The 144,179-nt window shown below is 41.4% G+C and overlaps 7 protein-coding genes across 12 annotated transcripts in view; 3 read left to right on the top strand and 4 right to left on the bottom strand.

Moving 5' to 3' along the window:
* Positions 1 to 31,727: 31,727 nt before the first annotated feature.
* Positions 31,728 to 41,286, top strand: tbxas1 (thromboxane A synthase 1 (platelet)). Of its 3 annotated transcripts, XM_054619343.1 has the most exons (15): positions 31,728 to 31,808; positions 31,942 to 32,097; positions 32,747 to 32,895; positions 33,306 to 33,399; positions 34,645 to 34,697; positions 34,860 to 34,956; positions 35,086 to 35,202; positions 37,397 to 37,485; positions 37,565 to 37,713; positions 38,030 to 38,160; positions 38,266 to 38,619; positions 38,785 to 38,873; positions 39,089 to 39,226; positions 39,773 to 39,935; positions 40,460 to 41,286. In XM_054619343.1, the coding sequence occupies exons 3-15, from the start codon at positions 32,795 to 32,797 to the stop codon at positions 40,571 to 40,573; spliced, it is 1,689 nt and encodes a 562-aa protein (XP_054475318.1). In that variant the 5' UTR covers positions 31,728 to 31,808; positions 31,942 to 32,097; positions 32,747 to 32,794; the 3' UTR covers positions 40,574 to 41,286. The 3 variants fall into 3 exon arrangements, with proteins under 3 accessions (XP_054475318.1, XP_054475317.1, XP_054475320.1); XM_054619342.1 differs by having other exon boundaries at positions 31,733 to 32,097; XM_054619345.1 differs by lacking the exons at positions 31,728 to 31,808; positions 31,942 to 32,097 and adding an exon at positions 32,109 to 32,197.
* Positions 41,287 to 41,387: 101 nt separating this feature from the next.
* Positions 41,388 to 48,574, bottom strand: parp12a (poly (ADP-ribose) polymerase family, member 12a). Its single transcript, XM_054619341.1, has 11 exons — positions 48,184 to 48,574; positions 47,031 to 47,166; positions 46,635 to 46,899; positions 46,366 to 46,512; positions 46,050 to 46,239; positions 45,756 to 45,924; positions 45,346 to 45,569; positions 45,147 to 45,234; positions 44,062 to 44,192; positions 43,458 to 43,609; positions 41,388 to 43,225 (listed from the first exon to the last, which is right to left on the bottom strand). The coding sequence occupies exons 1-11, from the start codon at positions 48,501 to 48,503 to the stop codon at positions 42,969 to 42,971; spliced, it is 2,079 nt and encodes a 692-aa protein (XP_054475316.1). The 5' UTR covers positions 48,504 to 48,574; the 3' UTR covers positions 41,388 to 42,968.
* Positions 48,575 to 49,171: 597 nt separating this feature from the next.
* ccdc113 (coiled-coil domain containing 113) lies at positions 49,172 to 54,449 on the top strand. Its single transcript, XM_054620749.1, has 9 exons — positions 49,172 to 49,263; positions 50,533 to 50,674; positions 51,074 to 51,229; positions 51,314 to 51,463; positions 52,814 to 52,924; positions 53,099 to 53,197; positions 53,332 to 53,439; positions 53,613 to 53,768; positions 53,965 to 54,449. Exons 1-9 carry the CDS (start codon positions 49,172 to 49,174, stop codon positions 54,103 to 54,105), a joined length of 1,155 nt encoding a protein of 384 aa, XP_054476724.1. The 3' UTR covers positions 54,106 to 54,449.
* A 2,271-nt stretch (positions 54,450 to 56,720) lies between these two features.
* On the bottom strand, positions 56,721 to 134,517 carry srgap1a (SLIT-ROBO Rho GTPase activating protein 1a). 4 transcript variants are annotated; one of them, XM_054619422.1, is made up of 22 exons: positions 134,329 to 134,517; positions 105,014 to 105,209; positions 98,999 to 99,161; positions 92,045 to 92,107; positions 88,650 to 88,829; positions 87,762 to 87,890; positions 85,845 to 86,066; positions 85,182 to 85,283; positions 79,775 to 79,972; positions 79,118 to 79,202; positions 78,072 to 78,099; positions 76,705 to 76,810; positions 74,803 to 74,863; positions 73,955 to 74,032; positions 73,672 to 73,806; positions 71,548 to 71,653; positions 71,112 to 71,336; positions 69,600 to 69,679; positions 65,687 to 65,867; positions 63,994 to 64,131; positions 60,468 to 60,846; positions 56,721 to 59,615 (listed from the first exon to the last, which is right to left on the bottom strand). In XM_054619422.1, the coding sequence occupies exons 1-22, from the start codon at positions 134,390 to 134,392 to the stop codon at positions 59,208 to 59,210; spliced, it is 3,327 nt and encodes a 1,108-aa protein (XP_054475397.1). In that variant the 5' UTR covers positions 134,393 to 134,517; the 3' UTR covers positions 56,721 to 59,207. The 4 variants fall into 4 exon arrangements, with proteins under 4 accessions (XP_054475397.1, XP_054475398.1, XP_054475400.1 ...); XM_054619423.1 differs by lacking the exon at positions 76,705 to 76,810 and adding an exon at positions 76,032 to 76,065; XM_054619424.1 differs by having other exon boundaries at positions 59,539 to 59,615; positions 60,392 to 60,846.
* Positions 134,518 to 135,564: 1,047 nt separating this feature from the next.
* On the bottom strand, positions 135,565 to 140,067 carry rxylt1 (ribitol xylosyltransferase 1). The gene is made up of 6 exons (XM_054620486.1): positions 139,866 to 140,067; positions 139,513 to 139,689; positions 138,496 to 138,598; positions 138,042 to 138,356; positions 137,681 to 137,851; positions 135,565 to 136,768 (listed from the first exon to the last, which is right to left on the bottom strand). Exons 1-6 carry the CDS (start codon positions 140,011 to 140,013, stop codon positions 136,366 to 136,368), a joined length of 1,317 nt encoding a protein of 438 aa, XP_054476461.1. The 5' UTR covers positions 140,014 to 140,067; the 3' UTR covers positions 135,565 to 136,365.
* A 280-nt stretch (positions 140,068 to 140,347) lies between these two features.
* Positions 140,348 to 141,927, top strand: LOC129108696 (cytochrome b-c1 complex subunit Rieske, mitochondrial-like). Its single transcript, XM_054620594.1, has 2 exons — positions 140,348 to 140,557; positions 141,204 to 141,927. The coding sequence occupies exons 1-2, from the start codon at positions 140,446 to 140,448 to the stop codon at positions 141,812 to 141,814; spliced, it is 723 nt and encodes a 240-aa protein (XP_054476569.1). The 5' UTR covers positions 140,348 to 140,445; the 3' UTR covers positions 141,815 to 141,927.
* Positions 141,928 to 142,986: 1,059 nt separating this feature from the next.
* The window catches only part of zgc:112052 (protein C19orf12 homolog), a 1,481-nt gene continuing 288 nt past the window's right edge, over positions 142,987 to 144,179 (bottom strand). Inside the window, exons 2-3 of the mRNA XM_054620590.1 lie at positions 143,805 to 143,965; positions 142,987 to 143,720 (exon numbers count right to left, since the gene is read on the bottom strand). Of these exons, the coding sequence (XP_054476565.1) occupies positions 143,455 to 143,720; positions 143,805 to 143,964 (426 nt within the window). The 5' untranslated portion in view covers position 143,965 and the 3' untranslated portion in view covers positions 142,987 to 143,454. The remainder of the gene's footprint in view (positions 143,721 to 143,804; positions 143,966 to 144,179) is intronic.

The raw sequence follows: 144,179 nt of genomic DNA, 5'->3' as shown, positions 1-144,179 counted from the left end.
AGGCCCGCTTACTTCCCTCCTTCCACACTCTGCCAGGGCTGAATAAAGAATACAAGGAAGACGGCAAGGTAGGTAGAAATAGGCGCAGCAAATTGGGTTTGCCATGGCTGGATTTAATGCCAAGACCGGACGAACTAAGTCAGAATTCAGGGATATATGCCAAAAGAAATTACTACAGCTTTCAGTGAGCGTAATCCACCACCTCAGTGTGTATTTACTTTTCTTTTCACAGCGAGGGAAGCTCATGGTATCTTTATTGAGCTTCTGCTGTGTACGGTATCAGCTCTCAAAGCATGAAGCAATCAGTGATTTTGTTTAACAACTCACTTTCAAAAAAGGTTTATGTTTCTCTCTGAAGTATGTATAATTTATAAGTGCTGAAGGGAAATTTGCTTTGGCACTTCATGCAAAACTGCAGTTTTATACGAGACACAGGATTCTGACATAAAGTCACCACACCCACTGGCCAATAGGCCGATACATGTGCCACCTGGCCAGTCACCTAACTGCTTGACTGTCGACCCATCAATCAGGGTATAAGCACTATAAAGAGACCACAGGTAAGAACCTGTTAACAACAACAATGGAAGCCACATTGAGGCCTGTTTTCAGAAATGTGTATTACGAATTGAAAACATTTCTAATTCATGCTTTCTTTTTTGTCTCCACAAATGTTTTTGCTGTTATATTCTATTAAGCATATGCACTGATTTACAGTGCAAAATGCATCCTTTGGAAATGCATTGATATATTGAGTTTACAAAGTGGAGAGAAATGAATATTTTCATCAGTGAGCAGTACTGGTCTTGTGTGTTGTTTGGTGAATATATTCATATACTAAAAACTGTAAAATGAATATTTTGTCATGGACATATATGCAATGAGGATTGCTGGATAATATGTATGTTGATATTGTCCAACATCAAGTCTCTACTTGATAACTAACCTATTAGGAGGCGATGATGATGATGTGTGTGTGTGTGCTTCCTAACTAGTAACTAGCGTTCACTGCCATAATAGTGTGCTATGGGGCCGTCTTAACTACCTAAAGCAGCCGATTACTTGTGATCGTAAATGGAGGTATGCAATGTTAATGACCGTATATGGCATTTAAAAAAGGCCCAACTCCCATGGAAACGAATAGCTTGTTATAAAAGCCTGTTTAAAAGCTGCTGATTGTGTGCATATTTTCTGTGTCCAAAGGACCCGAAAGAATAACCTGTAAGTGTAACATGAACATGATGCTAGGAGAACTGTCATTTCTCTGCAGAAGTGGAGTTTTTCAATCATAATGTGTGTGTGTGTGTGTGTGTGCGTGTGTGTGTGTGTGTGTGTGTGTGTGTGTGTGTGTGTGTGTGTGTGTGTGTGTGTGTGTATGTGGCCCACTAGCAGAGGGCAGCGTCTGCAGGGGGCCTGTGGATGAGCATGGTTGTCTAAATCTGTACTGACAGCCTCGCTGCTCTTCTGGAAGTGTGAATACGAACCGTGCTTCGAAGGAGTCTTTGATGTATCCATTTCTGAGCATCTCCACCAAAACATTTTCTGAAATCACTGGAGTAGTAACAGGGTATAGTTACACCTCGGCTATAAAAATTCAGCTTTTTAAACACCATCTTGCTCAATTAATTGTTTTGCCAATTTGCCAAGAAGATCCTATGTCCAATTATCACTTCAGCAATAAAAGGGTTTAAATTACCCACACATTACATTTTTATATTCTTACTCTCAACTCTTTTCCATGTGAGATTGGTTCTCATTTAAATGGCTCCTGAGAGCAAAGACAGTCTTGTGTCACCTTTTAAACTCAACGTAAACTGTACAATATTTCAGAATTGTAGCTTTATTTATACTTCATTGCCAAATTAGATTTATTAAAAACAGAAGATTTTTCAGACTACAGGGATCATTTTTGTGTCTGTGTTATTTTGGCAACTTTCTTTGACTCATGCCACCTTGGGATTCAGGTAGATGCTCATGCCAACTCACCTCCCCAACCTCCTCCTTTTATGGTATTTTGTGTTGTTGATTAAGTTATTCAATGTTCATTAGCTCTATAGTAGAAACCTGGTGATTGCTCGGATTCATTGATAACTCCCTCAAACAGCAGAGCCCTTTCCGCCACATCTGACTGTGTAACCATTTGCTATAAAAGGTCAATTCGTGCTTTGCCCTGCAGGTTTCTGTGCATTCATGGGTTTCTGTATGTTCCCATAGGTCAGATCAATACACAAGGGAATGAGATTTGGCTTTATTAAATCAGATATCGGTTCATCATTGATCTTTGTTATTAAGGGAAGACCATATTTAGTCATTTATGTCCTGCCATAAAGAGTGGCTCGCCTTCAGATGATTTCAGATTCTTGTCTTCCATGATTTCAGATTCTTGACTTCCAAAGTCCAGTGTGGCTCAAAATGCTGTTTCTGAAACGTGTCACCCTGACCAGAAACCGTGGAGGCTTGAAATGTCATAAAATCTGTTACAGAAACTGAAAATGAGCACAAAATATCTGCTCTCAGCAGTTGCAGTATAAAAAAAGATATATTCTGAGGCACTGCATGTCAAACCAGTGAGTGTTTCTAATGTCCTTGCCACCTTTTATACTTCAGGTAGGTTACTATTCAGTCCAGAGTCCAACAGTGTTGAGCTGTAACATATTCAGACAGGCACTGGTGGAGGAGTTCAGATTAAACGCAAACACACACACACACACAAAAAAAAAATACAACACGGCATGTGAGCACAATGCTTTTAATGTAAACATTAGCCTTGAATAAACAAGACAAAGAGTCTACAGCCAAGCTGGCGGCTCTGTGAAGCTGTATTTCGGCTCAATGGTGTTAAATGAAAATGGAATGGTGTCACCACAAAAACTCGTAGTTTCTCTGTTGCAATTTCTGGGCAGATATTACGAGATAGTCTTTAAATGATCCATGAAGAAATGTCTCATTTAGCAGGATCCTAAACTAAAGCCATCAGATTCAAAAGCTCCTAAAATGTATTTCTCTCAGAAATTATTTTTATTCGAAAAGCCCAAAAGTAGTAAAAGTATCACTGCCTTATTTATATCATGCAATCCCAAATGAAACAAACTTTTTTCTATCAAAGCCAGGGAGGGTTCGGCCTTGCGTGTGTGTGTGTGTGTGTGTGTGTGTGTGTGTGTGTGTGTTTGTGACACCCTGTATTGTGAGAGGATGATGTGTGTTTTCAGAACAAGTTCACGCTCTGTGATTTCAGAACAGTCTTTGGGGCTTTGGTGTCCTCATCGTCAGATCCCACAGCTGAATCTCGTACAGGGGATCGGTGAGTGGAGGGAGGAGGGCAGGGAACAGAGCGTGAAGGAGCAAAGCAGGGCGGTGCAGGGTGAAGGAGAGCAGGACGGAGGAAGAGGAGAGTTTGAGAAGAGCAGAACTGAATCAATAAAGGAAAGCTGAAAAGACTGTAGAGAATAATATAGAATGGTCTATGTGCAACACTGTAGTCCAGAGCAGAGTAGATTACAAATTAACGGGACATTAAAAAAATATACCAAAATGCTAAATAAAGGAGATCTGGGCAAAACAGAAGAGAGGTCAGGATGAATCTATATAAAGCAGTATCCCAGCATGCAGTAGTCACATCTGATGATAGGTTGAGACACGCATCAGACAAGGTTCAGAGGTCATAAGGCCACCATGGCTTTCATCATCCTGTATATTGGCTCTAGGCTGTACAGTGTCTGTGAAATGTCAAAGGGGGATGAAGCGGGCTGGGGGAAAAATCAATGCACTTTGGAAACACTGCCTAGCTGCTGCACTTTGTTTTCAGCGCACACACAAAAGCGTGACGCAGACCTGTTTTGACATTTTACCTGAACTAAATCGGTCAGAACTGTGCTTTCAAACGCTACTGTGGGAGGCATCTGATTTAATTTGCTTCATTACTTTCCGGTAAATTAAACGCTTCGGGAGGTTTAGCTGAAGGCGTGAATTATTCCTGAATAGTGCAGAACATTTGGGCCACTCTCTCTCTCAATGTGTGGACACCAGGAATTACCCCCAAAAATATTAAATTCCCCACTGACTGATGTGTGCACAGACACTCAGAGCCGAACAACATTTATTTAGTCAAGTGAGTGGATTAGCTGTAATGTGGCAATAATATGTGCCCTTTACTTCTGCAGCTGTCAGATTCAAGTCGAGTTACACCGCCAGAGAATGTATGTGACTGACAGCTTTATTTGATATTGTGCTGTTGATAGCCTCTCCTGTGTGGTTATTCTGTATTCTTTCTAAGGCGAAGTTAATACAGAACCTCCTATGGTTATGAGTGACGTACAGTTAGTAAGAGTGTAGAAATGCAGTTGTACTTTATAGAGGTCAATGGTTAACTTCTAGAATGTGAATTATTCACAAAACAATACAACCAATCAATAAAACAGGCCATTATATCGGACAAAACCAAACTTTGATGCACACATGTTGATTGGATTGCCATAATAAAACCATGATAGCTATTTTTGCTTATAAAGACCAGGGCTATTGATGTGTTAACTGACAGTGAGATTGACAAATTGGTTTGTGTGCAAGCTTCACCTTTACGGTGAACTAAACACAGGCGTTCTGCTGCACAAATACGTAACTGGTAAACTTAAAAAACCTGATCATAACAGGGATACAAGCATGCATGTAAACACACTCATCCTTGCAGAGTTTTATGGATCCACATTGAACCCAACTCTCTCCCAAAAGTGCCAGCAGCTGCTGAAGCCTGTCAGGCAGCAGTTTAGTTTGGATTCCTCCAGAATTTTGCTCTCCTGTTGTATTTCTGTCTCCAAGGCCCGGGGATGGAGGAATGGAGGGATTTAGCGATGATCAGACTCACTGGACTGGACAGGAATAACACAACAGGCTCTCTCACTCCTCCATCTATTGTCGAGATGATTTGACCGTCAGGGGTGCTTGGGCCGTGGAATGAAAAAATGACCCGAAGAATTGCCAATGGGTGGATGGGGACGATAGAGGAGCCAGCAAAGGTGCGATGGGTGGTAGGAGGTTTTGACAGGATGGCTGTTTTTCCATTTCTCAGGCATCTGATTCCCTCGTGTAATGTGGACGCAATTAGGAAGAGGGAGACTGTCCCCTAGCAGCTTTATCCCATCCTCCAGGACTACAGAGATGAGGGTGACGTCTGCCTTCCTCAGCCAGCAATGTTCCTTTTTCTAACCCTCTTCTCCACCTTTTTCACCTGCAATCTACTTCTATTCTCTCACTCAAAGCCTTTTATTTTACCCCGCTTTCTCTGTGAATCCTCTGTATTCATTTCTGCCATCTGCTTCGGCTCCGACACCCATAAATATTCATCCATCCAGTGTTTATTTTAATAATGTGATTCTAACATGCATGTCCACGTTCACATGCTCGTCATATGCTCATCTTTCATGTAAATTTACATCTACGGCAGCTGGTTCTCTTCACCGTTCGTGGTTTGATTGTAACCTACTTGATGTATTGGGTCCTGATTCTGAATTCAAAATTTAAGCTGTGCGGAGGTCGTCGACCCACAAGTCTTTGTCACACAGGGTCTGGATCTGCATTGCTGCTGCAGATCAAACAAGTGGAGCATTCTTGCAAACATATTCCCAGTGTGACTTGTGTGTGTTTGAGTGTGTGTGACAACCACATAACTTGTTCCCTTCTAAAGAAAAGAACCTGAGCATACAAGATTATTGATGTAAATCCACAAGAGAGCCACTGGACCAGAGCTGCCCAGTATGTACAGGTTATAAATGAGACCTTGTCACTTCTTCATTCATCATTTTGTAAATGCTTCAATTCCAGCCCAGGTGAACCAAAAATCACTTAATTTATTTTGCCACTGCTGTGGCTCATCCTCTCTCCTCATTACCACTGTATCACTCTCGCTCCCCCTGTCTGCCTGACCGGTGCATGTGTTGTGACACCACCGACAGAGTGCCATTTGATGAGGCTCCTTTTCAGTCAAGAACACAACAGTGAGAGTCTATTTCTCTCTGTGCCTTCCTAGTCTTCCCTCTTCACCTCTTTGTTTCTCTTTCTCTGCCCTTTTGCAATGGAGAGATAAGTGGTGGTGACACTGCACACCTTTGCAACTGCTCTTTCATTTTGCATGTACAATCAACTGCATCTTTTCAGTTAAGGGTTATGCAGCGTGAGCTCATGTTCATGTAATGTAGCGCCTAAACGTGGAGCAATATTCTTTCAGCAGTCTTCGGGAAGTTGTTTTTTAGTGAACAGTTCACTGCACAAATGTGCTGCGCATATTGATTTTAATGCTGATGATAACACAGGAACGTTGATGTAATGAAACATCAGACGGCCTTTTAGCCTTGAAGAAAATAATTCTTGTTTGCCTCTATTGTTTCCTGACAGGATTATTTAGCTGTAAGATAAAAAAGAGGCCAACAACAGAGCTTGGGTGAGCTGAGCTGTAGTCTATAATTACCCATGAGACGTAGGGGGAGAGAAGAGAGAGGTGGTCATTTAGAAGGGTTGTTAATTGTAATTACCGTTCTGGTGGGATGTCGCCATAGCAACCTTAGCCACCGTTGGCCTCGGCCTGACCATGGAGAGTGTGTGTATGAGTGTGTGTGTGTGTGTGCGCGTGCGTGTGTGAAAAAGTGGGAGACTCAGGTGTCGAAAACACAACATCCCTCTTTTACTCCTCTACCTCCTCCATCCCTCATGTCTTCTCTCTGTCCCTCATCACTTATTTCTTTCTTCATCTTCTCTCCTAGACCTCCTTCTCTTTCACTCATAGCTCCTTAACCTCCTCCTCCCTTCTATTTCTTGCTTTTTCCTCCCGTCGTTGCTCCCTCATCCACGCTGACCCGGTGTTTTGCTTTCTGCTCTGCTGCTTCCTCCTCTCATGTCAGTCGTTAATCATACACAAGTAGTTCATGGACAGAGTGAACTTCCTTGGTTTCTGTTCATGACATATCATAAGGCTCTTCTATTTTCCACATTCAGAATGTAGCGGTGTGTTTACATGTATGTGTGTGGGTTTAACCTCCTGGGGAGGAGGGCTTTGGTTAAGAACTGAACTGTGATTCATGCCATGCAAAAATAGCTCATAAAGGAAACAAGGCATGCTGGGAGCTCAGCCCAACACCAGTACTGTGGTCAATCCAATAACAGTTAATCACTGTTTGCATTTCTTCTTTGCACAAACATGTTTTTCTGAGGCTGATGTTGGCAGTTGGTGGTGAATGTATATGCATTTGTGTGCAGTTGTAATGCTGCGTTATCTTTGTTCACTTTACACCAGCGGATTAATGAGACCACCAACCACAACTCGGTCTACAACTCGACATCTGAGCATGAGTTGAAACACACCCACTCTGCATCTTCCTTTCTCTCCCCCACACACACGAAACACTGATACAAGTTTTTAACACGGGAGACTGATTTCAGCAGCAATGATCAGAAAATGGCATCTTAAATGTACCTAACAAACCCTGCGAAAAAAACATATAACAAATGTTATCTTGTTGCCCGGCACAGTTTCCGTTTACCGTTTCATGCCTTCTTGCCGTGTTTGCAGTGCTTAAAGGATCGGCCAGTGGCTGCATGCAGCACCAAAGTACAATAGATAGTCTGGTCATTGAGGTTTCTAGTGACACATATATTATCCTTATGAGTGCTGCCACTTGTCTGTAGCTAAATGTTATGTGCTCTGACCCTGGGTCAACATATTTGTGTTATTTAATAAGGCAGAGTCTACATGGATTTATGGACACCTAATGGGAAAAAACATCAATGAAAACTGTTTGGAAAAGGGCAGGTGCTTTCAAAAAATACTTGGCAGGTGATGCCAAGTATAATTTGCTCTTCTTTCAGTGAAGAAATAATTCCATACATCCATTTCTGATATAACTGATGCTATTGCAGCATCCACACTAACCTCTTCAGGAGCTGACAGTGTTGTTTTGAACGAACAATCGCCACTCTGTGTCATTTCACAAACCTAAGCCACACCCATAGCTCCCAGTAGCTCTTAACAGGGCCCTGAATGGTCCTTGCTCTGGCTTACCGGACACAAACGCATTACTTGAAGCTAGACAAGATGGTGAAGATTTTCCCTTGATATGCGATCCTGCGATGATAGCTTGATCTCATGACATCGCAGGAATACAGCTGCCATGCAAGGTAACAGTGTGACACCCAGTTAAATGGAATGGAGAACTACAATTAGCCTATTTGTTATAATATTACAACCAACAGTGCCCTAAAACACAAAATCAAGTTGAATAAGGAGAAGATCAAATTAGAGCATATTTTGAATAAAAAACAATTTCTGACCCCCATTCAATACCATAGTAGAGCAGTTGGAAAAATCAAGATGACCCAACACCAAGAGATGAAAGCCTTCCTTACAGACCAAAATTAGAGCCCACTGTTATCTAAGCCTGTGCTTCTGAATGCAGGTCAGCTAACAAACAGCTACCATGGCAGGTATTTAAGGAAGGGCACTGACCAAATGTGACTAGAGAGTTAATTGTGCATGCCAAGTTGGGAGGAAAACACACACGGCCAGAAAAGAGCTGTTAGATGAAGGCCAATAAGCAGCAACTGTCATATGGAATGTAACGTAAAAGGTAACGTAAATATAGGGGAGATTGACTTCACTCTCTGCTCAGGTAGACATTACTCCACTTTATCTTAACATTGCAAATTATTCTGAATTTGTAATTTAGCACGTTTAAGGACCAGTTTTACAATCAACACCATGATAATTAATCCACTAATAACTTGCTTGGCTCGGAAGAATTTTGAGAAAGAATTTTTGGGCACCCATTATTGCAGAGGGACCAGCAGAATAAGAGAAGAGGTTCTTAAAGCCAGATGGAAGAAACTCCTTGTGTTGCAGCAGTGGTAATCCTTAATACATGTCATTAATATTCCTCAGAGCAGACATTTTCAAGGACTAGTTTGAAATGCAGGGAGAACCAAGATCTAGTCGTGGGATGAGAGTTGGATAAGACCGGGATGAGAGCAGAAGAAGGGCTAAATTCAGGTCTGACCTTAAGATATTGAAGCTTGGACCTGGAGGGGAAGGAGTTAGATTGGATGCAAACAGCAGCTACAGAGCAAGCACAGAAAGAAAAGAGAGGCTGTCTAGGGATCAGAACAAAAAATGATATCAATACATCTGTGGACAGATTCAAACAGCCAGAAAAAAAATGTACTAAGTCTAAAACAGGTCGACTTTTTAGTGACCACAATAAATTTCATGTATAATATAAAAATATTAAATGTTAAATGAAACTTATTCATATTCATTTTGTGGAGAGAGAAGATGAATTAGATGCATTATAAAGTGAAACTGAGGTCATGAGCATCAAAAAGCCATCCTGGATCATTCACACAGTGTTAAACTACCACAAAAGAAGAATAAATCCTACGAAAAGCGAGTTTTCCTTTTGCTAAAGGCTCTTCCTCACACTGCTCTTTAAATTAAGTTTATTGAAAAGAAAGTAATCAACATTTGCTTCATTAGATAGTCCTTGGTTTATATTAAGAGCTGCCAATCGTTAACAAGGCCACACCAATGTCTGCCCACATATTTTCTATTTCCATCTTTCCTTTTGTTTCCTGTTTTAGGTCAAGGTTTCACACTCCTCCTTTTTATTTGCCAGTTGGCTCTGATAGTAAATTTCCATGCCAGCCTTGCTGGACACGGCGCTTTTCTGCCTGATCAAAGTCTACCAACAACCTCTACCATAGGATTAAGGTTGGGTCATAGTGGGATTACAGTTTATGAATCGAAGCAAAAGAGCTTTGGACAACAGGGGGAACTGCAAACATTTTGAATCTATGAAAAAACTTAAAACTGTAACCTACATTAAATACAAATATGTATGAACTTAACTTATTTTTTTTAACACTTGAAGCCTTTAGGCATAATAATACTGACTTATTTCAAATACAGCCAACGCCTCAGAAAACAGGATTTATATTTCATAATGCATTGTGAATTTTATGTAATCAGAATCTCTATCACAAAGATCCAACACATTATCTCCAGTAAAGAACTGAACATGCACAGACTGCAACACCCCAAAATAAATCTGAATACTTAATTCGGAATACAAAGACCACTTATACGGACAAATGGGAAAATCTAAAAGCATCTGACGAGTCAGCTTGTGCCTGACCTTCTACTTTGATCTGATGAACTGTGTTGTCTACTGGTGAGCATCAATGGGGGAAGAGTCAGGGAGAATGAAACACTTTGCCTTTCAAGATGCCAGTTGAACAACACAAGAAAGAAAAGGAAAAAAACTTAAAGGAACAAATCCAATATATGTTGTTGATTCAAGATATGTTCTCGTCAAGACCATTTTCTCAGGCTCATTCAAATCAAACTTGAGATGACCTAAACCAATGAGTAACCCCAGTGATCAACAGGCCATGAAAGTAACCGAAGCAAAAACAGACACAGGTGTAGCCAGTGAAGAAGATGGTGGAGCTATGAGATCCAATGAGAGGCTCCAGCATGGCAGATGAAATGTAAGTCTGAGTGTGTGTATTTAGAGAGCAGGAGGAAAAAATCTGGTGGTTAGAACTGGTATTTTTTTTAGGTATTGTGCAATAGATTGTGGACCTCACCCAAAAAAACGATGACCAATTTCAGTTTCGGGACAAAATACGTCAAAAGATCTGAAGTGGAATAGGATTGTGTTTAATTGACAAGTAGAGATAAGGACATAACTTCAGAAAATAAAAGAGATGACTTCGATATCAAATGAAAAAGTGAAAAGATACTGGTAAACGATTACTATGGTGACTAAAATGACAGCAGCAGAGGAGATATCCTGCATATAACGCTCGACCCTTGGAGATTGGTTCTCTGACTAGCTAACTAGGCTGACCTTAAGCATAGGCTTTCTTAGTGGCTGCTGCAGGCTGAATGAAATCTATGTATCAAGGGCTCTGGGCTAGAATTTGTATCAGTTATCTCTGTAAAGAAAAGAAAACCTGTGGGATGACTGATGAAGGAGACTGATCATCACTAGATCATTTCTTTTTACTGGAAATATTATCTTATTATCTGTACTGAGTTATTAACATTTCATCAGTGCTGTTTGCATATTTGATATTTGTGTTTATGTTAATATTCATGTGCATGTTCAGTGTTTTGTCTATGTATATTTGACAATCAGCATGATGCCGGTTAATGCGTCAGAACAAGATTTGTGAAAAGCGGGAGTTATGTTATTTGTGTTTTTTTATTCTTTTTTCTCCTTTCTCCATCCCCTTAATTCTAGAATATGTTATATGCGTGCACATGCATGAGTGTGTGCATGTGTCTTTGTGTGTGCACTATGGTCCACTGACGTTTGACTGACCAGTGGCCTCTTCTAGCCCGTAAAGCTCTGCTGCCAGCGTCATGCCATATAGATTTTCATTTGGGACACACGCCGCTGCCGAGGAGAAGGACACTGCTCCTGTCACGTCCAATCAGCTCGCCTGTTCTTCTTCATCTAACCCCCCTCTCTGTCTGCATCAGCCCCTGACCTGGCATCCACCCCCTGCCCAGCTGCACTCAAAACCCTACATCTCGGCTGATAATGTGTACGAGTCTAATCCTACTTAATGAGTCAAATCCTACTTAATGTTGCGGTATTGTTTCAGATCACAGCGATGAAAGACATCCTGTCGAGGACAGAACAGACTCCTGAAGTATACACGGTATCCCATCTTACTCACCGATATGAAGATCTCATCTTTCATTTGATCCAACATGTATTGACTGCCGGGCAGTGTGGTGAGCCAAAGTGGGGAGGAAGAGGAGACGGCGAGAGATGGTGACGGGAGACAGAGCTGAGATGTGTGGATGTCTTCCAGTTTTCAGTTTCATTTCAAAACCTGCATGCAGATAGGCAAAACCACACACCTGCCAACACATATGCTACCTCTTTCGGTGTCTTCTTATCGGCCTTCTTTATCTTTTTGCTCTTTGTTTCTCCCCAGCACTCCACTTATATATACACACCAGCACAACATCTCCAGGCTGAGGAAGCAACATAGCATGTTTCTGTAATTTCCTTGGCCTCTGGTCCCCGAGCCATCTGAGAAGGGATCAATACCAAACGTTAATGTCCGCTGCTCCCCAATCACAGCTCCACTGGTGGGAGATGATGCAGAGAAACAGACTGTGAAGCTTCCCCTCTTTTCCTGCCTCCTTTCCTCTGTCTTACTCGCACTCTCATTTTCACTCCTAGCCTTTCTCCGCAACCAGACTGACACCTAGTGTGTGTCAGTGTGTGTGTGTGTGTGTGTGTGTGTGTGTGTGTGTGTGTGTGTGTGTGTGTGTGTGTGTGTGTGTAAACCATCTGAAAGCCGCTGTCCTCTGTGGCGCCAGAAAATGTTCATGTGTTTAAGTGTCCTTTGAAAAGCACTGGCAATAAGTTGCCTTTGATGTTGTGTTCACGTTTCATATTCATATTTTCCGTCTCATGTCAGTTTTGATGTTCCTGCAGAGACGCTGCACTTGATGTCTGACTCTCTCTTTCCATTTTCATTACATTGCACCAACCATGCTTGCATGAGAGCTGCGCGTTAATGAATAAATGAATTAATTAGATCTTGTTTGATCCACCATCATCATCAGGCGTCTCTCCCCCTTGGTAATGACCTCAATAATGGTGCTGACTTTAATGGGATTTTAATTGATTTAGCTGCTTTAGCTCTCGGTGTATCCTACGTTCGTCAGACAGAGATGAGCAGGGGAGCTGATCCTTAACCGCTCAAAACATCTTCTGTCGTGTCTGCTTTTTCCAACATGGCTCTTAACTGCAAATACATCAAATTAAATCAAATCAAACCAACCTTTTTGTAAAGGACCAATCAGACAAAATTGCACCACAAAATAACTTGATTGACCATAAATGGTAGGCTGAAAATATATTTCTGTTCACACATCTGATGCCCTCAGGTCATCTGGGAGGCTGCTCTAGAAGTGCAGATCAAAGACACTAGACCTGCCTCTCCATAGGTCTTACAGGCCAGTGTCACAGCAATGGAGGGATAATCAGACATGGGCAGTAATCCACTAAGAGATTTGCAAACCAAGAGCAGGATCTCAAAGGCTATTATAAAAGTAAAACATGTGCCTTTCTTATTTATTGTTCACTTGTGATTTCCTTCAAATGCAAGAGGAAATATAGAAACCACGAGACATGCAACACTAGCACAGTCCTAAAGAAACACAACATACAATCCTGAAATGCATTCGAGCAGATTAACATACAGAGTAACATACCAGCCTGGACTGAGCTGCATTATCATAAATAGATACACTGCTGAAAATAAATAAAAGATATCTGGGGGGTTATGACAAACAGGAAATGTATTTTAAATGTTGACTTCTAGTATTCACATATTGAACAACTTTTTACAGTAATTTCAGGAATTTAAAATTGTAATACATGTCTCTGGTGGACCTAAATCAGTTCCCTCAAACAGTTAGAGTGATATCCTTTGGCAAAACAACTGATTACTACATTTTTCAGCTATAAAACATGAGCAACACTCAAATTTTATGTTGCGAAACAATCTGGCAAGATGGGTCATGAAACATCCAATAGTTCAAATATTTGTTCATTCAAACATGAATTGTTAAATCTTGTATTGTGGGAGTTTCGGTCGATGTGCTCTAACACTAAAATAAGCTGTAAGCATGAATAAGCACCCAGATTCACCTGGAATAAAAAACCCAGTTCCTCATTATACTCCCACTCTTTCCTTTATAATTGCCTGTGACAGTTTTGTGGTTGTTGTCCATGTGTCATTAGTCCAGGCGCCTCGGCTGATAAGCTTCTGAGTGCAGATAGCTAGAAATGTTCCAGCGCCTGTCATAAATAAAGTACATTACCACTGCAGCTGCGCTGTAATAACCTCCTCTCTGCTGTGCTCCCCTGCTCTCATCACCCTGCTGACCATGGAGGTGAAGTGGGTTACGGAGTTGTATGTGTGCTTGTGTGCCCTCTTCCTCGTCTTAGAATTCAATTTGGGCAAGTGGGAAGTTAAAAATGGAACATTTCTCTATTTCTTGGTCGTGTTATCGACTAGAATACATTAAATTTGGATTCCTAATGGCAAGCATTATAAAATATTTACTTTGGTCATTACAGCTGACAAATGGCATAACACATATTTACAGCCCAGTTAATTTTTCTTCTTTTTGTCGTGGTAAATAAGGGGTTATTTTGGGCACAGCCTATGAAAGCTCTGGGTGACTCTGTTGAATTTGTGTTTCGCATGTGTTAACTGTTCACTGTAATTAGACTGTATTAGATTAAAAGATTGTTATTATCTGGTTCATTGGATGTACTGAACTGAGCGTCCTGCACTGGCTGATTTGGGCTGAATACATGTTCTACTGCCCTTGTGCGTCTGAGTGATTGTGTGTTTCTGTATACGTTTGCACCTTTGGGGATCTGTTTGTAGCTTATGAAAGCCATTCTGTCCTCTCCTCCATGCTAATGCCCTGACCATGGCCCTGGCTCTCTGTGCTGCTCTCTGGAAGCCAGCCGACCGGAAGGCAGGATCAAACACAGAAGGAGGAGATCTCAGTGACTGGAGTCAGACGCTCTTTCATCTTTCCTCTGCCATGCCAGCACACACTCTAATGCTTCATTTTCCCCACGCACAGGGGAGGGAGTCTCCACAAAGAGAGCTTTCCAAGTGAACTCTCTCTGTGTCTGTCTAACCGATTCATCACTGATAGAAATACAGATCAAGATCAACTTAGTAATGCACTTCAATTTTATATGCAGCCTTTTTTTCCCTGATGCCGGAAAGAGTAAATATGTGTGTTTCTTTCTGCGTTTCCTCTGAACACATTTCAGAGCTTGTGCAGACAGTGTTTGCACAGTGCAAGAACCCTGGATTAGTAAACTCATTTTACAGAAAGTCTCAACATGCAAGTCAGTGAAACGGGTGGCCCAGATTCGTATGAAAACCTGATTGCTACTTCCTACGATGCATACCATTGATTTACATCGTATCGATTTAAATTGGACTAAAGAGGCAAGTATAGTCCCTGATATCAAATCGCCCCGAGAATATTTAGTCTGAGTTCACTATTTCAGATCTGCAAACGTGCAGGATTTAATTATGCTGAATTAGCAGCCGAGGGGAAGATGTGTAAAATTTGAATATTCTTATTAACAAAGAAATAGGAAAAGCTTCTTTCAGTAGGAGAAAGTTGGCAAGGGAAATGAAAGAATAAATGATATAGTAGAAAGAGAAAGAGAGAGAGAGGGATAGAGAGAGAGAGAGAGAGAGAGCACATTTCTGGCAATGAAACCACTGCATAGTCACCCAGCTACATCTTACCTGTTCTGTTTAAATTATGTATTCATACATTGTAGAGGTGAGACGGGGGACTCTCATTTATATCTCTTTAACACAAACATGACAACTCTTTTTCCATAATGAGATTTAATCACCCTCCAGAGGATCTGGCAAGATGTTAAGCACCTCTCAGCACCAGTCCTTGACCTCTGACCTGTAACTATGCTCTGGGTTTAAAAAGATGCTTCTTATAGTTTATTTTATTATTTATTTCTGACATTGACTTGCCTTTATGAAAAAACAGGCAAGATTTACTGGAACATGTAAACTAAAAGTCCCCATGTTTTGTTGTGTGCTTGATATTATTGTGCATCCACAACGAGCTTTCGGATAAAATCTAAGAATATCTGAAAAATGTATAACAAAATGTGGCCAGGCTGTACATAGGTTTTAAAAAGAATCCCTCAAATTTTATTCCGTCATTCTATAATTCATGGATAAATATTTGATTTGTTGTCCCTGTGTTTGGATGAGATGAAAGCCAGCTGGCTGACTGCTTGGAGGCTGGCTACTCACAAGACGACTGATTTTCTGTGCTGACCAGCTGGTTAGTATGCTGGTATTGCCTGTTATGATATGATAGGATGAGTGCCCGTGCATTGTGACTGTAGGCTTACAGTGCTGTATATGAAAGAGTGTGGAGGTTGGGATATAGAGGGTAGCACAGCGGAGAACTCCCTGAGGGGGTTTCTCGCAGGAAGCAGGGACTCTTGTGATAATCTGGGCAGAAGGCTGAATAAGAGCAGTATAGTGAGCCTCAAATTGTAAACCTTACACACGACACTCCATGACCCTGAAGCGCACAATAACCTTACCCTGATAAAAGGAAAAAGACAGAAGGAAAGGGTGGAGAGCATGTTATTAAGAAAGGGAGACTGGTAAGGAGACAGATGGAGGTGGAAGAAAAATAATCTGTGCATTGAATTATCTGAGCCCTCTGTTTTACAATTGACTGAAATCTTTCACATTACATGGAAAGATGACGAACTCGGGAATTCAAAATCCCACTAAATTATTATTATACTGAATATGACAAAACTATCTCTCCGCCGCCCCACTTCATCCCAGCGAGTGGCCTCTCCTCTCTGCTCCCTGGCGTTCACAGATGCCTGTCACGTCGCCGTTAAAAGACAAGGGAGAGGCAGAGCCTGACACAGATGCATCCCCCCTGACGGCAAGACAGGCAGACTGAGAGGTGTAGCTGATCCCTGAGAAGCACTGCAGGCTTAATATCCCCCCTATATCCTCTCTTTGTGCCGCCTGGTGCCATGAGGCTCGTGGGCTGACGTCAGTGTTATTTCTGTCCCGACTCCTGGTCAGGGAGGGGTCATCATCTCTAATGCATTATTCACACAAGCTGCATCGAACTAGACAGATCTTATCTCGACAGGGCAAAGCAACAATCACCCCTGGCTCAGTGGATGAATAAACTCCAAAAGCATACAAAATCTGAAGCTTAACCTTCTTTTTAACTGACACTGCTGATCTTAATTGCATGGTGACTTTGTTGTCCTGGCATGTTATTATTTTGAGATGTATCTGTTCTTCGTTTAAAAGTCGTTAACGTGAGCTATCCGGGGCAAAACTGAGTATTTTTACTTTACTTTTTGTGTAGCCTCGTATATCTTGGATTGTGGAATATACATTCAAATGACGGACAACAGAGATGAAGATGCCTCAATCTCAAGGTGGAAACGCTGCAAGAAAACTAAAAACTTGTAGGGAAACATGCATATGTCTGAGTTGAATGGTCCTGAACATAATGTGGAGATATTCAGCAGTGGATTTCAGACTGATGTTTTGAATGTCAACATCTGTCATAGGGCACACATTGTTAGATAAGCTGTCTTTTCTACTGTGAACCCGTGGGAAGTTGAACCACACACAAACACAGAATAAAACATTCTCTCTTTTTCTGTCATTAAATACAATGCTCAGTTAGGGTATCCCCCTAACCCCCCTCTTAGAAAAGAGAGAGATCCCTCATCTCTCATTTTGTGTTTGGACTCATGCATAGTAATTGTGCTGAAGTTCTTGTATTATCCTGTCTTGCTGCCTCTGATGACAACAATAGTGAGCTGCCATCCTCCACTTTAAGGCTATCTGTGTTCTACACCACAGCTATATCTAACAGCTTGCAGAGACAAAGACCTGCTACCATACAGCCTTGTGGTTGATTTACTTGTGTTGTTGAGGCCTGTCATATCAGCTCAGGGTTATATAGAATAAAAAGGAGCCCTTAATAAAATATACCCTGATTGCAGACATTTAGAAAAGTGACATTTAGAAAAGTATGCATGCTGTCATCCTTGGATAATCAATTACATTTAGTAGGTTTCACAACAAAATATGCTTTTGATTTCAGTATTCATGATAAGTCATTTTAAAGATATCTTTGATTTATGTTTTATCGTCAGATGTTAACATAGACTCAATTTGCATTCCAGCTAGTTCCTGAGATGTGGAGAGAACTAAAGCGAAGATGGCTCTACCCTCGCTTTCTCTCTCCAGCTATTACGAGTTAATGTTGCTCTTCCTTCCTAAACACAGCAGACATTACCCTTAGAGGTCCTCTGTGATCCTTTCAGAGAGGGAGAGCTCTGTGTAGGTTAAATGATAGTGGCTTATCTCAGTTTTGCCTTTCATCTGAAGTTCTGGCTGTCCCATCAAGATTTACAAAAACAGAACAATGATAACACAAATTGTATAAATTCTGTCAGTTTCTTGAAGCTTCTGGTTTTTTTTTTTAGTTCTTCCATTACGGAGGTTATAGTTTTGACCCCTGCTATTATGTTTATTTATTTGAATTAATGCAGTGCCGGTTCAAAAAGGGAGCCGCACATACAAACAACTTAATCATCAACACTGAGCTTCCTTTACAGTACACCTGCCTGACATAGTTGCGCACACATCCAAGTCGCGGCTACCAACGGTCAGAAACAACATTGAAATAGGGCTACAGTCTGCTTCACAAACTTTACTGTTAGGCAATGTAAGCAGTCGGAGCCTATTCCTGTGATCTACATTACATTGTGCTGGTAATCCAAACCTGTCTCTTATCCTTCTATATGATCACAGCATATGACAAAAGACAACTGGGCTGTTGTTCTGAATCAAGGAGGCTCTTCAGGTTTGCTCAACAGTGAATTGCAGAAATGTCTTTCCATCTCCCAAACAGGTAGATGTTCGTTGTAGTGGATGATACATTGGCCTTGATTATTGATAAAAAGCAACTATTCTACCATAGCATGGCCGATATTTTGGTCTTTGCCTAGTCAAGATCCCAGTCATAAAGTGATTTAATGGTGAGAAGATCCTGTTTATCTTCTTAAAACAAACTATTTTTTATTTCATGTCAGTGTTAAATATAGTTATAATGAGACAGCTACTCATGTTTCTCAGTTGATCATGTGCTTCTAAAAATGTCTCCCAAACTCCAGTTCCATCTCTGTAGTGTCTCCCAAAACAGATCTATATCCAACAGATCCAATTCATCTCACCCAGACAGAGAAGCATCATCATGAGCAACAGATTTGTCCCTGTGGGGCAAGCAGTTGGAAGACAGAGACTCAAAACATGTTTGCAGACAACAGCTTACAGCCTGAGCAGTAAGGCAAAAAGTCAGCTTCTCGGCAGCCTCTCCCAGCGGCTGTTGTCATTGCACTTCTTCTCAAGTATGCCAGACATGAGCATGGACGCCATCTTTTCACTGGAACGTCAACATAAGTGACAGATTACAGAATGTACAGGATATGGACAGCATGGGATTTTGTGGGAGATCAAGTCCACGGCAGCATGAACTCTCACCATTACCAGATTTGTATCATTACTGTTTGTATTGAACTGAGGATGATCATCCTCATATGACATATGCGTTAATTGATTATTTGGCCAGTCTGCAGCAGCGCAGCACGAAATACTGACATATAAGTTAATGTGGATAACTGTTAGCAAACAGAACTTAAAACAAATAAAAACAAATAAATTGCAGGCTGTAAAACCCAAAAAGAAGATAAAAAGCTAAAGATGGTGACAGACGCTAAAACGATCCATAGAGCTGTGGGGTGCTGCAGGGTTTGGATGATAATTCTCTATATGGTTCATCACAACCAGCGACCCCTCACACGTTACATGTAGTCTGATCTATTATTAATAGGTGGAAACCTAGCAGCTGGACCGTTTATAGTAAATGTTCCAAACTGGCAACACAGATTGGATATTAAATGTTCATCTATAATTTTCTACAGGGTTCCCTGTAAAATGCTCATAAAGTTTGCTGAAGAAGCATACATGATGTGGTTATATGTTTGAGTCAAATAATTGAGGACTGCTTTAATTTGATAAATGTATTTATATAATCATGCTTTTCCACATTTTGTTTTTCTAGATTACTGATCTAAAGTGTTATTGTCCTATTTCAGTCACTTGCCAATTCACAGTGGATGGGCAAAGGCTTGTTTTATTTAGTTAAACAAAATAGACCTTTTGTTGCATCCCTAACAACTATTAACATACCCAGAGCCTCAAATGTTAAATACATAACAAGTCCAGACCGTGATCGAGACACACAGGGGATACTTTTTTTTTCTTGAGTCTTGAGTAGCTGCAGCATTTATTCAGAGACAAACTGAAACCTACACTGTATATTTAGCTGTCTGCTCTGAGCGCATCCACTTCTTTCTCTCCATCTCTGTCTCGACCACACACATACTCCTCACATACTACGCAGCTATTCCTTTATAAAGTCCTGCTTTGGTCTCATCACCCCCTTTTTATTTTATCATTTATTTCTGAATAATAGTTCTGTGGTTCCACAGCGAGCTCAGTATTTTTTTTTCATGTACATTATAAACCAAACACTTTTTTAATGTGTTATGACTGTCTAGCTACCTGCATGTGTACTGATCACACCAAGACCCCCTGCTAGTCTGGCAGGGAAACCCCATGGCTTCAGGCCTTCTACACTCTTTCATGTAACTTACAGCGGGAGTTTCTTATATCTGTCAATAGATCAGGCTTTTTTTGTTGTTTTAGTTACAGCAACTATTCCACATATTGTATGTTTCTGTCGCTAAGTAAAAAAAACAATGCTTCTAAGAGCCATCCCATGTGATCTTATCTGAATACTATCCACGCCATCAGTAACATACCATCCCATATGCAATTATTCACACGCTATTGTCAGTTTTTGGAGTAATTATAGTTCTGATTTCCGGCCCTTGCATTACAATTTTTGTCCATATCTTGGAGCAGAACAGAAAGGACTCTATTTTGTTGCCTTCAGGTATTATTTATTCATTATCCATGTTATTTCTGCCCCCTTCCCTTCTCAAGTTCCTCAGCTTACAGTTTATAGATGTGGGGTTGAGAAGAAAGGCGGCTGATGGATGTGTACCTCAGCCATCAGCTGCCTCCGCTAACACGGTAATTGAAATGGTAATTTTCTGATGCAGCATGATGACCTGTGTTCAGCCAGAAATCCCAGGTCTTATTGGATAATGAACAGGGAGAGACTCGTCCCATCAAAACTCATTGGTGGAATCACTCACGATTCAGTCGTAGGAGAGTTAGTTTGGTGTTTATGCACAGAGTGTGTGAAGTGTGTGTATTATTGAGAATTTAGTCCTGCATCTTCCTCCTCTCCCTTATTCTCCATTTCTCATCTTTTTCATTCCACATCAGTAAGGACTTGGCTCTGATAAGTTAATAGATTGTGAAGATTCTTTCCTTACATTGACTGCGTACGCCTTCAAAATCTCTTCTCTATTTTGCCATTATGAGGACAATGTGTGGGTGAGTGTGGGTGTACATGTGTAGCAGTGAATATCTATGAATAAGAGTTTGCAAAAAATGAGTTTCACAGGAAGCCTTGCTATCCTTTTTTTTTTTATTAAATAATTTTCACAGAAGAACTCTCGTCTTTTATTCTTTGTTTCCGTCTGCTTCTAGTCGTCAAATGACCTGATAGGCAAATGTGGTATAATTTGTATTGTATGCCAGACAGGTAGCTTTGTGTTTTGTCATTCAAATTATTATCTTAATTGCTTTGCATTGCTTTGATGGCTCAAGGGTTGCTACCTGAACAACCAACTTGCAGTGACCAGCGCTTTTTTTCATTGCTTCTCTCTCTCTCTGATTTCTTGCCAGACAATGATGCAATCAACCCTCCCAGCTCCCAACACACACTTTTAGCAATTACTCAAACTAATTAACAATTTGGCTATTGTAATAATTACTTCTAAAAAGCAGAGAGGCTCACTCAGGTTTTTATTTCTATCTTTATTCCTGCTCCTGTAAATGTAACTGACATACAAGACAACTACAACATACAACTAACTTGTATTAGATAATAAGATAAATGTAGATTTAACCTCTACCTCAGCTCTAATTCTTCATTTAACCTAAAATAACTGATTTATGGCCACTTGGGGCAGCAGAAACAAGATGTAAACACAGCACTGAAATATTATAACTTATTAAGTTGATGTGGGGAACTTGGGTGAAGCAAACAATTGCATATTTACACATCCAGCAGATACAGGGCTAGGGCAACGTTAGAATTATTTGTCTTTCTGGCGATCTGGCTAATGTATGTCATAGATACCTATTCCGTAAGGAAATATCGGTCTCTTAAGCTGCTAAAAATTGACAAGCTAGCCACTAACTTTTTCTGTTTGCCATTTGGTGCTGGCCAGGTGAAGTGTTTTTAAAGTGAATTTATAAAACGCTTCATAAAGCTGAACTGCAGTGAGTTTGTCACTACAAGCAACAACTTTTAATTACACATAGTCATTTGATCTAATGTCATTATAAAAGTATTGATTAAAGCTGCTTTAAGCTTTTTGACATGAATAACAGTAATGGTCTCATACAGATAATGTATAATCAGGTAATGTATAATCAGGTAATGTATAATCAGGTTTGTCACTGTCTCATTGTGTAGGATCCTACATTTGACTCCATATATCCAGTAGTGTTATCCAATAGCAAGTGTTTTTTTCCACATCTGCATCTGCAAATGATTTACATTTCAACAAAGCTCTCTATTGTTTCAACATTCACACATATAACCGCAAGTAATGGTTTCTATGGTGACCATACATGAATGCGAGGGTAAGGAAACTAAAGGACACCAGTAAACCTGTGCAATCTTGCGCTGCTTCGCAGTGCGCTGTGTGTGTCCGGTGTCTATCTACGTCTCTACTCGTCTCTCAGCAGGCTCCATTCAAATAGGGTGTAATATAATGTAAATAAGCCAGGATGAGACTACAGCCAGCGGGAACAGTCAGGGCCAGGAAGCCAGGCAGGCACTGACTGGAACGGGAGGCGAGACAAAGGAACCGAAGGCCCGAACACAAAGACAAATCAGGCATCAAAGGGAAGGCCACCGCGGCTGACATTATTTGCACAGTAATTGCTTGGTTTTGTCTCCCTCAAATGGGGCCTGTTAATAAATGGATTTGAAATAAAATGAAATAAGGACACCTCAACATTTTAGGAGGCAGACCACTGATAAGAGATTGCCCTGCATCCCAAGTTTCTATTTGTTTTATATGCCTTAATTACTTCACATCATTTCACAGAGGAGATGCTTATATAAGCATAGAGAGGCTGTTTAATGTCCTGGCCTGGCAATGCTAGAATGTCCCTTTTTTTTGGGGTTGCTCCTTTGAATACAGAAATATTCAAGGAATTTCTGTGAATTTCTAATGCAACGTTGCATTTGAGCTGTTAGACATTATTCAACACGTCGTCTGGTGGTTAATATTTATTTTGAGGTAATTGCTTCTGAAGGCAGGGTGGTAGGGATTTCATTATCTCCCTTGGCCCTGTCTGACAGCAAACATTTTACCTGGACTCATTAAGAATCAGACATGACACATCAGAGAGACTGTTCTGCCAGTGCTCAGGCTGTTACTATACCAAGGTCTGCCCTTTCTGAACAACCTGCCAAAGCTGGGAGATTCTCTTCCCTCATGCCCTTAAAAAAATCATCTACTTTTAGTGGTGCACATTTGTCTTAAATTGAGTATTTAGTCAAGGAAAACTGTCTCCTCCTGCTTTGTGCAGGAATTTGCAGTAAAGTCAAAGGGTGAAATGCCTCTCAAGAGTTTAAATTCAAACTTAATAAGAATTACTTTTGTGCCTCTTTCAAGGAATACTTTTATTTTTTTTACTTACCACGTGTTAACTTGAATTTTGAGAAAAAAACTAGCTAACTTAATCTCGCATGTCACCATGGTGAACAGAGAATCTGAAAAAACGGACGATTATGGCCAAAACTCCTTAATTTGAGGCCAGGTTTAACAACATCTGTTCAGAAACTCCCTGACAGAACTTCTGTTTAATGATCCAAGTCTCATTTATTAAGTCATATGCTCAGTACTCCACAAACACATGCATTTTTGCCAAAATCGTACGTTTTAAAAACACTGGCTCAAACTCTCTTTCATTAGTTTTTCGTCTATGTTCTAACTGCAGGGAAATTCTACCTTAAAATAGAATTCAGATGTACTATTCGAGGTCTTGAATCAGTCAGTATTTATGAACCTGAACAGCCGTGTGAGTATTCTAGAAAACACACAAATAGCTCTTTCTCATGAATTATAAATTTGAACTTGTCGTGTTTTATATAAGCTTGGGCATGAACATTTTATACAAAAATTGCTGAAGTAGGCTACCAGGGCACACAAACATTTTGTTTTGTCAAATGAACAATTCCAGGAAATTTCTTGATTTAAGATATGAATTGGCTGTCTTGTTAAGAGGCAACTGTGACATACATTGTCTGAAATGCAAATTAACTACATGTCTATAAACTTATATTTGAGCGTGATTTTACAGCAAGCTGTGATTGCGTGTATGATGGACGCCCTCATACAGGTGTTAAGCACTTTTAAAGACTGTCCTACAGACTGTGCCCTGATAGAGTCTGCATAAAAGTGTGAATGTTTCTGAAAAGGTACACAGTTCCACAGGTGAGAGGAGGAAGGGAGAGAAGAAAGAGGCACAAATCAACTTTAGCTGTAAAAGAAATGGGTGCATTGCATATAATTGCCTTTGTGCCTATTTTCACCGCTAACTGGACAACATCTCTGCAATACTGCTTTCAGACTGCATTCAAACATACCTCAAACTTTGACAGCCAGTGGCTTTAGGCTTTAGTAGACTGGCAGAGGAGGGGGAGAGGAGTCTTCGTTGTGTTTCATTACAGGCTCTGAGTGCCCTCTGGCGGTCCTCAGAGCAGACGATACCCAACTCCCTATTTCTTCCCCAGCTATTCCCTCTATTAATAGCTTAGTGCCGCTCCAGCCTCCCATTGTTATTCCTGCCTGACTGCATGCTGCTCAAAGGATGTCACATGTTCATCAGACCAGAAATATTGTGCATCTCTGTTTTGGGAAAATTAACTTCGAGAGAAAGTCTACTCTGAATCCAGATGCCCACCTCTTGAATTCTTTCTTTCTGTGCGTTCAAACACCCATACTACCATACCAATTAGTATGCAAGAAAAATATTTAGTATGTCCCAATACATAGTATTTCAAATGCAAAATGCCAAAAATACCAGGATGTCCTACTGCATCCGGTCGCCACCCTTCTGTCTATTTTGACCCACAATACTCTGCACAGCGTACATATGTGAGCAAGAAGGTCAAAGTTCAGAATGCAATGTTATGAAGAAGCAGCATTTACCAATTGAACACAAAAGTATGTACTTTGTAAGGGCAGCTGTAGTATCTAGTAAAAGTAAAAAGAAAAGCTTCAATTTGGAACACAGTGCTAATCTTTGTGGATCTCTTTGACCCTTTTCTCTGGCTGTCTATGATCTCTTAGAAAAGGCTTGATCAAGTGTGTATCGCTGGTGGAGCCTTTGGAAGCAGTTGGAAGTGCGTATTAATTTGTTAGCTAAACCGCCAATGTGCACATATCAGCACATAGAGCTGCACATCCTGTACGTTTTGACATGCCACTCTATCACTTCATCGGCAAACACACACACACATACACACAATATAAACATGTATGGTCAGCATTGCTAAACACCTCAGAGGATTGGGATAAGTAACGGCCATTGAGTCTGCATAACTTGGGACACTATTTCATCTGAAATCAAATAGCCCGGTTGCCGTGGTGATCTATCATTTTTCCAAGAACTCAAGCCTTGCATGCACATGAGTGCTATGTCACAGAAAGAGTGGCAAAGCTTGCTGACTGTGTTTTGCCTTTAAAAAAAACACATTTTGTTTTTGTGTGCGAAAAAAGAAAACTGAAGATGGATGAAATACACTGAGTTGTTCCTCTAGCACATATTGCATTGTTCTATGTTGTGGACACTTATGGAGTGGTTTAGCCTTTTCTCAGTGACAGTCTGGGCAGTATGTGCCAAGGGCCTGCACATTTCTTTCAGCTCAACTTTTTTAATCAAAGTGGTTTAACCGGCAGTCATAAAGGCCACATTGACTGCAAGTGACATTCATTCATACATATGTTTTATTACTTCTGTATACAGAAGACATTGAGCAATTTATGGTCCCTGCTATGGGTTGAAACCTGCCAAAAACCATACTAAGAGTCATGTGTTGATTAGATAGTGAAAGGTTGCAACTACTGTTTTTAGCTGTAAAGAATGATATGAGAATTTGCTAGTAACTGTAATTTTTAATTAATGTATATATGTGGACTTTTTCATTCTGATTGATCTCTGATCGTTAGTAGAACAAATGGCTCCTTGTAAACACTGTTTCTGAAGCTATAGCTAAAATTGTCACCCATGTTTGGAGAGTGAGAGATCATTAGTACATAGATAATGTGGTGTTTGAATGCACTCTTCAGGCAATTTAAGGAACTGCAACAGGCAGTCATTTGTTTTTATCTCATTTGGACAATTACCATTTTGATTCCTAGAGGTCACATTTAGGCTTTTTCCACAGCAGGGACGATGCATAACTTGATATGTAGCCCTTGTAACAGTAGCAAAATGTATGGCTGACACACTGGCTAAGACTAAATAGGCCTACATGTGAGAGCAGAGACTTTGTGTTTTAAATAACCTTTGAAATGTAATTTAGTCTATATGAGGGTGGGTCGTTTCCTGATTCAAGACCTTGTTAGTGGTGCCTTGTGCACACAAATAACCAGAGGTGGAAAGAGTCACCGACTAAAATACTGTACTCAGGTAAAAGTACTGTTACTTTTAAAAAACTGTGACACAAGTTAAAGTATTTGAGTAAAAATGTACCTCAGTAAACAGTAGGTCAGTTAAAATGCATCTTCATCTTCTGGCTACAAAAAAAGAGTGCATTAAAAATCAATTTATACATGTGAAACAACAACAGCAACAATACCCCTAAGGTGTGTCTGACCCAACAGACAGCATTCTGCAGTCTGTGCATACGACTGATTATCTATTACAAAAATTAAGAAAAAGACTCAACTCAGACATCAAAACATAAATCGACAATAAATAAAACGAGCTATGGACACAGTGGCGCCTGAAACCTCTTTTAGAATCAACATTAGAATAAAACATCACCAGAGCAGACACAGTGGACGTGAATAAACAAAATAAACATCCTGCAGCGGCAGCATCCTCCAGCACACATATTGGCTACAGCAAAGGGGAAGCTACACAGTTTTAACACAACTCATGCACACACACAACCAGTCACGCAGTGTTTGTTTACGTCCTCATCAGGAGAGTTCAGCAGTGGGTCGTTGTACTCACCTGTTTGAACGACATCCTGCGAGTCCGTCCACAATCTGCTCCTGGTTCAACTTCTCTACTCGTTCATTCTCAAAGCATGATATAACCAGTCCACTCGGCCTCTATGTCCCAGTATAACCAGTCGATTCGGCCTCTTTGGTCCTACTGCGCTCTTTTGAGCTGAGTAAGCGAACTGTCTCAAACAGCAGAAAGCACTCAAACACCTCACTGAACAAGTCATCGCTGAAAAGGAGTCAGCTTGTAGCATTGATCATAGTGTACAGTTCACAAACATCATGGGTGGGTCACTAAGCCTAGCTGGGTGTTGCAGTAAATCAGTCATTTTTTTAAACCGGACCCTATACCCACACCACCCCGATTATTCGATCCGAAATTTGACCTGTCCCGTTATCTCAGCCGCCCATGAACGCATCCTTTCATAAGGTATTTCCTGTGACAGCAGACACACCTGCAGCAGCTCGTTTCCTCTCTTCGGTTTCTTTTTCTCAGTTTATCCACTTATTCATGCGAGTTTTGGTTTTAACGCCAGACGCGGAAATGTTGCTAAGTAGAATAGTTGTGATAAAGGTACTTTGGTACATATGTAAAATTAATGATTCTTTATACAAAAAAAACAACAAATACACAAAAAATTACTTCGAGTAATTAGTCAATTTAATTCGTTACTTCACCTTTGAAATAACACACTAAAAATATATGCAAATGATATGTGCATGCCTTTATATTTAATTAAATATCTAACTAAGACTAAAGTTGTTTAACAGAAGTCTTAAAATAGTTATCATTAGAGAGAAGTTTAGAAAGATATCTTTAATATACAATCCTCCCAAAGCAATTTTTATACAATAACAGTAATAAGAATTTTTCTTTTTTAAATAAAAATGAGTAAGAAACTTAAGCTGTTTTTAGGCCTCAATAAAAATCCTTTGGAGTGTGGTGTCGCAATGTTTAGAAAACTGTCATTAAATAAAAAAAATCACCTGCAACTTATTGACCGTTTAATATGTAATGGTAATTTAATATCACAGAAATGAAGAACGTCACCTAATCATTTAATATGTCTGATGTTGTCTTTTATTGAATTCAACACCATCAAGTCAAGTGGTAAAAAATAGTGAACAGCAGGCTTTTAAAGACTCAGTCCGGCCCAGTACATGAGGCTGTGATCTCTGGTGATGGTAGACTCCCTGGCTCGCTGAGAGTTGTTCAGTGTGTTCAGTGGACCGCTGTGGTGCTCGGGTGTCCTGGGAAGATCGTCTGGTCCACATCAACTCTCAGATTCTCCAGGAACGTCAAAGACACAGGAAGAGTCCTGTCCTATTAAATCAATAAACAATTATTGTCATACATTTATAAAAAAATAAATAAAGGCTGTTTAGTAAATGTTAACTTTGACCTATAACCACTTAATGTCACCTCTGCAAGTATAGTCTTAGTAAAAGCTTACTTAGCACGTAGACTTAATCACAGGTGATTTTCGGTCGGCCATCCTTCTCATCTGGTCGGGAGGATAAACTTCATCTTTGTCATCGAGGAAACGGTTGGATGTACTGCAGGAAAAAGTATAAAAGAACAAAATTAACGGTTGAACCATCACAAATTGAGTAAGATAAATCATCATTCAATTTTGAAATAAGTGATAATAACACTTACAGGATGCTTTTGAAAAAGTGTATTACCAAACCTGTCAGATATATATATCTACCTTAATAAAGCAAAAACATTTAGGTGAAATATCATGAGCAAGATTAAAAAAATAAATGAAAAAAAACTGATAAAAAGACATGCCATTTTTTTTTTACTCATTATTGTCTTACCTCTGTCAGGTTCAGCCTTCCACAATACAACTCAAAGAACAACATAGTGAGTATGATAAATGATTATTAACTTATGGAAAGTGATCAGAGAACCAACTCATTGAATAAAGAGAATGCAGGAGAAAATGGTTGATATTGTTATAATTGCCTTACCTCTGTCTGATTCAGTAAAAAGTAGAACAATGAATTATTAAAAAGGTGATAGAAGACTTCCTCTGCCTCTTAGCAGTAACTTGCTTGCAGATCGCTTGCTGCTCCTTTGTTGAGGAGCTGAAGGCAGAAGTTGGTGGAATTTGGTCTCCAGAACTTTCTGCCTTTCTGAGGTCAATAATAATAATAATAATAATAATCAATCATTAGTCCCAAATGGGGAAATTATTTCCTTTAACCTCCCGGAGGAGCAGTGGCTGCAATGAAGCTTCCTTGGCCTCTTGTTACTTACCTGCTCCCAGCTTTGTTCTCCTCTCCTCTTTGTGGAGAAGATGGAGCCAGAAGTTATGGAAACTGATGCTTCAGAGCCTCTTCTCCACATAAAGTTTTGCTCCCTTCACATCCTCTAAGATATGAGGGTGCTGTGGAGAAGCTGCCATGACCACAAGGAAAGAATCTTCTCATTTGATTTTCAAGTAGTTCCTGATGCTGCGCCACAGGCTGCTAATGCTGAACAGGTACCCGCAGGTGCCTGACAATCAGTCTCTGAGGAACAGCAACCGAATCCCAAAAGGAGGATGAAGACGGACCGGAGGATGAAGACGGACCGGAGCACCAGCGGGAACAGCGACAGGGGAACCAGCGGGAATAGGAGGAAACGCTCGTCGTCTGGGCGTCCAAAGGTGCTGCTGTGGGGACTGCTGGACGAGAGGAGAGCGAAGTCCAATGTCGTCATCCTCATCGGACATGGTGTCGTAGCCAGAGTCATCCAGAGCCTCTTCGTCTTCACCCTCTTCATCAGATGAGAGTGGGTAGACCTCACCGTCTTCAAACTGAAAAACACTCCCATCATCATCATCCTCATCATCAGAAGACAGTGGAGGGACATACTCACCTTCTTCAACCTCAACCTCGTCACCAAGGTAGATGTAGAGAGGGAGGTCGATGGGTCTGATCAGCCGCGGGAGTGGACGTTCAGCGACGCCGTCTGAGTCCTGAGAGGAGCTGCCTGATGGGAAAAGAAGATACATGCATATTTATATTGACTGTTGTATAAACATATAGAAAACATGACTGATGAACATGATTGCTAAAGACCAGATGTGAACATTTATGCACAGATTTTCCACTTTTATTTAAGCAGGATTCACATTATTGCACTCAGATCTATTTTTAGAGGGAAATGCAACCACGTGGAAGAAGATTAAGGGAACTGCGAGGCAACTGATCTATTGTTAAAAGTGTAAGTGAAGACTTGTCCTTTCTCCATGTTTGCATAACGCAGTTTCATATAATAGCACCTGTTTTTTTTTCTAGAAATGTATCTTTTGGTTGATACAGGACAATAAAATGTTGCAAAAAGAATGAATCCCAATTGTGCTGTATCCAATCATATTGAAATTAAAGTGTTTTCAACTAAAAAGAGATGACAATGAAGAGAACAGGTGGTTCTGAGAGAGTTCAGTGCCAGAGATTATTATCCATGGCATTGTATGAATTGTTTTTAATCCTAAAAGATCTCGCCGTCTTCTTTACTGTGTATAATGCTGAGATAGAGCCAGTTTGACGAGTGCAGGACTGCATGCGTCATTACGCACATTACACAAATACAGACAGTTACATACAGATTAATGGTCAACCACCTGCTTTCCCTTAAAAAGAAAATACCACATGACCAAACAAAGACCTTTTCAATGTTATTAAATGGCCAACATGTCAACACAAGCGTCTGTAGTGAGAAGGATCAGGCTACTTATTCACAATATTTTCTGCTTAAACTCATAATGTTCTGTTGGTGCCATTTGAAGAAAATCAGTAAATTAGTTCAAAAATGTCAAACTTTGAACTTAATAGCAATATTTTTAGCAAAGCTTCAAAAATAAAACCAATCAAACTCTGCTCTCCACTTAAGGAGGTGTGATGGTTAGTTCATACAGCCATGTTTACACCATGGTGATCAAGAAAGTTAATTTTTGGCATTTTTCAAAAAAGTGGCCGGTCGCCATTTTGTTTGGTAAAATTTCGACGCCAAATGTCCAAAAATTGATCCCCTCAAACAAAAACAACAGTGTATTCAAATCCCTACATGGTTGTTAATACATTCTACACCTTCCCCGGGAAATTCAACAGCTTCCAAGAATGAAAAATATATTTTACAGGAGAAAACGTGGTGTAGGTGGCTTTTCTCAGAAAATGTATTTTTTCCAACAAGGCCCACTTAATTCTTTACCTTCAAACTCAATAAAATGTGTACATTTTGTACTGAAGACACTTTTAAGGGGGTTGGTTAGCTAAATTGATGATTTAGGAGTAAGAAAAATGTGGATTTTAAAGATGTCTTACTTCCACAGTCTTTGTCTGACACACCAGCAGCTCCAGTCAGCAGGTGCCTCTCCCGGATGGGTGACCTCAGACGACTGAAAGCCATTTTTTTTTTATTAATTTCTTCTCCAGAAATGTTAATTATCCACTAGTTAGCAGTAATGCACCACAAGGTTTGTTTTCCAACAGAAGTTTTTTGTTCTCCAGCAATTCAGTTCAGGCTTTGCAGCAGCGTTTGTCAACTCGTGTCAAACTTATATGCAAAAGGGGAGATTGGGGTGATTGGCAGCTCTATATATACTGGTCCCTGCGTCATACGTCATTACGTTCCATGACTTACTGACGCACGCACGAGAAGAGTTTTCAGCAGAACATTCGTTTTACTGTCACCCTCTACACAGTATTGACATTGAAGTTAGTGATGGAACTCAATCCATTTTCTTGTATCTATTTATTCCGGACATTTATTTAAATGGCAGACGAGGGCAAGCCTTCAGCAATATGTGTCAGGGCTTTTACATAAATGTTTCTTCATAACTGTATACAGGCCTAGAGTTTACTAAACGCACCAGTACACTCGTGTTGGCTGCAGTACGCTCCCGGACAGTAGGGGGCAGTACGCACCGCAGGTTTCTTCTGGTTTGCAACCTTCTAACAGCGCGAAGAGGACTTTGTTAATATTGACAAGTGAAGAGAGCATGAGGTAAGTGCAAACGCGTCCTTTTTTTTTAAAATAAGAACTTTCTCCAGATTTAAGGAAAGGCGCTGACATATTACATGTCTGGTAGCAAATAAATAAACGAGTAAGTTCAGACAAGCTGCGATATTTGGTTGTAGCTTACATTCATAGCCTAGCATTACATATCACATACATAATGACGCCAGGGCTTTAAACACGTATTCGTCTTAAATAAAGATAGGACGTGTTATTTAGATGTTTAAGGGTGTGTGCTTTAGAAACGTTACAACAATGACATTGTGTGTCGTTAAAACTGTGGCACGTTAAAAGGTTTAAGACGCAGACAGAGGTGAGTGAAGGAAGAACAGACATGCCCCCATTGTTAAAATGCAGTATAAAGGTCGGCACTGTCAAACCAGCCTGAGAGCATAGTCCACGAAGAGACCGTCTTTATATTATCTATTATATAAAAGATGTGGTCTACATGTTCAGTCATGACTCTAAGAAAGTACAATTACGCAACAAACTCACATGCATCAATATCTGGAGAGAGAAGACTTTTTTGTGAATAGTTTGTAGTTAGTATACATGAACTGGTGACTAATGTGTCACACCTGTTCAGCAGCTCTTACACTGACATTAATCTATTTCTGTTTTACATTGTTTTTATTAGAAGCTTTGATCAAATTCTGGCAGGAGCGAACTGAGGAGTATTTACATTATGGAGGCTGTAGTTGACGTCCTAAATGTGTTCAACATCAAGGCCAGTGGGTTTTCTGTGACACTCAGCCTCTTTCTCGTCTTCCTGGGTCTTCTCTACTGGTGAGTAAATGCTTTATGTCCTGTTTGTTTGTGATGCTGCATCTGCCGTGGAACTGAAGTTATGTTATCTACCAATATAAACATTTTGGGGTAAATTCAGATCAGTACTCATTCCATCAGATCTGATGTTTGCTGTTTTGCACGTTGGGCTTTCTGATATCATTTTATGGGGAAGCCCTTAAGGAACATCTTAAAGTTTTCGAAGCAAGCCGGGAACAAACTAACAAGAGGGTTGATTTTTGCACCAACGAAACCCGATCAACTGACAAATGCACCCGTCAGTCAGCATTTGTAGAGCTGATGAGGCAAAAGACTAACAATAAATCAATGGCAGGAATATTTGGGGATTTATTCTCTTTAATTATTTCTTTCATCAACACAACTCTGCTCTCTCTCTCTCTCTTTCAAAGGTATTCAATTTACCCCTATTCGGTCCTCTCTCGATGTGGAATCAAACATCCAAAGCCAGTGCCTTTCTGGGGCAACATTTTCATGTTTCGGCAGGTAAAATATTGCTGCAATTTCTATCAAATTATGTTTTAAATCTCACTCTTCAACCTAGAATTTTTCAAACTGTTTTGACCAAGACATTTTACCCACTGAAGGGAGAAAATCTTCCTTTCAACATCATTTTACAGGAATGCACTGGACTATATTACATTTCTATGAAAGCAGAAGGCAAAACATTCAGCAGGTTCTATTTGAAATTATTTACTCCTTATTCTTCGTTCAGAGTAATGTTTAGTTAAGTGGTTTAGTTAAGTGGTTAATCACATTTTCTTGAATACAGAAATCAAATAACAACTCTGTATCAAAGGACATCCCTACTTTAATATATATCATGCAAATGTCAGAACTAAATAAAGAGTTAATATGTACAACTTTACAATGACAAAGTAAACATGACTTGGAATATCAAATGAGATGGCACAGACTACACACTCAGGGACAAAAGGAACCTCTTCAACAGTGAATGAACTCAAAAAAATGCACCTGTGTCAACTGCCCAATTAGCACACCTGTGGCTATTTCCAGGGAGTGTGCTCCTATGCTCTCTAATCCAGCAGTCATGTGACCTCCACTTTCAACAACATATTACAGCACTTTTATATGTACCAAGTTACCACCACATAGATTAATGTTTTAATAATTGCATTGTGTTTTAGTTTTGTTTCATCTCAGACGTTTGTTCTGTACTGTGTTTTACTGAGGGAAAGTATAATTTTACTGCTTTATCAATAATATATGCCTAATGTGTCCAGACTTGGATGAATAATATTCTTATTTTAATTTCAAAGAATATAGAAAGAGAAACACTCTTTAAGGATAATTTCTGTTTTTATCTAACATTAAACAATGATGTTCCAGGTGTGTTATACAGATATGTCTCACAGCAGATCCTGATGGGAGTTAGTCATCAGACAAGGTGGCCATGGCCCCTATAACTCCCACTCAGACATTTATCAAGCAAGTTTCAGTATTTTGAAATGAGACGGTGCTTTTGATATACAAGTAAGCTAAAAATAACTAGCATATATGCAGCTCCTATAGAGTCATAAAGCTGATTGACTGTCCTACTGTTACCTCGTTCTATAATTTACATTAAGACAACAGCCCGAATACCAATTTTAATAGAGTTCTTTCTTTCTTTCTTTCTTTCTTATGAGGAGCTTGTCTGGTTCCTTTTCTGATGTTTTGGGATGTTATTTATTTGTATATGTTATGATGATGTTCTTTATTTTATTTCAGGGTTTTTTCAACCCTATCAATGATCTCATAAAGACACATGGCAGAGTTTGTGGGTAAGTAAAATAAATATTCTCTACATCAGCATCTGATGGAATTATGGTCTGGACATTTTATTGGTTCTTACTCTTCCACATTATAAAATGAAATAAACACTTGCTTGGTAAAAACCTATACTAGCAGCACTTAGATTGTTGGATCCACTTGGTATATTTTAGGTATTATTTGGGCCGGAAACCGGTGGTGGTGATAGCGGACCCTGACATGCTCAGACAGGTGATGGTCCGGGACTTCAGCAGCTTCAGCAACAGGATGGTGAGGACATTACCCACAGCATGCACATGCACATGCACACTGTGCGCTCACTCATGACTTCAGCATAAGCCCCAATGATGTAATGATAACAGATGTTTTATGCATTTACTCTCCTGTCTCTCTGTGCAGACTCTTCGCTTCGCCACCAAGCCCATGACTGACTGTCTGCTTATGCTGAGGAATGAACGCTGGAAGAGAGTGCGGAGCATCCTGACCCCATCATTCAGTGCTGCCAAGATGAAAGAGGTGAGATATGAGTGGGTGCCAGTTAGAATCAGATGGTATTTATTACGCAGAATGTTATTTTGAGGTCATAAAATTTGCCAATTAAAAAAGAGGAGATGGAAGTTTCTGTCTGTCACAGATGGATGGTAAGAAGTGTGGAGTTGGATGATGTATAGTAAACTAGTTAAATATGTTGGGTCAAATTTGAACTTGGACAATGTATACAGTGGGTACGGAAAGTATTCAGACCCCTTTAAATTGTTCACTCTTTGTTTCATTGCAGCCATTTGCTAAAATCGAAAAAGTTCATTTTTTTTGCATTAATGTACACTCAGCAACCCATCTTGACAGAAAAAAACAGAAATGTAGAAAGTTTTGCAAATTTATTAAAAAAGAAAAACTGAAATATCACATGGTCATAAGTATTCAGACCCTTTGCTGTGACACTCATATTTAACTCACATGCTGTCCATTTCTTCTGATCCTCCTTGAGATGGTTCTACTCCTTCATTGGAGTCCAGCTGTGTTTAATTAAACTGATTGGACTTGATTAGGAAAGGCACACACCTGTCTATATAAGACCTTACAGCTCACAGTGCATCTCAGAACAAATGAGAATCATGAGGTCGAAGGAACTGCCCAAGGAGCTCAGAGACAGAATTGTGGCAAGGCACAGATCTGGCCAAGGTTACAAAAGAATTTCTGCAGCACTCAAGGTTCCTAAGAGCACAGTGGCCTCCATAATCCTTAAATGGAAGAAGTATGGGATGACCAGAACTCTTCCTAGACCTGGCCGTCCAGCCAAACTGAGCAATCGTGGGAGAAGAGCCTTGGTGAGAGAGGTAAAGAAGAACCCAAAGATCACTGTGGCTGAGCTCCAGAGATGCAGTAGGGAGATGGGAGAAAGTTCCACAAAGTCAACTATCACTGCAGCCCTCCACCAGTCGGGGCTTTATGGCAGAGTGGCCCGACGGAAGCCTCTCCTCAGTGCAAGACATATGAAAGCCTGCATAGAGTTTGCCAAAAAACACATGGAGGACTCCCAAACTATGAGAAATAAGATTCTCTGGTCTGATGAGACCAAGATTGAACTTTTTGGCGTTAATTCTAAGCGGTATGTGTGGAGAAAACCAGGCACTGCTCATCACCTGCCCAATACAATCCCAACAGTGAAACATGGTGGTGGCAGCATCATGCTATGGGGGTGTTTTTCAGCTGCAGGGACAGGACGACTGGTTGCAATTGAAGGAAAGATGAATGCGGCCAAGTACAGAGATATCCTGGAAGAAAACCTCCTCCAGAGTGCTCAGGACCTCAGACTGGGCCGAAGGTTCACCTTCCAACAAGACAATGACCCGAAGCACACAGCTAAAATAACAAAGGAGTGGCTTCGGAACAAGTCTGTGACCATTCTTGACTGGCCCAGCCAGAGCCCTGACCTAAACCCAATTGAGCATCTCTGGAGAGACCTGAAAATGGCTGTCCACCAACATTCACCATCCAACCTGACAGAACTGGAGAGGATCTGCAAGGAAGAATGGCAGAGGATCCCCAAATCCAGGTGTGAGAAACTTGTTGCATCATTCCCAAGAAGACTCATGGCTGTACTAGCTCAAAAGGGTGCTTCTACTCAATACTGAGCAAAGGGTCTGAATACTTATGACCATGTGATATTTCAGTTTTTCTTTTTTAATAAATTTGCAAAAATTTCTACATTTCTGTTTTTTTCTGTCAAGATGGGTTGCTGAGTGTACATTAATGCGAAAAAAAATGAACTTTTTCGATTTTAGCAAATGGCTGCAATGAAACAAAGGGTGAAAGATTTAAAGGGGTTTGAATACTTTCCGTACCCACTGTAAAATGATTATAATGAATATAACTAAAGCTCCAATTTTGTGTTACTATTTATTAGGGTTATTTTGGTGGCAATGTCTAATTAATTTACAGTTGTGCTGCCCCACTGCTTTAAACTGTAGTAAATATCAGACTTGCATAATTTTGGAGACATCTTCTCAGTCGAGGTGCAAGGAGCGGAGAGGACGTGAAGGACTCCATTCTTGAAATGGGGCATATTTCCAAGCTGTGTTGTGTGAATGATCACATTGTATTTTTTTTGGTATTTATGGGGAAAAAAATCAGATGTTTGTGTTTCTGTCTTTTCCCAGAAACTCTCAGCAGCTATGACGAGTATCACTGTCTTTTATATTTCCTGTAGATGGTTCCTCTTATCAACACAGCCACCGATGCCCTGATAAGAAATTTTGATGTCTCCGCTGAGTCAGGAGAGGCCTTTGACATCCACAGGTAATCTGACACGCAGTGAACAAAGGCTATCAGTATCACGGTGTAGTTTTCTGTCCTCATATTGGTGTGTGTTTTGCAGGTGTTTTGGCTGCTACACCATGGACGTTATTGCCAGCGTGGCATTTGGAACTCAGGTGGACTCTCAGAACAACCCAGATGACCCGTTTGTCCGCCATGCACAGATGTTCTTCTCCTTTTCTTTCTTCAGGCCCATCATGCTTTTTTTCAGTCAGTCAAATCTATTGTTATTGTTATCAATATGTATGAGTTATTACATTTGGGACATTATAGGAATGCAATGAAGGCAAAATAATAAAATATTATTAAAACATAGACCAGAAATGGGAGGGTTTACTATCTTCTGTTAAATAGATATGCTAAGGAATAATTAATAGGAGAATAAATGTGAAGAGAATTTAAAATGAAATTAAAAAGGTGTTTATAGATTTAAGATTTAGAAAACATGCATTTGTAGTCATGTTTGAGTGTGTTAAGTTGGCATTTCAGGTAGAGTTCCACCAACGAATTTGGTTTGTGTGTCTAGTTGCTTTCCCATTCATCACGGCTCCTCTGGCGGGACTCATCCCCAACAAAAGACGAGACCAGATGAATAATTTCTTCATCAACATCATTCAGAGGATCATCAAGCAGAGAGAGGAGCAGCCTGCTGAACAGGTGAAACTCCTGAACATCTAATTATCTTAAATACAGTACAACTAATAGTTTCCCATATGTTTTTTTTAATTTATTTATTGTTGGGTTTTTTTTTGTTGCAATTAGCGGCGTAGAGACTTCCTTCAGCTGATGTTGGATGCACGAACCAGCAAGGAGTGCGTGTCTTTGGAACACTTTGACACAGCGAATCATGCCGCTGAGCAGCTAGATCGGCTGGATCACAGGAACCAGCAGACACAACCGTCGGCCTCTGATCAGGACCCACAGGAGCCCTCCTCCAGGCGTCCACAGAAAAAGATGATAACTGAGGATGAGATCGTGGGTCAGGCTTTCGTCTTTCTTCTGGCGGGCTACGAAACCAGCAGCAACACGTTGGGCTTTACCTGCTACCTACTGGCCATCCACCCTGAATGTCAATGCAAAGTGCAGCAAGAAGTGGATGATTTCTTCACCAGACACGTGAGTGTGTCACATTACGGTCATTTTCTTCAGCTACTTACGACATAAGATTTTAGTTTTGAACAGTTCAAATTCTGTGGACACAGACCCTTTTTTTCTTTTTTTTCATGTTTAAAACTTTAGCTTAATTAGGCTGGACTTGTAAAATTTTTCCTTTTGTTGCAGGAGTCACTAGATTACACAAATGTCCAGGAGCTGAAGTACTTAGACATGGTTATAAGCGAAGCATTGCGCCTCTACCCTCCTGGATTCAGGTAAATAAACAACATTAAATGAGCATAAAAGGTGCATTTTTATTAGATGTTCTACAGTCACAAGGAGCATTTATTTCTGTACATAAATACAGAGACATACATAGATTTTGTTTTTGTTATGTTTACCTTAATCATACAGGAATCACATGGAGTAAAAAGGGAAAATGAGTTCCAAGTTTATCAAACATAAATCCATGGCATTATTCCCCACAAAGGTTTGCGAGAGACATCGACGAGGACTGTGTGTTGAACGGACAAGTCCTCCCTAAAGGAGCCACGCTGGAGATCCCAGCAGGCTTCCTCCACTACGACCCGGAGCATTGGCCAGAGCCTGAGAGGTTCATCCCTGAGCGGTAGGAGAATCTGTTCTCACACTAAATAAGCAAAACTAACAAGCCTGTGCTTTGTGTTTCCTGTAAGTCGCTTTGGATAAAAGCGTCTGCTAAATGACTGTAATGTAATGTAATGTAATGTTTCTTTATCATCTACATTTAGTAGATGGTTTAACTGGATTTGCAGACGAATTAATTCATTACAAATTGATTTTTATTTTTATTTTTCACTGAAGACATTTTAACATGCCACAGAAGGAAAAGCAAAGGTGATAAATCACTAATGTGTCAGGTCCTGTTATTGTTGATGCTGGCTCACTGGTATCATTACTGGCAGCATGCTATCAGAAACACCAGCTTTGCTTTTCCCCTCATTGTACTAGCATGACTTAGTATTTCTGTTATTGAAATCTTTGCTGTTCCTTATTTTTATACCTGGCACGACAATAACAAAAGGAAGTGAATTCCCTGTATTATGTTTAACCAAACACACTATCCAACGGATTGACTCCTATTCTGTACTGCTTTTAATCAATCTGAAATATATAACGTGTGTTTGATCTCCAGATTCACAGCAGAGGCCAAGGCCAGTCGACATCCATTTGTATACCTGCCGTTCGGGGCCGGACCCCGTAACTGTGTGGGAATGAGGCTCGCTCAACTGGAAATCAAAATGGCTCTAGTTCGTCTGTTCCGCAGGTTCAGCATTGTGGCCTGCTCTGAAACCAAGGTGGGTTGGACACTTTCAAACACTAAAGACAATAATTGGTCAAAAACTACTTGAGACTTAGGAATGATTCATACACACAGATGATACATTTGAAAAAAAAGGACCTCTCAGTGTACTTTACTATACTGTACAGAATGGTCTGCGTTTATTTCTGTTAACATCCCATTATCATGCACTCATTGGTTATATTATCTTAAAGAAATAAAAATGTTAAAGCATCTGTGTAAATAATTTCCACAAGAAATGTGGGATGAGAGAAAGTGTAGTCACAGCTGTTATGATCCCTTATTGTAAATAATATTGATGTAATTTCTTCTCGTCAATATGTATGATTAATTATCAATTATTTGGGATTGCTGTAATTTTCACTAATTAACCAATGATTTATGATATAGCAGTCAAAATTCAGTCTGCTTCTGTCGGCTATTTACACATGTGGTTATGAATATAATCTTTTATTTAGAATGCATGTAAATTATATGGAAGATGTTGCTTTTACATTTAGTATTCTTTCCTTTGTGCAGGTTCCTCTTGAGCTGAAGTCGTCAAGCACTCTAGGACCTAAAAACGGCATATTTGTGAAAATTCAAAGTAGAGACCTGGGAGAGGATCAAGTGAATTCTCCGCCAGACAATTAGAAACTGACCGTTCATCATCATAGATGGTAAAAAAAATCCTATGAACAGTTACGAAGCATTCTGCAGGTCCATGTTGAGACAGTGACACACTGTCAGTGTTAAGGGTCTGCTCCTTTAAAAAGTATATCATAGGTACGAGATTAAGTAAATAACAATATACCTCAATTTAAGTGCTCTTCTTGTGCTTTTATTTTGTCGAGCTGGAGAGTGGACGGATGATGAGACGTGAGTAAAGAGAGAAGAGCGAATAAAGGATTAGAAGTGTACATGTAGCAGTATAGATTTGTTTAATAGATAGATTTTGAACATGTCTGTCATAAAAAGGTCATTTAGGGAAAGCATTTTTTCATCAACCATTAATCTGAAGGATGGTTTTAGTTTTATGTAGCATGCACTGTAAATCAAATCCGTCACCTGAAACTGAAAGTTTGCACATTCCATCATCAGATGGCAGTCTGTTGTTTACTGTGCTGCTCTCTTTACTACGGCTTCCTCCCATGAATGATGGTTAATTAACTATACTATTAACCACCATGCAATCACAGATTTCCAAGGTTGATATAGACGGAGGTACATTTTTTGGCAAGTGTTACTGATTATATTTGAATAGATTGTTTCATGATGCCCAACACATTGCTGTCATGTGTCTGCGTCTTTTAAACTCCTCAAATTAAAGCTGCTATTTCAGATTGAAAGTGGTGGTTTGGGACAGGATAGGAAGTTCTTGTTTATTTTCCTGATGACCTGAGTCAGCGTTTATCAAATGTCTCAAATAGGTAACTTCTCGTTGCAAATTAAGTTCGAACTCAAAGGGTTGTAGTAAAGGCATTTAATCACGTTTCTCTTGGTGACCTCTTTCATTATCCTTCAGGGAGAACATATACATTGTACATTGGAAAAAATTACATAACTATTTATCATGCAGGTAGGCAAATCTTATTTAGAATTTCAGCCAGTGTTTGGGAGTTATTTTGACTTGCTTGAGAATCGAGCCCTGAATTAATTTGAATGGTGAATGTATACAATAAAAGTGATTTACTGATGATTAATTGAAATGTATCTAAGAGTTAAAATGTATATTTCAGCAGCTGTGATTAAAGGGCAAGAGGCCTCAAAGTGCCTGTTTGAATTATATACATTTATAATGGGTCAAATGCCACTGGTGTGTAACTAAATAAACACGTGTGATGAGATTTCTCTCTGTTGTATTGTTATTCAGTGACGTTAAAAAGTCACCCGTTAAATTGATGTATTTCTTCTTTACTTCAATTATGTCTTTTTTAACAGAGACAAATGTAGTATTTACAATTAAAGTAGTTATGGAATAATTAAAACTTTCACTTTTCACAAACATTTATCTGATGTCCCTACAGTGTTACTTGATAGGCGAACATACTGACATTTGAAAAATAAAACATTTTTTAATTGGTTTTCCGGTCCTATTATTGACCCACAACAGTACCTGCATTTGTGCTCTAAATATTGGAAGCTGCTTTTCTTTGGGCCCTCTGCAGTTTTCTCAGTGGTTAGATTGAAGAGGTTAAACTGTGTTTTGTCGGTCAATAGTAAACACATCTTAGTATTACAGCTTGTTATGGGCATTATTGTGCACTTGACACTGAAACAGGAACCGGTTCTTATTTAAATCTGCACACATTTTGATGCTTCTTTTAGCAATGATTGCTGATTTATTCTATTCTTATTCAACTGTTGCTGGAAGGGATCTTTGCTGCTTTCTACCCTTTCAATTGTCAGTCTGGTTGCAAACCCATTTATACAAAATTACATCTGTAAAGAGAACTTTTTACATCCTAAAAGCAAGAAAGACCGCTCAAAAAATAGAGAGAGTAGTCGTCCTCTCAGCCTTCTGACTATAACGAATCAAGCTTTTGTGACAGGCAATTACTTTAATGGCAATCTGTGATATATTAATTACATAACAACCAGTTCATTCTATATCTGACCAGATTATTAGTCCCCCTCATTGTCCTTCATTTAGCCTTGCATGAACAACCTGCAGCAGACAATCTGGTCTCAACCACATAGATTCCAATCATAATAGACATTGACCAAGAAAAAGCATTATTTTTTCGGCAATAAGTACACAAACTCATCAAGACACACTGCAATAATCACACTTTTACCTACTTTACACTTCTAATGTTAAGAAAAGAATATTGTAATGTAATGAGTAAATAAAATGATTGATTGTTCTTTTACTTAAGTCAGCTATTGAATGAAGAACTTATATTTGTGGTAAAGATACTTCTCCCACCACTGTGAAAATCGCCGAACCTTTACCAAAGCCACTAACTAATCGGAGTCAATGTGAATCGCATCCCATAATAAGTTTACCTGCTAACCATTCGAACCCAGGAAACAAGAGCAATGTAATTTATGAGTAGTCGACAACATACTCTGGATAAATCTGTTGTTTTTCAAAGACAACATAGATGCTGGGGTCGCTCTCACAGTCAACACAGCTGTCGTAGAGGGTTGTGCCGTTTCCTTTCAGCGGGGGCCGGACAAAGCTGCTGCTTCCCTTGGTGTACTCCCCTATCAGGACCAGAGCAACAAACATGATCTTGTTCAGGCACCTTTTGGCCCTGGCATATCTGTCTGAGTAGGACGCGTCTCTGGCAAAGTAACTCCCTGAAAAAAATAAGACAAAGTTACTACAGACACAGTCTGTCAGTGTGATAGGACATTTTCTACTGCCATGGGAAAGTATGCTGCTTTTATTCTGTTCTAAAAGCCTGATGAACATGGAGTAAGAGTTCAATTCTCTCGTACTAAAATATAACATAAACACAGTAAATTTGTGGAAAGACATTTGTATATTCATCGTTTTACTGGACTGGCTGCTGAAGCTGTTTTACTGTACCTTTGCCGTAGGCCGTGCCATGGACACCACACATCCTCCAGTCAAAGTTCTGTTCACAGATGGCCTCAATCAGGGACTCATCTGTCCCGTGGAACAAGTACTGCTCATTCACAGATTTAGCTTTGTTCCTCTCCTTCATCTGCTCTTTCTGCCTGAACACACGATACAGGAAACATGACTGTGATAACATTATTATATTCCTTTGATCCCCATGGGGAAATTCAAGTGTTGCAGCAGCTCAACTACACAGACATGCGACTAATTATTATTTCTGCTTTATTAAATCAAAAGCAATTTTTAGCTTTGTTGATGAATTGCTTCCGTAGGCTCTGTTTTTGGTCTACCAACTCCTGAGAAAGGTATTCTCTTTAGCTGCTAAATGCTGCACTACGTTCATCAGCTAACTGTGTCTGTCTGCTGCTTTATAGAGATTTTTCCAGAACAGCTGCATGTTGCAGCTGAAAATGATGCCTATGAGAGTGAACAATGAGCTGAAACTCACTATAAAGCTATGGGGGAATAATTCTCAGTAGGTTATTTGATACAATGCTGTTATAAAAATATTGATTACAGCTTCAAGTCAAAAAGGCATATCAGGATTTACCACTGAAAGACTTTCCACAGAGAGGGGTTCTGGATCCTCTGGATGTTGTTAATTTTACCCTGGGGCATGGTGAGCTTGAACAGCTTCTCAATCATAACATACTCCTTCGCAGATTTGGAGAGGCGTACGAGCTGGAAGATAAGGAGTACAGTGCAGACAAACAAGTTATTAATGCAAAAATAATATTTAATGTTCCAAACAAAAGAAAAACTTAATATTAAGCACAGTGTAGTCAAGCCACCCTAGATAATGGCAAAGGACGTTGTTTGGCACTGGAGAACTTTAAAAGAGATGTTGAAGAACCAGGTCAACAGACGGGAGAATATGCAAAACAAATATTGCAACTATTAACAAAAACTTTACAGAAAAAAGGCAAAAATTGAACCTGGGAAATTTATCAAAACTAAATTAAGATGGAGCTCATGACAGCTGCAGTTCACAGCAAACTGCCACCACCTTCCCTCCCCTAAGCCACTGAATGGCATTATAAATTCTCAGCCTCCCCTAACTGGATCCTACCACCTGTAGAGAGCATGCCTCCATATCAAACATAAATAATTAACAAACTTTAATGTGAGATTTCTGACTTACTGCTGACATCTCAATCAATGTATAGGCACCCATACGAATGTAAGAGAATGTCATAAACTGCAGAACTATATAATTCATCTCCCTAAATCTTAGCCCTGCCCCTTCCTGCTAAGAGGACAAAACCATGCAGTCCTTCTAAAAAACATCACACACACACACACACACACACACACACACACACACACACACACACACACACACACACACACACACACACACACACACACACACACACACACACACACACACACACACACACACACACACACACACACACACACAGGGTGAGCTCTTTTCAAATGTTCATAATCCTATGAAACAACAATTAAACTACGAATTTAAACAAGCGTGTGTTTTTCCTCTAATCTCATTATTGATTTATCAAATAAACAGAAACATTGGACTGAAACTAATAATTAACCAGCAACAAAGATAACGTTATTTTTGGGGAACAGGGAGAAAAGCTACGCAGTAATAAATGCTTTGAAAGAGACCTTGTATCCAAAATCCGGCTGGGCAGTCGTGTCCCAATGGGCTGGGAAACTTTCAGCTGTGGAGGAACTGGAGCTTTGTGATGATGCGCTATGAGGAGACAAACATAATTATTGTTTGACTAGTGAAGTCACTTAAGACACAGAGAAATCTAAAGCAGCAATGTTGGAATTAATCTTAAAACTCTCCATTGAAAAATACCTCTTTAGCTTGACCTCCACATCGTGAGCAGACACAAAGCTAGGCCTCCTTCTGACCTCTCTCTTGGTTTTGTATTTTACATTCTGCTGATACATCGCTGCACCTTTGAAGTGGAGGACATACTGCTGTTTGCCAGCACCAAAGGGAATCTCTGTATCTCTGTCTGCCAGGTACACATTCTCCAGAGTTTGAGAAGTGACGGAGGCTGGTCCGCCAGCGTCATTCTACGGAAAAATGAATGGAGCCATGAGCAATCCATTTAAGTTTGGAGGTAAGATGTGCCAGTGATAAAATGGGGGAAAATAAAATAGTAAAGAGTGAAGAGGAAAGCGTGGCAAGTCAACATGTACTTGTTTATCCAAAAGAACAAAAAGACACATAGCTGCATTATTGGTACTTGTCTGACTGACCTGTCCAAACTCCAGCCATATCCCGCTGTCATCCTTCCAGTACCAGAGCCACTGTGTTGTAAGAATGAAGTGAGGTGGCTTTGACACAGAGGAGGCAGTGGACAGGCGACGAACTGGAGACCCTCCATATGTCATCGTCATGAAGTCGGCTGAGGGGGTGGTTTGAGAACTGAAAGCAAGCAGTGAAAGTAAATCAACGAGTCCCTCATCCCCTGGAGACATCCCCTAAAGATGTATTTCATAAGCAAGAGAAGTGTGTGTATGTCTCTGTGGTCTGTTTCTTCATTCATGCACCTTTGAAGAGTCAAGAATCTGAAAAACCCTAAGGCGGCCGGTGCTGCATCAGTGCAGCTTGTGTCATTTGCTGGGTTACAGTAGGCTTCCTCAATGTCTCCCATATTAGGCAGGTCCTTCCAGGTCACACCATCGCTGTCTAACACCTGCCATCTGTAAGGCAGGTGCCAATGGACACGGGCACACTTGTCTGTGAAAAAAAAAAAAAACAACAGCAGTGATACAGAGGAAGTGGTATACATCATCTTCTCTTCACATAGATCTACAGTATGTATTGAGAAGCTGTGACTGCAGGTGGGACTAGTTTCAGTGTTACCCTTGAAGCTGCAGTGTCTGCGAATGAAGAAGAGGCAGATTTCATTCCTTTCAGCATCGCTCATGGGTTTAGATGCAGAAGCAGAAACAGTGGATCCGGTTTGTTTTGGGCAAAGCTGCTGAGAGGGGGGTCTCACCTCTGGCGGCACTGCAGGAGACACACACACACACACACACACACACACACACACGTATACAAAATCTACTGTGCAGATTATCGCTGATTTTAAAGTTTAAAAGGTTTTCTATAAACAAGTCATTGTTCTTTACCGGGAACAGCAATAGCTTGTCTCTCCTGTTGACCCAGGATGATGGATTTATTTCTGTAGATCTCAAGAAGGTTATTAACATTCTCCTGACTGACTCCTCGGAGAACTTTTGTTCCTTGCGCATTAACATTATGGGATCTCTTACAGGAAGAGCCAAACTTGCAGTCACCCTGGAGATAGTGCTGGCAGATGTGAATCTTGGTGCATGAGGTGGTGAATTTGCAGGAACCGTGCAAACCATCGCCCCTGTTGTAATGTGGGCAGATCTAGAGGGGTGTACATATCATTATTACAAAAATGCTTGACGGTTCATTCAGAAATGTACATCATTTTCTACACAATATCAAGAGATTGGGAATTCCCACTTCTGTCTCCCACTGTTACCAGTACAACCTACCTGAGGAAGCAGATAAGGATCATTCTGCAGTAACAGCTGGAACAGCTGTTTCTCAGTCAAATCTTGAAGACCATATCTTTTCAAAAGCTCCACATTGTACGCATAAGCCAGGCTATGGGGATTCTTACACTTGAGCCTGAAAAATGAATAGAATATATTGTCAGTGAACGGTATTCATTTTATTAGTGGAATTAACCACTGAAGAAATACAAGTATCCATTTGGTTTCTGTAAACATGGAGGCCTCTAGTGTTTTGAAAATTACACATTTCAGTTCTTTGAGGTTATTTTATCAAACTTTTCCTACAAGTGAAATGGGGGCCCTAACCCCTTCAGTCCATAAGGGGTTTTATACAAGGCAGCACTCGGCACACTTCTTTTTAATTGTTTACTAGCAGTAGACAATTAAGAGTGGGTTATTCAGGGATATAATAGAAGGTGCATTACTGCCATCTTCTGGTCCAAAAAGGACTTACAAGGAATGCATTTTTTGTTGTCCACAATAGCCAGTATTTTGAAACTGGTGTACTTTGATTTTTTGTTGACCTTACAGAGAAGCACATCCAGTCAAAGTTTGTTTTGTTTTCCACAGAGGCCCAAATAGACTGTCAAGTCACGCCCAGATAGGTCTCCAGTTAATCAGGAACTAAAGTGGAAACACCTGTGTGTGTGCGTATGTGTATATGTGTGTGTGTATGTGTGTGTGTATGTGTGTACGTGTGCGTGTGTGTATGTGTGTATGTGTGTGTGTGTGTGTGTGTGTATGTGTGTGTGTATGTGTGTGTGTGTGTATGTGTGTGTGTGTGTGTGTGTGTGTATGCGTGTGTGTGTGTGTAGGTGTGCGTTTTAAAGTTTTAACCCCTTATTGCCTGAATTGATTTTCAATTATATAAAAAAATAATTCTTTGTGTTTTTTGCTGTCATGCTAAATTAAGTGGAGATTGTTAATTTCAATATAGCACATACAATAGATTATACATTTTGGTATGAGGCAAATTAGCGACATTAGGCATAATTAGGCTGTTTTTAACATGGAGTTATACAATAATACAGGGTAACAGGGCCGCCTACTGCCATTAACTGAGTACCACGGCTCGACAAAAGACTACAAACAAAAACTTCCCAATGTAACTTCACCTCAGCATACTACTCACCCGAACGAGCAGTCTCCGCACACGTAGTACCTGCACAGGTGTAGCGCGTCGCACTGAGAGCACTCTCCGGGTTTCTTCTGGCAGATCCGCAGGCTGGTTTTAGCCACTACCAGACTGTCCTGGCTGATGATGTGTGAGCCGTCGAGCTTCAGTTTGCCTTCCCGGATGGCTATTTTGCCGTCGTCGAACAGGACGCTCTGAAGGACCGGTTTCGCTACAGTGAAGTCCTGTGCGATCTTCTCTTCCAGCCGCTTGTAGTCCAAACATCCCTGGTGGTCGCACAGGGTCTTTATGACAAACTTAGAGATGACCGAAGTCATCCTGAGGAGAGTTTCGAGAGTTGTTAGGATTGACTGGGCTACTCCCACGTAGAGCGACGCCTCAGGACGGGGAAATGAAACCGAAACTCAAAAATAAAGCGAGAAGACAAAGTGATAATGTCAGCCCTGCGTCTAAAATCTAACCCTAAACCATTTGTTATCAACACGCTTCTTTTATATTTCAAATACACAGTTAACCCTTTCATGCACAGAGGTACCTACAGTGGACAGCTATTCAAATGTTGTTTTCTTGTATATGCATGGGTTTTGATGGCATAGTTGCACATCAGTCACTACAGTGGGCGCTGTTGTAGTGACTGATGTGCAGCTATGCCATCAAAACCCATGCATATACAATACAACAACCTTTGAATGGCTGTCCACTGTAGTGTCCTCTATGCATGAAAGGGTTAAGATACAGTTGACATGTTTAGTTGGTATTGGTTTTATAAGCTGAAATACATCTAATAATTAACAAAAGGCTACGGAATGTGGGATCACTCTGTAAGCAGTTCTGTATTATTACCTCTGTAATTGTCTACAGAGCACTTGAACGCAACACAAGGCCCCTAGCAACCACTGCACGAGTTCAGTGTACCCTAGCAACCACTGCAAGAGTTCAGTGTCCCCTAGCAACCACTGCAAGGGTTCAGTGTACCCTAGCAACCATGGAGGACGAGCTTTCGCCTGCGGCAGAAAAGGGGAAAGAGGTCACACAAGAACCGAAAGAATTCCTCTATAACCAAGTAGAGGAACTAAAGTAATGACAATAAATACTCAACAAGCTTTTCATCTCTCAACCGTGAAATGTGTTAACCTAAAGATGGTTTCATTAGCCTACATATTTTGAGCAACCTGCTAACGTTGACCGCTAAAGCTAAAGTAGCGAACTGTTAGCTAGCTAGTTCTGTTGTTAGCATTATAGCTGTTAAATATCAGCTATTACATTATATTAAAGGACATTACTTTATGTTGGAGTCATTAAATGCATTGGAACCAGAAAGAGCTGAATATCTCCACAGTAGTATTTGACAGTATATATATATATATATATTATATTACTTTATATTATATTATTTTATTTTATATAACTTTATATTATGTTACTAGTTAAAGGATAACTAACTAGAGCCTAGAACCATTAAGTAGAGTAACACAATTTAAATTAGGCTATTTCACATTATGACTATTTTTATATATTTTTTATATATATTTATTTATTGGTGCAGTCCTTATTGAAGATACATTTATTTAGCTGGCAGTCAAAGTCAAGGCAGCTCTGGGTGATACGTTTGCCCATCAGGGAGAGAAGGACCACTTCCTCTGCAGAACACTTAGGGTGTGCAGTGAAATGAGGTGTGTGTGACTACAAATACTGCAAAAAAACCCATTATTTGATTAAAATAGCTGTGGACTGGATGGCTCCGTGTGGTAGGTTGAAAATAAACCCAAAAAAACCCTCCATAACAGATGCTCTGCATCTTAAAACAGCCTCACTCTAAATAAATAGGTCAATATAAATGTAAACTAAATAACAAAATGGTGCATTTATCAAAAGGGGATTGCTCCTAAAATCTGACCAGTATGTACATTAGAGTGTATTGTGAATGCTTGACCAGAAAGTGTCTGGTGCAATTGATGGCGGAAAAATGTAACTTTTGGCAGCGTGAATGCCTCTGCCATTCAGCATGATTCATACATTTCAACCCTCAAACTGCAAGACACAAATTAGTAGTGAAATATGGGTTTTTAAACATTTCCTGCAAGCCTTTTTTTCTTGTCTGTGTGACTAGTTGATGGCCCCATGGTCATCTAGCTGACTTAAGTGTAACCAGTCGTCAAATCCCCTGTGCAGTTCCAATTGTGTGTACAAACTAACTACTAAATAATAAGGTGAGCTCCTGTGTTTCCCTAAAAGTATCAGAGGTGGGTGAATGAGTTCCATTTGACAGGTGGTTAGTTAACCTTTTAGCTTCAGGCCTTTTTCTTCAGCTGATTTTGAAGTTGTTGATAATCACTTCCTCCCAAGGTGTTACAATGCAGCCCTCCTGGCAGAGATCGACATGTATGAACGGTTCATCGGCCGCATTGATCCTCGGGACCTGGCGTCCCATGCTGGGGGAGACGGTCCCGGGGCAGCAGGAGTCTCCAACCTGGAGGGTGGGGTAAGTGCACAAAGTGACAAGACTTCTTTATTGTTGATACAAAACTTAGTGCCCATTGAAAATGAACAGGCAGCAACAGGACAGAAATTGCTTACTCTGCACAAACAGAGATACAGTTTGTTGATAGAGAGCTACACTTTTTTTCTTGTTTTTGTAGAATTCATCTTGCTCCAAGTCACAAAACAGGATTACAAACTAAAAAACAACAACACGCACAGGATGAACTCAAATACCTTTGTGGTTAAAAGAGTGACAACATACTGCTCCATATTAGCAATCATTTTGTGGCCTGCCAAATCTTCAAAACAATCCTGATTCAAATTCTGTTGCCTGGACAGATGACCTCTCTGCACTGTACTCCTGAAACCCCCACATCATTTCATATGCGTGTATGTGTCTTGTCAGGCTCGGAGACGGAGATCCCGGTCCAACATATCAGAACGACTCCAGCAGCTGACCCTGGAACAAAAACTTTATGTGGCCCAGAGAGAAGTAACAGAGACACGACAAGACCGGGAGAAACTCAGACAGAGATATGAGAGAATTCAGGACAACTACAAGGTTACCACATACCCTTGCACAAGAAACAAAAACATGCACACTTACAAAGCATTTTTTCCTCATTGGCTCTGCTTGTCTCTCCAGGCCTCTCTGAAAGAAGCAGAATTGCGTCTTGCAGAAATCAGGAAGGCTAAGAACAAGTTTGAAAGCAGACTGCTTAAACCTATGAAGGACATCAGGTTGGAAATGAAGGAGCCGGAGAAGGTGCTTCAGTACATCGAGGACAAGTCAATGGTAAAAATTAGGTTTGGTCTCATGACATGAGCCTGTGCAAAGTACAAAACTAGACTTTAGTTTGTTGTTTTTGTCAAAATATCTCATTATTTTCAACTCATGCATTAGCCATTCCACCTCCAGATCAACTCTGGTAAAACCAAAGAGCTGGTGGTGGACTTCCGCCGGGGTAAACACTGTCCTCCGGAACCAGTGAACATCCAGGGACAGGACATTGAGATTGTGCAATCTTATAAGTACCTGGGTGTTCACTTGAACAATAAACTGGACTGGACTAATCATTCAAAGGCACTTTACAAAAAGGGTCAGAGCAGACTCTATCTGCTGAGGAGACTGAGGTCCTTTGGAGTGCAGGGAGCACTCTTGAGGACCTTTTTCAACTCTGTGGTGGCATCAGCCATTTTTTATGCAGTGGTCTGCTGGAGCAGCAGCATCTCAGCAGCCGACAAGAAGAGACTCAACAAGCTTGTCAGGAAGGCCAGCAGTGTGCTGGGGTGTCCACTGGATACGGTGGAGGTGGTGGGAGACAGGAGGATGATGGCCAAGCTGTCATCCCTGATGAACAACACCTCTCACCCCATGCAGGACACCCTGGCAGCTCTGTGCAGCTCCTTCAGCCACCGGCTGCTTCACCCCCGGTGTGTGAAGGAGAGGTACCGCAGGTCCTTCCTTCCAGCTGCTGTCAGGCTGCACAACCAGCTCTGCTCCCAGCAGACCACATGACAATAATAACATGACAATAAAAACCTGTGCAATACATTACACATTACACTGTGCAATAATAGTTAAAAAAGTTAAAATAGTTAAAATAGTTTTTTTCTGTCTGTAAATATAATATTTCAGTTATTGTTGTTTTTCTACTGTTTTCTTTTTTTTATTGCTTATTTATAATACTTTTATTTTTATTTTTTATCTTGTCTTCTTCTACTATGTCTCTTGTGTGCACTTTACTCTACGCTGCTGTAAGCCTGCAAATTTCCCCGCTGCGGGACTAATAAAGGATTATCTTATCTTATCTTATCTTATCTTAAATGCCCTCTTAGCATGTTTATTATTCCCTAGTCCTTATTCCAGTTTTTCGGATTGGCTAATGTTTAATTTACCAGCTGCTTAACTCATAATGCAGTAAGAATAAGATGATGTCAAATAAAACGTAATAATCATATACTGTTATCCAGTACTTTTGTATTGTGATGCTTTGGTAATATAGTTCTTAGAAACTTTCACGGCAATAATGCTCCATTTCATTTTGAATTTGGCTATAGTATTTTTTGAGTAATGTTTCCTGCTCTCACAACCCCTACCCATATTCATCATCTTCCACGCTTTGTCTGCTCTGTTCACAAACAGGTCACCCAGTTAGAAAAGTATAATCTGAAGAACCAGACACTGAAGGCCCAAGAGAAGAAGCTCCAGCAGCAGCTTCAACAGAGGAAAGAGATGGGAAAAGCCGAGTACGAGGTAGAGAATGAAAGTGTTGAAAGTTTTGTCAATTAAATCTCAATAGATTGTCATTTGATCGTGTAGTTTGTAAATTAGACTGCTGCGCAGGAGAACAGTGAATAACAGTCTGCAATCTGATATTTTTGCTTGTTAGTGAATCTAACAATGTATGGTACTGTGTGTCGTTTCTAGGACATTTTCCAGGAATACAGCGAGCAGAGAATAGACAAAAACTTGGATGAACTTCAAGTCAACAGTTTGAAAGTACTACGTGTCCTCTGTTCAAACAAGGTAACTCTTTAGAAATGTGCGCGTGAGAGAGATTCTTTTATTCATGTGATTTAGTGTAGATGTATGAAACAACCTTTGCAGTGAAGCTTGACCGTAGCTCCAGCTTGTGTGTCTGTCTGTATATGTGTCAACAGGAGAAGCTGCAGAGCGTGACGTTGGAGGCCACAGAGCTGAACAATGACATCACCAACAGGAAGCAGATGCTGGCAAAAATTGAGGAGGAGATACAGCACGCTGAGGAGGTTCGTCACTAGTCCAAAAATGATTCAAACTTAAAGCCCAATGTGGCAGACCAAACGCAGAAATAAATTAAAACTTAATTCTCTCTTTTCTTAAAGCCATACTCATCTCCTGCTCTTTAAAGGTACTCAGTTTGTGTACTTCATCCCTTCTACTTCATCTTCTCTCTCTTCAGGAGCGTTTAAAAGCAGAGGCCCTCAACCAACACCTGCGCCGCCAGATGAACGATTATCAGGCTCCTGACATCACTGAATACATGCAAGTCAAGGAAAAACACAAGAAGCTGCAGCGGAGCCTTCACACTTGGCAGAGAAAGTTTGGGATGGCTGAGGTAAACCATATTTTATTTCCCCAAATACAACCAGCTCTCTCTGTCACCTGTGTAAAAAATGGGATAACATTTTAAAGTGCAGTATTTGTTTTTTTCATTGTTATCATGCCACGACAAAGCCTCAGTCCAGCTGCAGAAAAAAAAACTGTTGCGTGGCAGTTTTCAAAACAATGGTCTCTCTCTCGTTTATCAGCAGATGGCATTGAAGACCCACACTAAAGCCTGGAGCACACAGAGAGCCACTCTATCTCCGGCTGACAGAGCTGAGGCTGGAGCTAGAACTGGGGAGCACCAAATCACCGTAAAGCTCCCGCACATAGCAGAACACAGCACATAGAGACTTAGAGAATCAGAAGGCATACTGGAGTCATAAAATAACAAGGACATTGTGTGGCAGAAAGGAAAACGTTGCTACTATTGCAAACACACACACTATTACAGTCACCCAACATCTGATTTATCGCTCCATACACGCTGTTCATGCTTGTTTGGAAACTGTTGCCTTGAAGCTTTAATCCTTATCATGTCTTAGTTTTTATCATGTCCTTGGGAAATTTCTTCCCATGCACCAGAATGAAGAATGAATTGCACAGTAGATGTTCTGACAATGTAAAACCTTTTCTCCATTAATCACTGTTACTTAACCTTTGTGTCCTGAATTATGTTGAATAATAAAACATTATGCCCTATACTATATTGGTTAAAATGCAGTCAATATGGCGTAATTACAATGTTATGTCATTTATGGTCTCTTGATGCTGGCTATTTTAACAGTTGCCAGATTTATCAGAGATTCTTGAGCATTTGTGCTTCTCATTTCATCAATAAAATATGCCACTGCAACTGTTAAACCTCTTTTCTCTTTAGCCCGAGCCATTATATTTTCACTGACTGAACTCTGCTTTATTTTTCTGACAGCTATTAGTTACTTTGCGGTATTAGATTTTACATTTAGCGTCTACGTAGATTAGGAGATTAAATTACCCAACAATATATGAAGTAGCTAAGATTATCTTCACTGAACTACAGCATTAAAGCACCACTTCAACATGAACATGGTCTATGAACATCTACAGTGGGTACGGAAAGTATTCAGACCCCTTTAAATTTTTCACCCTTTGTTTCATTGCAGCCATTTGCTAAAATCGAAAAAGTTCATTTTTTTTCGCATTAATGTACACTCAGCAACCCATCTTGACAGAAAAAAACAGAAATGTAGAAATTTTTGCAAATTTATTAAAAAAGAAAAACTGAAATATCACATGGTCATAAGTATTCAGACCCTTTGCTCAGTATTGAGTAGAAGCACCCTTTTGAGCTAGTACAGCCATGAGTCTTCTTGGGAATGATGCAACAAGTTTCTCACACCTGGATTTGGGGATCCTCTGCCATTCTTCCTTGCAGATCCTCTCCAGTTCTGTCAGGTTGGATGGTGAACGTTGGTGGACAGCCATTTTCAGGTCTCTCCAGAGATGCTCAATTGGGTTTAGGTCAGGGCTCTGGCTGGGCCAGTCAAGAATGGTCACAGACTTGTTCCGAAGCCACTCCTTTGTTATTTTAGCTGTGTGCTTCGGGTCATTGTCTTGTTGGAAGGTGAACCTTCGGCCCAGTCTGAGGTCCTGAGCACTCTGGAGGAGGTTTTCTTCCAGGATATCTCTGTACTTGGCCGCATTCATCTTTCCTTCAATTGCAACCAGTCGTCCTGTCCCTGCAGCTGAAAAACACCCCCATAGCATGATGCTGCCACCACCATGTTTCACTGTTGGGATTGTATTGGGCAGGTGATGAGCAGTGCCTGGTTTTCTCCACACATACCGCTTAGAATTAACACCAAAAAGTTCAATCTTGGTCTCATCAGACCAGAGAATCTTATTTCTCATAGTTTGGGAGTCCTCCATGTGTTTTTTGGCAAACTCTATGCGGGCTTTCATATGTCTTGCACTGAGGAGAGGCTTCCGTCGGGCCACTCTGCCATAAAGCCCCGACTGGTGGAGGGCTGCAGTGATAGTTGACTTTGTGGAACTTTCTCCCATCTCCCTACTGCATCTCTGGAGCTCAGCCACAGTGATCTTTGGGTTCTTCTTTACCTCTCTCACCAAGGCTCTTCTCCCACGATTGCTCAGTTTGGCTGGACGGCCAGGTCTAGGAAGAGTTCTGGTCATCCCATACTTCTTCCATTTAAGGATTATGGAGGCCACTGTGCTCTTAGGAACCTTGAGTGCTGCAGAAATTCTTTTGTAACCTTGGCCAGATCTGTGCCTTGCCACAATTCTGTCTCTGAGCTCCTTGGGCAGTTCCTTCGACCTCATGATTCTCATTTGTTTTGACATGCACTGTGAGCTGTAAGGTCTTATATAGACAGGTGTGTGCCTTTCCTAATCAAGTCCAATCAGTTTAATTAAACACAGCTGGACTCCAATGAAGGAGTAGAACCATCTCAAGGAGGATCAGAAGAAATGGACAGCATGTGAGTTAAATATGAGTGTCACAGCAAAGGGTCTGAATACTTATGACCATGTGATATTTCAGTTTTTCTTTTTTAATAAATTTGCAAAAATTTCTACATTTCTGTTTTTTTCTGTCAAGATGGGTTGCTGAGTGTACATTAATGCAAAAAAAAAAAAATGAACTTTTTCGATTTTAGCAAATGGCTGCAATGAAACAAAGAGTGAAAAATTTAAAGGGGTCTGAATACTTTCTGTACCCACTGTATATATAATATTACACTGTGGGATGGCTCATACTGCACGAGCAGCTTAACTTTTAACAATTGAAGTTCATTATACTTTGAATTCAGGACTCTCACTTGTAATTTAGTATTTTTATATTGAGTTTTTATATTCCCACTTTTAAATTTAAGGATCTGAATACTTCCACCAGTGACTATAAATTAACAAAAGTTGAAGTTATTCATTATAAAAAGCAGGGTAAAAAAATCCACCTCAGTCTCGACAAACTATTTCCTTTATTAGAAAGAAATCCTTGGAGGTATAAGCCCTCAAAGAATTCTAAATGTTATGATGTTACATGCCATATATACAGTTATATACATAAAAGTGCAATGTCACAATGGGTAAGCTGTTTATTTATTATTCATTCTGTCATATAACTGTTTGGGAAAATGGCATCGTTACTTATTCATGTTCTTTTTGCACTGCATCTTCTCAAAAAAAACACAGCATCGGACATGAAAATGTAACAGTACAGAATGTCTGAAGTTCCTCTAAAACATTTTCAAAGGCACTTTCACAAGTACATACTACAGATGTACAGAACACCAAAGAGTCGCTTAAAGCCTACAGACGGCATTACGGAGTCCTACTGTTGATGATTACATAACATGGTGACAAAAGCACTTTTTTTTTTGTTGTTGTTTTTTTTTTTTACAACTGGCTTCATACTGTATCTCTGGATATTTATTCTACATCATTTGTTCTAAGTCATTTCTACCCAGAAACACAATAAACATAACAAAAATGATTACAAAAATAATGAAAGTTAGTAAGTCAGAAATTAATCTTTTTTTGACTATTATACACACAATATCTGTCAAGTCAAACAAAGTGTAAACCCGCTGTTAGAGAGCATTGCTTACTCATCGCAAACCAAGTATCTCTGTGTGTTATTATGCTAACCAAACATTCCCAGTACATGCACCCAGTTCTGTTACTTCTACAGTACTGAGGGTATTTTTGAAAAAGACACAGTCCAGGGGTGCAGTCACACGGTGGGAACTCACATAGTTTTATGGGGCTATTGCATTTGAAAGTATTTCTCAACCTACACACACCCACACACACACACACACAAACACACAAGCTGTTTATCACTGCGACTTCCTCCTGTTTTCTGACACATGTCAGGCATTCATAGGCGTCATCCTCTACAGAGAAAGCCTCAATATCAGTCAGACACGCATACAAAAACACATTACTGACATTCTCACCTGAACATGAGACAGACTGGAGGGTCACAGAGTGAGCTGCTGTTTTGGGTGAAGCATAGGAAGCAGGGGGAGCATATTAAGGAAGCTTTCACACTAACAGTCATTAGGTCAATGGCTACCGGCAGCACTCCCACAGGGCGCTGCTATGAGTCTGTACACATGAGAGTCAACATGAAATACGCCTAGATCATCTATGGAGGGTCACATCCATGCTTTTAACTTGTACAGTCATGTCTTTGGGTAGATCAAGCCAAGCAAGGCGGTAAAGAAGCTATGGCATGTCTTCCACACCGTATAATATAGCATTATGTGTTGTATATACTGTTGCTAAGAGATGATTGGTCATCGTCATTTTTCACACTGCTCCACCATTTCTTATACAGATGCAAAAGGCATAAGTTACTATTAGGCATGTTTATGCCTGCATCAGGAGTTATTGATGCAGGAATTTCAAGAATGCATCAAATTCAAACAAAGCTCATAATGAAGTAGTGGTTTCATCCAATAGTCATATCTCATTCCAGGCAATGTGGAAGCATGTTAAAATTTATTTGAGTGAATCCAGCACAGAGGTGATCTTTGTACATTTTTGGAGACGCAACAAATGGTGTGCCTTTACCAAAGAAAGTTGCAGAGTTTACACGCTAGTGAAGAAAGCACACTGCTCATCAATACTATTATCTATTAACAAAGTACCATTAGCTGTTAAGGGCTCTTCAGGCCCGTAATCAGTCTCGACCTTCAAACCATTTCTGTCCAGGAAATCACAGCACCTCTATAATAATCAGTTATAAGCTGTCTCAAAGTCAATAAGGCTGTACAACCAGTTCACTACACCTTCAATGGCCCTCCTACGTAAGAGCAAAAAAATTAAAATAAAGGTACATCCTATAGTTTGTGTTTGTGTGTGTGTGTGTGTGTGTGTGTGTGTGTGTGTGTGTGTGTGTGTGTGTGTGTGTGTGTGTGTGTGTGAGAGAGAGAGAATGCCACTCTGGTCACTACAGTTCTCAACAAGCTCCCTTTCAGGTTCAGTGGTTAAACAGTGGAGCTACATGCAGCGTGTTTTGATCAAAGTTACACAGTTCATGAATGTCTGTAAACTAAACTAACTAGTGTACATTTTTCTAAAACCTTAAAGGAAGCCTTTGTGATTTGTTGTTTGAAGTTATTTGAAAAAAAAAAAAAAAAAGAAGAAGAAATTTTATCGATAGAATTCACCTAAGCATTTTAACACAAGCTATTGAGACAGAAGATTTGTCCGGCTGACAAATCTGTCACCGTTGTAACGTTCCTACACGAGCCCTCTTTATGATCTTGCTTTAAAAACACCACAAGGAAACATTTTCCCATCCAGGTCCATGTATTTTACACCCTCTTTGATATTATGTGTTATACATCTATGAAGACTAGAAACTGGTCGCATTTTGCAGCCTCCTGGAAGTTGATAGCTTTTGTTTTTAAATCTCTTTTTTTTTTTAAATCCCTTCCCAGAGTTACATGGTGCAGGACTTGTCCAGAGGGTCCTGAGCAGATGTAGGTGGAGGCTGTGAGGCCGGGCTGGACTTGGGCAGGACCATGGGCTTGGGCCTCAAGGCCGGGGGTTTGAGTTGCACCCCCATGCGGGGTGCTACCAGAGGCTTGAAGGTGCTCATAGTATCGCTGGAGGTGCTGGTGCTGCGGCGGATGGGTGGCTCCGTGTTGACGGTGGACCTCAGCATGATGCCGTGGATGGGGCTGAGGGACTCGCTGGAGCTGGCGGGCGTGGGACCTCCGCCGCTGCCGCCGGAGGTCTGCCGCTGCTCCAGGGTGTCCAGCACCACGTCGGGGGCGTGTTTGGCTGAGCTCTGACGCTCCAGCTCACGCAGCTCGTTCAGAGCAGTGTTCATAGTTTCCTCTATGTCCTGCGGGAGACAGAGAGACTGAGTGTAAGAGAGGATGATCATAACACTGGTGAGGGAGATGAGTGACAGAAAGGAGGGTTTGGGATTTAAAGATGAGAGAAAACTAAAAAAGAGAAGGTAACGGGGAGAAATGAAAAAACTGAGAAAGAAACGGGAGGTTATATGAACAGCAAAGACGAGAGATGGAGGAGGTAGAGTACGGCATGGTCGTGAACACAAAAAGCGATGTTAAAAGAGGAATACAGTGAAAGTTTTTAAAGCGAACACCAAGCATGCATTATACATGCAGAGTTAGTAGAGTGTTACTTCGCACCGGCACCTCTCCCTCTGCATGCTAATGACTTTGGATAGCTTAGGAGATGCAGAGATGACAAGATATGTCCATCTGAGCATGCTCCCAGCAGGCAGACAGACAGCCCAGCACAGTTTAAAGTGCTCTCTGTTACCTCTGCTTTCTAATTGAACGGAGGCTTTACTATTATATGTAAGTATGGAACAACAAATTAGAGCCGCAGCCTTCTATCAGCAGTGATGCAAAAATGGAAAATGTCTGCTTGAACAAAAATCATTACTGGTTAGGCATCGATATATATTTTGTAATAGTTTTTCATATTTTCTGTGTTTTTGGTATGCTCTGAAGCATGACTACAAACATACTGCAATGCGTCCCAGTGCCGAGCTATGCTCCCTGAAGTCTGCCTGTGAAGCTAGTCTTTTGCGTGTATTTTAGCACACGGCACAGTTGCAGCCAGAGGAAGCAGAAGACAGGGACTGACTATGTTTTTACAGGGCGGGGCAGGGCTTTGATGGTGGAGGGAGCTGCGGTCGGGTCGCTGCTCGTCCCGCGCTGACCTGTGCGATGGTCTCCGGATCCAGGGGCTTGCCGCCATGGTGGTGGTGATGGTGGGTTTCGGTGAAGCCTGTGTACTGGCCCGAGGAGGTGGAGCGGCGGATCGGGGGGCTCTCGATCTTCTTCAGCGACTCGTTGCGGCTGATGTTGGTCAGGCTGCCGTGGCCGGTGCGGCGGCGGCGTTCGGGGCTGTCCATGGGCAGGTGGTTGCGATTCCGCAGCATGTCCCGTGGGCTGAAGTGGCCTAGAACCGGGGAGCCCATCTCTGGGGTGCCTACATGTCCTCCGTGACCATGCTGGGAGGGATGCACCATGCAGTGGACATCACTGGGGCGGGCAGGGGGACGTCGGGATGGTGGGTCTGATCTTTTCTTGTGCCTGCTGGATAGATGAGCATGACGGAGAGAAACCAACAAGGCTAATCACTTATTTATTCCATTACAGCTTCCATCTTTTACCTTAAACCTAAACATTGCACTTTGAGTTTTAGCAGTTTCTTCAGCTATATAATCACAGCTGTTGTGACACTTTTCATCTCCCAAACTTTGAAAACACAGTAATCCTTCAGACTTGAAAATCCTCCAAACTGGACGCACAAGGTTTTCTATATTACAATATGTGGGCGTGCATTCTCACCAAACATTTTACTCTGCTTGAAAAAACAACAACAATCATCAGTGGTGTAATAGAAACCCTGACAACAGTGCCCAACAGCTCAGAGTTTCCGACCAGCTTATTTGGAGCAGGTAGAGAGCACCTGGCTCCCAGCCAGAGCAGGGAGTCCTGGGGTTTGTCAGAGCACCACTACAGGCTCTCTGGGAGAAGCTACAGATGTCCTCTATCTGAACCGAAACCAGCACCATACACACCTTATATGACACACACATTTAAAATGAGACACAGCTGAACATGAATGCCTTTGTCTGATCAGACAGACACTCCTTCATACTTACACAGAGACACATGCTTGCTCCGTAATGCACTTTTATTTTATTTTTAACCACGGTTACATCTCCTCCTTTGAGGCGGTTCTATTGCACCATAAAAGGCCAGTACAGCACCACATGCTCCTCAGTGTGGCTCTAATAGGATCTGCTCTGCATATTTATGACCAAGCAGTTATCATCACTTTCAGTCTAGATAACTAGAAATATATGGAAGCATAACTGAAGGCATAGCACTTCAATCTTATCGAGATAATCTAATAATATACCGATTGATTTTACTTTTTCAGTTGGTATAACATTTTCTGAAAAGGCGACATCTTGAAATATTAAATCAATAACATCTGAAGGCTGATACGTGCCAGATTAACCATTTTAATTCTGCATTATTGGTTCTTTGTGATGATGAACAAGCAGTGAAGTATTCATCCTCTAATCACTTCACTGGGAGAAATGGCTTCATTTGAGAGTCTGGGTCTGACTAAGGAACGCTGTTTCAGATATTCTAATTATGATTTACAGGCAGCCTCATCACAGTGCTAAACTAGAAACAATAACGAGTACGGATATTAAGGACCGTGAGGGTCTCAGAGAACGAAATTGCTACTCTTCGTGGAAAGCCACAGAAAACTGCTAGCCTCTACATGAATTAGAAAGTCTCACATCAATCCAAACAGCCGTGTGTGTGCTTATGTAACCCTCTGAAACACGGACCTGCTCAAACACTGCCAAACAGAGTGAACAAAATGTCTTAATGTAATACAGGGTAAAACATAGGAATTAATGTGCACACAGAAAGCTTCTTGATTGCACAAATAGCTACTGATGATAGCTAAAGACTCATTTGGTGGTGCGATGCGGGCTGGTATGCGTGGTGAGAAAAAAAATGATATTTTTTCCGACTGCAGTGAGAAAAATCTGGATTAGTAAACAACTGCAGCAACCACTGACAACCAGCAGGGGGAGCAGTCTACATTCATAACACCATGCCTCTGGGACAACGTGTACAACAACAGGCACTGCAAATTACTCTGTGAGCTGTCACCACTCTGACAGCTCACCCTTTGTTTCTATGGCCCCTGCTGATAAAAATGCAAATCACATGGAATTCCAGGAGTTCCTCTCCACCATAACACACGGACCAACTCTAATACATGGTATGATCGCGTGAATGTGCATCCTCTCCACTTAAAAGACGCACTAACTTAACCGTCTTTGTTTACCGGCGCTCGCTTTGATCGTGATGCCAAACTCTACAAGCGGCTCCGTCTGGTGAGTGTGTTGTTGATTCAGAACACCAGAAGAGGGGGAAAAAAAAAAGATCTAAATAAAGCTCAGGATATAAATGATTCAACACATATGAGGATTGTCTGAATGGAAGAGCATGAAAAGTGAGGTGGGGTGGGGTGGGGGGGTAGACAGGAGATGAAGAGAGAGGTGGGGTCACCAGGGAGCTGGTGACAGGTAGAGAGAGTTGTAGAGGAGCTTCATTAAGGCTGATGTGAAAAAAAGATGAGTCATTCACATATATTCTCCCTCCGCATACAAACTCCTGTAGTGGTGTAAAAATCGCCTTTAGTATGAATCACCACGTTTCGACAGTGAAGTAGAGGGAGTGAGTGTGACTCTGAATAAAATAGCATTTGTTCACGTGTTTGGCAAGAGCCCGCTAACGGACGCTTCAAGGTCGCGCACTCCATCGCCAGAAATGCAGCAGTGAAGAGGGGAGCGAGCGGGAGACAAAGTTCTGGCTCGCCACCAGCAGACAGACGCTGCCAAAAAGTCTGAGGTGTGACTGGATATGTGTGTGTCTCCTCTCTGTGTGCCATCGCTCCCTGTGCATGTGCACGTTCGTGAGCCCGGTTGATACCAGCCGGGTATTGAAAACTCTTACGATGTCAGAATAAAATAGAGGAGGAGAGGTTGATTTCTCCAGAGGCAATTAAGCTGAGAGAGGTGAGCTGAGGATACAGAATGACAGGAGGCAGCATATGGAACAATGAGGATTGGGTGGATACTGTGTACAGGTCTGTCCTGCTCCCCACAGTCTTGTTGGTATAACAGTGTGAGCTTGCATTGAAGTAAAAGGTTGAAAACAAGGAGATTTTTCAGCAACATACAATAGCCCAAAACCAATCTCTACATAAAATATTTAAAGTTTGTTTATTTTCTATGTGTCTGGAGTTTGAGTGTTGGTATTCACACCTGCAGCTATTTCGAGCATCTTAGATGATGCAACACTGATGTTGTTTCAGACATGTCAGTCGTTATTGGATAAAGACAATGTGAAGTCCAGGATGTGTTGTGGTTTCTGAAGATGGTGCTCTTTATCTGGTGAGCAGCAGTGTTTTTAACTTCTTGTGCTAAACAGACAACAGTCATAATTTTCAATACACTAGAGGATCTTTTCTGGGAAATACGCCAAAGAACATCAGGTGTTTAGAACAGCAAACTTTTGTGATTTGTTCAGAGAAGGCAAAGATTTTCAAAATGCTAGATTCCCAATTTGAGGTCCCTTGGAGAAATGTTTATATATTGGGAGTCCAATACAGCGCAGCTTCACAGCCATGTCAAAAAAACCAACCTGGTAATATAGGCCTCAGAGATCCTGGGGTCAGAGGGCGAGCCGATTTCTTTCCCGAGGCATTTATCCTCTCCAGCGTGGCCGCTGCTGGCCTCGCTGTCAGCCTTCTGACTCAGAGTGTCTGAGAAGTTGTCATCCCTGGGACACAGAGACAGAGTGACATTGAGACATGAAAAAAAGAGCAAGAGAATGTGAAAGAAAAACAGACCAAAAAAAAAAAAAAAAAAGAAAAAAAAAGAGAAATCAGCAAATCAGTCGATCTTTCATATTTGCACAGTTCTCCGATGACTGTATTTGATGTCAGTTTCCTGCGAGTCAGCATGTCCGCCCCTCCCCCCCCAAGGTCCAGAGAGTCAGATGAGTCATATTCCTTGGCCTCTCCGTGTTTCGGTGATATACTGTGACACGCACACAAACCACACACAAGCCAGCTCTATGGGTTTCAGTGAGGTGTGTGACTGGAGACTGGGTACAGTTGGTGCCTGTCAGGTGGCAGTAATCAGAGCCCCTGAGCTGCACGGCTGCCTCTGATGATGTGCATTATCTGATCTTAAGCACAGTCACTTATTTAGTGTATCCACATGAATGCACACGGACAGAGACGGAGCAAGGACGAGCACTTCACCGCGGCAGTTCAACTAAATTTACAGCCAGTCGTGAGAAAGTTAGAAAGAGACATCCTGTGCTAAAGTGGTCTCACTCAGACGTCTCTGCACGTTTTATTCTGGGCTCTTTTATGCGACAAGTGAAGATCACAACCCTGTGAGCTCTAACACACCCCAGCCTGCTCTGTTTAAGTAGAGAGCAGGATGTTACTACGCTCGGGGACAACCCGTACAGCTGTAAATTCCACTGCTCTTTCATTAACTAAGAGGACACCCCATCAGCAGTGCCCCTCCTGGTGAATTATTGACAGAGGCACAGTGGCGGGACAGCAGCAGGTGAAAGAGCAGGAGAGGAAAGAGGGGAAGGCATTCTAAATGGCCCTCTTGTCGGCCAGCTACTAAGTGATTGGAGTGATTCTGTTCCTGTCCTAACGAGACAGTGAATCCAGTCCGTTAGGCACCAACAGCCGCCACGGCAGCGTATGCTTGTTAGTGCAGCAGAGTCCAGAACAAACTGGGCTGAAGGTCCTCTTTGCACAAGCCGACAACTGATGGCCCGCAGCCCCTTATAGAGCAACATCAAGATTGAAAGTGTGTGACATCACCAGGGAGATCTGGAGGACCGATCCAGACACAACAACTCTGATGCTCCGAGTGAAGCCGGTAGAATTTTAGGAAAAGAAAACACTTTTTCTTCCCTTATCTTTCCCATCAGCTGTAGGATATTTTTAAAATGATGTGACAACATGACTAAGAGTGTTGAATCATGCATGCTTGCAGCTCTGTGAGTCTGTACTAATGCAGACGCCAGCATGCCAACATTCTCATAATAGTCACCATCTTAGTTTAGCATCTCAGCATGCTAACATGTGCTAATTAGCACTACACCGGCTGAGAATAATGAGAATATAACATAGTAATTGTTCAGTAAGCATTTGACATATTTTGACCTGTTGTTGGAGCACAATGAACAGTGAAAGAATCATCATAATGAAAGTATCTCATAGTCTCATTAGCCTGATGCTGCTTGAAAACATTGTTGCATTACTTGGTCATATCCAAACTTCTGCTCAATGAAAAACACTTACATGTCTTGGACCACAATATACTGATGAGGCACCAGGCCATCGATGCCGTTGTGCCGTCCCTCCCACCAGTCTTCTGACGCCCGCTGATACAGCAGCAGGGAGGCGCCCTTCTTGAAGGACAACTCTCGGGATGAGCGCCCAACGTAGTCAAACTTGGCAATAGCTTCAATGGGCTCGCCCTCTGTCAACAGGGAGAGGATTAGAGGTATTCAGGTGTGTTCGACAGGGCAGAGACATCAAGTACAGACGGCTATTATCACATGGGAAGACATTTTTAATGATTGATACAAGTGGCACAGTCTTATGATATAAAAATCGTAATCCGGATAGACACCACGTGCACTTAAATACAAGTTGGCTCTGATGCAGGAGAGTCTAGTCAGGTCTGATACTAGTACGTTTGTGCACGAGGATGCTCATGTGTGATAGTTTGTGCACATGTAGTTCAACTGCGCTGAGGCAGTTGTTTATTTTAGTCGTAGTCAATAGTAACCCGGCTCTACAACACTGGGCCAGGGCAACAACAGGCCCTGAGGAGTTTTAGCAGGATATTTTTAGAAGCTGGTGAGAGGAGATCTATATGACTCAAGGGCATGTCAGTCACTGTATGGATCATGAGACCGGGTTGATACCTTCTCAATAACTGTACAAGTAGAGCCCCGGATCAGTGACATGGGAAATTAACATGGGGAAGACCAGGAAAAGTTATGGCAGATAGCACTAACCAGTGGTACATAGAGCAGTTACTTTTATGCGTCATTTCAATGTTTTTGTACTGATTGCTCTCTCTGTCCATCCTTGTTTTGAATCACTGAAAAGCTGTATTCTATTTATTTCTGTCCTGAAGAAAATATCTGTGCGTTTTCAACAAAAGCTACAGTCCACTCTCGTATTCAAAAGGTTCACATCTCCGAGTCAATATGCATGCACTACAGCAACACGGGTCTAAAAATAGCTTCTTTATCCCTCCCTCCCTCACTCCTACCTCTGCCCTCCTCCCGACTCACTTTAAGTCAGACAGACCCCCTGGACAGATGTAGCCTCACCCAGGCCCACACAGGCTCTCTACATACACTGTGAACAGAGTAAATGGCTGAAGCTTGTATCGGCTGTGAAAAGCCAAACTGGTACATCTTCCACAGGAACTTGGAAGTGGTTTCCAGATGAGCAGAGAGGCCACGTGATAGATGAAATACAGGCGTGATTCTGAGCAAACCTGTCTCTTCATTTCTCTCAGTGTCCTATTCAGCCTCATCTACTTCTATTCTGTTTATATTTATCAACCTTTAGCTTGCCACCTTCCTTGCTCCACTTGGTTGTCAGGATTGACGGGGTGCATGTGACGTGGCTACAATAAAATGTGACAAGCAGGAATTTACTGTCTGAATTAATTGGGCTGCACTGCAGTGGACAGGGCTGTTAATAAAGTTGAAAGAACCCTTATCTTTCTCTCACTTCAACCTTTCCATCCATCTATCCTTCCATCCTCCTCCAGTCTGCAAATGTTTATCCAAGACACACACACACACACACGTTTCTGCTGGAAACAGCAGGCCATAAACTCAAATCTCTGTGTGGTAAAGGATCCCCTCTGTCAGACCCAACCACCCGAGGAAACAGACACACACACACACACACACACACACACACACACACACACACACACACACGCACACGCACACGCACTGGAGTTAAAGAAATGTTGAACCCTGAGTGCTGGAGTCCTGTGGTGTGTAAGATCCAAACTGTCAGATGTCTTACACAAGCCAGTGGAGCAGAGTCAGGCTGGATGTTTCTCTACATCCATGTTCATACACAGAAATAGGGGAGCAGAAGCCTGGTGTGAGATATGGGTTGGATCAATACAATAGGAGAGGGTATAAAACACTTTTTCTACCCCTTTTCTATCCTATAAACCTTTTTCCCTGAAGAAAAATATAAATCTCCAGTGATTGCTGGTCCAAACAGAGTAGGAGACTTCATGCTGGACTGGAAAAGATGAAAGCGGGTTGGACGTGGCTCTTTATGGGGAAAAAGGATGACGCTCCCTGAACAGTAAAATACACCGCCTGTATAGTTTGCCTCGAGCATTTGACAACAAGGTCATCCTTCTACGACAAGGTGATACATAATCAATGTATTGTTCACCTTTTCTTTGACCTTGTAGCAAATTTACCAGCAGATAGAACATCAATGTATTGATGGTGTACGAGAATTGCCCCTGTAAAAACAGACATGGCATGACAGCCACAGTCCATGAGGCCGTCATGTGTGTTGGCCCGGAGCAGGCTGGGCAGGGCAGCACCGACGAGACCATTTCCGGACAGCTACTTAAACCAAAATGTGGAATAACTTTTACTCCTCTCTGTCTGTCTTTTGTACATTTACTTTAAGGGTAAAGAGGACAAACACATTCTGCTTCCCTTGAGAAGAGAGTTAACATCTAACTAATTCCGTCTGCAGAATCAGCTGCTGGTAAGCAAACAGGAAAAGAGGGTTCGTTTTGTGTCTGAAATCCAAATGAGGTCACAGGGATTTAAAAATAACTGACGACAATAACTTGACCACAGTTCAAGACTCTGTAGGGAGAGGCTCAAGTCAGGGAGGACATCCTCCCAGTCAGCTCAGAGAGGCTTTTGGAATAAATTCATGGTAGCAAGGGATTTCTGGAAAAAACATAATCTTCCATTATTTAATCAAAGAGTTGATAGCTGCCATCTGTGTTTTACAGTGGGAATTCTTACAGAGAGCAGTTTCCTTGTCTAATCAGATGTCCTTTTTATTTAAGAAGGACATCCAGTTGATGACTTTAATTTGGAAGAAGAGAACTACCAGATTTCCATACTCTCCTACTTTGGTTTATGGAGACTGATGACGAATGGTGACACAGAGCCCCTAAAAAAATCTCTGGGTGTGAAAAGGAGACACGATTGGGGCAGTTGTCACCATGGCAACAGGTTTAGGGAAGTCTGTTACTAAGGTAAGATATGGTGACTCAGCTCAACTATAGGTTGACTGTTTTTGTCTCAGGTGGTAAGCTCTGTGCCTCGGATATTTATCACTTTTAAATGAGCTGGAAGTTTTATTGTCTTTTCCTGCTTTTCCGCGGGATGTAAAACAGTAATGTCTGACCCCTGCTGATGTTTTGGTTTCAACTAACTCATTCAATAATTGATTTGGACCAAACCAACTGGTATTCCTTTCACTCAAACAAAGGACGACATTCATGATCACACAAATACAAGTGTCCCACCAGTATAAATATATTGTATCCTGATAGTGTCTAAATGAGCCTGGTGTTTTTTTTTTACCCCTCATATTTCTCTTGGGCACATGGAAATGTAGTTGAACGTAGAGAAAACACAGATGTATAATATTTGGAAAGCTATTAAAACCTGAAACTTTTGACACATACTCCATACATATGTTATTCTGTTACAAATTCAAGAAACATTTTTTAAGGGAATTGGAAATTTTAACCAAGAATGTGACCCTTAGAAAACAACAGTTCTAAGTGGAAGTGTCTCATGGCCCCAAGGGAGAAGCAAAATCATTAGAATATGAATGGTGGTCTATCACTGTGAGCCCAGTTCCCTGAGCCTTGGAGGATACTGCATTTAACAGGCTGAAAGGCGGGATTAGTTGCAGTGAGCTGGATTGAACCCTCGCAGCACCATGGACACAAGGGAGAGTTTCAATATGGACATGGCATATGGGCAGACGAGTACAGCATTTTACTTTATGGATCAGTTTGTGTGTTGTGGTGGGATAGTTAAGTTAAATTCATTCAAATTCAAAATACAGTTTGATGGAACATAATAATGGTGCAAAAAGGACAAATTTACACATATAATTGAAGTAAGTGTGTTATTATGTACTGCATGCATACATTCACATTTGTATAGTGACTCACCGTCCTCGCTGGTATGTGTCTCTGTCCCTCCCTCGTTTTCTACTTCCTCCAGGGCTCCATGCTCACTGTAGGGGCTCTCACTGTTGGGGACAACATGCAAACGGTCAGGGTCACAGCCAAGGCAGCGTCCGCGGTCAAGGGAGAGTTTCAAAACAGGCAAAAGGCCCTGATCTCTCTCATCATTTATTTTTCTTACAGGAAATGAAAGTCGTTTGAGGACACTTTATCTCGTAATTCAGTTTGAAACATAAGACTTTTTGCTCAAATCCCAACAGTCAAATCTCATTACAGCGTTGATGCCAAGGACGAATGGAGTTATTTTTTTCATAACTAATAAGACCTAAAAGAAGTTCAAATAGCGGTCGTTATTCTGTGAGAGGCTTAGAGCCTCTATCTCTGGTTGGGCCTCTTTTTCTAAATGGTCTTCTTCTGGCCCCGTACTGAGTGAGCTGTCGGTAATGCCACAGACACAGATTACCCCTGCCAGGAACTGAATGTCTCCTCCCATACTAGCATGTCACCAGCCACCTCCTCTTCTGCAAGAAAGGGAGGCAGCCAGGACAACAAATCTCCCCGGTACTAAAAGTGCGTTGCCGGGGAGAGGGTGGGCAGGCCTGGTTGTGCTGGGGGGGTGATAAGCTCAAGCCAGGGCTAAATCCTTGTCAGACGGTGGTGATGTTGGGGCATAAGAGAGGAGAAACAGAAACAGATTAAGAGAGTAGTGAACAAGCGATAAGCACTGCTTACAGATGTAGAGCTGGCAAAGGGCCTCAGGTTTGTCTCAGGTCTGTTTGACTCCAGCATGTGCTGCAATTCACCTAATCACCCCGTTCCCTGCTTTGTGACCGTTCTTTTTCTTCCTGGCACAATCACGGTAATCAAAGTGATTGTTTCAACCTGTTTTATCATAAAAAAAAGGGTCCGCCATCTAAAGTCAGCACTGAAACATGCTCTGCCTCGTCATGTTCCTGAACCACAGACGCATAATTGGTGAGTGTAATTACTCATATCAACTCCACTGACAAACTTCTGACACAGCTGCAGCATTGAGAGCCCACGCATACCTGCATGTTGAGTGAGTCCCTAATGAAGGAGGTTTGGCTGCGTGCCTCCGTTCCATCCAGGGTAAAAAAAAAAAAAAAAAAAAAGAATAAAAAAGAAAAGAAAAGAAAAAAAGAAACTGGTAGAAGAAAACCACCGGTGTCTGTCCGACTCTCTAACCTCTGGTCGTTTAGGTAATTTATGCAGCTGCATGAAGTGATCTCATCAGAATGCTTTCCAGCTTCCCTTTTAATCCTGGATAACCTAAAACTTGACCTTCAGATGCCGGTGACACAGTGGCCTAGTAGCTACACAGTGGCCTAGTAGCTACATAGTGCGTGTCTTGTCAAAGAGCAAAAGTTGAGACAAAGTAATTTGAGTCTTTCAAACAAGAAACTTATGACTTGAAAAATGATGTCATGTTTGGATAGTGAAATAATGGCAATTCCAGCTCCAGGCATCATTCCTCACCAATAGTCTCCTCCAGCCATACACTTCTCATAGATGGGCCCTTCCAGCTCTTTGGGATCAGGAAAGATGGTCTCATGGTGGATGATGATGGTCTTGACGATCTCGTTGACGTGGGCCTGGCAGGAGACCTGGTCCTGGCATTCTGGTGTGGGCATGAGCGTGGGGCCGAAGCATATGGCCAGGTTGTACGGGTCCATCATGTTCTCGTCACTGTACTGGGACAGGCTGGAGAGAGGAGGGTGGATGGGAGAAGGTAGGAAAGTGGAGACAGGGACAAGGAGACCAAGTTAAGGCCGAGTGAGGAGGACATTGCACTTGGGACAAAATTTCAGATCAAATCATGACTGACAGAATATGAAAGCTCTTAACTCATAGTGACATTTCATGAAGTGGTGAGAGTGACAGACAGGATGGATTTACTGGTCTATGAACTTACTGGTTGAGGAAGGCGAAGAGGTAGCGCATGACGATGAGGACTGATCTTGGAATGGTCAGAAGGATCTTACGGATGTACAGCGCTCTCTCATACAGGTTCTCTATTCCTAGAGCAGCAAAAAAACAACAAAGAAAAAATATCATTCAATTACTAAAGACTTCTTTGCTTCCATCCATTCGCTTCTACTGCATGTCCAATGCACAACATCATCTACCTGATGATGTCAACATAATTACAAGTCCCAGCATAGAAATACAAGAGCGTATTGAAGCCATACTATATTACTGTAAGACTCTGAACCAGCAAAGTTGTCTAATGCAGAGATATGAATCCTGCGTGTGTAGAGGCCGTGGGAAATATATCAACTTTGTGGTGGCGACCTTCACCTTAGCCTATGTTCCTCTGCTGACACCGAAGAGGAAGAGGAAGAGGAAGAGGAAGTGGAAGTGGAGAAGGAAGTCAGCACTTTACGATAGCACCTGACGACGAGGCTGCTAAGTCGTTTTTTCCTGCTCTAAATGAAACCAGCATCTCTCTAAATCCATTTGTGTCGTGGCTCTCTTATTCTTTCACTCTTTTATTACGCCTCCAGAAATAAGGATATTACCAACTAATGACTTACTCTTTCTCAAACATATTTAATGCAGGAACATTATCATCACTTCAAACAAAAACAAAGCCTTTAAAATCTTTTTCCTTTATCAACATGCTAGACTGCCGACCTTCATGTCGCTCATTATTATCACATTTGCTCCTTTTCTATTTGGCCGAGCTAGGGCTCTGCTGGCTGCTAAAAATAGCCCTGTCACCCTCCAGCCACTTTGTGCCATCTGGGATTTGGGCTTCTGGGATACTTGTGATGTATTTCATTTTTCATGAATACCTAAGTTGGTTTCTGCGAGGCTCCTGAGCACTTCAGAAGCTACTATTTTAAGATCTACTCCAATGCACGTTTATACATCACCTACAAACACCGGTGTGAGAACACCCACGCACAAAAAATCCCTGCTGCAAATTCCCAAATGAAAAGATACCAGATACTGCAGTATGCCGGTGAAAAATACACAGTCAACGGCGAGCAGTTAAATGGAAAAGTGATCTTGTAGCTGGTCTGAGCTGCTCCATATGGAATAAGCAGAGGGTTTTTAATATGGAGCCTGCTGGGCATTCAGCCCACACTGCAATCACCAGCATGTTGAGCTGGGGAATGTAAACAGGGAATCCCCATCACTCTTCCTGCACAAATGTGTATAACTACACCCAGGAAACACACTTGGACACACCCTCTCGAGTACACAAAAGCCTGCATGAGCATAAAAACACACATACTCAAACACACACACAAAGCTGCACGAGGCATTATAGCATGCGTTGTGCCCATGTGACTCTGTGCATGTTCAATTGTTCTTTAACGGAGCCTAAAGCCCCCCATGTAATGTCTTAAAAGATCATAACAAGCCACACAAAGAGCTGACTGGTCTGTGAACTGAGTCACAGCAAAACGACAATGTGATTATTCTTATGAGGACTTCAGTGTAGATTCAGCTCTAGATTCAAACGCTGCTCAGTGCTGCGGACATTTAACATTCCAATGCGATCCTATAAGCGTTGCCAGCTTTGTGCCACTTAAGACAGATAATATCCTTCTCAGTGCTTGATCAAATACCGTAGGGTAATCATATTATTTCATCTGAGGACTATGTTTTATAAGGAATACACATTGTGTAAATTATGCTAATCATGCTAACTAATACAATCAAATTAAAGAGGAGTGCAGTCCTGGCAGAAGCTGGCAAATAATAAAGAAGGCTTGAGACAGTGTTTCAACCACATATTAAGAATATATAAGAGAAGCTTTAGCAAGCATTCACAAACAATTATCAGACATAGAAACATATATACTACTGCATTTGTAACTTTTGCAGACACAGTTAAAAAGCTGTGAGGATCCACCTGAGTGAGATTATTTTACCATTTGAATGTCAAAAATAAAATATTTTAACGCTAGAAAGATTCACTAGAAAATAATATTTATTATAGCAATCATGCCATGATCAACAACAAAAGTTTGCAGTCAGAATCAAACTACTGATACTGAGCAATAATGTGTGCGTGCGCTCTTACTGATGCAGGACAGCAGATCATTGAACCTCTCTTTGGGGAAAAGGGGGTTTTCCAGACCACGGAAGTATAGTTTGAGAACGCCAGCCACTGAGTTGATGTCATGACCGTTCTCATCGTCCGTCAGGGGGTCATTTCCTAAAACAGAGAAACGGGAGCAGGTCAGTTTGATAACCTAAATTATTAAAAATGCACATGATTTAATGTGAAATACACCTGAATGACAACTCCAAAAGCCCACTGGCTAAATATGGTCAAAATAACGTGATAATTAGTAATCATGTACCTCTTTCGAAAGAGTTCTTGATGTCATTGACTTCCAGCTGGGATCCAGATACACGAAATATTCCTTGATGTTGGAGGCCTGCAGGGTGAAAAACAAAGAGTTGGTAACGAAAAAGAGAAACAGGATGTGACTCACAGAGTCCACTGACAGAAAGAAACTCCCTCAGTCAGCAAATGAAACCTTCTTTAGTTGGACCTAAAAGGCACATCATGGTTTTTAAGCCCCTTCACTTTTCTAATTAAAGATAATTAATGAGTCTGGGAGGCTGCAATCAAGCTGTACTGAAGCGTCTTCCGGCTGGGATTAGGACTTAATAAGGGGAGAGGTCAGAGGTCAGGAGGAAGCATGATTAGTCTGCGGTTTGCCTCTTTTACATTTCATCAGTCCGCTGCTGAATAAGATGTAGCAAACGAGCCTGCAAACCATGGAACCTCCTAACTGTCACTTCTTAAATGCCTAATGTTTGTGTTTACACGCATTCATTCAGTGTCTTTTTCAATGTGGTTTAAAACAAATAGCATAACTCATCACTTGTGCCAGGCTAAGCTATCTGTCTCACAGTATGTTTGGGAAACTGGGTGTAAAAAGGCTGCGCCGCTGTAAACAGGATGGAATCTGCATTTTCCCATGACTGAACACTGAGAAAACCCCAACATGAAAAACTATGTACACACCCAAAACAATTAATGCCTGGATATCGCTGGCAGTGTCACTTTTCACCAAAGTCACATAGATGTGGAAATGAGGCTGGGTGAAGTCGATTTTTGAGAAGAATTCATCAAAGAAAATATAAATAAAGACATCAAGCCATGATCACTTAGCTGAATTGAAAACAACAACCAACTCACCATACAAATTTATGCAGCGAATACAGCTTTCAACCACACGGGGGATAGCTTGTCCAGAGTCCTTTGAAGGCAAAGTAAACAAAAACACCCAAATGTCAGATCATGTTTAATTTGCCATTTGTAATACATGAACAAGAGCTAAAGCCCGACAGATACATGACAGATATCGCTTTGAGAATGCTATCAACAATTAAGAATGATTAAAATCTATTGCAATAAATTGCTTTTTTCAAAACATAAAATACATCATGGGATAATGATGTATCAAAGTAAAGATACAAAAAAACTGTATCGGTCGGGCTCTAACAGAAACATGAAGTTAAAAGTATGTAGACATGCATACCCAGTGTGAGTGAAGTTGGTGAGTTTACATACAAAATGAGGGTTACCTTTTTGAGATCTTACTGAGACAGATTGAGGTGACCAGCTTTTTAATTGTTCATGCCCAGTCTCCCATAATAACTCAATGACTGTGAAATATCTGAAAATATACAAATATTACTGACTAGCTCCAACAAGCATGTACAAAGCTGTAGTCAAACACATTTTGTTTAGGCCTCCATTGCTGCTAAATATACTTTAAGTGTTGTTATGCTAGCTATCAAGTGCACCCGCTGTTTAAATTAAGAGGATCTTATCTAAAGAGCAACACACTCAATAGGGAGCTCGGAGCAAGAGTGGCGTTTCAGAGGAGCAGCACTGTCTCCTTCAGAGAATACACATTCCTCTCACGCACTTAGAGGTGGACTGCAGCCTTGTTCTGCCTCGGTGCCAGCTGCTCCTGAGGCTCAGTGCTGGACAGGGACTCAGTACATGCTTTTAATGATACAGTGGATCTGTTTACAGCCCTCAGGTGTGTGCCAAAATTGACTATCTATCGTTGGAGTGGAGCCGTGAGTGTTTAGGTCTAGTGCAGCAGGATTATGTAATACTATCTCTTTGGATATGCGAGACTCGGGATGACGGCTTTATATCAGATGATCCAATACCACTTTTGAAGTTGGGAGGGCTTCATGCTGGGAAACATAATTGAAACTAAAGATACAGTTTTCTGCAACATCTCTGTTTAAGGGGAAAAGCTTCAATTCAGTCTGTCTCAGTCTACTCAAAGAAGTCAGGAAACAAACAAGATATAGACAACATGATATGAAAGTGTTGTTAGGGCAGGACAGATAAAGGAAATGCAGGCAAGCAGCGAGGGGCCCCCCAAGATGCTTCAAGGTGTCTACCTGATGTCGAGCGTGTGAGTTCCGTCGTCCACGGCTACAGAGAAGTGTCGCAGAGAAAAAGAAATAGAGAGAAAAAGCAAGACCCAGATTAGGACCACAGCAGCTGCCCACCAAAGCTTTTACTAAGAGCGCACCCTCATTCAACTCTGTGCTGGCTTCAAACCCAGAAGGAAACAATGGGAAGTGGACCGGACCGGGCCGGACCGGACACGGCCACTAGTGAGAAGGCAGGAGGAGAGGAGGCAGCACAGCTCATCAGTCTGGCATCTGCTCCCTGACTGCCAGTTATCCTGCTGTATTCTCTGGCCTCTTGCTCCGGGGAGGGAGGCGAGAATATCTCTGCCAGAGCGGCTCAGTGATGGCAGGTCAGCAGTGAGTCACGGGAGCTGACTTAGACCAAAATGTATCCCTCCAACTGCCATTCCTCTCTTCCTGCAGCCCTCCAAATCTATCAGAGCCACCATCACATCTCAGACCCAGACTGCCAGAGCTCACTGACTCATGAGGAAGGTTTCCACAATCCAACAACTATGTTGTTGTTGTTTGTTGGTAAAAGATAAATCAAAGCTTAAGTGCTTTGGGGGAACCCACCAAAATGGTCAGAAAGCCAGAGCAAGACAGAAAATAGATAGGAGGAGGAGCAATGTCAAGCGGGCAGACTGGTAATGAGTACCTTGATAAATGACTCCAAATTGCCATTAAATAACCTAACATTAAAAACAGAGCGGGGTCTAGCCCGCCGGGTGCCGGTGTGGGTTTTGAATGGACCATTGGGATGTCTAGAATACAAAGAATGAATTAGAATAAGTAAACAATGCAGTTTTCCTTTTGGAGTAGTTCATCTATTCTCCAATAACCTTGATGTCCTTTAAAAACTTGAACTGAAGTTGAGACTGGCTAATCTTTAAAACCCTTCGACTCAAGATGATGGACAGGTGAATGAGGGTATTTTCAGACACCGCTGAAACCCATGAATTAACTTTTGCTTTATAATCCCGTCTTTTCTTTCTCCACACGATATCACAAGCCAGTGAAATATCCGACCCGCTGGGAGAGTCCAATGTGTCATCCTCTACCTCATGACAGGCCCTGCGGGGGACTGCCTCTATGAGTCTGTGTGGATATGTGTGCATGCGTTTGTGACTTAATGGAATTTGGCTTCTTGTGACCTGTAGGACTGAGATTAAAAGAGTCCTGGACTTTGGTCCTTTCTGCTGCTCAATCATAGTGACAGAATTATTCTGCAAGAAAAGCCTAAAGGTGTTATCTGATCATGCAATATATCTGGAGAAATTTGCACTATGAATACAACTGTGTCATTAGGCATACACCCCCAGCACTTCTACTGCAACAAATGATTACTAAGGAGAAGCTGAGAGTAAGGATTTTTTTTTGTAATTTAGCTTAAAAAATGTGCTAATCTAAGTAGTTGTTCACTGCCATGACTCCATAGCCATTTAGTTGAAACTTATGAAGAACTGAAAACATTTCTTGTAAAATCAAGTTTTTGTGAAATATGCAGCACAACAATCTGTTTTCAAAGATGCAAAAGTAAGACTAAGGAGAACTGACTCATTTGTTCCTATTCGCTCCTCTTTGAAACTAAATACAACATTTACATTTCATGCAAATTCTCCTCTCCTCTCTTTTCCTCCTTTCTGAGGTTAAACATTCAACTCTACCACCTCTCAGTCTCTTTACAGGCCTGACTAAGGTTGGCTATAGGAAGTACAGTAACGCCGCGGCAACATACCAGGTTGGGCTTAAATAACAGAAGCCCGCACATCTGCTCAGTGCTCTCTAGGTTTTTTGTTTTTTTTCATAGTCCCACCAACTCCTCTGCTTTCATGGTCACAGAGGACTAGACATGATAATTTCAAGAGGTAAACTGTCCTCGCCTTGATGGGCTCTAACACGTAACAAATGTTTCTGTCGCTGTTGAAAGAAAAGTAGACTGGATATGTGTGTATTGGATATGCAGGGACCCTGAAGTGTGTGTGTGTGTGTGTGTGTGTGTGTGTGTGTGTGTGTGCGCCTTACCTTGTGGTCATGTAGTCAGCTCTGTGGCCTGCGGGTGAAGAGAGAGAAGGGAAGAGATGTGAGGGGAAGTTAGATGTGTGGACATGCCAGGACCTGACTCTAAAGTCCCTGCGGTGCATTCTGCATCTGGCTAGTGATGCATTTGAAGCCTGCCATCTGTCCACGACCGCTGGCCTCTTGGAGCAGCACAAGCAAAACCCATGCACACACCTACGTACACGATCACAACGGCTCATAGCTTGCACAGAAACTAAAACTAACCCTTTAGCTACAGTACAAACAAACATCCACTTGGCATAAAGTTTACAACTGACATAGTCACGAAGACAGACTAATCATTATAGAAACACACACAGTTACAAGTTTGGAGAGGAAAAGTAAGATTAAGCACAAAATAGCTTCCACACGTTTGTGTGGCCATCTGTTCCCATGAACAGGATCTGACCTGTCTGTGTGTCTGAGTGAGTCATGCTGTAGTCCAGCTCATTGACAACAATATGATTAAGGAGCGTGTGGGAGAAGCTCTTCCTCGTTAGCACACGGCTCCATTTGTCATTAAGTGGACAGTTTGACTGAGACCACCAGGAATGCTGGTTAGAGCAAAGAGTGACTGACACTCGCTGGGTTGACGGTAGATTAGCTGAGGCCTCGAGGAGATCCCTCCAATGTAGTACAAGGAGAGCCCATTGTAATGACCGTCAACCCTCTAACGCACAGCGGTCCATTAAGTTGGGAGCAAATCAATCACTGAGACGGATTATAATGTTCACAATCCCCATCAGCTCGCCTGGTTAAAAACCCAGATTGCCATCTAGAAGCTTTAAGTAGCAGGAAAAGCAGGCAAACAATACAAAATTTGCCACGAAAAAATTGCTGAAAATGTAAGACTACATTACTAAGTTGGCTGTTTGGACACTGATTAGGGTTCATATACATCCTCACTTTGGCTTGAAGAAAGGGACGTACAAATTGTGGGAAAGAGGATTTGACATTGAGAGGAACAGTGATCAGATTAGAGTATTAAAGCAAAGGGGTCGTGACTGTACCTTCACCAAGTGTCCTCTTCAGCAAGTCATGTTTGGCCTGCAGTTTGGTGATGAGATTACTGCCCTCCAGAAACTCCCGGAATTTCTGTGGAGAATTGAGAGTAATTACACAGCGGCCCTGAGTGCCAAGCCAGAGCGACCGCTCTTAAAACAGCAATCTACGATAAGAAAAAGCCGAGGGCAAAGGACACGGCGAGAGTCTTTTTAAAGCTTTTATCAGAGCATGTCCATCTTCAGATGGGAACACGATAGCAGTTAGCTCTTAAAAAATGGAAACATTTTGGGAGAGCTACCCCTCTGCCAGCCAATCATTGATTTCAAAGGCACTTTTTGGATGAGATTCAGACTTTAGATCCTAACAGAATTTACATGCATGGATTAAGCTTTTTAAAGTCCAGATAAAAGCTTCAAGTTCATATTCTCAGATTTATTTTGCAGAAATGTGTGAGTATATGACCAGACAAGAGGACTATGACTCCTCTTCTTTTAAAAAGTCTAAGTATAGAAAGCTAATCAAGGCTTCAAAAAGAGTCTAAAAGAGAGTTATTTCTATTTTCATACAGAAACAAAAAGATATCTCTGAAGTCCTTTTTTTCTTTGTATTTGCTCACTTGTAACCACTATCATCCTATTCTCTCGTACAACTTCTCCACTCACCATGAAGTAGAACTGCTCCGTCTCCTGCTGGTTGGCCCTCCTCTTGGCGATGCTGGGCTTGCTGAGGTACGTCTCCGACACAGTGGACTTGACCGACTCCGTTGACCGGCTGTGGTGGAAACACTCTGACACGTCGTAGTCTTCAATGGTCACCATGTCCTGGATCGTGGTCAGGGTGGCCTCTGATGTCTTTTTGATCTGGGGACACAAAGGAAGGGGGGGTTGAAGATGAGTTGTAGTATTATAAAAAACAGCCAGCTTAACACATAGATGTCATCTCTTCACTATCACAATGTTATCATCACAGTACACCATCGGCTTTATCATCACACTCACTAAAAACCTCTCTCACTATCCCATGACACTCTGAAAAATTCAGGTTTTTTATGACAAGATGCAAGTTTCCAGAAATCCTCCAGCCCCTGAACATGACTCGCAGGCAAAGCAATCTATTTGCATGCTCTCAGAGGAGCTTGAGGTGAAGAGTGTCTGCTGGAGATGGTACATTCAGACACAGGCTTTTAAGATTTGTTTCCATAACCACCTCTTCCCTGTCAACAGAAGTGCTTCTGCCGGAGCTTAGAAACGTCAGGGTTTTGCAGAGCGTGCCCCACCACTTACTGTGAGAGGTGTCCAGCCAGTGAATGTGCAAGAGGCCAAGACTGCATCCAGTGTATGATAACAAAAGATGATAGATGATGTGAGAAAAATGCTAGGGCATATGAGCATAACAGCTCGATACAAATGAATTGTGCAGACTACAATTGAACAATACAGACTATATAAGATATTGCACTACACAGTGATGGTACAATGGAGTATTAGGACCACTGTTCAACTGAGACTTCAAGAATAACGAATATGATGATGTTATTGAACATTAGACTCTTTGGTTGATGGAAAAAAACCCATTTCTTGATCAAATCAAAACTGTGTTCTGAACCTGATCATGAAAGTATGTACCAAATATCATGACAATCCATCAAATTATTGAGAGATTACAGTCTGGACCAAAGTGGTGGACAGACTGACACTTATATCCCCTGAGCTTGGCCCTTATACTCAATGATTTGATAGTGATCTACATAAAAAGGTCCAATTAAACATTTAAATGGCTGGGAGGATTAAAACTGTCCTTCATTTATTGTAATTGCAAGTATGAGCTAAGATGTTGTGGAAGGACATTATAAAAATGTATTAAAACCAAGGGTCAGTCAAGGGTTAACACAGCAATCATTCTGCCTCATGTTTAATTGATTTACTTAGTTTAGTCAATGGGTTAACTAAAATAATATCAATATGGCCCATATGTGCTTTGAACTATTGCAGAACAAGGAGATAAAAAAAGAGACGGAGAAAAAAAAGATTACATAAAACAAAAAGGAGACAAACAGACAAGGAGGAAGAGTCTAGAGACTGTCAAGCATGTGAGCATGAATCACTGATGTGGAAAAGCCGCAGAAAGAAAGAGGCCATGCTGATGTAGAAACACCAACAACCACCTCTGTAGGAAAAGAAATAAAAGAAATCAGCAAAACGCCCTTCTTCATTCAACAGAGACATTCTGCGACAATAGCAGCTCAATTGTTAGTTCACCACTGGTCATGGACGCCCTGAGTGAGTCGCAGCTGGAAGTCTTCCTAATTATTCTTAATGATCAGGAGGACCCCCACTCAGAGGTAGTGACCCCTTATCTCACTTTTTAAGAGAGTCTGACCTCAGTGTTAATTAAAGAACATGGTGGTATACTTGTGTTACTATTATACACACACAGAGACTACAGTTGATTAGCTTGTTTTTTTAAACAGTTTGACCTGTGACTCATTTGGGCTGCGTAATGAGAAAAAAAACCCCACCTAAAAGGCAAGGTGGACTTCATCTCTTTCATGTGTAACACTGATGGATTACAGTGCTGACAGACATGCTCTGGCACACAATGTGGATGTAGTTAGAGTGTCATCCATCCAAATGTGAAGCAAAAACACACTGCAGGTTTGAACCCGACTAATGACAGCGTAGAAGAGGAAACGGGGGATACTGCGATCGCACAACTTTGCAAAAACATCATCCTGTCTTTCGACAACAGCTGGGGGTTATTATTTGGTGATCAAAAGGAGTGATTGTCTGAACAAAAATGAAAAATGACCTTCAATAGACGGAGAAAACAGAGAAACTGCACTTACACCATCACTTTACATATATGCAGTGTGGCTTTATCCACGACGGGTGCCAACAAAAAGTAACCTATAACGACATACAGTCATTTGTTACATGCTCTGAGCGTGTTGGGTCTCTCCCGTGTCCCTGGCAGCCTCATCCTGCTTTTCCCCCGTGGAGGCGAGAGGCCCAGCTGTCATTGCGAAGACAGGACCCATGCATGCGAGAGAATCGCTCCCAGTGAAAAAGCTGTTGAGTTTATCCATTATTCAGCAGACGAATAGTTACCAGTGTTCACTGCTGGGCTCAATTACAACGGAGCTCTTAGAGAGACTCTGCCCATTAGTCCCTGCGGCTGCACAACGGACCTGGAGAAAGTCCCTCGGATCGAAATAAGTTGGTTTATTCTCAATAAAGAACCATGACTCATGTATTTCCTATGTTGCTACACAGACAGCGCACCAATACCAGGAGTTAAATATCAGTCGGGCTTATTTACATTTGTCAGTCGCTGGACTGAAATCAACTTCTGCTTTGTTAAAATCCAACATAATTCAATTCACCGCACTTTAAAGTCAATGTTATTCTGGGTAGCATCACTAACAGTTATTGCAACATCTGTCATCACAGCTCAAAAGGCAGACTGCTGTCCATAGCTTTCAACATACTACATAGTAAGTGTGTAATCTGTTGATTACCCAGCTATGAGCACACACTCCCACACACACGCCCGCACACACAGGCTTTGATGTGCCTCCCTGAGAGAAGACAAACACTTCCTGCCAAGGAGATGGCATTAGATTGCCGTAGTTTAGCGTGAAACGTCTTCAGAATACAAACGAGATGAAAATCAGCCTGTGTGAGCTCTGGTTCATACGGAGGCAAATGAGATCTAAATGGCCAGATTATTAAGCGAGATGAACCACGCTGACTGACTGAAGAGCTGAAATGAACGGCGACCTCGGAGAACAGACTTTTTTAATGAAAAAAATTTAATTGTAGCACCTGCAGTGAGGCACCCAGCGGGGGCTACGTTAACCCCAACGCGTTAGTAAGAGTGGGAGCCAGAGTTTTCACCCCCACCCACCACTGATGCAGAGTAAATTATTCAGCAATGTTTTCTTTCACTGTTTCACAGGAGTAAAAGAGGTTTGAGGAAGCAGCTGCACTTCTATTAAGCGCTGCCCTGCAGCCTTTCCTGGCCGGATGAAGACAGGCTCTCTTTCTCTCTTGTACATTTGACAGTCGCGCTTGTAGGTCGTCACTGTGCTTTGAAAGTTCATTTTTCAAGGATGTATCTGGCACGCTGTGCCCGGGAAGAGAGGCCATCTGGTGATCCTAACACAAGGCAGCAGCACCCTCCAATTCTGACCCACCAGGACATCCGCTTCAGAGAGGCAGGCGGACAAGGACATGAAGCAACCAGGGCTTGTCATCGTACCCTCACACACAGACACACACACACACACACACACACACACACACACACACACACACACACACACACACACACACACACACACACACACACACACACACACACACACACACACACACACACACACACACACACACACACACACACACACACACACAGGTGAATGTGTATGTGCTCAGTTGCAGAAATACTGTACATACTGCAGGCATGGTGAACTGTGATGACATGAGCAAGACCTTGGACAACCCTGATGATACACACAACAACAACAACAACAAAAAAAACACTGAGTCTGAATCTGCAACTAGGGATCATTTCTTTTATTAGTAAATCTGCTTTTTGTATCTATTAATCAAGTAATCATTAAGGTTCTAAAAAAGTCAAAAAATGTAATCCTTACATCAGAGAGGCTGGAGCCAGAGAAAATTGGGACAAATCAAGTTTCAGTCGATTGACTAATCAAGTAATGGCGTCAGCTTTAGTAATAAGCACAAGGTCCAAAAATACAGGAATCCTGTCCACCGTCCATCATTCAATCTGATGTATTACCAGTCAATTTCACAAAGTGTTGACAATATGATCAAAAGGAATCTGAATTCACAGTGGATGATAAGGAAGTTTAGTGACTTGCTCCTGTCTCTCTGTTAGTCTTTGTAGCTGGATCAAAGAGAGCACTGATGCGGAGGGAGGGAGAGAAACAGAGACGATACAGAAAGACGGCAGTGAAAGCGCACAGACAGGTGGAGGGTTAGGAGTGATTGCGTAATGGATGTGATTGCACTCCTATGGCAGTCATGGTATTTCTACCCAAGTTTGCCATACTCAAGCATGCTGCAGACAGATTAAAACAATACAGCCAGAGATGCAGAGAAGCATCTCCAATGTCAAAACAGAGCAGCGTCTGACAGATTTGTGCAAAGAAAAGCGAGACGGTGAATTCTACCGATGGGAACAGAAATGAAGGCTTCACAGAAAGGGTTTGATGGCTACCTGCAGGGCATGAGAGAGAGGAAAATACAGTGTGCATGTCTTTGTGTGTGTGTGTGTGTGTGTGTGTGTGTGTGTGTGTGTGTGTGTGTGTGTGTGTGTGTGTGTGTGTGTGTGTGTGTGTGTGTGGTGGTATATGCAACAAAACAAAAACTTTGATTCTTCAGAGATCATCAGCAACTATTCCTCTGTCTCACCTTCGATGACTGCTGGCTGAAGTTAACTTTTTTTTTGTAGCTTTAAAGCTCTGTAGCAGTCAGCATCTTGCAACCACCAAAAAGCAGCATGACAAAACTGCATCTCTGGCAGACAACAAAGCCAGAGCGGCAGGGGAATACTTTTGACATATCAAAACCCCACAAGCCACAAATACCTGTGTAATCGAGATGCACCCATCAATCGAATCCGTCTGTTTGTCAGCTGATTGGTCATGACCGCTGACCAGCCGATCAGTCTCATATATCCAATTTACACACGTGCTTCAAGATTCTGGTTTTACAGCGCACACGTTGCAGCCACACATACACACACACACAAATCATGTTGTTGGTGTGGAAGTTTTTCAGCATAAGTGAAGGAGAGACAAAGCTTGCAATTTGTAACACTACCTGTTATGGTACGAACATCCAATTGAATTTCAATGTTTCCATGAAAGAAAAATTACAAAAATGTATGTGCATGGTATCAAATATAGTTCTTGGAATGAAAGAAAATCTGAATTTCTTTGTGAGACTTTTACAAAATTGGAAATCGAATTGACCAAAAAATATTGCAATCGCGGCATCTTTACTGTGTAATGAGCGGAATAGAATTGCATTGCCTTACCTCTTCGTTCTCTATCTTCAAAGTAGCCAGGCGAGACTGAAGCTGCTGGAACCTTAGGATGAGCTCTCCGTTCACTGGTGGTTGCACTGAGATCTGACACACCTGGATTAAAAAAAAAAGGAAATACTTTGTCTATGATCAGGGAACACATAACCTCTGGTTTAAACAAATTGCAGGAATCTAAATTGTTCTCGAGTTGCAGAGCAAACCACAGTGACTTTTGCCAAATGAGTGACTTTTGCCAAACTAGCTGTTGTTGTGTGGCAGACAGCCACACAACAACAGCTAGTAAACAGACATGATATCAGCGTTGGTAGTGCCAGCCAAACAGTAAAACTCTGAACACATGTTGAGCAACATGACTGCAGGGGGAGAATTAACAGATGATTTGTCAAATTCTGTGCCCCATAAAACCTGATCTGGCAGCCCAGATGCAGTAAAATGCTGCACTTAAGCCACTGAAATCAGACCTCATTAAGTCTGAGACTTTTTTTAATCAACTCCAAATTCACTTCCATGTTATTCAGTATATCTGCGGTGCAGCACATAGAGTGGATGACTTGGAAGCAAAGCATTTTAAACCTCATATGAGTATCGTATATTTTGGCAGTTTTCTTTCTCCAAATACATTTCTTTGTGTTCTATGTGGTCTGAACTACGTACCTCGTCTCCCATATGAGATTGGAACTCGAATTTTGTCGGAGGGCAGAAGGCCGTAGGGAACATCTCCATGAACCTCTGTCGGTCACTCCGTGGGTCCAGACTGTCCACGGCGTTCTCTATGATGTCGAGACCCTCGTGGCGTGACGTCTCCAGGTTGTATTCGGCTGACAGGTAGGTGCGCAGGGCCCGGTTCAGACTGGCGTGGTACCCCAAATCACAGCACTGGAAGAGAGATAAGAGGAGGGTCAACGTGATCCTACAGGTCTCATGATACACAAACCAACATTAGACTTAATACTAAAGGGTTACTTCTTTATTTTCTGCTGATTATCTTCTCCATGAATTATTCAGTCTATGAATTCTAAGAAAAGTGATTTTTTTTCTAAGTTAATGTCTTTAAACAGCTTGTTTTGCCTGATCACATGTCCAAAACACAGAATTATTGATATAAAATCACGAAAGACAAATAAAAACATTAAAACGTCACACAAGAGTTTCTGGAACTTGCATGATTTTTTTTTTTTCAATGATTGATTATTGACTAATCGTTTCAGATGTCCAATCCAATTTACTAATGTTTTCTGCTGCTGTTTAAGGATTGTTTAAAGTAGTTATGTTCATAAACACTGTAAAAAAACAAGCCAATAATTCCATTTGGTCAGAGCAAACAAACAAAACATATTTCTATGAATTACAGTCTTAAATGATATGTGCAGATGGACCTGAAAATAAGATTTCCATCGTAAACAGTCCTGCACTTTCTGAGTCAGCAGTGTTGCCTCTGTGTTACGCAATGTTACCTCAATGTCAGTGAATGTTACCTCCAGGAACTAATTCTGAGTTTTAATAACTAGAAGCTTGGCCAAGGTCTCTCCTGGGAAGACGCACAGGCCCAAGGTACGGACACGCGCACACACACACGCTCGCACACGCACAAACACACACACAGAAAAAAGACATGGCCTGAGTGATAGGCAAAACAATACCACTATAAGCCAGCTTGTACACTTTGTTTTCGACTATAAAAAGTCCCCATCAATAAACAAATGTGTGTAAGACTGCACAATACAGCTCACAGAGAGCACTTCACACACACACACACACACCCTGGTGCGATAAAGGCTTGTGAGCAAAGCAGGGAGAAGGGTAATTTCATCGCACAGCATGCCTCTGAATAGAGGCTGCATTTCTCTTCTCCTTCAGTCCTGTCTAGAATATAAAACCCCATAACGCTAGCTAAAAACATGGCTTTCTCCCATTTCCTTAGAAATGCTACAGCAGATGGCACGGTAAGTTTATTTCTCTTACAAGGTGAGCCATATCATAAATAAGTCATGTTTATTGGTCCGGTAGCAAAAAAAAAGGTCAGGCAAAGCAAACTGGTGGCAAGGCAGAGTAGAGAGACGTGAGTGCTGTAGTGAATGGAGTGATGAGCCACAGCTGTACATGACAACAACAAAAAACACTTTGATGAAAGTCAGAGTCCATTCACAAAGCCTGAGAGATGTGGAAAATGTTCAAAGCAGTGACAAAGTGTCAGCAAAACACAGTTGAACTGAATATAATATGTTGGTTTTCAATGATGACATGAAGAGAATTAAAAGAGGAAGGAATAGTTTTCATCACAAAAGTTAATAAGCTGCTTTAATTTAGTCTTGCACTGTAATTTCCATCCCACAGTCTGGTGTCCTAAGATCTCTTTTAGATCAGGCCCAGCTGCTAAAGTCTTTCCTCCTCCGATTATTATAAATCTATTCTAAAAGTCTGTGGGGAAAAAAACTTGGTCTTAAAATCTACCTCAGGTGACTGCAATGTCTGTGTTCTGTTTATGCAAGGATGTCCTCAGCAAAAAAAAAGGTTCCCTGTCTCATTGGATAAAAACAACCCTGTGCTAAAAGCACGTGGTTTTATACTCACATCAATTAAGTCCGACAAGTCGTGGATGTAGTATTTGAAAACGGAGGAGTTTGACGCTTCCAGTGTGAGGAGGTACTCATTCCGCGCTTTGATCGACTTCAGCTTGTTCTCGGAGTACTTGGCTTGACGCTGATGAGAGAATTAGAGGAACAGAATGAGAAAAAAAGACAACAGAGCGAGGATGAATTTAATATGTAGAGAAATGCCTTTTTGACAAGTGATTGTTCTTTTATGTCTTTGCACGCATCTCCAAGCTGAGACTGGATTACTGACAAAACAACAGCTTCAATAAACAATAGAGGATAATTGAGTTACATAAAGTTTAAAAATAGCAAAAAAGGGAACAAAAACGAAAAAGGAAAAACCTAAAATAAAAACAGCTTGTGTCCTTCACTTCAACTAGGATACCTCAGTCGGAGCCATCTGTCCTTATCTTACACTCCCTCACTACCAGACAAACAAAAGGCTGTTCGTTAGTCACCATCCTCTGACCAATGGGCTCCGACTATGACACACTTCCAAATTGTTCATATTTTAACACTTCCTAAATGCATTCCAGGAAGCGTCGTGTTCAAAAAGCCATTGAATCCTTTGTCACAGAGATTTAACAGAAAGCAGGCCTGTTCTGAGAATACAAAGCCTGCTCTTTGGCTGTGACGATGGTTTCAGTGTGTTTTTTATTTAATCAGGTCAGTAGGACATCTGTGAAAAAGCTGCGCTCTGAAGTTTTCTAATCAGATTTTTTGTTTTGTTCAAGACTACTAAATGAAAACACCTTATGCATGCTGTGTCTTCTAACTAAATTGCAGCGCAATTGTCCAAACTGGAATTAAAAAATGGAGTGAACCACTGGCATTCTACCTTCTCCTTCATCTTCTCGCATTCTACCTTCTCCTTCATCTTCTCGATCTTCTTCACAGAGCTGCGCCTCTGGTATTTGTCTTCCATTCGGATGCTGAAGACCTGCTCTCCCCTGCCGATCTGCTTCTCCTCCTGCTTCTCAGCCTCTTTCAGCTTGCCCTCGGCGCTGATGCTCTCAGAGTGGTACATGTGGTAGGTCTTCATCACCTGGAGACAAACAAAAGTGTCAATAAGCTGCAAAGAAAAAAAATGTTTTCAAGGACCGTTTGTAATCATTTCCTTTTCATGATTGGCAAAAGGCAACATCCGGAAAAAACGGCTGTGTTAGTGTGAGTTTCAGGTCAGTTCCTGTGAGGTTAAAAAGGTCAGAATAATCCATCTTTATAGTCAAGACCAATCTTTTATAACCCACAACTAAGGCTTCCATCCTTTGACCCGCTCATTCATCACAAATCGACTCAACTCATGTCACAGCAGGCGGTTCGACTCTCCCTAAACCACAAACCAAAGCCAGATTCTCTGCAGCCTCTTAATATCATGCTCGTACAACCACAACCACCGCAAATCACTGCAGCTAAATCTGACTTCATTGATCTGTGTTTGGAAGGGAAAACAACACAGGAAGGAGATTTGGATTGGTCCTCTGGTTTTCACATGAGGTTATTAAGACGGAGGTTGACCGCTCTTTGAGAGACAATTCAGCTCTCATTTTAGCAGCCAATAAAAATAAAGTCAAAACAAGTCATGGGGATTATTAACACTTAAAAAAAATGGCTTTACATTTAAATGTTCCTGTCCTGTGTTGCACCTTGCTCACTCTAACTATTGGTATTACTTTCTGGTTCACATGTAGCATACATTCATATACTTCTTATACATCTGAAATAAAAATATGTTTTTGTGAAGGCTATAACGGCAAATAAGTTAAACCCTTCCTCTCCTTATGTCATCACACATTAGAAACCAGGGAAATGCTTTACCTTAATGGTGAACATCTGATTAGAACTATTTCCTCAAATTTGAGTCATCACCTTCAGAGACAGCGTTACTCATACATACTCCGTGGACCCATTAGACAGTGACTCAATCGTTAAGTAGCAGGTAGACCACGAAACACAAACAATGAGTTCTTCAAGAGAGCCGAGTGATTATAAAAGTCTTAATATCAACACTGGCTCACGCTGTCAGGAGAACGGACATGTGGGGGCTCTGAGGACAGTGCAGATGAGTCACTGGCCGTAGGACTAACATTGAGTCCATGATGCTATCATCAGCAGGAGAACCCCGAACACATGCATTCAAATTAACAATTGCCATTTATGGATTTTATATAATATAACTATACAGACTCCAGTAGAAACTAGTGGCACATCGCCCACCACATAGACACTGCAGATTATTTATCTAAACAGAATTCTGGTGTTGGGTTTTCAGTATAAAACTTGCACTATCAAGAGAAACCTGCATAAATGCATAAATCAATTGTTAAACATTTTGGAGCTGCCACCTTGAAAAGTACAACTGGAAAATACAAGTTAACTTCTAACAGTCTTCTGTAAAGATACACAAGCCTGGTTCCATGGCAGCTGGCTAAATGTGATGAACTGAAAACAAATGCAGAAAATGCAGCTAAACTCACAGGAAAAGTCGGCAATATAGAGCACCAGTGGTTTAACCTGGAATGAACCAACTCCAACAAATTACAGCTCCAAAACCGATGTATGCAGTCACTTGTCTGCACAAGACCTCAACTTCAGCAAGAATAGAGACTCACCCATCTCAAAATCCAAACATCTTTCGCCCAAACCGAGTTATTTCTGTATGAGTGGAACAACGAAGCAAAGACTGATTTGTCTGGAGCCATTTGCCTTTGGTGGTGTTTGGCCAAATTGGAACCAGTTTAGAGATGGGTGACTGACCTTGGGCCCTGTACTCCTCACTTACTGGTCTGGAGTCTGCCGCTGCAGTGTTTACTTTGGTGTTTCTTTTAGAGGGACATATTTAGAGTCGGAGCAGACATGTTATTTCATTGGCGGAGGTCGACATCGGGACCGTGGCTGTCTGATGCAATACCTACTCAGTGTGTGTGTGTGTGTGTGTGTGTGTGTGTGTGTGTGTGTGTGTGTGTGTGTGTGTGTGTGTGTGCATGCGTGTGTGTGCTTCCCCCACAGGGGCTGAACCAGGTCAAATGTGGAGTGTTGACTGTGGTGAGAGTGACACACATTGAGCTTGGAGTAACACGTTTGTTGTGTTTGGAGCAGCACGGCCCTCGCTGTAATCCTCCATAGCGAGTAACTGGAGACTGTATGAGCAAACTGAGCTGCTTTTTCTCCAGGTCACCATGGTGATCAACGAGGAGGCTCAACACAGTGACATTGATCATTAGGGAGGAATTACTAGAATTACTGATAGCACAAACACACACAGATTAACAGTTTGGCTAGATTGTATTTGTTAAACCAATATTAGTTGTCATATTTAAACAACATGCCCTCTAAACTATCCAGTCGTCCTTTCTAAGAACACAAGCGTCTGGTGGTCCAAAAACAACTTAGCTCGTAGGCTAGCAGGGCTGACTGGGGCGATCATCGCAGTGGAATCAGCTTTTTATTCATGATTTGAAGTAGCTTTCTCCACTAAGGTCAGAGCTTAATACAAACAACTACTTACGGCAAAGGCATTGAACAGAGAAACAAGACTGCAGCCATTCAGCTTGTTTAATGGTTTGGTGAAATGTTACTAAGACCCTCAAAATAATTCCTTCTTTGGGTTCAAAGGTCTGTAGCCACTGCTACGTTTAACATTGTGTGATTCTCAAAATATATATAGCGGGTGCCCCTGTAAGCTAGTGGTCCAAGGCCAAGACCATGTTATCACAACATGTCTGATTCAATTCAAACTGGGGACCTGTGTTGCATGTAATCTCTCTCGCTCTCTCCCCTGGCTTCCCATCTGTCTCTGTTTTTTTTTTAAGAAAATGTATCCACAAGTTGCTACTTGGCTTTAACTGCCTGGTGTGGCTTTGCTTGAACTTGTTTTGAAGAGCAAAAAAACTAAGCTGATGAAAGCCATTAAAACAGAGAACATGAACTGTAATGAGTCAAGCAAACATAATGTTGATACTTCACAGCTTGAATTTCCAGTTAATTTAGGTAAAAGAGATTGTGTTTCATTTCGTGCTGTAAAAGAGATTAGACAGACTTCCCCTACAGTTTGAGCAATCACTTTGGTAGTTGTCTATTTGCTTCAATGTTTAGCAGTTGATCCTTCAGATATCTTTAAGCTCCAGGGTTTAAGACTCCAAGCTGAAGTAGATGTTACAAATAGTTGGAAGTTAGGCAGCTCACTGCTAAACCAGTCTCAACCACAACAAAGACCAGTGAACTTGAATTAGTTAAAATAGGGCAGTCATTACTACTTACTGTGTATAGCTCATTAAGGACCTTCATCAAGTCTTCCTGGACCTGAAAGGCTATTTCCTTGCTCTGAAAAAGAAAAATAGAAGAACAAACAATGAGACCATTACAACAAATCAGTCAAATGAAACAATTAATTAAACAAAAAGCGTTTCCCCAAACCAAAATTATAGTTTATACCAACACAGTGGGACCATTTTGTCAGTTTGGCCTGCAATGTATTAATAAATCTCCATTATAAACACTTAAGCAACTATAATTGAACTGGAACTTGACAAGTCTGTTAAAAGCACACTGTTCCTGTATATTAGGTTGTATACAAACAGTAGACAATGAGCAGACATTGACCCGGAGTTTGAATGGTACAAATACGAAACAGAACAGTGGATTTATCATCCTGTGTCAAATACAAGGTTTGTGAGTGAAAGTGGTATCAGTGTCACGCAACCTTTCCACTCGAATCATCGAACGGAGCTTGAGTTTCACCGTCCACATGCTCAACTCATTATCTGGTGTCTACGCCTCAACGTAAAAGATTTTTCCCAAATATGCTAACTCAATCAGCCGTGCCACAAGGCTGACTCAGTAATACTATCACACACACGCCCACATTAATGCACCTCACGGTTGTGGGATACAGTTTAACAGTAGTGCTGTGATGGATTTAGAGGGGCTTTCACTATTAATTCTACTGTGGAGCTCTCATATTTCCCCTCACTTTGACTCACATACTATATCACATGTTTATGAGATCATGAGTCATGACGATGAATTTTTGATCTCTCTACTACAGTTGATGCCACGCTCTGCTACCTGGATGATGTTACGGCCTCGTCCCGCACTCCAGGTCTTTCTCTAACCCAATTATCCTCAGACAAATCTCATTCTGGGAGCCGCTCCCAGGCAAAGGCTGTAAGAGGGTTCTGTAAGGGAATAGGAACCACCTAATGTGGTGGAATAGATGGAGTAGTGATGTAGCTCTGATCAAGAATGGGGTGCATAGCATTTTTAAAGCACAATGATGGTCAAAAGTAAACTAAAGTTACAACTACAATTGCTATCATTCATTATTAAAGGTTCCCTGTTACGTTTGTGACCAATAGTGCTGGAGTGATATTTCAATGAGTGGGTCCCTGTTTTAATGTCGTCATACATGTGTGCAAACAAACAGGCTACGCAATGCACAAGAAACGTAGAAATGAAGGTAAAAGAAGATAAACACAAGCTAGCAAACATGTATTTAAATAATGCAGGTTTTAAAATATGAAACAAAGTGTTTAATGAGAAATAAAATTTAATCAGCGCAGTTGCTAGACCTGAGGGAAGCACACAATGAGATCTCGTGAGAAATACGAATATTAACGTAACTTGTGTTTGTTTTTAAGAAAACCCAGCCGAGTATCCACCTGGTACCTTTAAGAGATTTTTGTTTTATGCAGGGAGTGCAAAATCGTTGATAGTCGGGTAAAAATGTAGGAAAGCTTTTCATTTAGAAGTACACAGTGTGTTGATTGTTATAAAATATTTGATAAACAGGATTTATGAAAATGTTATAATGGTTGCAACTTGGTGCAACCAGAATGTGTGACAACCAGAATGTGTGAGCAGTCCAACTGCTGGTATAAGTTAGTACAAAGACAGAGGAAGGCTGAAGCAAACAAGCTATTTCCAGGGCAATTTATTCATAACCTCTCCAACTGAAAAATATTTATTTGGTATATAGCAGACATGTAGTTGTTTATGCAATAATACCCTACACATTGGACAATGCAGGGGATTTCCTGCCTTGAGATTAGATGAGTCACACAACCCGTTGCCTTGCACACGTGAGGCTTCATGTGAGGGTTGGCAACAGGTAAGAGGCTCTATGGAGGTGACACACACCTCACTGATCCAGGTCAGTTTACAAGGATTGATCGTTGTGACAAACCGTTAAACCAAATTTTAAGCTCTTAAGGACTGTTCTGAACTGTCAGCATCAAAAAGATCAACACAGAAGCTATCTTGTGAAAACGTGTGTGTGCTCAAAGACGCAAACTCTCACTCTTGTTCTTAACAGGTAAAGCTGCACGATGTCCGAGAATATGAATAGACAGCAAAGAGGATTAGACTCTCAGTTACTGGCTGCCAGACTGGTGTCTGAAATTAGAGTGTCGTGCTGGGTGACCTGACCAGTTGGCAACACCTTCCAAACCATCACCCGATCTGTCAGTTCACCGATTTGTAGCTCTTACCTATTCAGAGAGCAAACAGCCTGTAAGCCTGGATAACCAGAGCTTTAAGCACCAAACTTGGCAAGAGTCAAACTCAGGCATGTTTGAGAAAGTTAAGATAAGGGAGCTGCAGAAAAGTTCTTGGGATTTTGGTAATTTATAGTTTGTTCTGGTTGTTGAGTTTATAGTTGATCTGTAATTGTGTCTCTCAAAACGTGACTGTACCACATTTTAAGTTAACCGCCTATTAATTTAATCCTTGCATATCATGAAGATCATAATGACGCATCCTTTCTCCTGTGGGAAACCCCATTAGCAACTGTCAGTTCAGAGGACAGAACCTTTGACTATCTGTCAGATCTAACACTCGTCAGCGTCTCCATTGAGAAGGCTGGGAAGTGATCCAGAGCTCAATGAAAAGCCTTCTCAGGGATCACATGAGTGGTGAGAGTGTGTGTGTGTGTGTGTGTGTGTGTGTGTGTTAGAGAGAGAAGTAAAGACAAAGATGAAAGTAAACGGGCATTACATTCAATGCATGTTTAGAGTGCGCTGACCAGAAAAGCTACACCTAACATTAAGCTTTTAAGAACTCTGTGAAATACTCCCTCCTTTAGAAGTGTTGCTAAATGTTTAAAGAAATGCACAGTGTATACCTCAAATTCCACGCAATAAGGCCTGTTCCCTAATTGCTGTGTCTTTGATTTAGTTAGCCATACCCTCTTTCATTTTAAAAGGAATCTCCGCTTTGAGGGTCGGGGTTTCCCATTCCGTCTAATTCATTAAAAAGATCTTACCATCTTTATTCCAACCACATTAGAAAAAAAAACAGCCCCAGAGAGGAGAAACCAAGTCAGCCTTTGGGGAGTGCTGGGTTTCATATTGCCACCGACATTAATCATTGTATAGAGATGACAGTTACCCCGCGGGGCCCGTGTGTGTGTGGCGCTCAGCATAGATCTGAGAGCCGTGTCACTGTAAAACAGTCACACAGTTAATGTTCACCGTTAACTGATGTATTCTGTAAATACAAGCTTTGACCAAATGACATAGATCCTTTCATTTAAATGTCAAAAGAATAGTTCAAAATTTGGGGAAATACATTTATTTGATTTATTTACAAGAGTGAGTTGAGAAGACATCTGTTGCGTGTTAATGCATTGAGTACAGAGCAGGAGTCCTTAGCTTAGTATAAAGACTGTAAACAGCGTGGCTTTGTCCAACAACCAACAACTCTTAAACCCTTTTATTTACATAATGTATCGTGTTTGTTTAACCCACTATTAAATCGTAATGTTAAAAAAGTCAATTTGTAGTTTTGGGGTGAGTACGCATTTACATTTTATCCGCCTGTCAGCAGTTCTAAGCGGCTTCTCTCGTGATGGCACGGGTTCCCAAAAAAAGTCATTGAGCACAGGTTTGGATTTTCCAACAAAAGGTATGCTACCAAACCTGGCAACCACACTGTGAGAAAAAGACTCTGGGAGCACACTCAGAGCCATCACAAATTATTCTGCGCTAAACTAAACACATCCTGACGTGAGATACATACTCTGAACAGACACAGGAGTAACAGTGTTTATCTGATCTCTCTCTCTGAAATTAGATGAATAAGCATATTCACAATGTTTAGCTATTCCTTTGAGATGCAGGTGTACAACCATCATGGGTAAACGCCTGGGGCAGGCTTCATCCCAGCCATAAATGTGCGCTAGGCCTTTTTCATATCAGACATGTTGGTGTGTCAGTAGTAGGTGAAACACAGGTGTTACTAATAACAATGGCTCTGTTCCATTCAAGTTCTATCCCATTCAATCCATGACATTGGGACAGTGAGTCTTCATGCACAGTACCGGCAACCTGAAACTGAAGCAGCACATTCTTTGCCTGAGAAAAAGTTAAAAACTGCCTGAAGCTTTGGGATCTCCACCTTGTAGCTGCATGCACAGAACATGACTTCCATAAATAAAACAGCGCAGAGTAAAAACACAGAGCCGGCTGTATGAATAATGAAAAACTGAATACATGTGATAAGATCTGTCCAAGCATGAAGAAAGAAAGAGAGGTCCACTATTTGCCTACTGTATTCAAACTGGAAAAAAAAAAAAAGCTGAAATAGGGTGTTTCTAAAATAATTCGTGGCCGTGGCTTGTTTTAAAAAGTGACCACAATGCAGCACTGAAGAAATAAATGCACATGCCAAACAGGTCAACCGGAGGATGTTGACTAAGACACCAGGGCTACTCTGGGGGTTCTCGACTGCTGTTCCACCTCACAGCATGAGACCAGAACATACAAGGAAGTAAAAACACAGGTCTTTGATGTGCCGGAAGGATGACAACAGTACAGCTGTCCTCGAAGCTGTGAGGGAGCTCACGTAACATGGGGGACTTCTCTGTTGTTTGTGCCTCGTTACTTCCGCTCTGCTGAGATCAAAGGCTCAGGGAAGCTTTAATTAGAGGGTGAGCGGTGTCTCGGGTCTCCTATGAACTGGGACCTCCCACCAGTCTGCCGTTTGTCTGCAGAATATCACCTGAGAAGCTGCATTACAACAACTTTAAAAAGGGACAACTATCACACAATGTGGCTAGACACTGCAAATTCCAGAGCAATGAAAATCCAGGTGGAGCAATGATAGGACTAGTGTGTGTGTGTGTGTGTGTGTGGGAAGTACAGTACCCTGCAGATTGTGAGCATTTGGCAAAGTGTCTTCAGAGTTACAATTTAACATGTTTATCAGCATTAAAGGCAGTCAATCATTCTGATCATCAAAGTGTGTCGAGTGTAAAAAAACTGAATGACTGTTTCACATCTGGCATCATTAGTAAAACCATAAACCTTTAAACACTATCAGACGGAAATGACTGCAGCAGCTTCCTGTTTGAGTGATGGGGGTTCGGTTGAGTATTTAAAGACCACGCCCCCGTACAATCAGATGAAACCACGACCATCAAGAGAAGTTTATTACTTTGAGAACGAATAAAGCAGCCACACTTTTACTTTTTTTAATCTTGAGGTTAGATGATCAGGGTTTGCAGTTAAGAGGAGCAAAAAAAAAAAAAAAAAAGCAGAACAGAGATAGAAAAAGTCACACAAGCTTAACTGACACAAAGGCGCTCCCTCTGAAGAAAAGCCACTTTGTAATTTAGGCCTGTGGTCAGTTCATGTGACTCCTGCAGCATAGGAGCTCATAATCTTTTAGGGAGTTTTCGTTTTTGTGGTGGAAAAGGCAGCAGAGGCCCGGTTTCAGCCATGAAGCCACAGTCTTCAGACAGGACAGTGAAGGCATACTGCTCTGAAACTGTGGTGACCGAGGTTCCTCTGCGTTACTCTAATTAACAGAACTAAACCACAGGAGCCCAGTAGAGTTTCATCTCATCAAACGCAAAGCTGGATAATATATACTGTATGCATCCTGCAGATCATGCAACTAAATATACTTTGTTGTGAAATGAATGGGTTAATTGAAAGTGAAAGACCGTTTATAACACACGAGTGACTGGAGACGCCGCTGGCCGATCCGACCGCCATGAAAAATCTGGATTGTGTTAGTGGCGAGTTCAAACTTCTGTTTTGTTGATCAAAGAAAAGTCACATGGGTCTTATTCTAGTAGAGGTCAAACTTCAGTACAGTACTGGGGGAGGACGAAGCAGTTAAAAAGAGACTTCAGGGGCGTAATGTAACAGCAGCAGGCTACATTCACAGTGTGTATGGAACTGGAAGTTGTATTCACCAGTAAAAGTGAATGTGTTAAAAATAATTCACATGAGACCAGAGTGAAATAAGGAGTGTGTTCCAAAAGGTGAACAAGGTCTGTAAGCACAGCAGTGTTTAATTTAGCACAAAGAAAATGTTTTCCTTCTTGTACCCTTTATGTTATAGCCCACATTTCTCAGCTATATTGTTTTTAAATTTTGCCAGATTCTTTTTCCAGTCTGTTAATTTTTTGGGATTCCCGTTCAGCCCAAACACCTAAAAGCCATATTTTTGTTAACCTCTCAAACCACAAAGCACCTCTATTTTTGACCATATTGGAAAAAACTAAAAAACCTAAAAGATTACATCATAACTACTTTGAAGTTAACCCTCATCCTTCGGAATCCCCAGAGGTCTAATTATTGTCATATCTTACAGATGCTTTATTCTATCATTCCTATTTTTGAGGACATCATAGTTTTCCATTTCTGTTTCAATTAGTGCCTTTTTTTTTATACCAATGTATTGGATCAAAAGCACACAACTGCAGTTTTAGTAGATCAAATAGAAAAGATGAATCAAATGTTTGTCATGGGTCCTGATTTAAAGTATCACACACTATGAAGGGGTAGGGGCATTCTGTCAGTCATTCTAAAAGAGACACAGATATTACCTCATGTGCGCCATCTATTCTCCTTTTACACAATATGCAAATTAACTGTTACTTTCCTAAAGCAGTATTATTGCTCTTATTTTCCTCTTCAGACAACAATAATTAGATTATTGATAATAGTTGAAGATAAATAATTTAACATTTTGCTATGATGGTTGTTTCTTACAGTAGTATATTTTTGGGGTCCCCAGGGACCACAGTCTGTATGTTATTGGTAGGTTGAGGGTTAAAGTCATACTTTGTAGTTCTGATGGCCATAGGGAAATAGAAAGAATCTCGATTTAAATAAGTAGTCACAAAATGTGGTCGGGTGTGTTTGCTCACTCCCCTATGAAGTGCCCTGACAATCATATTTAGCCCTAGCGTGTGATCACCCTCACCTTCTTGAGAAGCCGTGTGGAGTCCTCACTGATCTGCATGAACCTCATGATGACGTTGTTGAGGTAGATGTCACTCAGTGTTGCGTGGTCCTTACTCTCCCTCCTCACCTGGTTCAGCAGCAGGTACCAACAGTTGACCGGGGACAGCAAGTTCTGGTCTTTCCTAAATAAAACAGGGAAACAGTCGGGAGTCAGATCAGCTGTCAAAAGATCCATGTGGAACATTAATATACATCGGTTTTATTTCATACACGTTTATAACAAGAACATTAAAGAGGAAGCATCAGTGTGTAGGAGAGATTTGGTTGTGTAGAATGCTTTGATGACTCAGCATTTTCTTGTCTGTTAAGTCACAATTTGCAATGGATGAATAAACAAGAACACACATTATCACAGACTCAAAACCCGCTCCAAATATAAGCAGTTCAGCTGATCATGCAGGCACGTACTAGTATCCGTATGCTTTTATGATTCGTGTCGTTGCAGTTTAACATCTTTCTGTGTCCATGTCAATGTCTCTGCTCATATTTATTTAGACAATATTTGTCATTTTCGCAAGGAGATTGTGGCAATTCCTCCCCTAGCTGGAGGTCTACAAGTACCACAAGTGCACCAGGACCTGTTACAAGAGCAGAAGCGAGATGCGTCATCGGCCTCCCTTGGTGTTAAATGTCCCACATACTGCTGGTTCTGGCCCTAAAAAGCTTTCCATATATTACATGAACTACGCAGTTAAATTGGAAATACTTTGCATCAGTGACATTTCTGGGGCAGTGCTCTTGCAATTGCTCGGAGCCAAGCTGACTTCCTTTAACAAGGGAAGAGCGTGCCACAGGCTTTAAATACACTTAGTGGAATAAAGATGGAGAAGCCCCGGATGTATTTTAAGTTGAAAAGTAGAATTATGTGCGAAATGTGACAGCAGATGACAAACAAGCAAGGGAAGGGATGTCACAGCAAAGGGGAAAGATAGAGATCTGGTTGCAAAAAAAAAGGGTGAAATGGTCGAGCCTGAAAGCTGTTTCCTGTGCTGTGTGCCTGCTGCTTCCAGGCTAACTGTAGGACATTGTCCAGGCCAGAGCAAGCTGGGGCCCTGCATAAGCTCTGGCCTGCAGGCTGACTTCCTCTTGGTTAACCTACAACATTCCTCCTGCCCGTAAAGCGCAGCACAGAATAGGAGTGTCTGTATGTTAGAGAGGGGTGTTAAGGTGGGTCCAGGGTCAAGTCTTGCAGGAACCATATGTAGACTCGCCTCTGCTCTTCCCTCACACAAAGTTAGTCAGCATAGACAGGCAGCACTTGTCAACACAACAGGTGGAACTCTGCGATCACTGGCAAGTGACCCAGCCCTGAACTAGCATTCAGTTAATTTGCTGCAACAGCAAAAACAAAGCATTTCTTCAAATGAATAACTGACATTAAAACATCCCAACCAGCTGAAATGTTCCCCGAGACTGCAAAAACAGGAAGCAAACTACATTTGATAAAGGCAGAGCCAAGCCCGCTGACATGAAAAACATCCGAGAGCACAGATGCTTTTCAAAGACACCAGGAAGATGGTGGAAGAAAAAAACTGATTTAGCTAAAAGATGAGTGGTGTACTGATGGCACATGCCCGGGCCACAGGACACGTGCAAAGGAAGAGAAGGCAAGAAAAAGGAGAAAATAAGTGGAGCGGTCCCAGAGCTACAGCAGCAGGACTGCTGGACACAGCATCTCACACTCACACTCACACACACACACACACACACACACACACACACACACACACACACAGTGTCAAAGAGCTATTACCATAAATCCTTTCTGCATTATGTATCAGCTGTGTGCAATACTTCCATTCTATGGCACGAAATCTAGATTTGTAAAGGCGGCACATGTGTGTGCATGTGTTTATTAATTCATGCTCATTTCTGCATGTGCAGATGCATAATGTCCAGGTGGCCACTGACATGAAGCTGGACGTAGCACATCATGAGCCTCTGCAGAAGCGTATGAAATAACTAGCTTTGGATTTCCAAAGCAGTCATGTTTGCCTGCGACCATTTTGTCCCAGATGTGAAAAGAATTAAGATATTATGATTGAGGATGCATAACAGCTCACGTGAGAGCAGCTGCTTAGCCAGAAAATGTCATACATTTTGACGGTCAACAAAAGCAGCACCGTTCTTTTAATAGAAGTCTTTTTTTACATGAAAGTCTACAAACACAGGAATGACCCAGAATGCAGTATATAACTCTCAAAGAATAAATTAAGCAAACATTGTGCCAAACTTACAGAACTCTGGGGGAAGTCATTGACATACCGGAGTCCCTATTTCACACACCAACAGTTCTTAAAGTACCTTGTATGTTTGCTATTAGGCTGACCTGCTAAATCAAACCGGAGGCCTGCAGTGAAGACAGAACATGAAAACGAGGGGAGGGGACTGACATAAGCCGTGACGACAAAATAACCTCTGGGAGTTGCTTACCCTCATAATGGCAGGAAAATCTCTCAATGTCATCATTTCCCCCCTCAGCCAGGGCAGGAACTGGGTCAGACAGACTCACAGACAGAGAGGCGGGACCCCGAGGGGCTAAGACACAGGTATGAAAGGGGGAAACTAATGCCCGGGACAGGCGTGGGGGGGGGAGGCAAATGAGAAAAATAACTTTTCAACAACTTACTGGCTCCTATCAATGTGTTTGTGTGTGTTCTGTCCATTCATGCAGTTTAAAACCAGGGGTCAGTGAGTAAACGTCAACATACTTTCACTCTCTTACAGAAGCAGGATGCTGACAATGAAGGGTAATCACCCTTTCACAGTATGCAGGGTAATGAAACAGGAGCCCTTATCAGCATCGGAGGCAAAAATGGCAAAGTCCTCTATTGCCCAACTGATAACATCATTCATTAATGAAAGTTTGTGGCGGCTTTTATTGCTGCAGCACAGTGAGTGGCGTTCACCTGCAAAGTAAATCATACAGTTGCTACTGTACCAAAGCAAAGCGATCACTGACGAACTGAAGAATATCTTGAAAATAAAAGTTTGTGTTTGAAACTTAAAAGCATGCCACATGATGCCAAAGCCTGACTAATAATTCTGGTCACGTAGTTCTGTGAATAACAAATGGTGTTTAACTTCATTCAACTTTGCCACAAAAGCTGAATGCGGTGCAGATTGAAATGTTGGGCAATAAATACAGTATGCAGCCACAGCATGTTCTACAGCTTCTTTTTATCCTCACAGACAAAGATAGGAAGCCTTTTAACCGCACACTTAATTCTGGATAAAAGGCGCCTATTTAAGATCATCGCAGCCGTTTCTTTGGCAGTATACATAATTCAATGACTCATCCGCTCACCATCTCCATGTCCCTCCCTAAACAAACTTTGCATAATACAGTATTTGGTTGTGTACATGTGTGTGCATGAGTGTTTGTTTAAGAAAAAGGGAGAGAGACGGAGGAGAATGTTTGCCCACATTTGTTCCTTTGTGTGTGCTTATACGCGTTTGTGTGTGTGTGTGTGTGTGTGTGTGTGTGTGTGTGTGTGTGTGTGTGTGTGTGTGTGTGTGTGTGTGTGTGTGTGTGTGTGTGTGTGTGCAAACAGCCACTGAAACACAAATGGACATGGCAGACCGGAATGAAGGGCTCTCCCACAGCCTGCCGCTGTGGCCTGGACACCGAGATGTGGGTTTGTTGTTTTGTTTTCTCACAGGAAGGAAGACACTCGTAGAATTTTTTTTTTTTCCTTCTGTCATTAAAAGCCATTTACATCCAAACCCAAAGATGTATCTGCAGTGTTGTCCCACATCCTGAGTTGCTTTAAACTACAACTACAGTATTTAAAAAAAAAAACATTAACAACAGCCACCAGAGACATGTTGCTTTTGGAACATAATGTTGAACAGCTCGTGCTCTGTAGAATTTCCTGACTCAACTTTCTTACACCTAATTATCATTATAATTTTAACTGGGACTCTTTGATGTTTTTTTCCATTACTGCACATTGGATTTACCTCTGGTGGTAGTAAAGAGGAAAAACAAAACACATAAAAAGGTCTCTTCGTGTGAAATTCTGAAGCCAAAGAACAACTTTTGAAGTAATTGAAGTTTATGTATTGTTAAAGTCCCATCAGTTAAAAATACAGGCTACTACATGTTAATTAAAAGGATGGAGTGCTTTTGTGAAGGGAGTTGGACGTGTTTGCAGCTGTTAAAAATGTTTTTCTGCAAACAAGTGGAGACTAACCTGCAGCAGAACAAACAGCAGTATCTTCTCAACGTGGCAAAGACACACTGTGTTTATAGGACGTAGGCAATAGGAGGGCTAAAATCTTTACCTAGCTGGAAGAAGCACGAGAAAGAAAGGCGGATTTAGACCTGTATAAGATTTTTTTCTTAGGAAGTCTTTGTGGCGCAAGAGAAAAAAGAATTTACCCTCCACTAGCAGAGGCCCTGCTTCAATCTCGTGAATACCAATGGACTAATAATTGTAATGTTTGCAGCTTGCTGGGAAGTCAGTGTGGGATCATGCCATTTTACCTTCATTAGCAACATGGCCTGTATCTGTGTGACACCCTATTGGAGAAGAATCTTAGTGGCAGCTGAAAGAAATACTCCCTGTGTATTGAGAGGAAGCGTGTGGCTGTCTACAGAGGAACTGTAGTCTTCCAAACAAACTAAACATTGTGTATATTAATGCACTCTTAGAGAGCTAGAATGACATCTCGTCAACTTGTCTCAACATCAGTTATGTAAACTAGATCAAAACATGCAGCTCCACTGACAGCTACGGTAGTGGCCCCCCTTTTGAATGCAGTTATTCTAGACTAATTACCCACAGATTTAGCTTCTCATTTTAATGCTACTTTAGCAGTTTGCAGCTCCGCCTAACTGACCTGTCACATGAATAGTGGCTTTAGGATACAGAACCAAAAATGCTTTTTTTCCCCCACCACAAACACGTCTGTCCAATGAAAACAACGTAGAGAATATGGAGAACACAGAAGCCTTACTGTACGTGTGGCGTTTACGCGAGTATAAAAATATAGGGCAAATTATAAAAAAAAACCCACAGGAAGGTTTTTAAATGTTATTCAGATGTCCTGTATTTACTCAAGAAACCTGCTCCTAGGCACTTGCCAAATGTTTACCCTGTGAATGAAGTGACCAGACTGTACATCACGCGATAAAAACCACAGAGCGCCATACCAGAGTCGCTTCACCAGTTACACACATGGGCACACACAGCTGCTAGAGCCATTGGAGCTTCAGACAGAGCGCGGGGGATATTTGGAGACGGCGAGGGCAAGCACACGTTTTATTTTCATTCCCACCACAAGCTCAAACAATATGCTAATGACAGCTTTTTCCATGAGCAGACTACTACAGTGTAATGGGGCCAAAAACTACAGCACGCTTAATTTGAGTCAAAAAGGCTCAGAGTCAAGCTGTGATGCACCATGAAGATAGAAGGAGAGAGATGGGGAGGGAGGGAGACCAACTTCCTCTCATCAGTTTGATAAAGAATCTCTTTTTATTAGATCTTTTTTTTTTTTTTTTATGCACTTCAGCCATGTTATGAGATGAGAGGAATATGAGACAAAGACCAAATTAAATTCACGGCTTAGTTTCTTCCTCCACTTCTCATGTACTTTTTTATAATGACACAGCAACATTGTTCTATTCTCAGTGAGCATGAACAAATAGGGCAAGCGTATCGAAAATAAATGCTCTGTCAGTGGCGACCGAAATATTTCCTAAGTATAGTATCAAAATGTACTAATATATACATTGTGCTGCATATTCTAGATCACAGTGATGTCAAAAAGAAAGTGTAGATTCTGGCCAGAAAAAGACTACTGCACAGTACAATACAGTACGGTATAGTGGAACAAAATAAAATGTCAAGATGAATCATTTATAAAGCTCTGCAGATAAGTAAATGTGACATAATGGGCTAAAAGCCAAGATGACATCATAAACAAATCGAGCACAGACAGACAGCTTAAGGCAGCTTCTCCTCACTTGTACTGCTGGTGATCCTTGGTGCTGCGCGTCTTTGCCATGAAGCGTTCGGCCAGTTTCTCCAGGTTTCTGGAGTATTCCATCTCAATCTCTGCCTTCTTCCTGAAGAAATCCTGGAGGTCCTGCAGCAGCTGGACCCTCATCTCGGTCTGCTGGTCCAGACATTTCTGCTGTTCCACCAACTGGGCCCGGATCTCTGAGGAGACCAAGGAAGACAATAAATAGATTAGGATGCAGCCAGAAGCTGGAGGATGAGAAATGAGAGATTTGTTTTACAAGGAATCCATCAGTATAAGTACTGTACTAAGGAGCGCACGAAGCCAGACATCAGGACTAGTTTTATGTACATCAACTCATGGACATCAACTAGCTACAGATGATTAAATGTGGAAGTTATCATCGGTTATAATTACAACATTCGCAGATTTGACCACTGTTCTTAAAATTTGAAAATGACACTCTTTCAAATCTTCCAATATTTCAAAAACTACAAAACTCAGATTTACCAATCAGCATGTAACCATTATAAATATACAAATATATTGGAAAAAAAGACAAAGAATCAGCAGGCGTGTAATTACAGTACGGTATATGTACACATCAGTACTACAGAACCGCCCAATGCAGCTCATTATCCTTCAGTTATAAGTCTTATTGATGAAGGTAAAGATCTGAGGTTGGCATAACTGGTCTCAGGTGTTTCCTTAAGGCGGGAAATATCTCCAGGATGAATGAAACCTGATTCTCAACACACCCAGAGTTACAGGGCCGGGCAGGCCACACACACACACACACACACACACACACACACACACACACACACACGCCTGAAAAGCCAAGCCACTTATGAAAGCAGCCACTTATGAAAGCAGACGAGCAACAGCAGGCCTCATTTAAACAAGTTGTATGAGCAGGTAAATGACCCTCTGAGGTCCTTTCTGAGGAATAACGCCTGTCAGAGTGCCCCTTATTGAAATTTAAATCTCCAGCATGACAACTGGGACCTAACACACACACACACACACACACATACACAAAAACACATGCACAAAAGGCACACACAAATCGTTTCCTTTGTGTGTCCTCTCTGGCCAGGGCCATGTATAATGGATTTGTCCTAATGGAAGGCAGCCTGGGCCAGACATCCTCAGCAGAGGCAACAGATTAATGAGGTGATTTAGAGCCACACGGACACCAATAGCGAGGGGCACAGAGAGAGATCCCTCATATTAAAGACAAAACACACTAAGGCTGCAACATGCCTTCACAATTTATTTGTACAACTCCCTGGACCAGGTGCCATTATAAAAAGGAAAAACTTGCAAGGTCTTAATGTCTGTTTCTTTGCTGTAAAAAAAAAAAAAATCAGCTGAACAGGCCGAGAATAATTGGTTCAGGGCATTTAATGTGCATCTTATTGTCCTCACTTATAGTTAATGTGGTATTGATGATGCAAACACTAATACTTAAAGAACAAGAACTTGTAAGAGGGTATTGCCACCATTTGAGAATAGATACAAACCTCATTCAAGTGTTCTGAATTGAGAAATTGATTTCTTAGGTATTGATCACCTTTCTTAAGAGTAAAAACAAGTGCAGTGCAAGAATATTAACAGTGCTTTGTCTGTTTATTTAACATAATGAGGGAGAGGGCTTAAGATAAATCATCATGAACTGGTAAAGTGTTCAATGGAGGGATAACCGTCTCTTATGTTGCACAGTCTTCCAGCTACTGAATAGCAGCTGTGCTAAAATTACCAGCTTCCTTATAGTTCAAACTTAGTCTGATTTTGTGAGCCATCGTTTGTCCATTTGAGTGTCCATCAGTCCCTGACAGCAGGCTTCAACTGGCCAAATAAGGCAATTTCTTTGTTGTTGTGGCTAATAAACTTTATTTAAAGGCAATGACTATTTTTTTCCTCCTTTTATGACTGTAAGATCTGTGTCACTGCTGACCCATGCTGCTTGCAACATACGCTTTCCAACTTACTGTTAGTGGTCTGCTTGTGTGGCGGTCACAGAAATTGAAAATATTTTTCCATGTGCAGTTGCTTTCGTAATTTTTCCACCTTTCTATTTATGGCAGTCTGACCACCTAATAAGCTAATAAAGGACAATGAGTTGATTTCCAGATTTTGTAGTCAACATATCTTGAACCAGAGACCTTATTAAACTAGAGCTAGGGGAACCGCAACAGTGAAGAATCTGAATTAGGATTCGGGCCAGCCTGTTACTTAATGAATACTCTCATTAATATTGAAGTAAAGTGGACTTAAACAAAGATCAGTATTTGACAAGACAAATAGACAGCAACAAATGTCTTTGTAAGGAAGCCAAAAGATCCCTCAGAAACTTTATGGGATGGGATCAATAGTCTGGTATATCGAGCTACTTCATGGCCAATCTACTGCTGACTCAATAAGAAAGCTTCCAGTCAACGACGGGTGAGAGCTGCATTTGTGTGTATGTGCATGGGCACGTGTCCCTAATGCAGTAATCAAATTACCAAATGGCTCCGCTCCATTCATCAGTATAAAGTCTTTTCACAATCTTGATAAATTAACGATTTACGTCGCGTAAGTAGCAGCTCCTTCCTTCTGGCACTTGCAAGGAAATAAACCACTTAGGCAGAGACGGACGGGACGAGAGGGAGGCGTTTCAGCAATGCTATATCTGAATGAAATGCTTATCAAAGCAGTTAAACTCATACACAGTGCACCGTGAACATCAATAACGTGGACGATAGGATTTCAACAGCAAAGCAGTGGCTTGACTGCAAGCAAGAAATCAAAACTTCAACTTCAAGAACACCACATTGACAAAACTGGGAACAATGAGCACTAGGAGATTTGTTTTAAATGTGACTGTATTAAAGTCCAACCGCCTTTTTGATGAATGGGTAACCCTTGCAATTGCTTCCATCTCCAGAGGATGTGGGGATTAAAACAAAGCTACCTTAGCTCTGACACAAAAGGAGCGTACTGGATCATTTAACACAATTACATTCACGACTGCACACGGAAACTCATGAAATCATTCATTTTCAAACACTGGCCACTGAAGCCTGAGTACCAAGGTGAAGTATGAAGGAATTCATGTTAAAAGGCAACCACCTGTCAGAGAAAATGACAGCTTTAACAAGAGTGAAAACAGGGTCATGTCCACAGTAAGGGGGATACATTTGAAAATGCATATTTATCTATCTCATCTCTTTTAATCTTCCTTCCTTTTGGCTTTTTCAATTAATTTCAAAATGCTTTTCACATGCATGACCAGCACGTTAAGAAGGGAACTTTCTGTCCCCTACAACTCTCTGATTGCTGATTTAGAATTTCAATGTATAGAATCACACAAGAAAAATAAAAGTATCAGTCATCAACATTGGAGGTTTAGCCAGAATACAAAAAGTCACTATTACGGGAAAAAATGGTTGTCAGGTCTATCTGCCTGGGTGTATACTGACCATAAAACAGGGCTGGCTAAACTTTTTTGACTGTTTGCCATATACAGACAATTATAAGAAGTCATGGATCAAACTAAATGTGTAAATCTTAACCAGTTATACTGCAAGATAGTCAGAGTTTCTAGATCAGAAAGCCCCATGTGTCATAGTAACTTTAGTGTTTGAAGCCATCCAATCAGCTCCCTTGGATTATTCTGATGCTTCATAGGAATCCCCTGCTGCAGGCCACCTCAGCTGTCTGATTGGTTTCTTACAGAACTAACACGACCAGACCGGCACACATGATCTCTTCTTTAAAAATGTAACCACAGTAGTCTAAAGTTAGATCCATCTTACTGCCATTGTAGAGTGTTGCTCTACTAATACATGGTGCATTCCTGTCGTTCTGAGGTCATCTGTATGGTAAACACGTGTGGAGGTCTCTGTGCTGAGGGAATTTGTGTGTGTGTGTGTGTGTGTGTGTGTGTGTGTGTGTGTGTGTGTGTGTGTGTGTGTGTGTGTGTGTGTGTGTGTGTGTGTGTGTGTGTGTGTGTGTGTGGAGGGTAGGCATCAAAGCCCTCTGTGATCCCTTTCAAACTGGGGAGCTGAGGGGAGATGAGAGCACCTGTGCGATGTGCTGAGAAATTATACTTTACGATACTATACGAGATACAGAACGAAGCAATAGAGCTATGTTGCCTAAAAATAAAAACTGATTGTCAGTACACATCAAACAAACAATCTGCCAAAACTCCAAAGACTTTTAATAGCACAATCTGGTGTATGATGACATGAGCGACTTTCACAATTAAATCAGGGCCTATAAAGTTGTCAGCAACGATTCCAGCTGACTAAAGGACATCCAGTCAATGTGGCCCAGAGTGCACATGATGTGAATATGGACAATGAGAGAGCACAGTTTGGACCTTTGGGGTGATCAGTTTGGACTAAAGCCCTTTTGTTTCTGAACTGGATGTCATCCAATTGCTCCTTTGGAGGCCACATCGCATACTTCCCATAACCCCATTCATGCTGGCAAATATGTCCAAAGTTGCAGTTCAGAATGGCTTCTAATTTGCCTAATAGGCCTGTTCTATTGTCAAAGAAACTGCTGTGTCAGCAGGATGAGTCAACGTTGTTGACCTACAGAGAGAAAAACTGGGCTTCCGTAAAAACAACTCACCGACTGTTAGAGGGCGACAGAGGTGTATTTTTCCCCCTTCTCTCTTGAACCCAACAATAAGCTCTCTCCTCATGCTCCCAATTAACCTTGCTATGAATAAATCGGTCTGAAAATCATCTGTTATTTATGCTGAGTGCAGCCACGTATTCCTCAATGGGAACCATACAAGACTGACAGACAGACTCTCAGCATTTGTAGTTTCTACTAGTTGATTACAGTCTCCACCAACTGCTATCTGGGACATGCCGTACCACATCAGTCCCAGAGCTGCATTTCCACATGCAGAGTGGCTCATCAGCAGCACCTGAAATAGCATCTGAGGCCTGCGGAGGGACGATGCAATGGGGTGCCCAGCCCCACCATCTGCTTCAGATCACGGGTTTGGGACTAGGGGAGTTGTCCGTGCCTCTTCTGGAGGCTGGATACAAGACAGGATAAATACCATCAAAGGTAATTACGAAATGGCCGATCAGTTTTTAATGGAGCACAAGCTTTCAATTACAGCTGGAGTGGGATCACATGCCAGAAGGAGCTGAGCATCTACAGCACAGCTTCCTCTGACATTTTTGGAGTATTCCGATAATCCAACAAGGCTCTCCTGCCATCATTTATTATAGCGGGCCAATCGCTCATCATCTTGCCTCCTTGATAAATGGATGCCATATGGCAAAAATTAAACAAAAAGTAGGTTCATCTAAGTAGTTGGAATGGTAAAAGATGGGCCTACCGCGTTGCTAATTTCCACGTGGCATGACTCAATACACAGTGAGTTGGTCTTTATGTTGAGTCTTGTGGTGATCAGGGATCTGTTGTTTGATCTGTTTAACCTTTAAGTGTCCATAGTCTGTTCCTGTCTGTGAAGAATGCCTTCTTGTTGTTAATACATTAATGTGCCAGCACAAAAGCAGCAATGTTTAGATTAGATATAAAAGAGAGGTAACATGCAGGAAGAATCAGAGAGAGGAATGTGGGAGTTATTAAGTTGGACTCATGCCTATGGCAGCACATGGCACACACCTGTGCCAATGCAGCTACCAGCACAGTCCATGCAGTCACAGCGTTCAAGAGACTCCCAATAATGAGACTCATGCCTGAGCCATCCCAAATGTAAAAAATACACTTCTGGAAGCACTATGAACCCCCGTCCATCCCTCGTCTTCTCTCGCCACCTAAAACTCTCTATTCTCTCTATTACGTCTCCACTCTCTTAACGAGAGGCAGATGGATGTGAAATAAAGGCCAGCAGGGTGACTGTCTCTTTACCAGCACTGGTCCACTAAGCTGCCATGGAGTGTTTCATCACCCTGGACCAGCTGGGGAGACCCTTGAGGGACTGCTACAACAAACACTGACAAGTATGTTTTGAGCAATACAGGTAGACTACTATCGTATTACTTGTAATGTGAAAGTTGTAAAAAAAGTGGACTAGACCAAACAGAGTCATCAGAGGAGGACAACACCACTGCTCTTGGAAAAAGGAGTAAACTAATAGAAAGAAAATGTACTAGAACTACATGGAGAAATGTCAACAAATGATTGCATTCTGTGTTTCATGTCTAGATTTTGGCCATAAGACCTCCTTATGCTGTACACGTGGGTTCAAGAACAACATTTGTAAGAAAATCATCAGATCTGTATTCTATCATTTGTATTATCAGTTATAAGCATTACGTTAATAATAACAACGGAGGTCAATACCAAGCACAATTGCACTGTAATAAAAAGGACATCAAATGTAATGTTTCAATATTAATTATAAAACAGAAATATTCAACCACTTATAATAAAAGCTTTAAAACAACATTGAGCCAAAGCCCTCATTCATCAGTGGCCGCTAAGCTAACAACAGCTCACTAGCACTAGCATAGTCCTCGCTACGCTCACTGGTCACTATCATGCTAGCTGCAGCATCCTTGCAAGTTTCCCTAATGAGGCGTTACTGCATTTGACATCCTGACTCATCGTGACCATTAAGTGAGTTCCTCACAACACACTTCTAAAAACAGATTGTGCAGTGACTAAAGCTATGGAAATCACGTGGCATCCGAGTGAAGGAGGACTTGTAATGACTTTGTTACGTTGGTGGGACCAGTAAGAAATTGGTCATGAGCTTGGTATGTCAGAAACTGTTGGACCTTACCAGCCCTTCTGCCCTGCATCCGGGCATGACTTCTATAATGTGTCATTGATTCCTGTGTTGTTTTTATCTGAGATTACATCAATACTGAGATTTAATTACCAATACCAATGTCTCCTTCTATTTACAAACATGCCTGCTCGGTCTGTGATTAAACATGAAGCACTGAAAAGGTGACAAACTCAATTTTAGGTTTAAATAAAGTTCTCAGTTATGACTGAAGTAATGCAGACTTTCCAACAAGGCTGAAACAGATTCCATCTGATCACACAAAGCACAGCCAAACTACACACAGCATACTGCTAGCTTTGCTTAAGTATTTTATCTCAAATGTTACAGTACTGGCAATGTGGTCCCCATTACAGCATCTGACTGACACGTTAGCAGCTTCCAAAACCGCAGAGAGAGCTCCAATGGACTGTAGGCTACTGTGATCCAGGGAACGACTTTTAAAATCAGAGTGGAAAAGAGCCTGGCCCACAATCCCCTGCTTCTTTCAAAACACTGAGCTGAACCAACGTCCTTTGGGATATTTTATAGAGTGTGGGGCTACTCATGTAAAGTGACTTACAAGAGGGATGTTTTATAGTAACTTATCTGCAATAGCAGCTTTGTTTGTTGGTCACTGCTGCCACATCCATACAAACTGCTGAGGTGGCTGACTGTTCAAACACAATGGACTCCAGCAGGCTCGAAAAACAGACGTCAGACTAGACGATTCTGACTGGGCGAAATTAACACTTAAATCTATGTCAGTTCCATTCACCGAGGTAATATTTTAATGTGTAATTTCAATAAGTGAAATGTAATAATATCCGCAAATTAGATTCGGTGCTGCCAAACGGCACATGAGCCAAAAAGCCATGGTTGCTAAGGCAACACCCCCAAAGAAGGGAGGCAGGAGAGAGATCAATCACCACTGACATTATGGTGGCCTGTGAGGACCATCATTTTGATCCAAACAAAATAAAGCGAGGAGCTGAATGCTGGGAGAAGCAAGCACACTTTAGAGGCAGAGCTGTTTGTTCAGCTGCTGGTTAACATCTAGACATTCTGTTTGATTCCGACAGCAGTCCGGTGTGTGGCTGGTCCGTCAGATTGACCGGCCGAGGTTTGTGTGGCTGGATGTGCGTTAGTGCGTAGAAATGCATGCATGTATATGTGTTTACGTTGTTTGAGGAATGAGTTACCTGTAGGCTTGTAAGGTGGGTCTAAAAAGCCTGCAGCTTGCTCCTTCCTTAAGAGCAGAAACTGTTTACACAACATATAAACAATAAATGTGTCTCAAAATGTCCACAAAGACTTTTCACGTCGCCCCTGCTGTATAATCTACTTCTCTGCTTTTAATACTTTTGTTAAATGTGTTCCACAACATTTCTTTATAATTGTCATGCTTCGACCATTTCATAACTCCAAAGCAGAGCGAAAGTTTTGTATTTCGTGACTTATTGACAAGATTTTGGGAACACATACAGTACTATGGTTGGCTGGCAAGCTAAATTCTAACTTCTTGGTAATGGGCCAATTACTCCAGCTATGGATCTGTTGTTCTTGGGACTCTACAGCAGCAGGTGGAAAAAGTTATCTGAGCTAGCAGCTCAGCACAGTCACTGATAAGACAGTTCACAGAGTTTATTGCAAAGCATATTCATACCAGTGAATCATCTCTTAGAACGGACTGCTAACCATTCTTTTTTTCCTCCTCTTTTTGTTAACACAGTTAAGCTGGCTTGCGTTTGGTCATTGGCACAAATTTGAGAGTCAAAGGTCACCAAAGTTTAATTTAACATCAAAAAGTTGTGCAAATGTTGGCATTGATTAATGAAATTTTGCAAAGTTTTCAATGGACAATTTGCCTCTTTTTTCTTCTTTTTTTTTTGCTGTAACTCTGGGTCACCAGTGGAATCCTTTTGTAACTGCTGTGAATCAAAGCAGGCCACAGCTGCCGTCCTGTGCAAAGAAGCAGGCTACAAACTTTGCAAAGACTGCAGAAAGAGAGAGGGAGAATTTGATAGCTAAAAAAATAGGTAATGATGATAAAAATGTAGACGAGTACTGCAGAGGACGGAAGTGGTTACATCTGTGTGGCTTCACATCAGAGAAACGAGAACCTGTGAGAAATACATTGATCTCTTTCAGTCTCTTGGTCAGACCTCACCCACTTTTTCTCATTCATCTCTAGACCATACTGAGCTGCTCTGTCTGCTGCCTTAAAGGGACCAGTGTGGGTGCTTGTGTGGGAAAGAAAGAAAAAGACACATCATCTGTATACTGAACACCAGTAGCGGCAAAGGCCCTCTTCTTTTTAAATTAAAGGCCAGTCCATACGCAAACATTTTTGAAAATTACACGGAACATACGCCTCAGATGTACTGACCTTCTCTGTTTTTCAAAATGAAAGATGACACCTCATCTTGTATCTGGCCTTCCTTTGTCCTTTTGTTTGGGGATATTACTGATGGGAGAGATAATGGGGCTAAAGCTCATATGTCAAGACAGCCAGTCAGCCTCTAATTTTCAACAAAGCTAACCTCATGCAAAAGACTTGGCTGGGCAGGCCCACAGCTCCACAGTTTGGATGTTTGTTTGGGGGTAACAATACTATGAAAATTCTGCGGTCGGACAGCCGAGGCGATAAATGCCTTTAAAAGAGGGTGTCACACGAGAAACATCTAGAACGGAGGAGCACAAGCTTTCATCTATAGGATTATTTACTTCCCCCCCCTCACGGTAAAACAAATGGAAACTGAAGCGTGCTGGCAGAGACTTGAATAATGAAAACTCCGAAAGATGAACCTGAAGAATGGAAGAGCAGTTGCGTGGCCTGCGGCGAAAAGCTTTTGAAAGTGGGGTTGTTTCTAAGACACTGTGGATGTTTTCCCTCCTCATGGGCCCCCAAGGAGGCAGGAAGGAGAGAAAGAGAGTATATAAATGAATAGTCACACAATGTGGCTCCTCACCCACGCACCTGCATACACTCTAAAACACACATCAGGTAGAGGGGATAGTGTGTGCACCTGTGTGGGGGTTGAGCATGTTTCATTGCAGGTATGCAGACCAGACGACTGAGACATTTCCAGTGTGGGGGGGCAGATGAATCTATTTGACAGCCCTGTTACCAAGAAGCTCCCTGCCCTCAGTTGGCGACTCTCCCATGGATCTCCTGACCTCTGCTCTCCACCCGTCTCCCTCCACCGCACACTGGACAGTTTGGTCTCAGGTCAAGTTCAGCAACGGTCTCTGATGGCACTCAGAGCTGCCAAGGTCTGCCCTCCAGTTCTGCTGCTTAGAACAGTCTGAAAGTCAGTTTGTTTGCTGGCGTCTCTGTTAAAGTTGATTAACCTCCTATTATTTCAGATGCAGAAGCCCCCAAATAGATATAAAAATAAGAAAAACGAGCAACTTCCACAAGGTTTAGTTGTAAAACGCAAAAAGGGTTGACACCTGGCCAACATGTTGAAAGCATTTGAGCCAAAACAAAGCATCGCCCAACGGCCGGAGCAAGCTTTCTCATATTGCAGCCAGCTACACAGCACACTAAAATATGTTACTGAAAACAATTGATGGAAAAATCAGCAATGCAGTCACAGATCTTGATTCTTATTTGAACAGCGCTGCCTGGTTTGACAGTTTGATCACAATTCATCAGCAGTGATTGTCAGCTGCTTTTTTTTTCACAGATTATATGTCTCATGTATTACTGTCAGGATTAGTGGTGTAAAAGACAGCAGTTGATCCATGATCTGTACAGATTATTTAGTTTTTGTGTAGTTTGAACTTTTGATGATCAAAACTGACCACGCGGCGGTTGAAAATATTATATGAAACAGTGGTGAAAAAGAATAAAGCCTTGTACATTAGGTGCTATAAGAAACTAAATAACAACATGTTCTTTAATGGTCGATGAGGCTCAGTGAGGATCTTCATCTCGTATTGGCAGCAAAACCTGATCAGGGATCTCTGAAAGATATTATTGCCACTTTTTCCAATCCGTGACTCAAAACCCCAATACGGTCCAAACTGTAGGTTTTGTGATCCGTTGCACCCTTAGTCATGATATAGTGACTGTTAAAGCAAATATGATAAAAAAAATAAGTAAACCACTGTAGCTTAAATTTAAAACTTCATATGAATGAACCAAATCTGGATGGGATTGGTGCTCGGATAAATCCTTGATTGTATGAATGTTTGTCTTCACCTTCAGCCTGTTTGCCATACCTGCCTTAACTGTCCATCCATCTGTCTGTCTGTCTCTATCCAGACGATCTACATAGCTGCCTCCCTACACCATCTGTCTGTCTCTCTGTCCAGCTGTCTATTTCCCCGATGTGTTTGTACATCTGCCTTCTTTCACAGAGTATGTACACCTCTATTTTAAAAAGGCCTATTCGTTTGTCTGTCTTCCCACACGGCAGCGTGGAGACACCAGAGCTGAGCAGGGACACCATCATCCATGGCCTGCAGCCAGCTGGAGCCGCTGCCTTCCTGGGGTTGACAACGTGTTCCCACAGTCTGGACACCGTGGCAGCCATGGGCCGGAGGAAAGTATAGGGGAAGAGGAGATGACTGTACACAGCTACAGCTGATGTGTCACAGACAAAGCTGGACTTCCGAGTCAACATACAACCAAAAAAAGAAGAATGCAATTTGTAACTCAATAACTTTTAGGTAACCTCTCCATTTGATGTGGCAACCCTCCCTTTTTGTTTTCGTACTCTGGTCAACAAATACTGGATGTGGGTGTTAACATGTTTTTCTACAGCAGTGTCTCTGCATGGGGTATGTGTGCAACCAACTTCCTGTGAACATCCGATATCACTGACAGACAAAGCACAAAAAAACAAATGATGAAGAATACCATGCAAGAGACTAAAAAGCTACAGTCATATCATTGAGTGCTTGCTGACATCCAGGTTAGAACAGCCCGCTGGCTCAGGAGCTGAGAGAAACTAGTCCCAGTCTCACAGAGATCACTTTCAAAGCCTACCAGTCACCCTTACAACAAACACCACCTCCATAAACACCTTCCTTGATGTGCCCCTTCAGGTTCATCAGATTCTTTGAGGTAGTGGGTAGCTCTCTTAAACGAATTCTGCATATTACCTCAGTGGAGTAAGAGGGAACATACCTGGGGGCTATTTTTCATTCTTCTTCTCATGCTCAAATATTGCATCTGTCGGCTTCATGAAAACAAATACCAGCAAAAAGACAGGCCTGTGATTAACTTAATGCGTCTTTTAATGACTCCAGGAAAAGATCAGTAGATGAAGGGAGGCTGCGAACTTCAAAAATATGTTAATGCCGGAGCAAGTTCAAACCTGGGCTTCAAAAAATAAAATAAAAAAACACAAACAACACAAGACAGCAATAAAGTAACAAGCAAGCTACTATGGGTTTGAGCTTTGATCCCGGTTTGTGATGCAGTCACAGCGTGCATTATCACTGTGTAAAACGGGGGTCATCTGGATGAAAACAGTATTCACGAATAGTTCCAAGTCTAGTGTTGAAAATCCACAATCTCACTTATAGCAGTCATCTACAGGTATAGAATAAATGGGACTGTTGAGTGGCAGTAATAACAAGTCGATCCCCTGGTTGTGCTTAAAATCAGGAGAATCATCTTTTCACAAGAATACATTCTGTTTGAGCAACAAAAGTCTGGAATAAATTCTGTGCCAACCCAACACATAAAGTTGAGATGTTTCAGTGAAAGACCGAGGCTCATCAAAGAATTCACCCTTTTGGACACAGTGAATATCTGTACCAGAATTCATAGCAATCCATCCAATATATGTTGAGTTATTTCAATCTGGACCAAAGTGGTGGACCGACAGGCTGATCAATGCTACTAACCCTAGAGCCATGTGGCTACACTGGCTTATAGAAAAGGACACATCTAAATTAGTCCACACTGCAACTTTACATCTACTCTTTTAAAAATGACAGATGCAGGGACAGTTTCTGACAAAATGGCATAAGCTCACAATAGTCAGTATGTATATTAAAATAAAAGTAAATCATATTGTGCATGTGGTGATTGTCCTGCAGCAGGAAGGGGAAAGATTTATCTCTGATATGTTGTTTGATTCCTGCTCATTTCCTTCTGTGGTTGAGTCAGTGACGGATGACTACTTCTGGACAGCAAACGGATAGCTTGCATGTGTTTGCCAGAGACAGAAAGAGCGACGACCGACCTCAGGCTTCCACAGAGGAGTACATTAGGGGGGCTCAAAAACACCCTGAATGAGAAACTCCACAGGAAGAAAAAAAAAATCTGCCATTCCTTCATGATTTAGACTGTATCCGAAAAAACAGCAAAGAAAAACATCATCCTCCACTCCTGTGCTTTTCTTAATCGCCCTGCCACAAAAAAAACAGCACCTTGCAGGGAATGTGTGGTTTCTGGGCCTTTGATAAAGGGTAAAGCCAGCGGAGAAGCTGGAGGAACTGAGGAGGAAACAAACATACTATTCAGGACGAGGCCTGTAATTCCAGGAGCAAGGTCTTGTGCCACAAGCCCGCTGGGGAGAGAGAAGGAGCAGTGAGAAACGGGGATACGAGGCAGAAATGGCACAAGGCCGGGTGTTAGCTGAAAAACAGTTTGAGGACTGAGGGCTACGGTAAGTTCTGAGACAAAAAAGGAGTTGCACAGTTTGCTTTGGAGGCTGCTGGGCAGAATGTATAATGTATTTTGACAAGAGAAATGTCACAGGAACAGTTTTCTATATTAAATAAACTGACTAAAATGAACTACACTTTGTACAGGGTGGAGAAATACAAAGGGCGCATTGGAAGGTACTTTATTGATGGTGCACAGACGCTTACAAATGGTGCACCAACAATACAGATGATGCAAACAGACTAAAACTTTTCTGCATAATGTATCAATGTACGAAAAGTTTCATTGTGAGTAAAGGAGTTCAATAGAAAGTTAATGGGACTGCACATTCCGATGTTCACTCCAAGAACAATGGGGTGTTTTCTTGATTGTATACAAAAGCCTCCATCTGTTGCTCTCTTTAAGCTCATCAGTAAATCTGAGACTTAGCATGGTAGACTTTCTTCTCCTCATCTTGCTTATCTCCTATTTAAACCAAACGTTGTTAAAAAAAATGGAAAACTTCAATTTAAGCTATACATTTTCAAACCAAGAGCCTCTGAAAGATGACTTTCACAAAGTTGAATCAGCCCCAGTCTCTTTCTCAGTTCTTCACGGGACAAGTTTAAAATACACAAGGCTGCTTTCAATGTCAAAAAAGATATAACTACTTATCTCCAAAGGGAGCAGCTGGCTGAGACAAAGCACAGCTGAAAGTTTGTCCTATTATGCATTCTCTATGTACACGCCACGCACAGACACACAAGACCATTCAGCCTTCTCTAAAAATACTTTTACAAACCCCACTGTGTGTACACACAGGCAGTATTGATTACTGGGGTAATGCCTTTAAATTAGACTCTAAGTAGGACATAGCAGCATCCTTGTGTGCAGCCCTGAGTGTTAATCGGATGTATTAATGGGTTTTTTTTCCAGTGATGTGCCGTTTCTGTGAGTCATTTGAACGTCTTCTTCTCTATACACCCATCGGTCATCTTCACCATTGTTTGTGTGTGAATAAATGATGGGACATTTGTCCGAAAAGGGTTCGAAGGTCAAGAAAGAGGTTCTGCGGCAGTGGAGTGGAGTTATGTGAAGGACAAGTAAATTCAGTATTGTGATATCAACTGAGCCAAAATGAAGTAAGCAGTTGCTGCAACAGTATCTTGTAAGTAGCTGGGCATAAAGGGCAAACAAAAAGACGGAGTAGCAATTTTTTTTAAAAGCCAGCAACCACCTCCTGTTTACCTAAATCCCTAACAACCAAGAGGTATTTCTCCTCTGATTCTAAACTTGTCTGTTGTGTGGATGGGCTGAAAACATTGGACAAGAAGCAGAAACTTCCCCCAAACTCCTCTGAGGAAAAACAGTTAATCTTGTCCCACCTGGTGCTCAGAGTTGTGACAGCTGAAATAATCTGCTCTTGGAGACGACTTCAGCCTCATGTAAACATGTTCACTTTGGGGAATGTGGAGTCTGATCTCTGGCAGGAAGCAAAGAGTAATATAATAGTTGTCTCTCAAATGCACAAATATATAGTCTTTATTAAACTGTGTGTGAGAATAAATGTTCTTATTGAGCTAATAATGAAGCAAAGTGTAATATCAGTATTAGTACACTGAGAACATTAAAATATACTTAATTAAATCTCACCAGTAGCTCAAGGTTAAAGTCTGTCTGCCTGCTTATTTTCACAGAGCTGAATCAAACACCTCAGTCAGCTTCCAGGCATCCAAGCCGGTTTACTAGATGTTGGTAAATGTTATGGCTAACACCTGCTGAATACGAATAAGAACATAAGCCAGAGATACTAAACTGGAAACTATTTCTGCAGTGGTTCCCAGTGAGGTTACCTTAGTCACGAGTTACGTGCTCATCTCCATGCACAGGGGATGACTTCACCTCAGTGGGACATGGGGATCAGGATGAAGGCAGATCACACACACACACACACACACACACACACACACACACACACCTGACGTATCTGGACAGCTGCCGTCCAACAACAGGAATGGGAATGCTGAAGTCTGCCTCCTAGTTTCTCCGTTTAGCTCAGCTGTCTCCCTCACTTGTGTTTAGTTTTGACACTGTGCCGCCGTTTGATTGAAAGATGGACATTTTACTTTACAATGTGATTGCATTTTTAGAATTGCCATGCAAGCATTTAGTTTGGTCCGAGTACACTATGTCGGGCACAGATCCACTACAGAGATTTCCAACAAGATTAAAACATCTTGACCAGTGGACTAGGATAGGAAACTGGAGAGTTGGAGCAGCATTGATGAGTAGAACAGTTCATTGAGCTGAGGGACTTCTTTACTGTCGTACTAAAACCACTAAGAAGGTGAGGGACACTTTTGTGTCCTTGTTTATTTCTTAATTGGTAGGTATATATATTTGTAGCATTTTATGCAGCAAACCATTTTCATATGTCTGCAGAGAAAATGTTTTGACTTTCAGAACACCTCGAGAAGTGTCAAGCCCTGATCTTCTGCTCCATCCAAACTAAACCAGGACTGATCACGGACTAAACAGACTCATATATGACCTCTATCTATCAAGACCTGGTCCATTTAAATCTGAACTCGGTCGCAATGTCAGAGGAAGAGCATCAGTATGACTTTGGCCCTCAGTGTGGCTGGTCACAGGCTGGGGATTGAGGGCACAGGGGTTGAGGCTAAGAGGGGCGGGTAGGGGGTTAGAGTAATGAGGTGCATGGATGGGTGAGCTAAAGCTGGGATTGAAGATTGAGGGTAGAGAATTAAGGGCAGGTGGAGGATAGTGGTGGGGGCTTTGCCTGAGAGCTAGGGGTTTAAGAACGATTTCACATACACAAGAGGAAAGGAGCCCCCCCGGCAGTGAATACACTCGTGCACAAAGCCAAATCTGATTAACTGATATAATGATACTGTGGACAGATGGATACATATCACTTGTTCACATCAAAATGAACAGATATTTAGTCAAATGTAAAGGCAATATAATTAGCTGAGTTCAACTTAAAAGAAAACTAATAAAAATGTATATATAACCCAATTTCCACCAACACAGACATTTGTGGAGGGTCTTTTTTCCGACAGTCACAGGAAAGCGCCGCTGAAATTTTGCCAAGAGCCAAACTTCAAAGCAGAAGCATAATCTAAAATCAAAGAGTTACACTTATGCTGATATGATACACTCCAGAGTTTGATCCAAATGTGCACACATACATTTTTAATGGCTGTTTAAGGGCTGTTAATTAATCATCAGAGCCCACGAAAAGAAGGGACCATCATTATAATTTCATTATCATGCAAGTTTCAAACATTCCCAGAATCGAACAAAATATTAAGCACAGTGCCATGTTTCTTGAGCTGCAACTAACCAAACTGACAGCTCAAAGCAAACTTGAAAAGAAAGAGGGAATTTAATGCTGTACTGGAGGATTTGGTTTGTTTTTTTCCTCGCACTCAGTCTGATGCAACTACATCTGTAAGGCCAAAGCCGCACTGCGAGAGCATAATAATGAGGCTGCCTTGATCGAGACAGCTCACCGCAGTGCAGTCGAGTTTGGTGGTTTAAACTGAGGCACGGATAAATATTTGCTCCACATTTCTCTTCTCAGACCTTAAGATCAACCGAAGAGAGCCTCACCTGACAAAAGGAGAAACAGGCAGGATAATTACATGCTTATGTCACATTGAAGATTGCACCATCAAAACACTCAAGCAACTGAGAAAATCTCTCAAGAGAAACTCTCAGTTGTACAAACATGGAGGTTTAGCAATTTTCACCCTGAAACTTAAATGTGTGCTTGCAACTTTCCTGTGCACTAGGAGTGGCTGAATGTTATGTCCAAATACATTTCTGTCCTGCTAGTGGCGCAGCTCTAGGGATGGCAGAGTTGGTTGGTTGATCTGTACTGAAATATATCAGCACCTACAGGATGGATTACCATGACATTTAGTGCGAACATTCATTTTGTCTCAACAGCTACAGGTTAGCACTATCATCAGGTCAAAGCTTTAACTTTTTACGATCAAATAACTGCGAAATAAATGACACAGCTGTACTTTGTGTTTAGTGCTTAATAGCAAATGTTAGCGTGCTATACCCTTAAACTAAGATGGTAAACATTATACCTGCTATACCATACTTTCATTGCCATTGTGAGCGAGTTTGCATACTGAAGTTAGCATTTAGCTCAAAGCAGCGCTGTCCCCAAGATAAGCATCATAGACCTCATAGCATGGCTGTAGACTCAAGTCTCTTTTAACTTATAGCTGCAATATCCATGTTAACTTAGCAAAAACAAAAAAGCTGGAAGATTGAATGGATGAATGAACAACGCTGACCCGTGTTTTTGTCTGCTATATGTTGAGCTCCGCTTTTCTTTTGTTTCTCTGTCAAGCCATTGACATTGTTTCTAAAACTGCTTATTGTATTCAGGCCTAGGTAAAAAACAAAATATCAGAACATTTCTGAGCTTGATAAGAATAATGTGTGTAGTTTGAACAAGTCTTTTCTCTGTGCCCAGCATTGCTGAAAAATACATAGTTCAAATGACATCCTGATCTTTCCACTCACTCAGGTTTCAGACCGAGCGCTCTCACAGTGTCCCGCACTGCAGCCTGAGGCCCAATCAGCCCTCTTGTTACAGTCCCAGTCACAGCCAGCAGGGATTCATTTCTCACAGTGCATCCGCAAAGGCAACCAAGGTATGGAAAATGTCCACAAGTGACAGCCCCCTGACTCACAGGGCACCAGAGGCCAAGAATGACTAACTTGACCAGCTCCAACCCACGTATGAACACAACACATAGCAAAGAATGAGGGGGCTTCAGAAAGACCTAATTTCGAGATAATTACAGTGGAAGACAATATGGAGGAAGTATGTGTGTGTTAGGTGCTGTTATCTCCTCCAACCTACCCTCAGGGAGGCTTTAACTGACAATCCTCTCCCACAATTCTAAGTACCAGTGGCCGACTCTGTGAGCAGGCTCTCCCAACTGGCTCTCAGGCACTGAGATGACATGTCTTCCACTGAAAATATGTTTGTCAGAAGTATCTCATTAAAAGGCTTTTGTCATCGTCCCTGCGCAAACAAAAACTTGACAAGACTGGACAGGTGAAGACCAAAGCCAGTTTTGCCTGCAGGGGGCAATGGCACACAGATCCGCCCAATGTATTTGGATTACCTCGAGATCTGAGCCGAGCGTGGACAGAAAATGTGATCGACCTAAAGGCAGCTGCTCAGAGTGCGAGAGCGAGGGACAAAGAGGGAGGGAGAAGAAAAGAACAGACAGATCAGCTTTCACAGCTCTTTGTTTCTCTACACTATAGTGAGCAAGACTGGGGCTTTCTCTTTTCTGTCCCCCACAGAGCCGGGAGACAGAGGCCATAGTTTCCTAAGTGTGTATGTGTGTGTGTATATATATGTGTGTGTGTGTGTGTGAGAGAGAAAGAGACCACAGTCCAGTCATGCATGTGCACATCCAGCCAGGTTGCAGTGCATCACACCCCTCTGACACGCCATTAACCAGGACAAATCACAGGACACCAGGGGACACGGTAGCTTCCTCCACACTGCCTGATTAAAAAGTAAGATATATGAGGAATGCCCACAGTGTCGGTGTCCATGCTGGGAAGCTGACTGAGAAATGGCAGTGTGCACACGCTCACACCCACACACACATAAGCGCTGCAGACATTTTTGAATTGTTCTAAACAATTGTATTCGCCCTACTATGATGGTGCTTCAGCAATTTCTGCCATCCTGCTCCAAGTGCAGATCACAATCTATAATTAAGGAGGAGATTTAAAAAAAAAAAGTGTCCGCTGTACTATTTTCTTCGTGACCATTTGTGTCACTTAGGATTTGCTCTACTTAGAGTTTTGAGAAAAGGGGCAGACCAGGACAGTGTCACGCTCGTTCTATTTCCAGGAGCAGGCTGATTCTAAAAACTAACTTTTCTTTGCAGCTATTGCCTCTCTCATTACACTATGACAAAATAGGCTGCCAGGAGTCTAGAGGGACTTATTGCAGAGAGCAACATGCCACACTTCATCTTTACCTAAAAAAAAAATCCACCAGAAAATGATTTGACAAACCAAAGATTTCCAAGATTTGCAGCTACTTTCAAAAGTTTATGGTTTAGTTCCTAAGTCTTCATGCTTTCCGGGCACAATTTGGTCAAAAAAAATAAACGGGGTTGCCAGTTACCGGTTACTTCACAGTTAAGGTGCACATGAGAGCATAAATCTCTTACTGAAAAACATGGGATTAAAAAGATCATTAATTATTCGTTTGCACAACGGGCACAATCCTTCTGATTGAACAGAGTTGGCATGGCTGTGGTCTGAGGATTCAGGTCAATGAGCAAAGGTCAGTGGTTTGGTGACCAGAGGGTCAAGTTGTCTTGGACAGAAGGCCGCCAGCAGGGGGTCAGTGAGAGGACAGAGACAAAGGGGAGGAAAGACACAGTCGCATGTCAGTAGCATTTTACTTATCAACTTTTAATATGAATTAGTCCGTGTATGTGTATAATGTGCAAGAGTGCTAGCACACTCAGTTGAAATAGTTCTCTCATCTGACTGTTAACCACATGCAAGAAGAAGATACAGAGAAATCTATTTCATCTATTGCATAATAACCACATGACATGAGGTCTCATGACGATAAAATGATTGTTATTTACAGAAATGGTTGACCAACGTTTTCAGGGAATGTAAACGCTTCATAAATGCACACATAACATCGTTATCACTGACCTTTAAGTAATCTTATTATTTAACATGAGCCGTTAGTCAAGGAGAAACTCTTTGAAGCTCAGAAACTGAGCGAATGAGAAAAAGGACTAAAGCAGCCAAAGGAGAACTGAGACTTTCTCCATGTGTGACCACTGGCAGTGGGACACAGCGAGTAGGGGAGGCGCATGGCTGACACAATGTTATCCGCAAATGGCCCTTTTTTTTCTCTTCCTTTTTTTTTTTTTTCTTCCCCCAAACACCCCACGTATCCGTGGATGGAACCGCAGCTATGGCTCCTGTTTCCATCTTGGGGAGGTGGGGGGGGGGAGGAAAATTTGGGCCAGAGCTCACAAGACCTGCCTGGGGCTTTTCAGATCCAGCCATGGCTGCTCTCTCTGCTTGGGCCTCCTTCTGCTGCAACCCACAATGAGCCTCTATTGTGAGGCTGATAAGCTGAGAGCGGAGACCACGAGAAACTCTTTCCAACTCCCCCCCCCAGCACTACCAAGAACAGACCGAGCACATTGAGGGAACCAGAGAGTTACCACAAGAAACGATGTAGACATTTTGGGATGTCCGCAGCAGCGAGACTGCATTATATTTTCAAATGAAAGACGGGGTTGGCGTCTTTGCTTTAAGCTATAATCAATCAGGCCAGCAGACACAAAGGGGATGAAGCCTGTAGTTGACATTTCATTGACCGCTTCTTTTTATAATATTTTCCCCCTTCAAAACTTTTCCTCAGTGCAGCAGCCCAACATGGCAGCCGTGCCTCAAGGGGTGGTCCTCTGGCTATTGATTAGGAGGGCAGCCGGCTCAAAGCCTGCTTCCCTCGGGGTCATGAGGTCAGGGTGGAAGAAAAGGAAAACGGGGGAGGGGACCAGGAGGCGTCGCACGATCAGTAAATTAAACTTCTGTTCATCAGTGTTAAGGGTGGATGAGTAAGAGAGTTTACGACAGAAGGCATAGGGAGGAATTGTTTTGAAGAAACCGTGTGAAACTTTAATATATCGCACATAATGCATCTTGTTTATCAGACCAACGGTTCGTTTGTGTGCGATTATTGAGGTCAGAAATGAATGACTTCACAGCAGTAAATTTGATGCAATATGTAAGAAATTGTGGTAGTGTATAAAACAGAGAAGGAGCTTGTTGGACGATATAATTTTGAGACGAAATTGGATTATTTACGCAGAAAATATCAGATTGGAAGTTTAAATTTTAGGACCAGTTTTTGTATCTGAACATTTGTTTCATTAACAATGGAGAGTGGGACGAAATTGCAAACTATTAGGTTCTGCACATCTGTCTGCGTAATATTTACATACATTTACTAAATACTAACTTAAGCATACAGTGGGAATAATAAAAAGAACATGCATTTCTTTTCATAACACAGCGAGTCACTAATGTTATTTGGCTCGTCTTTGTCAGGTGCAGGAAATATGAATAGCCATTTGATGAACGCAGACAAGGCTTGACTTGTCAGCACAATAAAAGCTGCTTAGTTGTCATTCCTGCCAAACAGTTGGTTGTTTAGCATTGCATTGTGTCAGGAAAACTGGGAAACCCACCAGCTGAAGGCAGTTGAATGTAGAGAGACCTACAGGCACGAGTGAAAACGGGGGGGATCAGATAATGTGAATACAGCACTTAGGTTGTTACTGGTATACTGTACATCTTTTAGTTTTTACATAGGGCATTACTTATCTCTGGGTTTGGATTGTTTATGTCTCAGTGCTCTAATGAAGACAAAACATTACACAAAAACTTGTTGCACAAAAAAGTAGCACAAAGGGGAAAAGTTATCAGTGGCACTAAAAAAAAAAAAGGCCATTTCTTAGAATGTATCCCCTCGCTGCATTGCATGCACACAAAAAAGTACTATAGATGACCATATTACAGTTGTAGTTCAAATAAGGCTTTTATATATCTACAGTAATAACCAGAGTCTTATTGTGTTGGTAGTGAGATTAAAAGATCCCCTTTGGAGTTTTGACCTCTAGTAGTGCTATATAGCTGTCTTCCCCATCTGTTTTTTTTTCTGTGTAATCACATACAGGCGATGCAATACATAGTCCTTTAAACGGGAGTCACATTATTCCACTGATCTATGAATGGAGTGGAAGTATAAGCAGAGACATTCACTTATATTTCGTCTCTGAGGACATCAGTAGTTGATTTAATGACTCAATGACTCACTTGTGTGCATCACGCAAAAATGAAGCTTGACAACTTATTGCAACCTATCCATAAATCTAAAGAAAATGTAACAAGGAGCAGACCCATATAGAGTCCAGCACCAAGCCACAGCCTGTGAACAGATTGTCTTGGTCAAATCAAAGCTCTTACACCAAAAAAGGGAAGCCAAACTGGCAGATGTCACATTGTTTAAGGGAACGCAGGAAAAGAGAACCAGCGAAATACTTCACTCAAAGCATGTTTGCAGTCATCTTAAAAAGCTTTCGCCACCGCTAAACACATAAACGGCTTAGATTCTGCAGATGAATGGGCTGAACACACTCAGAGGCAGATTAGAACAAGTCAACCAAGTCGGAGCTTATGACCTCCGTCTTCACTTACTCCTGCACTGACCTCATACTGCCGATCCCCATCCCCCAATCTCCTTCCCCTTAATCCAGCCCTACTGGGTGGCAGAGAGCAGTATGGCCTGATGGTCATACTGTGTCTGTCTGCCTTCCTGTATGTCCATCTGCCGGGGCCCCAGCAGAGGTTCAGATGAATTAAAGTTGTCCAGAAAGTTGCCAAAATCTCCCCAAATCCCCCCTTGACCCTCCCTTTTATTTCAGTTTTTCATTTATTGGTTTTACTTTCTCTGAACACAGTCCAGTTCCATTAACACCCCGTACCTCCGACTAATACAGTACAGCGACACACTTGTTCTCATCCAGCTCATTACCAGGCACTCTACTCCATCACAGGGGTTCTTCTCTGTATGAGTCATTCACAGGTAGAATAGCCACAGTCTGCGACATGTTAAAGTAGGTTTGATTTGATCAATTCAATTAAAGAAATTGAATAAGTCCCACCCCTCGAACTCAACTGGCCAATAAATTAACTAGCTCCGAAACGGGTCTTACATCTCTCGCTCCATAAACGTTCATGCTCTCTCTTGTTACAGATTTCTTCATTTTCAGGCTGGTTTTGTTGATTGCAAGTCATGGTTTAACGTTGTTTAATAGTGAAACTCGTTATCGGGGGAAAAAAAACAGTAGCAGAGTAATTAACTAGCGTTAGCACTTCTATGCTACCCTAGCATCTGAAGGTTTACTATACAGATGCTCCCTTTACTTTTGAATGACTGTTACAGTGAATAAAGACCTCTCCAGCTTTATTGGAACAGTGTTAATTGTCTTCTGTCTCAATCACCAGGTGGCGTGGTGGTTCCCTTTTACAATGGCATAAGCTGTAGTTTCTATCTTTATGTTTTTAGCCTGTTTTCACTGCTGAATCAGTTTTACATCTTGGATATATCCTTCAAAAAATATTGTAGACCCTTCAGTCTGCTTCTCTCTGAAATTGCTTTTTCGTTTTTCCCAACAATTAGATAATATTTATGCAGGGAGTGCAGTTAGTGACGGTGTGGGCTCCATGGTAACCTAGCTGTGACAGTTTGACAGAGGAGTAGCAGGGGGCGGGGCTTAACGAAGGGCTTCTTGTTTCGTCTTCATCTGCAACAGTGACACTTGAATTGCAGCCTTTCGGTTTGGTTTAGGGATGCAATGGCATGGATAGCGGTTGGTTTGAGGGGGAGGTGAGGGGTCAGGGGGGGCTTGCAGTAATGTCCCGGTGGCCTTTATGGATACAATGAAAAGCACAGCCGGGAAAGTGAAGCCTTGCTTGTTCTCTTCAGAGTTTATTAAAACAGCAAAAAAGGGTGAGCGGCCACAGATGGTGCTGTCAATAACCATTCAGCCACCCATGCAAATGCACACTAATGCACAGTGCCACACCCCATGCCATACCAAAGGGTGGAAACACACTACGGACACACACAGTTTTAGGAGGGGCAGTGAAAACAGATGGTAGGTGTGTGGATGGATGTGTGATATTATGGAGATCCAGGGGGCGTTAAGATTCCATTAGTCCTGCAACCGCTAACCTCAACACCTCTGAGAAGCTGTTAAAACGCAGCATCATAGAGAGCCAAAAAACGCATTGCAAGGCTATTTAGATCAACTGAAGGCATGAAAGAGAAGACAGTGAGAAAAGTGGATGGCACACAATAGCAATGGTTGCCAAGTTGCCATTCACCTTAGGGTATCTCATTTTCCCCTAGAGATGTCCAACTGACTGTACGTGCAGAGAGGCACTTAATCAGGTGGCTCAGGCTCAGTTAATGGGACAAAATGTGACCGTCACCAAATATCCGGTTATGGTGATCAGCTCGGCAACTCCCAATTAACAATTTCTAATAATCAAGAGAGCAGAGGTGACCTAAGAACACTGGAGTCTGACGGCTCTTTTAATTTTCAGAATCAATCAATTCTCAAAGTGCACTTATTAATAAAGACAGATACAAAGCATTAGGTAGTACAATTAACCATTATTTCCATCAATATATTGAGTAAATGGATGGACTTTATTGATAATAAGTTCAAAGTTACTCATAGAGTAAAGCAAGCTGGTTCCAGCTTCTATAATATCCTGCTTTTCTCCGTTTTATATATTTAAAAGTTGAATTCTTAACAAGAAATTTAAGTACACAGCGTTGGAATTGAGTAATTTATTATGTGCATATTTATTTTAGGTTTGATGATTACTTAATGAATCAGTTCATTCAAAACTAGCTGCAACCTCGGGATCTGCCAAGTGAAGCCAATGTGGAAGTGTCTTAAAACTAGTATTCTCTTTACTGACCAGCAGGGGTGAGTCTTTCAGTTGCAAAAACAAGTTTGATTGCATGGAAGTCTATGAGAAAATGTCCTTACTTATCACTTGATTTATTACCTCAGTAAACGTTGTAAACATGACTCTATTGTCTCAACCACTAGTTTCAAGTTTTCATTGATACAGCATGATGATCATTTAGCAAATTATGGTCCCATTCAGGGTCGAATAGACCATAAAGGTGAGTATGCTTTAGGGCAGGCTTACTGTGATTGACAGGTCTCTGCTGCTACCAGAGCAGTATCCGGCCTGACTACTTCACACCTCCGCATTCCAAATATGGTCACTTATTTACAAGGCGACGGCCGTATTCCAAGATGGCGACGGCAGAATTGCCTAGCTCAAGGCTTCATAAGAGCAGTTCACAAACCAATGGGTGACTTCACGATGACATCGTCCACTTCTTATTTACAGTCTATGATTCAAACAATAATTGGTGGAATAATCAATACTATCAACAAAACAAAAGATGAAGAAAAAGTCACAGAGACACCTGTAATGAACATCAAGGTATTTTAACTTAACTAAACACTTCTGATGTGAAACGGCTATTGGCTGTTGTTTCTGCGAAAGCACTTTGCAAGTGACTGCATTTATTATTCCGAGGAGACTATTTGTTTACGTTTTCTAAAGTGTTCTTGCCTGAAGAACTCTCTAAAGAGAAGGCAGCTTCGGCACACCACACTCTCCACATCATCCAATGCTGAATTCTGGTGACATGCTGGATCTATTTACATAAAAAAAAACATGAAAGACGGATTTAAAGCAAAATTACAGTTTGACTCTGCATGATCACGATCCAGATCCAGATCCAGATGTCCCATATGTGTGACATCTGGATTGTGTAATGGATAGTGATCAACACATACATGATCATCCTCTGCCACGCAATCGGACAAGGTTGACTCCCACTGTTACTGATGTAAATGCTATCACTTTTAACCACAAGATGAGTCCTATTAGGGGCAGAAACCCCAGGCAAATACATTGTTTTTCATGCACCGGTCAATTTTGAGATTTTGGTATATTTTGTTTTTATAACATGTCTGCTTACAGACAAGTGAAAAGAAAACATCCAAAATACACGATTGGGTGTTTATTTTACTACTTTCCTAGTGTTCTCCTACATTCCCCAAAAGTTAGCATTACATAATGCTATTTAAACATAACGTTTTATAAAGCTTGAACTACAAAACATGACATCCAAGTAATCAATTGGGGAAGTTTGATGGTGATATCTACAAGTTATTTTTTTAAAGCTATTCACCTGTAGTGTCTCCCCTACATTTGAAAGATAACTAGAACATAACACCTCAGAGCAGTTTCCTGCCTTTAATCCCCCTGCATACAAACACGGGCAGACCACTGTGTTTGAGTATGCAGCGGGGCAGGGCTCTGATTTCAAACAGCAGTGAAGGCGGGTCACAGGGGGCAGCCTTTATGATGATCTGGGAGAGGACCCCTGACAGAGGTTCAAGGGGTCCCGCCATCGGAGTCACGACCCCCCGGGCCACAAACAGCAAGCCACAGCATGACATCAAACCCACACTTTGCCCAAGAGAAAACATAGCAGTGTTGCTATGCCCTGATCCACACATCCATAGAAACAGAGGCCCACAGAGAACCTTCCCTTTACTCAGCTTTAAATGACTTCAGTTGACTGCAACCGATGTGCGCCATAAAGCACAAACAAATTCCACCTTCTTAACCCAATCTTCTTAATGTGTTTGTTTTTCCAAAACAAGCTGAGTCTTGATGTAGATCCTGATTTTGGCAATTAGCAAACAATTAAATCCCCTTGCTACAGAGTTTTTTTTTTTAATAGAGGGATAATTTCCGTGAATTGCCAAAATGGCATCCATTTTCATTTAATCTGTGGGAGGTTAAAAAAAGGCTGTTTGGAAGTACTTAAGGAGTGAATGTCAGCTGAATGCCAGGTTGGGATTGAGAATAGTAGTGTCAGCCATCGCAGGGAGGCTTTCAGACAGACAGTCATCATAGAAAACTAGATTAAAAACCTACTGCTTTGAATAACAATGAGACTCTAGTCTGAGCACTGTTGCTGTTATCATCATAAAAAAAGATGATTCTCAAAAAAAAAAAAAAAAAAAAAAAAAAGGGAAATGGTTTCTGTGAATCTGCATAATGCAGGATGGTGGCAGATGTTATGCAAGATGATCCCAAACTGGCCGCCAGATATTTGTAGAAATATTGTGAAAATTTAAACAAATTTGCAAACTGTGAGACAGTTAGGATGCAGGCCAAAAAAGATCAAACATCAGCTCCGGCTGTTTTCTGGGCTGCTTGTTATTCTACTTCTTGAGTAATCAATGTCGGTTCAGCAGAATCTGCCTCTGGCTATCACAGCTACACTGTAGATGCGATCCCACTCATTATTACAGCAAACTCTTAACTCATAAAACACTTCACAGCTGCAAAATCAGGAGCTGCTCTGAAACAGAATACTTAATGTTGACTGAATGCATTTTCTCCCACTCCTTACTATGCATAATGTCTGGCAGCTACTTTTCTAGAACAAACAGGGTCTGCATTTGCAGGAGTCATCTGGCCCACTAAAAGCTGGCATTGTCATGCTTGACACCACATCTGCAGTTTGTAGGGACTCTACAGTGTGTATGAATATGCTTGGTGTGAAAATATCTGACATGATGTCTCTCGATGGTTAATTGCAGTAAGCGGAGTGTGATATGTTGTCAATGCTACATGCAACACAAACGGATGAACTTCATCAATGCATTTGACTAAAAAAATAAATGTGATTAATAAGAAATTAAGCAACTCTCAAATCGAATAACCGCAAGCTATTTGCAATGCAAAAAAAAAAACCCAAGTACAGTACATTATGCAAATAGCTAGGCACAATCTATGAGGTTATAATATTCATTCATTCATTCATTTTCTGTAACCTGCTTATCCAGTTAAGGGTCGCAGGGGTGCTGGAGCCGATCTCAGCTGTCAATGGGCGAAGGCAGGTTACACCCTGGACAGGTCGTCAGTCTGTCGCAGGGCGGTTATAATATCTTCACAGGAATATTTACAACGCATGACAAGCCTGAGTGCATAACCCCCAGAAATGAATTCTGCATCTTCACCGAAACAACACACCTTAGCATTGATATACTGAGGCTGCGGTGGTCCTTTTTCAGCAACAGCTATTCTCAGTAGCATCAGGTTGCTGTTATTACCCCGCTGGGTTGTGCATGACAAATGTGAGGCTTCGTCATCTCTTGTTCAGCATCCCCTATGACTGTGCATCATCCTCTATTACGGGCCAAAGCCCTTAGTCATCCTCACAGGATGAAGAAGGGGTGCTGAACATTCCTTGCAAATGAGAGCTTGTGCCTGACAACGTGCAATCTTGTAATTCCTCAAGCAGCACTGGTCCCCTCTCTCTTCTGTAGCCCCCCGACCCCGGCTAACCCCCCTCCCCCACTCTTCTTTGGATTTAAGGTTGTATACGGGGACATGAATAGGTGGTATTTCAGCACTGAAGAACAGAGCTGGTTGGCTGTGGACCAAATCCCCATGGTTACCCTGGAGCCTCTTTCCTGTGCTGGTATGACTGGGAATAAACTTAGTCTGCTCTGAATGCATGGGGGGGGGCTTGAAGGAGATAAGATAAGTTAGAGTGGCATCATGACATACCAGGTTAATGCTGGTAAACAGACCGGTAACAAAATGACCCCAAGCACAATCAAAACAGTTTTTTGTTTTTTTTGCTGAAGTGCCCCTGAGCAAAACACTGGATCTGAATACAGGTGTGCTGTCTGAACATGCGCTCTTCCTGTCCTCAGTCGCATTACCATGCCGTAATGCTGTGGGAACCGCGCAGTAACTGGTCCCACGCCAACTCTGATAGTAACAGGTTGTTTAAAAAAAAAAAAAAAAAAAAAAAAAAAAAAAAAAAACACGTCAACGTAATAAAATGCAACGGACCAAGAAGCAGGCAGTAAAAAAAAAAAAAAAAAAAAAAAAGATTGTACTCTCAGTGGACATGCAATTTGAACCCATCAGATGACTGGATGGTCTACATGTGTGAAAGATAGTTTGTGTCTTCTTTAAGCCAGTGGTGAATCTGATCTTTCACGTGCAAAGCTGCAAAAACAAAAGGCTGCAGGCCACTCCTGAACTCAATCAGCAGCCTTTTTTCATTTGTTAATTTAGTTCACATGCTGACATAAATAACCTTACCACTAAGCTGTTTTCTAGGCCCGTTAAATGATAAATAAATAATCTACAGAAATCCTATTTAGCTGTTATATGAAGACTGTAAACATCCACTCTCCCTTACCTTTGACTTGACTCTCGTAATCCGCGATTATTTCTTTATCCTTTTTAAACCTCGGCGACGACATTTTCTGTCTTCTGACCGAAGATTGTTGCAAAACTTCTTGATGGGAGAAAAAAAAAACCAAAAACCAACCAGTTAAGTCAACCAGCGGGGTCCTACAGCAGCCGTCGCATCCCACACTGGACGGAGAAAAAAATTAACGCGAGGGGGAAAAAAAAAAAAAAAAAAAAAAAAAAAAAAAAAAGACACTTTGAAACGGGTTAACTCTGCAACCAGCTCGACTTGGGAGCAAGGAGAACACGTCTAATGTTAGTTGATCATTGTTGCTCTTCCCTTCTTGGATACACGGTGGATATACAGCGGGGGTCGATGCGCAATGCTGCTCCAACCAATGAACCCTCTCCAGTAACAGAGTCAGTCAGTCGGTGCGGAGCAACAGCGCTGCCGCTACCACAGAAGAAGAAGAAAAAAAAAACACGCACGCAACTTTCAGGGTCTCCGCGGCGGGGTTTTCACAGCTCTCCGTAAAAAGTATTGGTAACGACCCTTTCCGGGATGTTTTAAAGTCGATCTCAATCGTGCGGGGTTCGTGCTCGTTGGTAGAGGTTTCCACACACTTCCCCCCCTTGCTCGCTCTCCCTCTCCCTCGACGGATTCTCCCCCCAACAACTCCCAGCAGGCTCAGAGGCAGACAGGGCAGGCCGACTGCAGCACACAGCAGCTGGAGTCAAGGAGAGGAAGGAGAGGGAGGGATCTGCACACACATACAGATAGTGGACACCAGTGGATTGACATCCCTGTACCCAAATCTTAAGTTTATTTTATTTTTATTTTTTTATGCGTCCATACAACTGGTATTTTGGAACAGAAAATAACGTAGCAATTCATATGATTCTCCTTGGTATTACTTTGTAATGAAAACCAAAAAGTATATGTGTTTATTAACAAACAACAAGGCATACATGTGGCATTCCAACTAATCTTACATAATGACAGTAAGGATTCACAGTTGTTTTTGCCCTTACTTAATTCAAGGAACAATCCCGTAAAATATGTTTTTTTTCCCAAATAAACAGATATCCAGCAATGTATAGGTGCCTACATCAGCAGAGGGCCTGTAAAACATCCAGTTTAAATATGCTCAGGGGCCCCGTATTTCCTAGATACACCAATGCACTCATACACAAGTCAGGCAATAAAAGTAATATATTATACATGTATTTTATTGTTAAGAAGTTATTCATCAAATATTCCAAAAAAGACAAAAATTAGTCAAATGCAGAGTAAATACATTGTCTTAGTATAAGTTTAACAAACTCTGTAGATATCACCATGCATTTTGCTAATTCATTTCAAAAAGCTTTTAGCTTCATCTGAGATCATTGTGGCCACTAAAAATTACCTGGTCTGCAGCGCCATCTGCAGTGTATGGAAAATAAAAGCACAGGACAAGCACATCCACTCATTTCTCTTCAGGACAAAACTCCAGTTTATTTTCTTGTACTGTCTAAAAATAATCCATGCAGCACACCACTAAAATAAACTGAACAAAGAAGAAAGTCCTTTGTCATGTTTTGATCAGAAAAGTGTCACATGCCAGAGCAACAACATCCATTTTCAAGTCACTTACAAAATAAAAGCTCTAGGCACCATTTTCAAATGAGGCCTTAAAACACATAACATCTCATTCTTCTCCTAATGTTTAGTGTTTTCTAAAAAATACAAACAGATATAAAACATGTTTGAAATAATATAAGGACTTCAAAATGCAAAAAGGCAGTTTATAATTTAGTATTTCTACATGCCTGGACATCCACCGTTGTAAACATTAAGATGATAAACATACGCCAATGTCATGTGGCCCTTTAATGGCAGCTTTACAAAATACACAAATGGTTTTATAATGACCCTCACAGTAATATTACACTTACAAGTCACATTTATCCACAATCCACAAAATAAATTAAAACAATATTGAACGTCTACCCCTGTGTACCTTTGAATTTTTTTTTTTTTTTTTTTTATTAAACTTCGCAGTCAGCCGCTTTTGAAGAAAGTCTCCTCGATGACCTCAGTGAACCTTTCCTTCATCTGCTGGCGGAAGCTGGCGTACCACTCCAACAGCCTCCTCCGCCTGTCCACCCTCTGCTCCTGGCTCATCCCTCTCTCCCTCTCCAAGATGGCCGGCAGTTCTTTCCAGTCACTGATGAAGATGAAGGGTGCCCCTGCAGCTTTGAGCAGACGTAGCGGGGAGCTGGACCCGGCCGCACAGGTCCCAGGTGTCATTACGTCTTCCACCACGGGCACTGAGCCGTAGGAGCAGGCCTCGTAGATGCGGTAGCACTCTGTGTTGATTCCGACTGGGCAGAGAGTGAGCTCGCTCTGGGCCAGAGCTGTCTGATAGCGTCTCAAACTGTCTGCTGTCTCCTGAGGGAGCCACCTGAGGCAGGAAATAAATGTAATAAATACATAAGATATATTGCAGCATTGTTCTAAGGAGATGTTCATATTGTAGTTATCTCCCCGTGACCCCACTAGATACCTTGATAAGTAAAAAAACAGAAATTCTAAATGTAAAACACCAGAACACATTAAAATGTAGCTAACAATTACACCAGGGTGTAACCCTGGCAACATTAATAATCAACAACAATGTTCTCAAACTGCATTACGTATCCGTATCACATACGTGAGTGAAACCTGGTAAGAGATTTTTTTTTTACCGCAGCCCTATGTGTGTGCAGAAGCCCGAAAATGTGTGTGTAAAGTAAAGCATTTAACACAATTCCAGTATAAGCGATATGTGACCTGAATAAGTGACATCTCCAGCTTCTGTGACGTCTAAATTTAAAGGAACAGTTCACCCCCAAATCTAAAACAAATATATTTAGTGCTATTTATCAATATAGATTATTTTATTTTGGAAATATTGCCCATAGAGATGTCAGCTTTCTCTCCAATATAATGGAGCTAGATACAAAATACATTTATGTTACACAGTTATGTCTCTTTCAAGAAACCATGACCTGGCTACTCAAGATAATCCACTGACCATGTTCTTTTCCTGTAAAAGAAAATAGTCCAAAACTAGGCAACTCAAACCAAAGCCCTTGAACTTGATCTCTCAGTAAATGTGGGAACCCCAATGACTGTTAGCAAATATAGTTTTATCATAAATTATTTTAATTATTTTAAATTGGTTTATAAAGATACAAAAGGAAGGTCTCTGTGGGAAGTACTTAATATTCTCAATGTCAGTCTTTTTAACACAAGTCAATATACAAGCAAAACAGTCATTAAAAGAAAATAGAAAAGTGTAACTCTTCAATATGAGTCCTTAACAACTACTTACTTCTCCCTGGCAGTGGTGATGCATTCCTTATCCAGACCAGATTGTTTCAGCACCTGCATTAGAGTTTCTCTGGAGGAATTTTTGTAAACAGTTCCTAGGAAATTGCAGAGGTATGGCCTGTTTGAGGTAATCAGTTGGGCATTAGGCCTGATCATAGGAAACTGCCTGTATCTGCACAGAGAGGAGCAAAACAGAGCAACGTGTTAGACGAAGATATATATATATATATATATATATATAGGAAAAATACAACCCACAGTTTAATGTACTGATATTGAGCGCTAGTGATGTACACATACACACACACACACACACACACACACACACACACACACACACACACGAGTAAGAAGTTACATACGTGGCGACACCAAGAGGCCACTGGAAGACATCCTTGTCGTTGACCCAGGGGCTGTCGTACACTAAAAACAGCAAGTCCACAAATCCACCATTTCTCTTTAAATATGGGGCAATGAAGTCGTTGTTGCAGTGCTCATTTCCCAGCATGATCACAGCCACATGTGACACTGAGTGGGACTGTACCAGAGCTTGGACATGTTCCAGCCAGCGTGTGGAGTAAGAGACCTTCTGCTGCTCGCGGCCATTCAGAACCAGAACCAGGCTGTTCATATCCAGAGGGACATGACCCTGGACCACTGCAGGACCTGTGTAGAAACTATAGATGGAGAGGCAAGAGGGGAGAACAGTTTAATTTGATAGTTGTGTCTGAAGTGGTTTTTTTATTTTGAGACCCAAAAGTAGAACTACATGCTTGGCTTTGGCAGTTTTTAGGTATCCCCTCTTTGACTTGTTACCTGAAATCAATCTTTCCTGACTGCAGTTCTCCCTCACGCCATTGTGCGATCTTGTCAGTAGGGTTGAGGGGTCCCTCTAAAATATGTTCCCAAAGGTAAATCCCTGAGGAGAAAAGAAGAGTTTGATGCAATTCGCTACCAGAGGTAAAATGTGCACAACATGTGCAGTGCCATTATGTTCAAACATTGGCTTCCGCAGCAGAGAATAAATCAACGTTATGTAGTTTGTATCTTTGCCTATGCCTGTTGACACCCCTGGTATTATCAGGTGTATATACACTGTATATTACTGTCACTTCAATTATCCTATTTGTATCCCTCTCTCTTATTCAAGAATTTTGTATCAAGTAAGGAAGTATTATGAGAGATTTTTTAGAAGTACAAAATTATATTATTTTGGTTGTTCCCATCATATAAGATGTGTGATGTTTAACAATGCATGACTGCACAATTTAGTGAGAAATGTTGGCCGGTCCTACATACATAAGACGAAAGCTGTCAGAGGGCGTCAGAGTTTTTTTCCTCAGGCTGTTATGCTTGCTGCAGTTTTCATCATACTACTCTAAGTTTGTATGTATTTTCAAAGCCTTTTTAAATGATGTGCAATTGTATTCTGTATTCCTTTATACGAAACACTCAGACTGTACTTTCCATTTCTTATGTTGTATCTCCTAGTTCCTGTATTTCTTGCACCTCATCTTCACTGAGATATAACAATCTGTTTCACTGTACAATTGAATATTGACAATTAACAAATAACTTAAAATGAAAAACTAAGAAATGTTGAAATGAACACAACAAGAGGCCAATAAAAACAATCAATCACAAGACTTGAAAAACGCCATTTTCCGAAATGTAATCTTGCTCAATATAAAGGAAACTACTTTTAAACCGTACTGTAGTTGTAATATTGAAAATGCCACTATGTTGTCACAAAATTGTCATTTCAGGACCAAATCACAACCCAGACCCACTCATCAGGCTGTGACAGATAGATGATATAATTCCACGACTTACCAATGGCAGCTTTACCCCAGATTTGTACCCTGTATCTTTTGGGTTTGTTCTTGTCAATTCGACCCAGGTGCTGTTTGAAGGTCTCCCTCTTTTTGGTCAGAGCAGAGTTGTAGTCCACCTGTTCATCCTCCCACGGATTCCAATCACGAGCTAACATTGGTCCATCTCTGACACCACCTGCAAACACAACACACAGTTTAAATTGAGCTATTAGGCACGCATTTCCTTTATCTCAGTTATCATTAAAAAAAGAATGACGTTGTAACTGTCGATTTGTAGAAATATTAGTCGGTATATATCAGGCAGTGTATTTGCAATCGGGACTAGATAACGGTAATGCTAGGTGTTATTACCCGAGAGAGCCCCCGTCTCTTTCTTCACCACCCTGTGAACACGGGAGATGACTTTGGTGCTGAAGAAGACATTATATGCAGCATAGAGTGAAAATGCCACATACGCAAAAATAATTAGGAGGAATAGTTTTCTTTTTGGTATTTTCATTTTTATTTAATTTGTATTCTCTCAGGTGACCATTGTGTAGCTCCTCTCCTCCTCTTTTTGTGAGAGGACCCTTGTTTACATCATTAGGACCCCTGGATAAAGCTGGCTTAGAAGAACGCCTGTACGGAAATAGCCGTCATTTTAAATAATTGTATGATTTTCAACCATTCTGGTTCAAATTGTTGCCATATGTCAACAGTGAATGATTAAAGTGCAACTTTGGCTTCAATTAATACATGTCAAATTAAATAACTCCTCGATATATCATTTAAAAAACGAAAGGGACAGCCCGGTCCGACCGGACGTAATGCGGAACGTTGGGAGGGCGGAGGACGTTTCTGGTAAAGCAGAAGATAGAGTTGCACGTCAGATACTCGCAAGGTCGCGTCTAGTCCGCTGCTTCGGTGTGGAAGTCCCTTATTTTGGGCAAAGATGATGACCATGGCCGCTCGTGCCGGGGGTCTTCCCCCGTACTTGCAGGCGACAAAACAGACTGTCAAAAGTCTGCGGTCCGCTTCTGCCAAGGACTTGGTGCCTTCTGCCGGTAAGGCCGAATGACGGACTTGTGGCTCCTAACACTGGATGTATCAGGAGTGATATTGAGCTGCGTGATGTAACGATACAACTTAATATCATGACTTCTTGTCTCCAAACTAAGGTTACTGCTAATAACCTGGTCTGACTAGCTGTAAATAGCTGTGTTGTAACTGACATCTGAAACCTGACATAAGGTCAACTATGGATAAAGTCTTGAGTATATAAATATAGACTAAGGAGATTTGGTCGGACAAAACATGCAAAAGTTGCAAATATACTGACAATATCATGATTTCTTAATTTAGACCTGATCAGATCTGATGTGCTGTTGTGTACCTGGGGAAAGAAATCACTATTGACAAGGCATTGTTTTTTTAAATAGGTCACTCTGATTGCAGTAATCTATAACGTCTAACGCTAAGGGATACAATATATTAATCAGTATCGATTTAATCCAAAACGTTTTCTTTGGTTAAAATGTCTTCATCATGTTGAAAGTGAAGTTATCCGATTTCCCAAGTTACATGAATGCACCAGAAATCATATCGTCTGCATTTTGGATTTTTATTAGATCTACTATTATTTGAGCCTGTTTTTTGTAAGATACCAAATCATTTACAATTAATTTGCTGCATTTTATGTCTCGTTTCCAGCTCCTTTGGGGATCCGCCTTGCCCACACAGATATCAAGATCCCTGACTTCACAGACTACCGTCGCGCCGACGTCACAGACCCACACAAGTCCTCCCAAGAGAGCAGTGAGGCCAGAAGGACGTTCTCTTACCTCGTCACTGGAGCGACCACTGTGATTGGTGTGTATGCGGCCAAGACAGCGGTCACCCAGTTTGTCTCCTCAATGAGCGCATCAGCAGATGTCCTGGCCTTATCCCAGATTGAGATCAAGCTCAATGACATCCCTGAAGGCAAAAACATGACCTTCAAGTGGAGAGGAAAGCCCCTGTTTGTCCGTCACCGCACAGAGAAGGAAATCGCAACAGAGGCCGGTGTAAACCTCGCAGAGCTTCGCGACCCCGAGCATGACAAGGATAGAGTCCTCAACCCCAGCTGGGTCATCGTCCTCGGTGTGTGCACCCATCTGGGTTGCGTGCCCATCGCCAACGCCGGAGACTTCGGAGGCTACTACTGTCCGTGCCATGGCTCCCACTATGACGCTTCAGGAAGAATAAGAAAGGGACCTGCTCCTCTGAATCTGGAGGTTCCCTTCTATCAGTTCCCCGACGAGGACACAGTCATTGTGGGATAAATACTGAAGCTCTGGCTCAGTTCCTCTCTGTAATATGTATTTTTTAGAAGGCTCAGTGTGAGAGTTGAGAGTGACATAAAATGTGTGTATTTACTATTAAAGACACATTTCCAACTCTATGATTGAGCTATTGTGTCTTTTCTGCATCATTTATTTAGTTCATCTTTTATCTCTATTGATTTCTTTCATTCCGCACTACTTTTAGTATTTAGTATTTTGCAAAAAGCATTATGTGTAATATTGTCAAAGTTAAAGAGTAGGTCACAGAGAAATGAGGCACAAGAGAACAAATGTCGGACAAACTTTGAGCGCAGGAAATGCTAAAAACAGGAGAATTACTATATGAAGGGCTGAACAAATCCACAACTGGAACAGGTGAATCAAACTAGATTTTGCATGCATGTGGGTAATGCATATATTAGTTGAACACAGAATAAAAGCAATGATTGCCATTCTAACATCTCAAGCTTGAGACCAGGACTGGTAGGAGTGATTCCCCTGTCAATACTCTTTAGAACTTCAAGGATTCCTTGTCGAACAGGTGGATGCATTAATAATAATTTAAAAAAAACATCCATTCCATCTCACTCATTAAGGTTGAATGGCTCTTGGATCCTTCTGTTGAATGTGCACACCAGCTAGAAGCTCTATGGTCCGGTCAAACATATTCTCCCGTATCAGACTATAATAACCTTGAGAACTTAATTTGAGTTCAGATTATAGATTAAGTATTTTTTTCAGTAGCTTTCTGATTTTCAGTTGGTTGGGCCTGTTTTATGGTAACCTAAAGTTGGGTTGTCAAAAGTGCTCATACATGTGAACTACAATTGACCCGAGGAGCAGAATGTTCAGGATAAAATGATGGTTTGATCAGAAAGCCACTGGCAATCTGTTGTTAATAGATTCAGGAATGTGTCAGCCAGTTAAACAACTGGAAGGAACTATATAACGAGATCAATATGTTGATTTTTGACTCCAAAGAATGTGCATATTGCTTTTTCTGAGGACCCTTTTTCCCTTTAACGAGTTTGTGTCAGACAAGATGACAATTTTATACCAGCAAAGAGTGTGAACTGCCAAGTAAGATAAAGCACTATTGATTCACACTCCAGTCCCAGATACATTTAATCCTGATGAAGAAGTGTGGTATGTAAAACTGTGAACCAGTGAAATACACAAACCTTTTTGTTTTTATTGATGAAATCACTTAAATACGATATAATGTGCACAGATGCTGGTAAAATCATTGTCTCAGACTTAAATCACCATCAAATCAAACTAGTTCACACTTTATAGTTGGCGCTCATTCAGTGCATAATCTTTTGTATTTAAATATTGAAATCAGTGTAGTTGCACCATGATTAACAGTGTCATTAATGAATAAATAATTCCTTCATCTGATGAGTGTACTTCCCATAATAAATGGATCCAGTTATACAGCTGTTTTCACAATAATCATATCACCCAGTATAACCTGTTAACAGGACTCTGATGGCGTCTGTGCAATTTTACAATATGTGATTTCACATTTGAAAGAGTCTCTCCAGTGTCATAGAAACAGTTCACTTTCTTTTCAGAGACTCCATCCTTCTGAGCATATCCGCCCCTGAATCAGGTTATACCAGTTTTCCCACAGAAAACTAATCCACATAGTGCACCTCCGCCTGGAGCTCCTTGGAGACATACCCGAGAAGGGACGCTGTAAGCTGCTGCTTCAGGGCGGCGTTGCCCATCACTAGAGCAGTTAGCTGAGCCAAATCTGTCCACTGCATGTCTCCCAGGACAGCCATAAGTCCACCATAAAGCTCCTGCTGCTGCTGAGGACTGAGCTCCATTATGATCTGAGGCAGCGGTTTGAATTGTCCACTGGTCAGCCAGCAGCCCAGAAGCCCTCCGACTGCTCCGCCTAAAGGGGAAGAGGGTTTCAAACTTGTGAAATTAGGATTGTACACACACACACACACACTGTTGCATTTTTTTCCCCACTTACCGACTGCGATACCAAGAGGTCCCCCAACTAACCCTCCAGCGAAGGCCAGACTGCCTGCTGCTGCTGCTCCCTTCCCCGAGCCTTTCACTGTGGTCTTGATTTGCTGATTGGCAGATAACTCACAACACAGCTTCATGATATCATCAATTCGATGACCCATTCTGTGGATCAGATTTATAATTTTAGGAGACATGACACAAAATTACAACTTTAGGATAATTAACAATCAATGAGCATAGAATAAGAAATCAGGGAAATAGTGTCAGTTAAAGTTAAAATACAATATGAACTCAGCTATTCACAAATCAAAAACGTACAATATCACATCAGACACTGACATACGTTGTCCTGCATATATTGCATATTTTGGCACAC

This window comes from Anoplopoma fimbria, chromosome 19 (assembly GCF_027596085.1).
Source record: "Anoplopoma fimbria isolate UVic2021 breed Golden Eagle Sablefish chromosome 19, Afim_UVic_2022, whole genome shotgun sequence".
NCBI classification, from domain to species: domain Eukaryota; kingdom Metazoa; phylum Chordata; class Actinopteri; order Perciformes; family Anoplopomatidae; genus Anoplopoma; species Anoplopoma fimbria.
Note: the sequence above shows the minus strand (reverse complement) of the source record. Positions and strands in the feature narration are given on the sequence as shown.

Coding starts and splice junctions, on each gene's coding strand:
- tbxas1 (XM_054619343.1), top strand. CDS start 32,795: ATGGAGGCTGTAGTTGACGTCCTAAATGTGTTCAACATCAAGGCCAGT. Junction 32,896..33,305: donor TTCCTGGGTCTTCTCTACTG/GTGAGTAAATGC, acceptor TCTCTTTCAAAG/GTATTCAATTTACCCCTATT. Junction 39,936..40,459: donor TGGCCTGCTCTGAAACCAAG/GTGGGTTGGACA, acceptor TCCTTTGTGCAG/GTTCCTCTTGAGCTGAAGTC.
- parp12a (XM_054619341.1), bottom strand. CDS start 48,503: ATGACTTCGGTCATCTCTAAGTTTGTCATAAAGACCCTGTGCGACCAC. Junction 47,167..48,183: donor TGCGGAGACTGCTCGTTCGG/GTGAGTAGTATG, acceptor TTCATTTTTCAG/GCTCAAGTGTAAGAATCCCC. Junction 45,235..45,345: donor GTGGAGGTCAAGCTAAAGAG/GTATTTTTCAAT, acceptor GTCTCCTCATAG/CGCATCATCACAAAGCTCCA.
- ccdc113 (XM_054620749.1), top strand. CDS start 49,172: ATGGAGGACGAGCTTTCGCCTGCGGCAGAAAAGGGGAAAGAGGTCACA. Junction 53,198..53,331: donor GTGTCCTCTGTTCAAACAAG/GTAACTCTTTAG, acceptor ATGTGTCAACAG/GAGAAGCTGCAGAGCGTGAC. Junction 53,440..53,612: donor AGATACAGCACGCTGAGGAG/GTTCGTCACTAG, acceptor CTCTCTCTTCAG/GAGCGTTTAAAAGCAGAGGC.
- srgap1a (XM_054619422.1), bottom strand. CDS start 134,392: ATGTCGTCGCCGAGGTTTAAAAAGGATAAAGAAATAATCGCGGATTAC. Junction 99,162..105,013: donor AAGGATCACCAGCAGTACAA/GTGAGGAGAAGC, acceptor TGTTTTATTTAG/GAAAGACCAGAACTTGCTGT. Junction 59,616..60,467: donor ATCCGGAGACCATCGCACAG/GTCAGCGCGGGA, acceptor TGTCTCCCGCAG/GACATAGAGGAAACTATGAA.
- rxylt1 (XM_054620486.1), bottom strand. CDS start 140,013: ATGAAAATACCAAAAAGAAAACTATTCCTCCTAATTATTTTTGCGTAT. Junction 139,690..139,865: donor AGAGACGGGGGCTCTCTCGG/GTAATAACACCT, acceptor TTGTGTTTGCAG/GTGGTGTCAGAGATGGACCA. Junction 136,769..137,680: donor ATCACCACTGCCAGGGAGAA/GTAAGTAGTTGT, acceptor TTCCTGCCTCAG/GTGGCTCCCTCAGGAGACAG.
- LOC129108696 (XM_054620594.1), top strand. CDS start 140,446: ATGATGACCATGGCCGCTCGTGCCGGGGGTCTTCCCCCGTACTTGCAG. Junction 140,558..141,203: donor GGACTTGGTGCCTTCTGCCG/GTAAGGCCGAAT, acceptor TCTCGTTTCCAG/CTCCTTTGGGGATCCGCCTT.